The sequence below is a fragment of the Tauraco erythrolophus genome, chromosome 5 (assembly GCF_009769465.1).
Source record: "Tauraco erythrolophus isolate bTauEry1 chromosome 5, bTauEry1.pri, whole genome shotgun sequence".
NCBI classification, from domain to species: Eukaryota; Metazoa; Chordata; class Aves; order Musophagiformes; family Musophagidae; genus Tauraco; species Tauraco erythrolophus.
In genome coordinates, this window is record NC_141469.1 from 78,279,536 (window position 1) to 78,382,721 (window position 103,186).

A 103,186-nucleotide genomic window follows, 5' to 3' on the forward strand; every position below is an offset into this window, starting at 1 on the left:
AGCGATAGTTTTTAAAAATATTACAGTGGCTTTCAGTTGAAATGATTGAACATGGTGGGACATCTTGTTCTGTGCTGTTGACTCATTTCAAACCTTTGTGAAATATCACTCGTGGAGCTTCTTCTGAATCTTGCAAACCACAGAGCAGCTCCCTTTCTGGAGATGAATAAGAAACTAATTCTGTTTTCAAACATACACAGGCACATATATACAAGTTGCAATGTTGCTTTTCATTTCACAGGATGTACAAACACTTTTCTTTTGGGGATGTTTTTCACTACTCAGTCATGCTGTCATTTGCTAAAAATGAAATCATGTTTCTTGAACATAGTCCCAATTATTCATAAAACAGAAAGCCCCAACGCTTTCAGTGGCGCTTGTTTTGAAAAACTGCCTCTGTAAGGAAGGTCATTTAGAAAGTTTTGTTCTGAAACAGACAGGTGGCTTGACCTTTTCAGGCTCATCTATTATATTTCAAAGCATCCATGGAACGAGTGAAGGATTTATGGCGCGCACACTCAAGGTTAGACATAGGGTAGTGGTAAGAGGTAAGAGAAGTTCTGCAGTGCATTGGACGGCAAGGTTGTGGAGTGGTGCTTCCATCACTGGAAGTATTAGGAAGATACAATATGATAACAGGATACAATATTATTATAAAGGTAACTGGCCTTATCTTGGAGCAGAAAGAACCAGGCAATCTACTGGATTGCCTTTCAGCCCTGTGCTGCTTCTATGATTTCTGTTGTAACCCTCAGTGGGTTTTCCTGGCAATTTTTTTCCCCAAGCTACAGCTGTAAAAAGCATTTGCTAAGAAACATAAAACTTATGATTACCAAGTTATATGCTTGGTAATAAAGCTACAAAAGTTTGCTTTCTAAAAATGAACAGGTGAGTTTTATTCCATCAGATATGACCAAGAAAATGTACTTAACTTGCAGAAAATGACCAAAAGAAACCCTCAAGCAGCTACTAGGCAAAATGGTATGAAAAGCATTATCAAACTATATGTCATATATGAAATCAATAGCAAATTATAGTATAAAAAGAGTCACTCTCTAAAAATGAACTGGTATTTCTCCAATAGTCACCCTGGGCCAGCGATGGTGGCAGAATTTATACAGATTTTCAATAGCAAGTGTTAATGTGTTCTTTGCTAGGTATAAGATTAGGTGTCTTTTTTTTCCTTTTTTTTTTTAATGTAATGGCGTATCTTGTGTCTTCCTACTGAGGTTCAGCAAGGAGACAAATTATAATTCATACATATATGGAGTCCACTCTGTCACAGGGACTCAAATGCTTAAAAGAGAGAAAAGGGAGCCAAAAAAATTCAAATTGCTCAAGTGTTTTTCCCAAGCAAGCACATTCTATCTTGGTTCAGACATTGTATCCTTTCTCCACTGTGGAAGCAGCCCGCAAGCTTAACCTATTTCACCTGCATTCCCCTGTATAAATCCCTCCACCTTGCAGAATCCCAGATCCAAAGTCTTGGATAGTTTCCTGGATTTTTCCATCAGATATGCACTTTCTGATAAAAAATTTTACCAAACTGATGATAAACAATGCATAGAAATGTTCAGAAGAATATAATCACTCTGAAAATTCATTCATGAGTTGCAGGGAAAGTTTCTCATGAAATGCAGATTTCATCTTCCTATCAACTCTTCCATTGCAGCAGCCATGGCCTTCCTACAACACTCTCCTTCAGGCTTTAAGAATGGCCCACATCTTTTTCCTTCTTTTCCCTCTAATTTGTTGCTAGAATATATTTTTCTTCACACTTGTCTGTTAAATCATACGTTCTTCTTATTGAATGTTATTCAACAATACCCTATTTGAGGAGGCAGTGCCAAGAAATGTGCAGGTTGTAAACCAGTTCAAATGAAAAGGCTGCATTTGTAGCAAGAAAAAAACCCAAAAAAACCCAGCAAGTACAAAAAAATCAACACAATTAACATATTAAGATGAGTCACAAGGACATACAAAACCGTGAGTCATGTCTAGATCTCAACAGCCAAGGTCACTCCACAGTAGACACCATCTTAGCTGAACTGCTGTTTCTCACTTTGTATCTAAAATGATCAATACCAAACCTTTGATGATGCTGGGAATGTCCGAAAATACATTAATTTTTTTAGTCATAACTCACATCTGCCTCTGCATGAAATAAAACAGCCAAGCATGGGGTTTTTTTTATTTATCAATGGGCTAATTTCTAAAGGCCAGCCATGCCCAGGGAAGAGCTTGCCCATGGCTCTGCATGGAGACTGCTGGCTAGGGAAGGAGCCAGGAGCTGCTGTGAAGCATGTGTATGGCAATTTGCAGGTCTGGCACATGATTTTGGGATGTATAAATGAAATCTGAAGAAGGCAACATGCTTGCAGTGGGGCTGGCTGCAAGAAGCGGGGTTTAGCAGTCAAAAACAAGATCATAAGCTTCTCTTATCCACCGAGGCCCTGCCTGCACATATGACCAATTTTCATTTCATGGAGTTTTAATTTTCCATGTGCATGCAACTAACCTAAAAATCAAACAAGACATTTCAGAGCAATAAATAAAGCTTATTCCACGTTATAAAGGGTCAATTCTAGATGCTTCATAAATTCAATTCTAAAGCCTTTTGAGGTTTTAGATCCTTACTTTCTCCAAAAGCATATCACTGAGGTGATGTTTCAGCATGAGCCTCTTTTATAGCAGTTATTGAAACATCCTGTGATTGGGAAGGTGAAGTGACAACGAGGGAACATTTTGTTATGAGACATAACAATACTGTATCAGTCGTCTTGAGGTGACTGGTCCAGGTGCAAATAAGAAATGACAAATGTCTCCTACATCACAAATTTAATCTAATAAAAACTCATCACTGTGTTTACATACTACGTGCAGTGAGTGAATTCTGGTCAGGCTGCTGTTTTTCTGCCGCAGGAGCACTTCCACTGGGCTGTCAGGGACTGCACACACAAAATTGTCCCTCCTCTGCATCAAAGTCCCCTCTGTCAGGCCAGCCTGACATGTAAGCAATACATAAAACTGCCAGATCATCCTCCATCAGCTGCCCCTTCTGTTGGGAGCCCTTTTCTTGATCAATGCAATATGAGTCACAGAAGTGGTCAGGTTTTCTAAAACACAGCATGCCTTGATGAACACATGCTTTATCTATCCCATGCATGAGGTGAGTAGAAAGCGTTTCCTCCAAATTTTGTGGGACTCCCAAGTTTCAGACTGTTTCCTGATGTCCCAATGCATGCCAGGGAGGTTCTTATCTGGCTGAGGGAGATGTCATTCCCCAAGAGACATCTTGTATTACCAATACTTTCATCTTTGTGGAGATGATTCTCCAAATAGTGAGGAGTATCTAAACTGGGCGAGATGTCAGGGAGTTGGAGAACAAAACCAACATGTCCCAGTGAATTGAGTGTACTCCTCTGCCACCTTGAAATCACTCAGGGACACAGAAGACCTAGAGTAAAAGTAGAGATGCTTATTTTCCTAAATATGAGGTTAAAGAATCATTTACTCTGTTCAGAGAGAGATACCAAGAAATAAGTCTGCAGCATCACAGCCTCCTCACTCTAGTTTAGCTCAGTGTTACGTGTGTCCCCTGCACCCAAGAGTACCTGAAGCCAAAACACCTCCCTGGTTACGTTTGATAGGTCCCCATGGCTATCTGATTCTTTAGACAAGCTCCATCATTATGGGTTGCCTTCTTTCAGCTGGATATTGACTCCAAGCAAAGCTCCCCAGTTGCCCTTTCTCCTTGCTGGAGTTCCCACCCAGTATCTAGGCTGCACCCAAGGACAACTCCTGTCCAGGTGCTTGATAATGTATTAGGACATCAGTTAATGCAGCTCTTTTCAATGAGCTGCTGTCTATGGCAGCAGTAGTTTTTAATGTGCAAGAAGTGGAAGATCTGTGGGTGCTTGCTGGACAAAACTGGATGCTGTTACCACCTGACTTTGTAGTAACCCAAGTTATGCTACACTGTCAGTGTGATTTTTCCTGTCAGGCACTTCTGCTTAAGCAGTTAATGACGGTACAAACCTACGAGTTCAGCATCGAACCTGGCCATAACAAAGTCATTTGTACAACCTATGCGAGGGTCTTGTTGATGGCTGGTGAGAGGATTTTCGTATTTCAGAACTAACAAAATAGATTATCTTCATCATGCAATGTACTAAACACAACAGCAACTCAAATAGACGTGGGGACTAGCATCAGTTTGCAATAAATCTCTCCCATACATGGCTTGCTGAAGCTATGTGACAGCATCTCACAAGGACAAAAGAGGAAGCATCCCCAGTGAGCAAAAGGAAGGATTGGAGAGGAAAGATCCACAAACCATTGAAGGGTAATAGCGAAAAGTGTGATTGAGGAGAAAGGGGCCTCACAATTCTGTGAGGACTTTAAGTGAAAGGAACGTGAGCGGAGGTACTCAAGGAAAGCTTGCAACTATAGTTTTGTATATGAAATCATTAGTATAAAAAGAAATTTAATGAATATTTTCAAAGCAGGTAAAAATGGCAGAAGGGTATCAAGATGTGGGAGAAGAGAGAGAGCAATGTAGAAGAGGTGGCACAGTTTCACAGAAGAGCATCACAAGGTTGGAGGAGGAGCAGTCCGTACAGCTGCCCAAACTATTTGCTGTGAATCATCACACCTGGAAGACAATGAAAATAATGTCCCTTTCTTTTGGCAAACACATTGTAAATAAGTATATTAGTGAGAGCTCTCAAATGACTTATTTTCTGGAACATGTGTTCCACATGGGCAAACTGTGAGATAACGAGACTCAAGTTTCTGCCTCAAATACGTTTCTGTGTCAGTGGGCAAAAGTTACTTACTCTTTCTCTTCCTGACTCCCCCACCTGTAAAATGAGAATAATAGTACTATCCTGCTTTATTTGACCTCTGCAAGGATAAATACTCTGACATTGTGAGGGCTCAGGTACAGTAGTGTTGTAAAGGAGGTAAAGACAGAGCACTCTTACCAGGCCTTCTGGTCCAAAACTGAACATCTCACCCCTCTGAGACAAAAGAGGCGGCATTGTTTTCCACTTAGCACTTGTAGTCATCATCTATCCCTGCCTGTCAGTCTTGGAGCCCAGGTGGAAATCAAACAGATCAGTAAAACCTGCTTCAAAGTGTGCTTTCAAAGCTCACCAACTTTTTGACCAAAAAAACCTCACAAGTCTTGGTCAGTAGTGTTAGTTAACACGACATTTCCCAAGTTCCTTCTTTAAATTCCTTTAAATGGGAGACAAAAAAAAAAAAAATCAGAGGAGGGTATGACCAAAGCTTTCACAAGTCAATTCCTTGACCTCCAAAGCACTCTCAGAAGTCTGAGGCATAGCAGATAACTTTACTCTTTTGTCTTTCCCTTTTCCCTATGTATTCTACAAATTTGGCTTTTATTACCTCCAAGTAATTCCTTGCTTGGACCAAGGCTGTGTTAAAGGGATCTCATCCCAAGTCATTATCTCAATTCAGCCATGTGGAAATAGCTTTTTTTCACTTCTGAGCTTTTACCTACTTGAACTTTAAACCTCATGGTTATGGCTCTGTGTAATTTTTGATCGGTTTAAATTCTATCTTTCATTCACAGGTGGGGCTAGAATAACTCATTCTCAACAAATAAAGCATCCCATGATGCAAGAGTCTCTTTCCATCTGCAGAATGTTTGGGACCAATTGTAATTTCCTGAAATGCATTTCTTGTTCTACCACTGCCGAAAGAATTATTTTGTTTTAGTTGAAAACACCATCCTGCAAACATCTATGCAACTGTTCAATTTACCAATGATTTCAATAAATACAAGTATAATTATCTATCAAATCAGCTTGTAAACAAATACTTAATGTTCCAGACTCAGGCTTGCTCAGCTATTGTTGGTCACAATTGGGATTGGCTCCAGCCCTTGGCTGAGAGAGCAAAAATAGTTGTGTAGCATATATACATTTCTGTTTCACTGAATACTTCTGAGTTAGAGTTTGAATTTAACTCTTCTCAGGTATTTTCCTGATCAAGTTTTTTTACTGGACAACAGACAAAACCAGACATAAAACTAGCTGCCAAAATTCACTCAAATGGTAATTCATGGCCAACAAGTTTTTGCAATACATGCTTCCAAGCATGAGGGCTGTACACCCTCAGACAACGACAAGGCCTTTCATTGAGAGTGCTAAAGTCAAAACCTTTATGATTAAATTACAGTGTTTATACCAGCCTCCTTCAGAAAGAATAAGAAGGCTTGTTAACAGATTCATAAATCCAAGTGAAAAGATTAACCCAGTCATCCAGGCATATATGTTATTATTGGATATATATGGGTTTAGAACATGGTGAATAACGAGATCTGTTTGCTATTATGTGCTGAATGCAGATTGGAGTCACTGTTTCCCTGTATATTAGGGGATACATATTAGATCCTGAATACCTATCTGTTGCTCACCAGCCTGGGCTGCAGCTCCAAGGATACCATTGCATATTCCACAGCCAGGAGGAAAAGGCCCACCTTTTGTAGGCAGGGTCTCAACCTAAGTTAATGGCATTCAGTTTCAATTCATGCCAGCTGGGTAATAATAATTCCATATATATAAATATTCCTGGATGCCATAATTCCCCCTTTTTGTTTTACAATTTTTTGTTTTTAGAGCAAAGTGAAAGCTTTACAGTGAGCAGAGACCCAGTCCATTCATTCCAACTCCAGCACACTTCCCTCCCATGAATACCACATCAGGGCTTGCAGCTTTACCTTCTTTACCAAAGGACTCTCACTCCAGCTACTCTGGCTCCAGCAAGGGAGTTGCGGTCCTCAGGGTCTCTCAGACATATCACATCGGGGTCACCAAATGTTGCTCACCAGCCTGAGCTGCAGCTCCAAGGATACCATTACATCTTCCACAGCCAGGAGGAAAATGGCCCACCTTTTGTAGGCAGGGTCTCAACCTTAGTTAATTAGTTAATTGCATTCAGTTTCAATCCATGCCAGCTGGGTAATAATAATAGGATGCCATACCTATCAGCATTATACTTCAATATAGCTTTTGTTCTACTCAGTCACGTTAAGCAGCTCCTGGATTCCTGATTATTTCAAGTGTTGAGCAGAAGTAACACGGGAAGAAATCAGCTTTCCATGTTAGCACATTACAGAACTTGCTTTTGCACTTATCGGAAGTGACAGCCCCTCTGGGTATAAGCTTGTTTCTCTCCTTTATTTAAATGTTACAGCTTCTTTTCTTTAAATGTACTTACTTTTGAATGGAAGACTAAGCAAGGGCTGTTATATCCTAATTTAATCTGTCTAAAAGATTATCCCTCACCTGAGGGGTGGGATGCCATCTAGAGGGACCTGGACAAGATCATGAAGTGGGCCTGGGTGAACCTCATGAGGTTTAATAAGGCCAAGTGCAAGGTCCTGCACATGGGTCGAGGCAATCCCAAGCTCAAGTACAGGCTGGGCGGAGAATGTATCAAGGGCAGCCCTGAGGAGATGAATTTTGGGGGTGTTGGTTGACAAGAAGCTCAACATGAGCCAGCAATGTGCGCTGGCAGCCCCGAAAGCCAACTGTATCCTGGGCTGCATCACAAGAAGCGTGGCCAGCAGGTCGAGGGAGGTAATTCTGCCCCTCTACTCTGCTCTCATGAGACCCCACCTGGAATACTGCGTTCAGCTCTGAGGTCCCCAACATCAGAAGGACACGGAGTTGCTGGAGCGAGTCCAGAGGAGGACCACAAAGATGATCTGAGGGCTGGAGCACCTCTCCTATGAAGACAGGCCGAGAGAGTTGAGGTTGTTCAACCTGAAGAATAGAAGGCTCCAGGGAGATCTTATAGCAGCCTTCCAGTACCTGAAGGGGGCCTACAAGAAAGATGAGGACAAACTTTTTAGCAGGATAGGACAAGGGGTAATGGTTTTAAACTAAAAGAGGGTAGATTTAGACTAGATATAAGGAAGAAATTTTTTACAATGAGAGTGGTGAAATGCTGCAACAGGTTGCCCAGATAGATGCCTCATCCCTGGAAACGTTCAAGGTCAGGTTGTATGGGGCTCTGACAACATCTATTTGAAGGTGTCCCTGCTCACTGCAGGGGAGTTGGACTAGATGACCTTTAAAGGTCCCTTACAACCCAAACTATTCTATGATTCTGTGGTTCTGTGAAAATCTCACACCTAAGGGGTTTAGTCAATAAAATGAAAGATATTAGCACTGAAGACAAATGCCCCAAACCAATCCCCAGCACGCAATTATCTTACAAATGAAAACTATATGACATGCCTTCAACAGAGTGTAGGGCCCAATTTCCTGGCCTGTCTGCAAGATACGCACACCGAAATCTTCAGAGACACTGATCCCCTTGATAAACTAAACAGATAATTTTATCAGAGGAACAGTTAGCTCCTGGTTGTTCATGGACAGATTATCCAGGTTGTGGATCAGTGGGGTCCTGCTTTCCCAAAAAAGGCTTTGGTCACCACTCAGAGCCCAGCATTTGCATCAGTCACCATTCTGCCTCTGGCAGTTTATAGAGGCTCTTGATATCAGCCAAATCTCTTTATAACGTTTTTAAACCTTATAAAGTTTTACCCACTTCATTTTCTATTAGCCCATAGGATTAAGAACTGGATGTTCTTAACATCCAAAAGCCAAACACTTTTTCAATGTTTTGAACATGAATCTTCAAATTTTCCTGTAAGTAGAACTTATTTCTAAACCAACCCCCCAAAATACTTTTCTTTTGTTTTGTTTTGTTTTCTCTAGTTGCATGTTTTAATATAGAAATTAAACCAGTTCTTTATCTCTTCACATTCATACCTGCCACATTAAAACAATAGCTCTAGTTTCTGTTCCTCTTGTGAACGTTTCATCAAATTTCTTCCCAAATGATAGTTTGGGGAGAGTATAACACACGATAGTTGCTGTAGATATCTCCTTTCCCAAAAAGGAGAAAATTCTGCACAAATTCCCAAATATATTCAAGACTGTTACTATGCATTTTCTCAAATATATCTTAAATTGTCAAATTCTCCCAACACTTCCCCAAAGTTTTGATATGAGCTTTAAGAGAAACACTGCATAAATTTCTGAGTTACATGAACTAGTTCACATCTCTTTGTTTGATGGTATTGTCTGGCAGCAGTACAGGCTGGGGCTTTTAGTAATACCTTATTTTACAGCTTCAAAGGAAAAGTTCCCTGGTTTTGCAACTTGAATTAGTGCATTTTGGCATGCTAGTTCACAATACCAGGAATGCTTGTTGCTTGGGAAAAAATGGAGAAAACGAGAGGAAATAGTTTGTAATGTAAAGCCAATGTGAAACACCTGAGATATCATTACCATCACAGTGATCCATCGGGCTGCTGCCTCATAGCAATCTTTCTGATGCTCAAGCTGTGTTCCAGATGCAAAAAATTAGAGCAGTAACCTGGGACAGAATTTAGAAAGGAAATAGACACCTTTTCGATAACCATGGTTTACAAATTATTTCTCTGCTGATGCCCTGAGCTCATGGAAAAGCACCTGCTGAAGAGAGCCCTTGCGAAACAGTCACCAGTAGGCTGTGATCCTGCCATGCCTCCCTGATCAGACAGACCCTTGAGCATCCTCAGATGTGCTTCAAGCAGGTGAAAAATAAATCAGTGGCCTGGAGGACCATGCTCAGATTCTGCCAGTTGGTGCTGAACAACTGACTATGCTCATGGTCCCTGGCAGATGTGCTTCTCGCATGGCCCAGAGTCGTGTTGCCCTGATGATCCATGCAGGGACCTGGCTGAGGATGCCGTAGCTCCCTCCTCTCCTGTGCACTCAGGTTTCCATTGCTCAGAAACCAGGGTGACAGCGGTGTGGATGAGTCCAGGTCTCACTGAGAGATGGTGACAGGTTTGACTAAGGGAAGCAGGATACCTGGGAAGTGTTCCCGGTTTGAACACAAATCCCAGTATCATGAGTGACTTTTTTTTCTACCACCTATGTCTATTTGTGGAAGACCCAGCCCAAAAAGAAACCTCTGAAAGCAATGAAGGTGCACCATGAAATCTGCAGAAGAAGGTGCACCATGAAATCTGCAGAAATAGCAAGATCTTTGAAAGAGTTTGCCATTTTTACTTTAGACGTGAGAGCACTGAGGATGAGGAGAGAAAGACAGAGGAGAGTTAATGCCAGCAGGATCCATGAGGGTGCTGTTGAGCCACAGGCGTGTTTTAGAAGCCATCCAGCTTCAGCCAACGCAGTCTCAAAGAAGATCATGTTGCGTAGGTGGGATGTCAGTGCCTTGTGAGATCTTGTGAGAGTAAAGAACTACGCTAGTCCCTGGGTCCAGGCACGAGCTACAGCTCCCTTCCTGTAACCCTCATGAGCTGGAGGTGATCCCCAGGGAGCCTCTACCTCACCCGCAGAGACTGACGCGCTCCAGGGGGGGCTCTGGGGAGAGGGATGTCGGTGTCGGGTGAGGGCTCCGCGCAGCAGCCTCCTCGTTCCGTGCAGGGATGTGCAACAGGCTTAGTGCATTAACTCACACATTAGTTCGCTCTCTCCATGCCTCTGGTGCCCTATCCAGAAATATAAGCAATGTTTCTCTCCAGCCAGGATTCATTAACAGCAGTAAAGCACTTAAGAGTTCGGCTGGAAGTGTTTTCTCTATAAATATAAATACAGGCCAATAACATTGCACACTGAGCTACCGCTCCTTTAAGAAGTGTAACTGAAATACGTTTAGAGAAGTAGAAAGGCTTCTGGGGGATCTATACTCTTCCAGAAATTTTGAAAGGGCTCAGAGAGCAAAGGCTATGAGCTGGCTCTGCTCCATTAAAGTAAGCCCCGCTCCATTAATTTTAGTCTCACTTTTATCAGGCAAGTTATCAGATGTAATTTTTACTAGACAGCACTGGACATGTAACTCAAAATTTTCCTTTCTGAATGAATAATAATAGTCCCTTTTGCCAGAAGCTTTTTACAAATGTACACTGAAGAAAACAGCACCAGCAAATTTAAAAAAGGCTGTTAGACACCTCATAATATTAATTGGCATTTTATAACTCTTTATATGTTCAAACCAACTTGCTTTGATTACCCGATTAATCCCAGCTTCTCAAGATTCTCCTCCTCCGTTGCACTGGCCAACTCTGTGTCCACCTGCACAGCTCAGGAACCTGTGCCAGAAGAAAGATGGATGGAACGACCTTGAGCATTCTTGCCAGCTGCTTCAAGCCCACATGGCCACCAGCCAGAGGAAGAGCCTATGGTATACAGTCAAGCCAAAGACCACCTTTTCCAGCAAGCTTTTCCGTGCATGGCCACTTACCAGCAGCTGTCCCTCCCTGGGCTGTAAAGTACCGCAGTGGCCTTGTGTGCTGGGCAAAGCTAGACAGCAGCTTGCAGAACCTGCTAAATACCTTCATGGAGTCCGCCAGCCCCATGAAGGAAGCTACAGCACAGCATTGCAAGCCCACAAGACATAGCCCAAGACGACAGGCAAACCCTTAAGTCTCAGATTTAGTACAGAGGGCAGGATGGGGTTGTCCCCCCACCGGTATCCTATCCCTGGTTTATGAGTGAGGATGCCCCTGAGAGCCAAGCAGCAAGGTGCCCCACATGCTCAAAGCACAGCAGCAGGAGAGCCCCTGATTTCCTCCAAATCGCTCAGGGCATCACTGCGGGATAGGAGACCCCAGAATCTGCAGCGAAGCACAATTCAAAATTCAGACCCTCCAAGACCACATGCAATCTCCCCAAAGCTTTGCCACTCTTACCTGCCCCTAAAGGTAAAGTTTCTTCTCCTAATGCAGAATACAGTCATAAACAGGCTAAACCAAACAAAGCTCGTGTCCCTTCCTCTCCTCTGGGAAGAGGGTCAAAGCGAAGGTTTCTCCCTTCTCTCAACAGGCAGATGTGTTTGAGCAGCTCAATAGGTTAATGCACATGGCTGAACCATCCACACGGGAAAACTAAAACAAAACCTTTTAGTCTAAACCTCAGCAAAGAAGATTTGTCCTGTCAATGAAAACTTTGACAAATGCGTCCCACTGTCTTTCCTCAGTCGCTGTTTCGCTGCCAACTGGGCCTCATTTTGAAGCATTAAATAAAATCTTCTTACAAGTAACTGCTCTTCAGTGGGCTCTCTGAATGGAATACACATAGAGCTACAAATAATTCTTTTTTAAAAAATAGAAATTATTTAAATAACTGAAATGATGGTCCATCAAATCACAGGCCAAATTGCCTTTGATTTTAACAGGATCAGGCTTTCAAGACATGGTACGTATTAATCCATAATAAACTCACATGTTTTAATGATGGAGATTAGCTGAAGTAGAAACAGCTTATCTCGGATCTCCAAAGATTCCTTAAATATGGGTTCCCAGAACCCTATTTTGTGAGTTCTCACTTTAGATCATTGTGATACTTCACCTTCCTCTGCTTTAATCTTATGACAGTCAGTGTTAGTGTAGAACTGTGGGGTGTCAGGGTGGGAGTTTGCCAGCATTTGGGCTTTTGTAATCAAATCTAAACAAACTTTAATTATAGTGCAATCCAGGAATGCCTAGCAAAGGCATTTAAACATCCTCGTTCATAAACTACTCAAGCTGCACCAAATTCAGACCTTCAAATGAAACCTTGAATGCTTCCTGGAGCAGTTTCAGCTGTGAATCCAGCTCTGTGACTTGGGCTGCAGAGCCGATCCCAAATTCAAAGGTACATTTTCCATGTGCCAGTGCACACCACTTGCCAACAGCACCCCAGATGCCCTGCATGCAGGATTTCAGAAATGAGCCCAAAGCCTCGTCCAGGTTCAGTGACGTACTGCCCAAATCACAGAAGGATCAAATTATGTCCCTTGGTGCATCTTCAGAAGTAACGACATTAGGTGAATTGCACAAACCCTTCTTAAACTGGTAGATTGAAGAAGATAAATGTGTACACAATTGAAGTATTTTAACTGGGTTTTACTCTTTTACTTATTTTAAAATAAAAAATAAATCAGGAAATATGCAAACAGTTTAACATCCCCTACTGTATCTTTTTTCCCAAACCAGCAGGACAGAATTTGTTATAAAATTAAAAAAAGAAGTCTCATTTTCTCTTGCTTAGGGCAGAGCTACGTTATTGCTCTCTTGTTCTGACTCACTCTTTCCTGACAATGCCTTTTCCTGAATGTACAAACATGTAGGCTGGCTGTTTAGAAAAGCAAAATTAAATACTTAATATTTGCCTTTCTCTCTCTTTCTCCCATTCTGCCTTCTCAATAAACCAACCAAACCCCCTCAGCTCAAGGCTCTGATCCTGCCTGCTGTACCACCCGAGGAACTGCTGGCAGCGCAGAGTTGAACACCTACACAAATCTCTCCAAGGCTGGGGATGGAGCCCTCTCCAGCTCCTAGTTTGCTATGGTTCAGCATGGCATTGACAGCAGGAGATGGAGTGAGTGACGAACAGAGGCTGCCAGGAGCACCACTCAGTCACTCTGCTGCGGGTTTCGGCGGGATGCTCAGCCGCTACCATGCAGAGGGCCCTGGGAGAGCTGGTTGTGCTGGCAAGGAGCCTCCCCAATGAACCACGGTCGATTCTTAACAGGACCTCCCGTGTAATAGCAGAAAGCACCTGTCAGCCCTCACCTTGCTCAAAGCATTCCGTGCCTCACGCCTTCCTCCAGGACGTTTCTTACTCCTCGTTGTGGATGGGAGATGCAGCCCCATCAGGTCAAGGGGCTATTCACCAGGCACTGTGCGGCAGTCAAGAGAAAAGTTATGAAAAATTATTTTTGTAGCTCAAAAGCAGGTCTGCCCAACTAAAGCCTGACAGTAGAATTGCCTATTAGAGAGTGCAAGAGCTCTTAGTTGTAAACGTATATGCAACGGGACACCATGCACCTGTGTTTTTCCTCCAGTATGCTCCTTTCAGTTGCCACAGATCTTTGCAAAGCAGAAGGGAGGCAGGGGCCAGACCTGCAGGTACCATCCAGGTGTAACGGGTGCAGATCTGATCAACAGGACTTACCCATTTAGAGTCAACTTTCTAAATCAACACAAGAAAACTCAGATTGCCTCTGGTCACACTTCATGTGATCTATAGATACACATTACACGTGATTAATCCCTGATCATGCTTACAAGAGCTTCATATACATTATTCAGTGAAATATAAAATCTTTTTTTATCTGCCATTCACTATTTTTATCTGCAATCTTCACTATCTGCAATTATTCCTCAGGGCACAATAGATAGTGAGTCAGCAGGCACAGATTTAATTACCAGTTTGTACTGTAAGATGATGATGTTTATTGATATCACTATCAGACAGACACTGAAATGAAGCAGATGTTAATCTGAGGTTAAGCTCCAGGAGGCGCCTAGCAGTCTGACCAAAGGGACTGATGTTCATCAGATAATAAAGGAGGAGACCTCCCTCCCTTCCTCCCTCCCTCCAGAGACCTGAACATCGCTCACAGAAGTACTGCCATGTTTTGCAAATTCCTCCCCGCACCATTTCCAACCTGTTCAGCAAGGAACTCGTCCCTTAATACAGTTTTCAGTTGGTTCTAACAAACTATTTAACCTTTCTTTTTTTTTTTTTGCTTACACAGGAACTTCATGGTTGGGTTTGGTTTATTTTTCCCCGGCATATCCTAAAGGGCGATGCCAGAGAAGTCAAAAACAGAAGTGAAGTCATCACAAAGTTGCTGTGGCGTCACTCTTGTGAGCAGGAAGCCTGTCAGTGCTTCCCATCGCACCAATGTCTGGCTTAAGTAAACCCACAGCAAAGCAAAACATTGTTCTCCGGTTCAAATGATGCAACTTAAAAGAAAGGAACCTTCAGTGGGGAAGGAGAGAAGCTTTCTCTGTTTCTCAGTCTGCCATCTCTTTCTAGGGCTGAGAGCAATGGTGTGACAGCCTATATACCAATAAAAAATATTCTGGCAACTGACACTCAGTGGAATATGTTAATATTTAACACTAGAATTTGCAACAGGACTACTGAGCTGGTGCAAACGATTATTTAGATGGGTAGTTTTCACAGCTACTTCAGTGATACACTTTTTTCCTAGTTTCAGTGGAAGATGAGTTAAAAAAAAAGGTGCTATTTTCTAGATAATCTCTGGTGCTGCATCCTACAGCAACACCATGTATTTTATTTTTATTATTACCATTTGTGGATCAGCTAGGGCATTTTGAAGCACCACCATCCAGGCTTCCCAGGTCTGCTCCCAATCCAGCAGTGGTATGGCCTGGCCCTGTGCCCAGTCTGCCACACCAACAGGGTGATCTTTCTCTGGTCCCTGGCTCCGGTAGACCTGGGCAAGTCTCTTGGCACAGTGTTTCAGGGCATGGCATAAGTAGACTTTGCACAGGAGCATAGTCCCATGCACTCAAAGAACTGGCTGTCTCCAGAGGTACAGACAAAGTGGCGAAAAGAGACACAGATAAAGCACCGCATTGTCCAACATCGAAAAGTGGTTAGGTGGTGAATCTGTGACTAAAACAGAAGGTTGTTGGATTACATTGATTTGTGCAGTCCCTCAGGCCATAATGTCTCTGTTAAGGTCAAAGTAAAAAAGAGCTGGACAGAATACGAAGATCCTTACCATGAGGTCCTGCTCTTACCACCACCCCCAACTTGACACCTGGACGCAGGACCCTCAACAAGCTGATGTTGGTATACGTTTAAAATGATGCAAAAGAGTTGCTTTAAACTACTAAGACGAGAGATTAATACCACTGGAGACTGGCAAAGTTAATGAGGTGGGGGAGCAACGACTCTTTTTTCCACTAAAAAGAGAAAAAAGAATGAGAGAGACCAACCTTTGAAATTTCAACATGCGAGAGCAGATCGTTTGCAAGAGAGCCACGATCAATCCCTGTGCCTAGCTGAAGGGAATTTGTGGTTTCATTTCAGGCCCTTTTGGACTGTTTTTCATGTCAGAATTACATATTTGCTATAATTTGTCTCTCTTCCAAGATTTACTCAAACAAAGGAAACATTTGAATGAGATTTGAGACAACTTCTTTCTCACCCGTCAGGAAGGTAATCCCCAACCTTCAGATAAATGTGGGCATGTGGTTTCCAGTATTCTCACTCCATATGTCTTCACAAACACCAAATAGATCTAATGTAAGAGAACATTTTTTTTCCCCACAGATCAAAAGGTTACAGTGATGGACCTTGCCCAGGATGATCCAGACTTTCATCCATATAATGCCTTCATTTGCACTCCCTATAGAAATATAGACTCCCTGGCACAGAAATCAGGAGCCTGGTTGAAGGCACCAACCCATTCCAGCACTTTCCATCTCAGTCATATCAGCTGTAAAGTGGAACAAAATCATAATGCCCAGTTTAGGAATTGAGCTTTACAGGTGAACAACTGCAACATTTTGACCGCTGCAACTCTGAAATGAGGAAGATGCTTCATGGTGGTGTTTGTCTTGACTCCCATTCCTAAAGATAATCAGTGTTTGATACTTTGTGTCAGCTCTCTTCCTCCAATATTTTGGAATAAACACTTCATAGTAAACATTATATCTCTTAAATCTGCTCCTTGCATGTTACCCTGCTTGTGGGTTTGAAATCTGCCTTCATATGTTTGTGTTCATACTGAGTTTGAGGAAACATCAAAGAAAGCAAATGGAGCAGCTCCTGCAAAAGAAAGAAAAGGAAAGGTGGGCAGAGAAACCCGCTTGCTGGCTGGTAGTGCATCTCTCAATGCTTTTGATTTTCTTTCTGGATACCTTCCCAGAGCAGGGAGACAGCGGAAAAAAAGAAAAAAAAAAAAAAAGTGCTTTACATGGGAATTTCCCATTGGAGAAGGATGTAGATGTGCAATTAATTCTCTCCAAGAAAGTAAACATTGAGCTAGGAAAGATTTTCTTCTAAACCTCATTGACACGCCGATGCAATGTTTAGCATGTAGTATAGAAAAGTCTGTATGACACACTGTGGTGTTTCTTTCTGACATAAACAGACAGAAGTTATACATAATGCAAAGCCATAAACACTGACAGACTTTTGCAAGAATGTTTACATTTATTTTTCATAGCCCCGAGAAATCGATCTGTAAAGACATCCCATAAGAGACTGCATTTGGCCTTGAAATGTTGTCCCGAGAGACTGTGTTTCTCTCTTCCACTTGACACATCTTACAGAGGGTATCAGCATATGGATTTGCACGTCAGCTGTGTCATGAGCAAAGAATTGCTATTGTTTTAATATGCTACACTGGGACATTTGAACATTGATATTGCCAGGTACTACTTTACGATTCCCGTTAGATTTGTTGTAAAGCACACACATTTATGAACTGAAATATTGCTGTATTCACCCATAAAACTCTATGATATAACAGTACCAAGCATCTGGTTTTAATCAGAAGTCAGGAAATTCACAGCTTGAGCTGGAACTCCATCCTTTCCTAAACTCATTGTGTTTAACTTCTGCAACTCAGATGTGAACAGGTTCTACAAAAGCCTCATTGCCCTACTGAGAGCTAAGCACAACAGACATACAGGTTTGGAGTTAGGTGATGCATCAGGGGCAATTCCACTTTTCGAGGCTTCCTGAAGGAGTAACTTGAACAATGGTAGTAAAGCAGGACAAAGAGACAACACAGAACATCATTGCTAATAGTTTACACAATGGTGTTAGTGCTGCGAAGCAGACACACTTGAACTCAACTTTCAAATCCAAGCTCTAGCTGGAAACGGTTAGATAATTTCCAAGATTCTGTTCAAATTAATTGAATGCTACCTTTCTCTAAAGCCACAATAAGGATTTTGCTGATAAAATACAATCAGGATTGAGCAGTAAAATAATTTTTTATTGTAAATCTGTTCTAAACCATTTCTTTCATAAGTGAATTAAAAATCCATAGGAGCAAAGAAAACAAATCAATGTAATGCACATAAAAAAAAGTGGTCGAATTAATGTTGGACAGACAGTTCTGAATGCAACATTTAATAATTCTCAGTTGATCAGCTTTGCTAGTAAATAAATGGATTTTCATTTGTGGGGGTTTTGTGAGCATTCACTCATTCATATCAATCTTTTTTTCTGAGTTTTTTCTCTGCTCCTACAGCTGGGGCACACCCTCAGCTAGAAGTTTGGTTAAAAATTAGACCCCCAAGCCCTCCCCAGGAAAATAAATGGAGCTTCAAAGTGTAGGAAGAAAGTTTAATGAATGCAAACGTTCTTAAAATCCAAAAAGAATTTGAGAGTTTTACAAAACCACGGGGCTCCAGGGACATTCACCAGATACTTAAAGGGAACCTCGACAGGTTCCTTTCAGCTGTGATCCTATGCATTCACATGACTCTTCTCTGAAGCTTAGCCAAACCCTTGTGATCTGCAAAGTTTTGCAAGAAAAAACCTTTCAGAAAGTCCTGAAGGGAAAAGAAAAAAAAGCTGAAAGTCTCATAACCTTCAGGACTGGAGCTGTGACTGGAAATCTTGCATACATTTACCCAGCCTCTTGGGTTTCGCAACACTGATTATGTATGTTCAGCAAGAGGGACATACTACGGGAAACTTATTATCACTTGTCTATCCAGCAGACAAGAAGACAAATCACACACTCACAATTGTATTTATCTTTCAAAGTTTTAAAGAAAAATGTATCCTACAGCTCAGAGTACCAGACGTCACTTTCATCTAACATCTGAAATACTGACAATATTCCCTTCTGTGTCCCTTTCACCTGATAAGATGGAAAACATTAAATTAAAAGTTACACATTTCTGGGAATATCTAAAGTTCCTGTCTGAGAAAGTGTCAATTGATATTGCTTCTTAGCCATGGTGGTGAAGATGACAAATAGTCTTCCTACATGAGTGTATGTGTTTCAATGGGGCTAGGTGGTCATTCAGTAATATGGTAAGTAGATAAAGACAGTATATGGTAAGTAGGCATAGTTCAGATATGTAACCTACTAAAAGATATGGATATTTTATCTACATTATTAGCTTGAGTGTGACAGTAGGCATGAGTGTAAAGCACAACCCAGTGTGAAGAAAGGTTGTCAAGTGGCTCCATCACCGCCCGACTCAGAGCTACTGAACCCACTGAGGTAGCACAGACTGCATTCACCCACAGGCTGGGGCAATAATGAGACTCTGTACTGTTGGAAAGAGCTTAGTTCCTCTGAACAACACATTCAGCTTTGTGATATTTCTCTACTACATCCACTGCCCATTAGTACAATAATGTAATACGAAATCTTTAAGCTAATTCACTATGTGCTAATGTAAAGACAGAAACATGCATACAGAAGAACCACAAAACATTGCACCAGAAACTGTAGTTCTACACCTGGAAATAATGTCTATAAAGAAAAGCTTTCATGAATATATGTTATATGAGAGATGATCTAGATTTGTCCTCAGGAAGGTCTGTTCTGATGAACAGACTTTAACCACTGTTAAAACTACTGTAGTGGCCTTTAACCACTGTTACTCCATTCCCCCTCCCTCTTCTAGACCATTTGCAGAATGATTAAACTCCCTATTCTTATTTTTATGATAAAGAGATTTGAAACCTACCATTCATTGTCACTGAAGACGTTTCCCCTCCTTCTGGGCATATGTTTGGCTTTCATGTTTTTGAAGAAGCAGACTGTGGATGTTTGATATCTATGCACAGCATGCAGGATAAATGCAAAGGTTTAGTAGTGTACTAAATATGACCCTTTGATTTTGCAGATGAGAAGCAGAGGGATACTACCTGGGTTACAAAGCCATCTAAACGTAAAGCTGAATGACTTGTAACAGAACAATGGATGGTGAAAAAAAGTACCAAAAACCAAACCAGAAGAGAAAATACACATTAAACTGGAAAAAGGTGAAATGTGAAATCTATCCCTTTTCTATAAACACATGTGGAAAGAATAACACCTAGCCTTTTTATTCTTGGCTTCTTTTTTTCCCTCTCTTTACATTCCAAGAGAAGATCTGCCAACTTTTGGCCATATCTGTTTCTCTTCTGTTGTTTGCCAGTATTAGTGCACTCTAGCACACATTCCTTCCTAAGACTTCAAAACGTGTCATTTGTTAGGTCTAACTGTTTAAAGAACCCAGCCACCCTTCCCTCCTTTGCTCACAGCAAGCTGGGTGGTATACAGCACGTTTGTGTACCCCAGCTTATGCGCTATGGGTTTCGTTGAAATCTTTAATTGGAGAGACTCTTGAACCAGACTTCACACTGCATGACTTGTGTTATTGTAGATCAGAAGACCTCGCACTAATACATTCAAATGCTTCTAATGCTCCCTTCATCCTAAAATATACACTGAGGCAAACATACCTGTGTTTTGCTTATCGAAGCCTCCTGATGCAGAGCTTCAGTACTTCTGTTCTGTAAAGCGTTTCTAAAACCTTAGATCTGGATCTGCTTATCATTAAACATATAAGCAGAGGGTGAATTCACCTTTACACAAAAGGTTAGCACTGTTTTAACTCTTAGGATTTAAGTTGGGCTCTATGGTGAACAGGCTCGAGACAAAGGGGTGAGTTTTACCATGAAAGATTAGTTAGCATCACTTGAAAATAAAATATTGAGTGAGTTAGGGTGTACAGTACCCACTCTGGGTATATAATAACGTGAGAATTGGGTTAGATTCAGATCTGGTGTAAAATGAGTTAACACTAACAACTGCGCTAAAACTGCGTCCGCTTCAAACAGGTCTTGATCTGTCTCTGGAGCAGCAAGAAATGCAAATCTAAATAAACTTGATTCCAAGTCTGATGATTTTAATGTTAACTTTGCTTATAAGAATAGCCCTTCTGTGGGAATTTCTTTCAAAGATCAAAAAACATACCACAGTGAGACCTATTAAAATATACCTAAGAATTCTTGTGTCCTTCTCTCGCTCTCTTTCTTCCCATCTTTTTTTTTTTTCTTCAAGTGGGGAGGAAACTTGCAAGAACTTGCTGAGTGATTTGCCTGATGCTGCCCGATGAGTAGTGGAGTGAGGTACAGAACCACGTGCTCCTGATTGCTCGTTACTGCTCTATAATGTAGCAGCATCCTCAGCCACAGAGCTCTGAATTTGCATGTTGAGGGCATGTTTTATGGGATGCAAAAGAAGAGTAGGGAACCACTGGCTGGATGAAGACTTCCGGTTTGGTTTATTATTACATCCAGCCACGGGATACATCAGATCCAAATCTGACTGCCTCAGCATTTGGTAGTGTTCAGCTTCGGGGTCATGGTTCACTCTCTGTTATGAAAATGGGCTCACAGTGTGTTTTGACGGACTCACTTCCTACAATTGATACAGATTATTAGGTATGAGAAAGGAGAAAAGAACTATTATGCTTACAACATATACTAAGCAGTGGGCAGTGCCTTGTTATGTATCTCAACCTCCTGGAGGTGGTGTCTAGCACACTTCTGGCTTTAGGTAAACAAAATTCTCTTAGAGGTCAAAAATCTTTGTATAGTGATTAAGGATACTGACAAAGCCAAAAAATGGACAGTTAATACCATGTTTAGGCTCTCATTTAGGAGATTTTGCAGAGAAGAGTGTTACTTAAAACTGACTGCTGTTGACCACTGAAGAAATGAGGAAAGATATGATAATCTTATACAACCCCAGTTTTGGTCTGTTCCCTTGACCTGGATTAACCTTTTTCCTTTTATCTGTATTTTAATTCCAAACACCTCACTTGAATGCAACTGTATCCAGGTCTCTGCTAAAACCTTTAATGAGCAACACTAAGGTCAGCAGAAATAAGTTTGAACTCTATTAATTATTTCATACGCATACTATAGGGATCCTTGAATTTAGCCATTTTTTGTCTCCAGTGAGATGTTCAGCATCTGGCTGTGTTTAGTTCACATTAATTTCTTTTTAAAATGGTTGCCTTTCAAGAGCCATCTAAGATACGCATTTCTTTTTCTTAATTCTTACTATTTACAGGCACGCACATACTGCACAAATGCAGCCCAGAACTGGGCCTAACTTTCTTCTGCAAACAAGAAGTAAACAGCAAAATGGTCATTAAAATCTTAGTCTGAGTATTTCTGTTCCATTCTTGAGTGAAAAAAGGATAAATTTATATATAGCACACTTTCACTGCTTCTATATAGTGACTAACTACTTTTTATAGACTAATGAAATATCAACTGTGCACTCCCTCCTTCTATTACAGCACACTCAAATGTATTGTTTTTTGCAATCAATATTAACAAAGATCATGTCCATTAAAATGTGCACACTGTTCTGTAGGCTGAATACAGCACATAAAACTTGTTGGTTTTAATCAATAAAACGCCCAGAGCCGCACAAAAATTGCTGGGTCATGAATCCATGAAGCTATTAAACCGTGGGGTTTTTTTAATAAACCTCTTTTTTTATATGGCTATGAGTAGCTAATTCTTTTATAAATTATTGAGTATTCTTTTCATTGTTTGCATCCCATTAATACCTAGGGGACTTATTAATGGACCAGGACTCCAGCTGCTCTGGTTCCAGTAGCTGCTCACATAAAAGTGAGGAATTCCCTTACACAGTATCTTTGACTTACTTTTAAAACCATTCCAAATCAGTTTGGATAAAGGCCATGTGGGTAAGGCCAATAATTGCTACATGGATTGAAAACTGGCTGGCAGACAGGATCCCATAACCCGTAATGAGCGTACGGTGAGGGTCAGACTGATGGGGCCAGATTAGGGGTAACATGGACAACGCTATCTGTGAACTAAAGCTCGTGGAAGGCATGTGGTATAAAGCTGGATACTTGGAAAGGTAACAGTGTCATGTGGCAGTGGCTGCGAGCAAAATCAAGGGTCTAGGACTCGGATGTTCTTAAAATTAATCTTGGAGACATGTCCTAACTTCTTACCTGGAAAAAAGGCAGCTGCAAGACTACAGGGTCTTGATCTATGAAGCGTAGAAATGCCTTCTAGGCTTTGGTTTAACTTCTGCTTGCATCTAAAAGAATCAAAGAGTCAGAACCACCCCCTCCAAAAAGAAAACGGGCAGGGAGAAGACATTTTGGTTGTAACACCTAGGCTTGAGGAGGAAGATGTGATAGTGGTCAGGGTCGCAACACAAAAGGGCTTCTGCATCTTTATAGATGATTATTGCAGCGGTTGCCTCAAAAGTCAAGTTCCAAAGCCTTGAAATTGCAGGATATTGAGGGCCCCTAAGGCTGACTAGAAGGGACTAAAGCTTTTCACTGGTCTGAATCTAGTCCACCTCAGTACTGAGGAGTGCCTGAAAGCTAATCCCATGATGAATGGTCTTCACAAAGTTGGCTGTTCCTGGTCCACATCAAAACTGGCATTAAACAGCAGTCTCAATAAAAGATCAGAGGAACGTGAGCCAACTTGGGCTATCAGCCTCACAGATTGTGTTTGGGGTGCATTCCTGGGGCTCTGGGGGAGGCTTCTAATGCCACTAACATCTCTCCTTTTCACATGCAGAGAGATAAAGATGGCAAGTTATCAGGGAGTGATGCAATAACACCAAGTGAGTCTTGAAGACTAAATGAACAGCGTAGGCATCACTCTGAAATAACATGAGATAAAATGACTTCCAATAAGACAAAACCCACAATATATGTTAAAAAGGCAGCAGTTTTGCCTTATCTCATTCTGAATAATTTTTTACTTTTTTCGTAGAGGCTTTTTAAAAATATTTTCATCCTGAAAGAGATTACGAGGATGGAAAACTTTTGCCTGCACAGACAAACTTCTGCAAAGCTGCAAGTGACTGCAAAAGGGACTTAAAACGAGATGTCATGCATTCCTATGACTAGGAACCATCACATTGCCTATGTTTGTTATGAATGAGCATGAATAATTCCTCACTTGTTTACGATGAAAATATGGCTTGTAGAGAATTGAAATGTCAATATCAATAAAGTTAGGATTTACTAAACTAAACAAACTAATTTTCTTCCTTGCTCTTTAGAATTGCCCAATAGTTTTCTCAATTTAAACTTGTCAAGCTTTTTTCCCCTATGTTTCTGAATTCCCCTTTTGCAGCTTAAAATAACACATGTTAATTTCAGTTTTAAAAGTCAGAGTATACCAGTAGGATTTGAGATCAATATCAAGTTAGCTACATACCCAGAAAGTCTAATAACTTTAAAAGTTTTTAGTGGGTCTTTTTTTTGCATACCTGAAAAAAGTTTAGCCAAAAAACCTGAGGATCCTCCAGGATTCAGCCATTTGACTTCATATAAAACCTGAGAATAACATCTTGGACACCAGTTTGAAAAGGTATTATGAAGTCATGGATAATATTTCTAGACAAACAAGTAGCAACATTCATAACAGAGCCATTTAAACGTGCACGAAAAGGAGTGTATGGCTTCTACTGGTTTGTGGGAATGTATAACTAAAATAATAAACAAAAACTTACTCTATTCAAGCTGAGCCCTACCTGAGAGCTGCAGAAGATAATCCTCATTAGTACAGATTCTCCGAGCAGTGAAAGAAAAATCCATGATATCTGCAGGTGGTGCACCAATGCATTACACACTGCAGCTGTGTGAAACCAATGGAGTTACCAACAAACATGACATGGGTTAACTGAAACCAGAATTTTGCATTCTCTTCTTTTAAAACAACAGGGACATCAGGGATCTTTTTATTTTATTTTATTTTATAAATCAATAGCTTTATAAACATACAAATAAACCAAATATATTATATTTACGTTGAAATATCATCTCAACATTTTACACTAAAGATTATTTTGAGTTTAGAGCTGAGTTTAGGAAACATTTAAAACTCAAAACACTCTAATAAAAAAAAACGTATCATCTTAACTTTCTTATCTTATTCTGTGAAGAACTTTATCAAATTTAAAGTTAGATCCCTAGACTGAAGGAAAGCAAAGTAAACAAAAGATGGAGTAGAATAGGAAACTAATTTGTAAGGAGTCTGAAACACCTTTGTTTAGACAAGATCCAAAGTTATCAATCTTTATTTCCTTTGAGCAGGGAAACTTCCAACTAGATGTTGACTGTCATTCAACACATGTTGATTCTAAGCACACAAACATATTTCACCAGACATAATCAAAATGCAGGGATCAAAGTCGCTTTACTGTCTAGTTCTCATGGAAATAAAATGTTTTACTGAATCAGGGCCTTTATAGCTGGACTCTCTTCTCATTAAAATACACAAGATCAGTAATGAACTGTGAAAGACCAAGGAATCCAAACTAGATGCATTCAACAATGTTAATGAAATTAAACTATACTCAACTTCCAAATACTAATGGTTCAACCCAGTGGTTGCCCTCTCTTTAACACAGTTTAGTAAGCCAGCTCTCCTCAACCACTTCTCTTTCCATGGAAGCACCTTGTTGCCATTCACACAAGAGAATGCGTCTTCGTTGCTACTGATTCCAACTAACCTCTGGAAATGCCTATTTTACAAGTTTATTTTGAATTCAGAATTTACGTGATTGGAAAACAGACTCGGCAATTCAAAACCACTAGTAAAAACCACTTCAGAAGATAAACAAGTGACAACTCTCTACACAACATAGCATTATATTTATTGTAATTCGGACACCTTGGGCTCGATGTTCTTACTGTTTACACCAATATAAATCAGAACTGACTCTGCAAAGTTATTCAAGTGTGTAACTGTTTCAGACAAGAGGTAAGAGCCTTTCAATACTCTTTCCCATCATTGGTCTGCAGACCGGGTAACCAAATTACAACATCTCATACCCATTTAGTCCTTTACTGGCAGGACTCTTAAAACCCAAAAGCAGGATGGTAAGCACACAAATTAATAACATTTGGCACTATTATCCAGGTAACAAGTTATAAGGAACACTAGTGGTGGGCACAGTAGCAGAATTTAAAGAAGTTGTCCGATAATTACAGTAGTAGGCTTCAAAGACAGAGGACTGAGAGATCTCCTACAATTAAAACATCATTAGTACTGTAGCTGATTCCTGGATATTTTTTTAAGCCTTCTGAAAACAGCCTTAGGGAGTCAAGACCAGTGGTGAAAAACACTTGAGACAATAAACAACTAAGCTACAACTCTGTATATAACAGAGCTTTGTAAGTAAGTTAGTTCTTAAATAACTGGAAGAGAACTGTAGCTGTTATAAAGACAGTTATAATAAAAATTGGTGTTGTTTTCCAGCTGATCCCATGGATTTTATCAGGCAGCACAAATCAGTTACGTGGAAGCCAGTTTGAATTGAGGTGGTTTTTTGTTTGTCCCACTCCTCCTGTTCTTTTGAAGCAGCAACTGGCTGGACTTCTTCCTTCCCACTAAGTCCTATTCAATGGACCAGGCTTTGCTGCCAGCCACACTTCTGTGAGGCAAGGACGGCTCCAGCACTTTCCTCGCAGGGCTGAAAGCAGACTCAGGCCCACCGCTTCAGTCCAGAAACAATCCTGAAGGACCAGTGTAGACTGGAAAATTTAATGGAACAATCACCTTTCCCCTCAAACGTTACCTCTCACTTAATCGACGTGACCTTCATTAGTATCACGTGCTCACACACAATCCTCCAGCACGCCAAACCTGAGAAATGCAAGACCCTGTTTGGTGCTCGCTTACAGAAGCGGATAGAAGAATACCTCTGGTGACGTCCAAGAAGTCACACTGGCTTGACAGCAGTGCTGGGGAGAGGCTTAAAGTGTCCCTGAACAATGCTTTAATAAAAAGATTCATTTCTAACTCATTTTCCTGCATTGTCTTCCATTCCAGTTTCTCTGCAGTTGTGCTTGTGGCCCATTTTCTAGGCAGTTTTCTGGACTCTGTGTGTATGTGAAAGACCACTACTTGCAATAAACTCCATTAGAAAATACTTATCTCTGAAAAATCAGCCACTAGTCTATTTTCTCTTTCTCTGCCTTTTAGCAGGCAGTTAATGAAGTTAGCAGTGGTGACCCTTAAAGTGATACTTGTAGAGCACTCATCGCTAATACATCGCGCACAGTAATTTTTCCAAGCAGAGATGACAGGGAAGGAGCAGCAAGGACTCCTTGTTCCGTTTTGACTTGTAGGTTTTTTTCTAAAGCAGGTTTTAACAAAAAAATGAGGGTTGCTTCCGTGTTTAATGAATACCCATTCTCTACTGACTTCATCCTTCCTCTTTTTCCCACTCAAACCTGGGCTGCTTTCTAGTCTGGCTGCATGAGCAGGCTGGCTGGTGCGAGCTCGCAGGGCTCCCTTTCCAACAGGGGCTTGGGTTGGGTGCTCCAGGGAGAGCCCTTCACCGCTCCCGTAGGCTGACGCCATGTCTCACCAACAGGAACCTCTCGTCGACAGCCTTGTTCTTTCTCCTCTTCTGCCAAAGTCTCTGCTGCTTTGTCATATGTTTTAGGCTGTTCTTCCGCTGGAGAAAAAGGATATGTATTACCAAAAGCCATTTGGAGAAGCTTCACATAACTAAGCTAAAAGAAAGCTAATGGCAGCTTTGAGAGAAGAGAGCTATGAAAGGAAGCATTATAAAATGAATTCATGTCAAAAGAACAAAAAAAGAGCCTAAGACAAGACCTTGGTTCAGATTTTAAGAAATCATAGAATCATAGAATCATAGAATCGTTAGGGCTGGAAGGGACCTTCAAAGGCCATCTAGTCCAACCCCCCTGCAAGGAACAGGGATATCTCCAACTAGATCAGGTTGCTCAGGGCCTCATCCAACCGGGCCTTGAACGTCTCCAGGGATGGAGCATCCACCACCTCTCTGGGCAACCTGTTCCAGTGTTCTACAACTCTCATGATAAAAAATTTTTTCCTAATATCCAACCTGAATCTACCTCCCTCTATTTTAAAACCATTACCCCTTGTCCTATCACAACTGGCCCTCCTGAACAGCCTCTCCCCATCTTTCTTGTAGGCCCCCTTGAGGTACTGGAAGACCGCTATCAGGTCATCCCGGAGCCTCCTCTTCTCCAGGCTGAACAGCCCCAACTCTTTCAGCCTGTCCTCATAGGAAAGGTGCTCCAGCCCTCTTATCATCTTCGTGGCCCTCCTCTGGACCCTCTCCAACTGGTCCATGTCCTTCTTATGTTGGGGACTCCAGAACTGGACGCAGTACTCCAGGTGAGGTCTCACGAGGGCAGAGTAGAGGGGGAGAATCACCTCCCTCGACCTGCTGGCCACGCTCCTCTTGATGCAGCCCAGGACGCGGTTGGCCTTCTGGGCCGCAAGAGCACATTGCCGGCTCATATTGAGCTTCTCGTCCACCAGTACTCCCAAGTCCTTCTCCTCAGGGCTGCTCTCAATCCATTCTCCGCCCAGTCTGTATTTGTGCCTGGACAGTCTGTATTTGTGCCTGTCCTAGGCAAATTTCATGGCTTTCTGTTTTAATATACAAGAATAGGAAAATGCATGCATGTGAAAGGAAGGCCACCTGCCTGGCAAAATTAAAGCCCCTGCTCCAAAGTCAAAATACCTGAGAATTATTATAGCTGGCATGGTATAAGAACTTCCTTTAACATGTTAGAAAAGACATCAGATTATTTACCCGTCGTGTCGTCTAAAATGGTCGAACCACTTTTGTTAAAATTTTCAACTACAAAAAAATCAGACTCCTGTCATGAGAAATTTCTGTTCCAATAACTGCATCTGATAAAACTATAAATGAGAACAGAGCTTCCTAATGAGAAACATCAGGCTTCTTTCACTGGATGATACAGTTCTACACATGTTCACAAAATCAGTCCAACCAAGTAAACGTGAGGTGTATTTTCTATGATGAATAAAGTGATTTCCCCACATATGTCTAAGGACAGGATGGGCAGCTCTGAAAATCTTGCAAGATGCCCTCTCATTCGAGTATCCTCAAACATATGTCTTTGCATGTTTCTGAAAGACTGATGCAAACTGGGTTCTCAAGTAACTTCTGTAGTTAGGAGGAATATACGGTAAATCAGACAAATGGTTAAGGATATCAGTCTTTCTCCACGATTTTTCACCATTTGAGCAATTAGGACATTCAATTGCCATCTATAAGGCAGCATTTCCTAAAACTCAGAGCAGTCCAACTGGTAATCCGTGGGCCACAGAAGCCTATTGTGCGCTGCTGTGCTACCCTGCTGCCTTTGCACCAGGGATGGGAGGCACATCTCCTTCATTTGTCTCATCTTTGTTTAACCGAAACACTCCCCAAGCAGTCAATCACCTTGTTTAACACAAAAAGCAGAACTGTAGTTGCTGTCGCAGGGCAAAAGGTCTCTGGGGAGAACTGGAATCCTCACACCATGTCAGTTATCCTGCCTGAATGAATAAGGGCTGTCAAAGTGTATCTTTCCATGGATATACATTCCTCCCATTAGTGTAGAACCATAGAATGGTTTGACTTGGAAGATGCCTTAAAGATCATGCAGTTCTAACGCCCCTGCTATGGGCAGGGACACTTTCCACTGGATCAGCTTGCTCAAAGCCTCATCCAACCTGGCCTTGAACACCTCCAGGGATGGGACAGCCACAACTTCTCTGGGCAACCTGTTCTAGTGTCTCACCACCCTCATTGTAAAAAATTTCTTCCTTATATCTGATCTAAATCTACTCTCTTTAGTTAAAAGCCATTGTCCCTTGTCCTCACTTGCTATGAAGCAAACTTGTGAAGTTCTATGTAAATGCAAAAAATATTATACTATCACAACAAGCATCTGACTTCTTAGGAGTGTGAAATCATTGTTGTAGTGTGATTTCCCATGAATAATCTGCAAAGTGGAGGACTGAATGGTCTCTTCCCAAATATGGCTTCTGCTGTGCACAGCAGCTATAAACAGGCCAGAAATACAATTTTGATTTCTCTGTCTCCTCTATCAGCTGCTACTCCTGCTGGTACAAAGGTGAGGAGAGATCTAATAAAGAAGGAAATCCTACTCACCATGTTGTGAAGGACAGGCAGGATGAGGATCTGTTGTCTCACACTCAATTAGATCAACCTCTTTAGTCTCCAGAGAACTATTACACTCCTTAACAACCGCAAACTGCAAGTACATACAATACGCACAAAATATACGGAGCCCAAATTAATATCAAATGAACCAGTTTTCTGAAACCCAAGAAGCAAACTAGAAGGGCCACACACTCTAACCACAGCAGCGGGGAAAAGGTCATCCTGACTTCTGGGATGACCCTTTCCCTGCAGATAATTAAACATTTGAGTTGATGACAGCCTCAGTCTTTCTTTGCAAAGTGCAGTCCCAGTCTAATAAAGAACTACCCATTCTCTTGCCTTGCCAAATCAGCCTTTCCAGACACAAGAACAAGAGTACATGAAAATCAACCCTCTCCATAGTAATGAGGGATACTTTTAAAGTATTAAGGAGACCCACAACCAGACAGCAGGAAACCCTGCAGACACAGGGAAGGAAATGAGCCTCCCTTTTTGGCTCTCAGCACCACCTCAGGTGTGTGATTCCATCGTCTCACAGTGACAGTGGAAGTGACATGTCGGAAACAGAAGACAGGAACTTCTGGGGGAACATGTTAAAAAGACCAGGGGGAAAACAGAAAAAACAGGGGCAGAGGAAAGCAATATGTGAAGCACTGTGCTGAAATAGTACAGAAGAGAGAAACCCAGTAAAGTTAGAGAGTTGAGACAGGGAAGAAGAGAAAATGTTTCTGAATAAGATATTCCAATAGAAGGACTGACAGATTCAGTGGTCCAGGTGAATAATTGGTGGATTTATGTGGATGGATCACAGATGTAGCAGGTGTGACTATTTAAGCATGAGTTCATTTACATAAAATCTGTAGGCTTACAGCTGCTAACCCACATGTAACAGAGCCCTGGAGGAGCTGCAGCTACACACAGTTCCGCAAAATATCTTTGATTGTTCAAAACAGAACACTTGCTGGATGAAAAGTCTCAGAATAGCATCAAAATCCAGGCATGTGTAGAAGTTTATCAAGACTTACATGTCCCTAGGACAAACATAGTCTGGCTTACGGAACTCTAATATGAACATGAAAAAATACCCAGGCATACCCTCAGCTAAATGTAGCCTCACCTGACAGAATAGAAGTAAAGGGAAAAGTGAATGACACTGGACAATTTATAGTATAGTTTCAGTATCACAATGCCTAGTATTTGATATGTGTGATGGTGTAAAAGCTCATTATCTTCTGCATTAGCCTAGATGGGCTGGAACCAGAAAGTCTTTCCGCTCCCTCTCCCCAGCCTCAGAAATGAGCAGTAGCACCGTAGGTTACAAAAGTGTGAATTTCATGAGCTCATTACAGTTACTGCACACACATGATCTAGTCCCCATATGAAGTCCTTCATTACGATTATTAATGCTATGTAAATCAATAGTACCCAAAAACCTATTCCAATATCTTGAGAGTTGAGGAGCTATAGAGTTTTCAGCCCCTGATGCAGTATAATCTCTTTTTTTACATAAAGCTCCCCAATAATCCACTTTAAGTTGACAATAGAAATGGAAAACTGCCTGCTGCTTTTTGGCAACTCCACTGTTTCTAACCTGAGTGCATGCATGTGTGAAGCCCCAGCGAACTTAACACTCAATGGCTGCATCAGTACAGAGAAAATCACATGCATGAAACCACAGGAATCCATTACTCTGCAAGCACCAGTAATTAACAAAGGGTCAGTGATTTCCTCTTCCAGCCTGCAACAAGCCATTTGCTATAAATTACTTTGTTAATGTATATGATGTCTCTCAGTGCAAGAATGGTGAAACGGAGCACAAGTACGGAATAGATGAGTAGGTTGGACTTGGTTTTGTTGATTCAGTCCATTGGTTCACTGTCTTATTCCTCCTATATTCAGCAAACACGTCATTGACCACAAGCTTTAATTGTGGGGACAACAGCAGGTGGGGACTGAGCTGATGAGCTGCAGGCCTCCTAGAGCACTGCTCCCAGGCAACGAGCTGTTCTCAGTCCCAACAAACGTATCTAATTTTCCCAGCCTCAGATATTTTGCAAGCTGTAGTTTTTGTCTCTGCTGCAAATAAGTTAGGTCATTGCCACGATTCAGCACATTTGCTATCCAGTATATGGAGAAACAAAGCACTGGTAAAAAAAGGTCCACAAGACAATGCAGCTGACCAGCTAAAGAACAGTATGGCATAACCAGAGTCAAGTCAATCCAGTACTCCCTATCTATGTTCGATAGTGTGTTTCAGTGGCTACCCGCTCACAAATCCTGCCAGACACTCAATCTAAACTATTTGTGAGGCCTTCTTTGGGTTGATTAAAAATCCTTGGATTTACACTATAAATATTCCATGATGTTCGACTCCTCTAACAGATTCCCAAGTAGAACAAACTCATCTCTTTCTGGACTGAAATATTTGGAGCAAAGTCAAACTTCAGGCCATTTAAAAGTCAAATTCTTTTGTGACCATGACTACAACGCACACGGTTCTTGTACTTTCCAAGCTATAGTTGGATGTGGAAGGCTTTAAAATCTTGCAGTAATACCCATACTAGAAAAACATGTGTGCAGTTACCCCAGTAAAAACCACATGTTTCACTAGAGTTTATCACCAATCCCGTACAAGTATAAACTCTTCCAGTAGTCTTTTCCAGTGGCATAACTGTGCTTGTTTTGAAGACTGTATGCTGCTTAGCTAAAGTTTTGCTACCTGGACAAGTATGGTGATACCTGCATTACAGCAGCTTATTCAGAGCTCAATGACGTGTGCGTGCAGACAGGCTCCCAGGGTAAGTCATGTCATTCTGAGAAAGGAGTCCCAGACTGGGCACAGAAGTGGCTGCAGATACCAATTACATCACTTTTGCCCACTCGAAGTTTCAATTGCTACCACCCAGCAGTGTAATGCCATTTTAATGCCAGAGAGAATCAGGTCCTTAGATCAGATCTTATGGAGCCAAATTCTCTGATGCAACTTTAAAAAGGACAGCGGAAACAGGCCGTTACAACCAGATCCAAATGATGGCATTTCTACCTACACCAGTGCAAAATTTGTATTTTATATTCCCTCCCAAACTGCCTGATAACACCCTGGTTGTTTTTCTTTACAAGCCAGCAGCTTCTAATACGAAGACATTTAATTTCATCAACCCCCAAAATAAAGTTCAACATCTCATGTAGCACACACAAGACTTGGCTTCCAAGAAGCCTTTTTTACGGAGGGCATACTTTCCTGTGAAAATAACTCTGTGATATGCCATGTCATCACATTGCCATTTCCTTAATTTAGAACACAGTTCCCCAACTGTTGTGTTCAAAGCTAACAATAACACTGGCTAATGGTTGCAATACATCCAGGCAGCTGTGAACTTTGAGGGATAACAATGAGGTAAGATGAACTAGGGTTCACAGCAAAGCACTTGATGACTCTAGCAGTTATTTAATATATTTAAGATGTGAATTATTTGATGGATAATCTCAAGTGGATCCCTAACACTCTTTGATCCTTCCTGCTTCCCTCTCCACTCCACATTAATATAGTTACCCGAGACTTGTTGCTAGTAGGTGTCACGTTCTCATTGTCAGCGCGGCTGCTGGCCTCTCTTATCGCTTCTGCATAGAGATTCTTCTTATACAAGTTTTGACTTCTGCAACAGAACAAAAGCTGAAACAAATTATTTTGCTTTGGGAGGAACAGATGCTGCTTCCTTTCACACATTATTCTATAGATATTTACAGAAGGGACATATATTTTGTTTTCTTTCATTGGTTTGAAAGGGTGTATTACTGTCAACTACCTCATAGTGCTTAAAACAAGCAGCTTGTCAGAAACAGAAGTCAGTAAGAAGCAAACAGATGTTTGTTCTAATGTGCCATCTGTAAAGGGTCACTCATTAGAAAAAACGATTGGCCTCATAATTTTAACTACCACCTTCAATTTTCTTATCTTATTCCACTTATAATACATTCCTCTTACAAAGATTTGGGTTTCAGCCAATAAAGCGAACAGCATTTGTGGGTGAAGCTCAGAAATAAAAATCTGACTGTATTTTCGTACAGCATTGATAGTTACAATTATCAAAGTAATTTCTACATTCATCTGCGTCATTTACGAGAAACAAAAATTTCTGAAATTACTGTGAAATAAACTGAAAGCCTCAAAGACGTTTTCAGGAAAAAGCATGACCATTAGAATTAGGTCAAGGGGAAAAAAAGCTGTGAGTACAACCTGGACTTGGAAGAGTATATGAATAATCAGCTTGAAGTGGCTATTTCCATAAATTCAAAAATTGTTATATTTGCAGTTAAACAACAATAAGGCAATATTAAAAGCTTGTATAGGACTCAACATAGAAAACATGGTTATAAGGAAAAAAGCTCATTCACACTGCTTGAAACCCAAATCAGTACATCTTTACTGACTTTACATACACATTTTTCTCCTCCTAGATATCAGCTAATGAAATTAACGTTATGCTCTTCAAATTCTGGAAGTCTCAAGTTATAACATCCTTTTACTTGATCTATTTCAAATGACATTTAATAGATATGTACCAAAGAAAAAAAAATTTTCCTTTTATTTCTACATCACATTCATATACTAACTGGGAAAGTGCATCTGCCATAATCATCATATGTTGCTTCCTTCATGAAAATACAATGTAAATAAAATTTGCTTTTTGCTAGAAATGAGAAAGACCTGTCTCAACCATGGATTTTCTCTCCAGATTCTCTGTATCGTGTTCGTGTGTCTTTAAACATTAAAAAAAAAGAAAAAAGTAATCGTCTCCAGTAGAAGATAATACTGAGACTGCTAATACGAAATCAAATAGGTGTCAGATCTGAGAGTGCATCCACAGAGCAGAATGCTGAGAAATAAGCTAAATTAGTCCATTCTGACTTTTCCTGACACTGTGGCAAGGCTGCTGTTCATGTTTTGTCAGCTGGATGTGCCTGTTCTGAGTTGCAGCTCATAGTCCTGACAAAATTCAAGCCCGTTACTCAAGAGTTACAAAATCCATTGCACAGAGCTCACACACAGGGACAGTCCTCAGCGGGATACCGCGCTCAAGAGGATCACCAATTCTACATCTTACTTTACAGCATGCAGAGTAACAGATGCCAGATGGACTTGGCGGGCACAAGATTCTTCGTGTGCGACCAAGCACAAGCAGGCGAGGCTTGAGTGAAGTCTAGTTGACCGGGCACGGGCAAGAGGCCAAGGATTTTTCAATCCTAATCCCAGTCCTACTGTTGATTTTTGCAAAGCCTTGGCCAACTCAGGTGGAGGGATTGTGGGTGTTAAACCTGTGATTCAGAATTTTTTTTTTGTTTTGGAAAAGAGCTGTTTTCTTGCTTCCCAAGGAAGATAGGAAACTTGCCATACCACACAGTCAGGCTGCATAAACCTAACATTAAGAATAACACGATGCCCTTCAGCGGACTACAGTCATTGAACAAGCCAACATAATACTTTGGTACTCTTGGCCTCTAGTTCACACATTTTTCAAATTGGCAGGTGTAGATCTCCCACTTCATTTCCTCCAGTTAAAAGGAGATAGGCGTCTCCATTTTACGCGGGAAGGAACAGGACTATTCCAGACTTAATCAGTACATTTCATAATACAGTAGATTATGTGAAAAAGCAGTATAGCAATTTCAACCCAAATACTGGTTTCCAGGCTCCAGTTAAATAGGGATTTTAGGTCAGCGGTTTCATTTCGATCTAGTTAGGCTAGTAATAGCTGCAGTGCAAATTCAGTCAAGTATGTAATTGAAAACTTGTTGTCGAGGTAAATAGTTATATTGATCAAAAGTGTTTGACTAGGAAGAAAGATAAATCAGGGAGAAATGACAAAAGAGAGATGAAGGGAAAAGAATGATTATCTTCACATCTTAAAACCAGCCATATTCTGGCTATTTTTCATGACTGTTTATATGACATATATGGGAAATATAAGAATCTCACAATTTGTCTATTCTACATGTATCATTCCACTGATTAGCTTCTGAATCCCAGGTCACGAGAACAAACCGGGCTGCGCTTTACTTTAATTCTGGCCTCTACCATTTGTTAACAGAAAATAAGAAGCATGGGATCTTCTCTGCTTTTATGGAGTAAATATGCTGGGAACAATTAAATAAGAATGGAAAATACTAGCTTCTGTAGTTAACTTCTTTTGTAGCTTAACTTTGCAAGCCTAGGGGAGTCTAATTTTAAAATTCACTTAAACTACAAACAAAACCCCTACACACGGAGGGCAGGTGGGCATGTAGCAGGCAAGAGACTCTTGATTTGGCTGCTGTCTGGCTTCTTGTTTGTTTACTTTTAAATATAAATATGCATTTAAACCAGAGCCTCTGAGAGGAGTTATCTGCCAAGGTCATAGCCAAAAGACTCTAATTTATTAGATGCTGAATACTTTCCAGTCCAATGGACATCGATGACATTTAATATCACATCAGACTGGGTTCTTAAATAGTGACTATAGGGATTCTTTTTGCCATGAGAAGAATCTCAAACCTGCACAATTCATTACAGCCATGGAAAATGCCAGGGAGTACTTTTACAACAGATGTGCCCTTACATCGGGGCTCACCTCCCCGATTTTACTCTTTCCACTGCCAGGAAAACTGCTTTCACATGCAACGCTGGAGGCATCACTGTGAGAGTTTGCTATTGGAAGGTTACTATGTTGCTTTTCTCAATGGCAAGGAAACTTTCAGGTGCCACTCTGCACTGAAAGGGAAGCAAAACCAAACTGATAGGATAGCTAGCAGAGAAGAGCCAAACCCTACCATGATAGTTTCAGACATCTAGAGCTCTTAAGGGAAAGCAAGGAAGAGTAAACAGCACACTCCTGAACTCCGTCATCGATACAAATTAGGATCCTCTTCAAGCCTAATAAGGTCTATTCTTCTTCTCCCCTGACACGTCACTCATTAACACCACCGCCAGTACTGCAAGCAAGGCACATGCCAGAATTTTCTGAATTATTCATAAAACTTGTTAATGAAAAGCAAAAGAGTAGCAAGGATGACATGGCAATTTCCGCAGCTGAGGAACAGCTCATGTTCTTCACCATGAGCCCTCTGTGAAAGTCAGCAGCACCTCAGTCCCTGTGCCACACGTTCACAGCGCATGTTTGGAAGCCCTACCTGTGGCAGCAGGCAGCCAGGGACCCCAGCAGGAGCAGGAGGACCAGCACTGCTACGCACACTGCAATGGTGATGTTCCGCATCTTCACCCGCGCCGCGTGCTGCTGCTCCCACCACTCCAGATCGCTGAACTGGCACCGCTCGCCGACGTAGCCCGTCACACAGCTGCCAAAGGAAGTAGGCACACTTTAACTGGCAGTGGAGGAAAAACCCCAGATCACCTCTTCAGTCGCCTTCTGAATTGATTTACCATTCAGAATCGCTACGGAAATATCCGGCTGAATTTAGTAGTGGTGAAGACAAAATGTCTTTAAAGGAATGGCTGTCAAATCCTGTTGAATTCAATATTAAAAGCCTTTTTTTACTGTAAAGCTATAGAATTATAAAGTAAGATTATAATTTCCAGATTCTAAAGGGTAAAGAACAGAAAAAATAATTTTCTTTTAAATCGTGCTGTGTGATTAGTGTTTCCCTAAGATTTCCATTTAACTGTTTCCAGAAGAAAGCTTCCTTTTCTTTGAAACGGGCAATATTGGACTTACTCTTATTTTCAGAGTGATTTGGTTAAAGGAATCAAATTTTAATCTGAGCCCTTACTTTAAAATAAAAGATGAATGAAAATGTTTTTAAAAACCTCATATGTGTTAGAAATATCTTCATAATTTAGTTTTAACACAAGCTTGTTCTGTAAGAAGGTTTTGTTTACTTGTTTGTTTTTACCACTGTAAAACTCAACATAGAAATATCTTACCAGTGCATTAAATCCTCAAATTCAAATTACTAGAATGTGAGAAATACATGAAAAAGAATCTCATGCTAGATTTACTGTCCAAGGTGAGAGACATGAAAAAGAAAATAATAAAAATGAACCGTCTACTCAATTCATAACAATCTCTCAGCAGTGTAGGCTCAAATCCTTCTCGCAATTCTTAGCAGCCTAGCTTTATTCAAGTCAAAAGAGCTGGTCAAATAAGCAAAAGAAGCAAGATTTGATCTGCAGCAGCTTTTACCTAATGTCTTGAAAACGTTATATCAGCATTCATTATTAAATCAGTCACAAGGACTCTCATTCTGTCATAAATTAGAATGCATATACTTTGGAAGGCAGAAAAATGTTATTTTTTTGGTGTAAGATCACAATAAATTCCAAACAAGCTAGAAGATCTACTTTATAGTGTACGAGTTTTTATTAGCTAAAATACAAATCACATTTGGTATGTGATTTTTGCTAGATATTTTTGTTAGATATCGTATTTTCTTGACTTCGTTTTGGTATTTAGTATGTTACAGCCTACATGAACGAATGCTGCCATCTAGTGAGTATTCAGCAATGTGAGAATTCAGCGAGGTCCACACACAAACCCTGGCCCCAGAGAACACGGCTAAACACGGTTGCTCCCTGATTTTTTAAACGGCTTCCACTTTCAGCACTGAAGAATGTGTACATTTGGATTCTTACTATGCCCTAACACCTAACAAATGAAAAAAAAAAAAAAAAGATGTGATCCAATTTGAACGTTCTGCAATTGTAGACTCTTCAGTTTCAATAGGAGAAACTCAATGAGGTGAAAAACGATAACTTCCAATGCCTCCCACATTTACACTAAACATTCATAACAAATACTAGAGGTGATCATGAGTCCACCTCCTGTAATGTCTTTGCCCAAGGGCTTTGCTGAGCTTAGAAAATCCACAGCACAAAGTATCCATATGAGACACGATCTTTTCATATTCCTGCAGGTACAGAGGTCTGTAGACAGGAGACCACGCACATTTAAAAACAGTATTTGACGGTGCTGGCAGGAATAGCCTGGTACAGAGGTTCCTGCAGTGCAGTACCAGGAAGATCTGGAGGAACAGTGGGTCAAAGAAACCCTTCAGCACAAAGCTTGCTCTCCCCGCTCCAGGGTTACACCAGGGCCATTCAAGTTACTGAGACATAGAGGGAGATTTGCCTACTGTGGAACAGCATCCATCCCCTGCATGGGTCCTCACTTGCCAGGTGAGACCTCCGGAGGGAGGGTAGGCATTGGATTTGCCCCACTGTAAACACTGTTATGATTGTTTTTGAAGAAAGACATAACACAGATTCAAATATAATTAAGTTACACAGTTAAACTCCAGCACTAATGGTTTCGAAGAAATTATTACCTCATGGGACTAGGCTGTCACATCGATCAGGCCAAGGCTGACCTGGAAATAAGAGATCCTTTTTTGCTTTTATCAGTAACCACATTTGGGGAACCAGGAATTAGGCTTCACAAAAATATCAACAGGAGAAAGAAGTCTGTTTTGAGGTCTCATTTCTAGTCTGCCTGTTTTTAAGAGGAGCATCATGTACCCTTTCTGCCAGGGACCAAAACTCTTCAAACTGTAAGGGAAGACGCTGACACAAGACTTCTCTTCCTTGGTCCCAACCAGAGAAGACAAGACGGAGGTACCCTCTTCAATCCCAGTGACTGCTACACATGAACAGCAAGGCCATCAGGGAGGTACGAGTCAGCCCAGTATGTACAGGAGAGACAGCAAGCACCTATTTCATACCGCCATGAGTGCTAAGACATTTAACAACTTATCTCACATTCCTAAAACAAAGAATCGAGTGCTTAGGGAACAAATCCAATCCTGTTATTAATTGCAATGGGTGTGAATGAAGCGACCACTTACAGAAACCTACAGTGATCACTTACAGAAAAGGGCAGAGTCTAATGATAATTGCTAGTATGAGTGATGAACAGATAATTTATGGACAAACACTTCACTGTTTGCACTCAGCTGAGCCCTAAGGATACCATTCATCAGCACAGACAATACAAATTTCTGTACTTACTTGCAGGCATAGTCTTGTAGATCAGAAACATAATTGCACACTCCACCATGGAGGCAATATGACTCGTACGAAGGAGGGCATCCTACAGGATCACCTTGCACTGAGCGTGTAGAGTATTCATTGCTGGTAACAGTGGGGGACACAGTAGGTTCTGAAATGCAGGATTTCACAAGGACATCTCAAACTTTTGGCTGCATTGGCAACATAGTCTTTCAAAAGAGTTCCAGAAGTTCAAGATACGAAAGTAGGTAAAAAGCTTTAACTTTGACCAACTACTTGTGTTTTACCTATTTGCTTATGTTTCTTACCAAATTTATGCACACAGAACCTTAGACCAAAATACTAAATAAGCTTGATTCTAGATTTGCAATGAAGGACCCACAGAGGTTGGCTGCGTTCTGTCTATTTAGATGTGAGAGTACAGCTATGAAGAAAAACTGCACTGGCTCTCTAGTTACTTACACTTAAATGATTTTTGCAACTTACGCAGCTTTAGAGTGTGGTAAATCTCTACCATGCGTAAAGTACCAGAGTCAGATGTCCAGGCGAAGGGTGACTGTATTTCACGCACTTGGATCTCAGACTGAGAAGTTTTCAGATGCAACTTGTCGTTCGTATGCAGCTTATTTCTACTCTGCTGCCATTCCGTTGATTGCATCCGTGTGACGGTGCAGATCACATCTTTCATTGTTTCAAGGTTGCTCAGGTACAGATAACAGCATCACTGGGGAAGCAGGGGGCTCTATTGACCCAATTCTTCAAAACGTTCTGTAGCTTGCTCTGAATCACATACACTGTCACCTACATAGATGTCCAAAGTAGCTAGTTTTAAAGGTAGCTCTAACATCTCTGCACAGCATGACCTGCAGTGCAGACATGTCCTTACAGAAAAGGAGCGCTGTCTTGCCTGCTTTGATGCTACAGCAAATCTATAGGTCAGAACCAAACACCTACACGGCAAAGAATTTCCAGCAGTATGGCTTAGCACAAATGCACCTAACGGCTCTCATACATTTATGGGATCAGTTTTATGACTCTCATCACTTTTATTGCAACATGACCTTCAATGACATTTGCTTTTTGAAATCTCATTTGCAGGAGAACTGCCATGGCAAAGAGCCTGAATGGAAAGGGATGAGTGATTTTAGTGAACCCCAAGCGTGACTGCATTCTGCAAAGAAAATTTCAGCTTGCTAAAAGAGCTTCTTAGGCAAAGAACCAAAACAGCGTGTTAACACACACGAAGACACGTGATCAGATTTACAGCTGAGGGACCTAGAAGGCATTATTACCAAGTCATGCATCATTTAAAATCATCATTTTCTGAGTGACACCTGAAACTATTGAAAGTTTAAGAAACTAAAAAGGAGGAGGGGATCCAGATAGGTATTCTACTTTAAAACTTCATCATTTCCTTCTGTTTTTCTGCAGAAACAGATCTGTGACAATCACACAGTGTCTCTCCATCATCAGACAGTCACTTGAGCTGGAGTAAAATTCACCCTGATGAAGAGGGCTGACACAGAGTAAGATGATGAATCACTCAGCTCCACAAATTCAGAGAATGCTGCTGTCGCACTGAGGCACTGAAATGAGGGTCAGACAGTCACCAGTGCTGAATCTCCAACAGCTCCCTCTATTAAATTGGTAACCAGATTTTCTGAAGAGCTTCAGAGCCCTTTTGAAAAATTAGCCACTGGATCTGAAAGACTAGCTTATTCTGAAGAATTAAATCAGTCTTAAATTATGTGCCGTTCTTACACTAACCTTCTGCAGAGGGAAAGAAGGCACAGAGAGCTTGAAAAATGACACAGACTGAAATTACCTCAAAAAATGTTACCTCCAAGAAGCATTTACTTCTGCTGTAGATTGTAAAGGCCATTAGGTAGATGTGTCATTACATTTAGACTGTAAAAATTAGCATTGAACCTTAATGTAGGCATTTCCAAACTAAACTTGGATCTGGTCTCCTTAGCCCACCTCAAAACAGCCTCCTAAAGCAATGCTAAATGAATCCATGAGCTGCCCAGTATGTCACTGTACAGGGTTTCCTTTATTTCTGGGTATAAAAAATTATCCAAGAGCACAGTTCTTAGTTGAGGGCCACTTCATTTTAATTGCTGACTCCATTTACTCACTGCAACCGATGGCAGTTCCAGAAGCATCATCAGCACACGAGCAAGTGAAGTTTCCTTCTGTATTTGTGCAGGTTGTGTTCTCTCCACAGGTGTGGGACCCCGTCTTGCACTCATCAATATCTGTCACCCAAACAGTCTGCAGTTAGAAGAATGAAATGCCTCAGAGCATCCGTTAAAAGGACAGCAGTTGCAGCATTGCAGTCTCCTGACAGAGAGGTAAAACACCAAAGACCTTTCCTCTGCAAATATGCCTTCATGGAAAACGTAATGGAAGAGGAACCAGCATACTTTCTGTGCCAAATAATCACTGCCTGCCCAGCCTCTCAGAGCATGCTACGCTGCTGCAGAAGCTTTCATGGGGAGAAGGAAGGAAAGACTTCCCCATGAACTGTAACGAGTACAGTAGGGTTGAAGAGAAGACTTATTTGTCCCAGATATATTGTCCTGGCATTGCTAGTCAGAGCTTGCATTGTGGATGCGTACTAGAGCACTGTCAGTTGGCATTCTTGCATTAAGACAGTAGAAGGGCAGAGGAATTGTCCACTCCAGTATCACCAACCTGGTCCGGCCTAGACAAAAAGGTTAGACAGAAGGAAAGGGTCCGGAAACCTACAGATTTATCCACTTTGTGTAAACACTTAAACTAAAAGAGCCTCTGAATTATTACGAAGAGGCTCCATGATTACAACAAAGTTTTCAGTCTGAGAGCCTGTGTTAGACTCATACCTACCTCTCACCCACATCCTGCTGCACACCCTCACCATGCCTCCACACCTTCACCATGCCTCCACATCTTCTCTAGCACAGCCCATTCTGGCACCTCCTCCAAGTCTGGCACTCACCCTCCAGGCTGGTGCCTGCATGGTGCTGAGTGCCTAAACAACCCCCCCTCAGAGGTGGGATCTTTGAAAGGGTTCACATACCAGAGTTTGGGAGACTCTGATTCATTTTATGAACTGTCAGCAGAATATGAGTACCAGATCTACTTTGGGGAAACAAAATCACAGATCTACCATCCCAATTTGTGCGAAATTATTCCTTAAACCAGTGAGACTGTTTCTAAAGTAAAATTAACAGGATCTGTCCCAAAACAGTATAGAAAATTCAGAGCACTGTGGAAACAAAAAAACCACAGGAGCAAAATTTTTGCAGTGTAGTCCAAGAAAAGTGCTTTCAACAACACAACATGAACTCATCTTGTACTACCTCTGGATGTACTGACACATTTCTGGACACTGTACACGCTTGCAGGTGTCTAAAACTGAAGTACAAAATCACTTACTTAGCAGTTTCTGGGTTTTTTTAGTACATTTCAAGTCATCAAACACAAAATTACTTTCAATTCTGTTTACATCTTAAGAACATGTATGATTCTATAACATTGCATCATTTATAGAATGCTGTGACAATGTATCTTACCATCTTCTGGACTTGAAGACTTCAGGAAGATAACGGACTGTCTTTCATTAATAGTGATAGGCACCACAGTCATTCTAACTGAACAACTATACCACAGACAGTGAGAGTTCAGGGCTGCCAGGAGACATGCCTTTTAGGTGGTACTGGGAGAGCAAGAGGAGCTTCTCACTTCTGTCTGCACTTCCAAGCATCATCAAAGCTCTGGATCTCTGACCACTGTAGACAGAATGCCTTCTTGAACCTCCTGCCTCTGATACTTTCTACACTCTGCCCATAATAATGACGTTGTTCATAGAATCATAGAATCATAGAATCATAGAATGGTTAGGGCTGGAAGGGACCTTCAAAGGTCATCTAGTCCAACCCCCCTGCAAGGAACAGGGACCCCCCTGCAAGGAACAGGGATAATAATTCATAATTCATAATTGAATTGGGTCAAATTTAATAGGCTTTGAATTTGGCTATAAAGGAGAAAGGAGAAAGAAAAGGACAAAAGAGAAGCCAGGACTCTCGCAAAGCTCTTAACAAACTGTGTGCTAGTCAAATACTAGGGGGAAAAAGCTTCCTGTTCCTTCATATTTACTGCTAAAATGGATTAAAAAATTAAGAAATGTAGGGAATGAACTAAAGACCTGATGTTAGAGCCAGATGGGAAAATCAGTCATTCTGATTATTAACAAGGCTCTAAATGTACTCAAGTTGTCAGTGTCAACACCTTGAACCTCATGCCTATTAAACAGACCCGGAATTATTTGACGAGTATTATGACACACTCAATACCTGCTTTCTTTTATATTCATGGCAACGATTTCCAATAAAGCTCTACTGCTTCACCTCCACTTCCCTCCTCCCCTTCACTCACCCTCTCTCTCCTGCTGTAGCTACTAAAAAGAGTGCAAACACTGAGAGGAGGTATCCACTGACAATTATAGGCTTTGCATATTGATCAGTTCCTGAGGTTGCCACACTTCAAACACGAAGGAAAGAATCAAGAAAGAAAAAATGATAAATGTCAACTGTCTGGGGTAGTCACTGTTAGGATCCATGCCCCTACCACATTTTTCAAAAACAACCGGAACAGCTCATTTGACAGCTTCACATCTTGATGTAAGGCTAGCCAGATTCATAAGACACGTCTCTTGCTCATTCATCTTGCCCCAGCCTTCCAGACCCAAAACAGCCTCACACATGCCCGTACCGTAGCAATGGACTCCATCTCCAGTGTAGCCCTCCAGGCATTTACAGACATAGCCTCCCTCCGTATTGATACAGCTTGACACGTTTCGATTACAGTGGTCCATGTTTACAGCACACTCATCAACATCTGTGAGATCAAACAAGGAGACAGAACACACAGGTCATGAAACTATCAGGTAAACTGATAAAAACAAACGTCTACATCATGAATCTCCCTCAGACTATGCTGTCACTTGTCATTCGGGCACCTGAAGCAAATGAGAATTGAAGGGCTTTGTGGTCTTTTCCTGGTATGAAATTTGATGGGAATGTTCTAAAGAGCCTAAGACAGTCAACCAGCTCCTTTCAACTGGAGATCTAGAGGTTCCACAAATACCACTTGCTTCAAAAAAAAATCTGTTTGGAAGGACTGATCCAATTCAAAACTAGCCTTACATTCCTAAACTCTACTCAGAGAGAAACTTTATTTCGAGAAAGAACACATAAACTTAAAAAAATGTATCATGCCTTCTAATGCCTTCCTGTCATGGTCTTTAAGAGAGAACAAAGTGCTTCCATTTACATTGCATGCAAGTCCAAAAACTTAAAGACCACTCTGAGCAATCTATTGTCTGATTGTTCAAGTCTCTCTAGTGCTAGAAAGAAATGGGAGCAGTACTTTTATATAAATGTTATATCAGGAATACTAATTTTTAAGAGATTCCTTAATACATGCTTCTAAATTATATATCAACTGTCATGTCTATGGATTGAGTTTTTATAATTAGGCAATATTTATAAATAAGTACATTATGCTTTTATTCCTATTATCCTGGTTATTGCTTGTTAATATTAATAGGATTAACACTCATGACTCAGGGGAAAGTAAAGCATGTGATAATTAGCCATTTCATCTTGCATGCTCTCTGCTCATCATCCCCTTCAAAACAAACAAGATCATTGACCTTTCTGTGTGGTTCGTGCAGCAGAGCTGCCCATGTGAAAAAAGATAGATTTTCTCCCTCTCCCGCAATCTACAATTCTCCAGAAGGTTATATTCATGTCTTTTATTACCATAGCATGATTTCCCTTTCCTGGTAAATCCTTTCAAACACTGACACATAGCACCATCTTCCAGCAAAACACACTGTGCATTGACATCACATTCTAATGCAGTGCAGTCATCTTGATCTATAGCATAAATAAAAACAAAGAAAAAAACCACTAGATACATTTGGACAGATCAAAGGACGTACTGTATAGAAAAAAACAACAACTGACAATCAATTTAAAAACTAACAAGAAAATCAGAACATACAGTCGAAGTTTGAAACACAGCTCTCCAGGGTTAATGATGACAAGCCAATACAATCATTAGAGCTGCTGTCTTTGTCTGGATGGAGTCGAAGTGCCATTTAGTATCAGGATTTCTGAATATTGTATAGAAAAACTCCTGTACAATTTAATGATCTAGTGTCATTGAACATTTGTAGAATTCAATGGTTTTACAGCAATTTTATTCATATGAATTTAATATACTTTTAAAATCTAAGGGAGAGACTTTCACGGGTATTCCAAATTAGAAATGTTTGTTATCTAGACCTGGATAATATCACCAAGTTTTGTTGACACAGCGAAGGAACGTGAAGAGAAACAAACAAAAAAGTGGTCCTACCTGGCATAATTGCATAGACCCGATTTTTTGTAAGAAGATTAAGAGCATAAATGCCACCAGTCTTGGCACTGAGCCTTTATTCCTTTAAGGCCTATGATTACTTTCTGTTCCATAAACCTGTTCAGAGTCTCACAGTAAACAGAAGGAAAACAATCATCAGACTCTACCTGATACCATGATTTCAGCCATCAACAAAATGCTGGTTTTCTGCTTTCCCCCGCTGTCCATATCCTTGAATATTCCATTGCTTTTTGTGCTCTGGAGCAAGGTCTCTGGTGTTGGCATGGGCACTACCTCCTTGTGTGCAAAGTCACTTACTGAAAAAGACAAGAAAAAAGTGACACAGATTATTTAGATCTACGGAACTAACTTTCTGATTTTCTATCACTTGCCTATTTTCCAATAATCATGGTGATTTTCTCTTAAAATAAACATCGGTATCCTTCCAGACTATCCTGTTTCTGGCCTCAAATTATTCCTAAAACCACTCACTGGAGGGTTTTCTCAATACAAAAGACAAGGAATGCAACTCATTGCTCACAATACTTGTCAGTGCCGTACGCATCTCTCTTACTGCTAATAAGCCAAGGGGAAAATTACAATGGTCAGACAACATGTTATTGTCCCAGGACAACATCCCAGTGTTTTCATTCTTCAGAGAATCCATCATTCATTATGTAGAGCAAGGTGAATATTTTCCGGTGCTGTCTGTCAGGATCCTCAAGGGTTTGGGGAGGGTCTTTTTTGGAACCGGAGGATTGTACCTGCTGATGTGTTGGAAGCATCCAGTGCACGACAGGTTTTTCCATCTTGAGTTTTCCCAAATCCTGGATGGCACATGCAATAGGCAACTCCAAAATTGTTTTCACACATGTGATCACAGCCTCCATTCTCATAAAGGCAAGGATTTGCCCCTAATGCAGAAAAACAGGCAACTTAACAAGCTGCTTATTCAGTCAACATCTCCTTTTAGCTGTGCAGAGCTGAAGCAGTTGGAAAAAGAATAAGGACTGACAAAAACTAGAACTCTTTTTTTTTTTTTTTTTTAAATTAAAACCAGATGCATATAGTAAAGCATAGATATTATCACCTAGCTTCTGGCAGGAAAGCAGATTCACATACTCTTTATCTAATAAATATATGGCTTTTTTATTTTTCCTCTTATTATCTCTCCTTTAATATTTAGAGTCCTAACATTCCCTGAAAGAACGTTACAAGGTCATAGGGAACCTGTAATTACCTTCTCTCAATCCTGGTCTATTGAATTACTTTTTTTTCTGCTTACAGGGAGATTGTTCCCAACAGAAAATCAAATTATTTGATCCAAAACTAATAAATCTTACAAAATCTTTCTCCACGTCATTTGTTATTATTTGTGCCTGTGAGGGGTACTAATAAACTAGGATAAATAGGAATTAGAAGACTGTGGTAGCCTCGTGGCAATTGATCAGCATCTATTCTTGGGCATGATACAAAATCTGTTAGCATTCCTGGGACACATGCCCAGATGATGCTTTCAATAAATGCCAGTCTGACTGTGCAAGGCCTTGTAAAGAGCCTATTTCTGAGAAGATAATCCTCTCCCCAAGGACATCTATTCTACTGATATCAGTGAACACGAGGAGGCTGGAAGGGAATGACTGCTTAATTTTTGCAGTATACCTGGTTTCGCCAAAGGATGAACTACAACCATTGATGAGGGTCTCAGCATGCTGCCTCGAAGACGTACCCTGTTTTGGCCGGTCTTCTTGTCCACCCTCATTAGTGATGGCCTAGCCCAGTCGGAAAACCAAAGGTGATCCTCAAACACTGCTACATCGAAAGGGTGGCCTACAAAGAAATCAGATTTCTCATTTCCACATCTGTAGAACATAAACAAGAAACCATGTAAACAAAAGCAGTATCTGCATACAGGTCTACTGCTAACACAGTGGCATAGCCATAGCTACTTCTCTACTTCAATGTCTCATGGGGAGGAATAAGTGCCCATGAATGATGGACCGCGGGGACATCTTACTTGTGCACTTAGCAGAGGAGGCTATGACACTTGCCTGGTTCAGTACAGTCTCTATACTGCTGGTGACCTCCAACCAAATCAAGTTCACAAGATGCTTTTACCTCAGACATCATCATTTCTTGAAGCAGAATTGGGACCAGTTTTTCAGAAGTGGAGTGCCTCCCTCCTCTGCCAGAAAGTGGCTCAGTATAGAGCTGCTGAGGTACACAGCTCCTTTTGCAGTCTTCATGCAACAGGGAGGAGAGGAGTTCATGGTATGTGTCATCCTGCATAAGTGTACCAGCACGGGTCAGCTTGGGAGCTACAGACACTAGAGGTACTGACTCATGGTAGGACCCCAAAGCCAATGTGTGGTGTCTGCAAGAGCCAAAAGTACATACAAGTGTAACAGAGTGGTCCACATGTACACTTAAACATGTGCAGACATTCACTAGCCAATTCATCACAGTGCAAAACTGAAGAGGGGAACTAATTTTCCTCACTTCAGCCAACCAGTAGCAGTAGTCTGGGACTAGGTAGTCACTGTCTGTTAGTCAGCTAACTAACAGTAACAACTAACGGAAACCACAGGATGCAATAGATCACCCAGGTCGCTTCCTCTCTTTTCACTGATTACAACAGGAACTTAGACACCAGCTTAGACCAGGCACCTAACGCTTACATGACTAAAAGTAGGTGAGAGAAATCGTACCTCAAGATCAGAGTACACAAATTTTTCCTTGGTAGCACATTGTCTGCACTAGGAGAACTCAGATTCCTAGTTTGACTGCCAGAGAGAAGGTCACTAGTTCAGAATCCAAAGGACACTTTCATATATAAGGCCAGAAATACTTATAAATATCAAGGTCTTTGCAAAATTATTCTGTCTCTTTATAATATCTCTGTCATGATAGAAAATTGTCGTAAATCCATATGGGACTATAAATTCTGTCTATACATTTGGAAATCTCCTGCTTTCAAGATAGCCTTTGGGCAAGCTTTTTGCAATGGAAGATGCGAACACATACTGTTCTTCCATGGATTTCCACCTGGTTTCAGAGCGGGTGCTTCCTGCTTCTTGAAGCAGGTTTGCTCTGTCTTGGTCCTTACTCACAGTGTGAATATGTACCACGCTTCGTATCACTCCAGTCTGAGCTCCTCTGAAAGGTGTGTTTTGTAAGCATGTGATTTTATGATCTGTGTTTTTGCTTTCTGATGTAGATCTCAACTAGGTGATGTTTAATGTCAGTAATTGGGATCCCAAAAGGCATCAGTTTAAAACATAAAAAATAAATAAAAAAAAAAAAAATCAAAGCCAAGCCAACAAAACAACAGATAAATGGGAACCTTGGAGAAGGAGTATGTGTTGGTATATCTTAAATACACATCACAAGTAAACTGGAAAAAAAACCCACTCCTACATAAGAAAAATCCTAAAACAGTGCTCTAAAGTGTTAAATTGAAGAACATATTGTCATTGTATTAGCACTTCTCTACCTCCACTGAACCATGCTTAACCGCTGGGCGTGGTTCTAAGTTTTAATTTCCATGAAATTTGAGCAACTAGCCCAAGACCTACATACTGCCCTCATCCAAACATTTACTCACAATTTTAGGAGCTATAGCTTGCACTATCAACAAACAACACCCCACTTTGACCAGCAATTCCTTAACATTTTAACTTATAAATACATTAAGGATTAAAACCAGAAGTATAGTCTGATCAATGGAGGTAGCAGGAACAGAAGAATGAATAATCACATGAACCCTTTCCACCACAGTGCAATCTCAACCCATTACATAAACAAAAGGAATCGTTGTGTCGTTCACTGCCTTGGGCAGGTGCTTACAGGCTGGTTTCCTTACAGCTGAAAAAGCCTTGGCAGAAGAGCAGAACTCACTTTAGCTATTTTGCATGCAGCTATACTGAATGAATTCTCAGTACAAAGGCACTAGAGGGAGCTACTGTAATAAAAATTCATGTTACAGCAGAACGCCTAAGAGATGCCACCTTCACGTCCTCCAGCGCACAGCTGTCTGAGAACAGAAGCAGAATTCTGGTCTCACTAAGGTCTACCTCCTTTCCCAGACCCGGTGTTTTTCCAGTGTTGTAGCTCTCCTTCTCTGTTTTCTCCCTGTAAGACACTGTCTCCTTCCTTGTGGAGAAACAAAGTGAAACTTTCAACAGGCTTCAAGGTCCTCCTTTGCAGGTCAGTTGTGAGGTGGAGCGTACAGCAGAATATGCACAGCAGGGGAAAAGACGGGAATGCTGGGAAGTCACTTTGCTCAGGGCTTTTGATATCTTAGGAACTGGAGAACACTGCTCCCTCCAAGACCTCGCTCTGCTCACCTTCAAACAAGTGGGAGGGCATCTGCTTTAGGAGATGAACACAAGCCTTCCCTAGAGCACAGACTGGAACAGCAGCTGCTAAACAGAGTAACTGCAAACTCTTTACCCATGGCAGTCATGGTATCTAGCCAAGAGTCCTCATTCTGCCCATGTTTTGTGTGCACACTTACAAAGTGGTCCCCAGAGAGACATCATGCACAAAGGGAATTGTCCTCTTCAGAAATTAATTTGCCATGTACAAGATTCTTAAACACGTGGTTTACTTTAGATGTGGCACAACTATCAGTTCTTCATTGCTAATACTTCTGTTCTCTTGCTCCAGAACAACACAGTTATGTGTCAAACAATAGAAATTTCAGCCATAACAACTACCAGCATATTGCATAAATCATTTTTCCATTCAGTGTCTACTGTGCATTTAGAATTATTCCAGTGTTCAACACTGTGCAGATGCAGGTTCTTTGCTCAAGGACCTTAATGGCCAAGATGAATTCTCTTGAGCTTACACCAACATAACCCACTGATGTAATAGAATGAATCATAGAATCATAGAATGGTTAGGGTTGGAAGGGACCTCAAAGATCATCTAGTTCCAACCCCCCTGCCGTGGGCAGGGAAACCCTCCACTATACCAGGTTGCCCAAAGCCTCATCCAACCTGGCCTTGAACACTTCCAGGGACGGGGCATCTACAACTTCTCTGGGCAAAATAAACACAGCAAAACCTAAATTACACTAAGCAGCCATGCATGGAACAAGCAAACCGTATTTTTAACTTTTTCCTTCTTTTCATTTTCCTGTGAAGACAGAGAAGTTCTCTGTACAATGCAAAGTGACTGATTAGTAAAAGCAGAGTGTTAGAAAGGTGTTCATTTGCTAAAATGAATAAATAAAAGTCAACTGGGTAAAAGAAGGAAGAATTAATTGATGCCATTAACCTCAACAGAGAGTTGCGTGGGATATAAAGTGCAGCAGCTGGCTGGTAATTCACATGCACGTACGCAGATACGCATGCACACTGACAAGCAGCAGTAGGTGATTTTCAACCCCAAAGCCTCACCTACATCATTCTGTGCAAGAATTCGACGACCAGAACCGTCCAGGTTTGCGCTCTCGATCACCGACTGCTTAGCATCACACCAGTACACCTTGTTGGCTAAGTAGTCGAGAGCTATTCCACTGGGCCACACCAGACCTGCACTGGCTATAACCCGGCGATCGATGCCTTCTAATGAAGAGCTGTCAATCCGGGGATTGACCCCCATGTCAGTCCAGAATAATCTCCTTCGGAAAACAAAAGGCATACAGGAAGTCAGTAGGTAAATGTTTGTCCTCCTCTCCATCAAGTTCTTTCAAAGCAGAAAGATCAGATCGGAGCAATACAGTCCTGAGGCACATGAGAAAAAGTGCACACTTCAAACAAATATATTGGCTGCTGATCTTTTCACGCTCGCCATAAGACTCCAGGTGATTACACTGGGATTTATGCAGAATCCTCACTCTGTTCATTGGCACAAAACCTTTGAAAAATAACTCCTCCCGCCTATGCCAACTGCAATGCTTCAAATCTGCTTTTTGTGGTTTCCACGTGACTGATGATAGACAACAGAAGATGATACATTAGCCAGCCTCTTGTCTAAACAAGGGCATAACAATGCACAAATGGAACCAAAATTATCCACCACCCATGGAAGGCAAGCAATAGTCCTCAGGTGATTTTGTTTTTAAAAGCAAATCAGTATCAGCCCCAGTCTTTTTTCATCTTTTCATAAAATCATGATTCTCAGGGTCTCTCTCTAGAGTTCTGAGTGTTACTCACTGAGTGCTTACTGTTTTTCAAAGAACAGACAGCACAAGATGGCCACTTAAAATGGAGCTAGCCAAACCCACAAATTACGTCTGAAGTTTGGGCTCCAGTCTTCCCAGGCACCAGTTGCTTTTTTCAGGTTTACTGAGATTACTGACAGATTCACTTAGCTTTATTTACATGAGCAGTTTTGCTGTAGCCAATGCAGGGCTCAGCATTCTCAATAGTCTTAACTGTGTTTCAGATCTCTCTTTAATACTGACTTTGCAACTACTGACTTTGCAATTATGGACATTGCTATAATGTCTGTTCCTCCTTTCACCATTAACTTTCTAATAAGGTAGGTTTTAGTCATGTTTCCTCCTCTCTTTCTTCTTGCAGTCCATGCCTCTACCAATAATTGTAATAAAAAATCTCACTGAAGCTACCTGTTCTTAAAAGTTATCCTGCAAAATGTCTCTATCATGTTCAACCTCTACCAAAAGATCCTTTCAGATCTTTTACATACAGAGTGAAGACAACAAAACACCTTCCCCAACTCAGCTTCATTAATCAGTACTGAGTTACAGCAGAGTAGGAGCATCAGAAAAAACCCAACCCAAACCCAACGGATTTAAAGCCATCCTTCTACAGGCATATTGACTGAAATCCACGAGGCTTTGCCATTGATTCAAATGGCCAGAATTTCATCAATACTTTAAACATTCAAAACTCTTTTGATCATCTCAGCACTAGATAAGAAGATATAAGGTGCAGTTAAATCAATGCATCTCAATAACGGTAGATTTAGTCCAGAAACCGAAACATGGCAAAAAAAAATACTTTGCAAGCACCATTGGCTAAAAGCAACTGCCTTTTCACACTAGTAGATATGGAAACATCAAAGTTTGCAGTGTAGTTCTTATGACTGTCAGGGCAACTTCAGTCACTTCTGCTTTTCTTTAGTTTAAACTACATACAATACCTTTAATACTTCCGGTATTTTTTTAAAATCTATACAAGAAATGAACACATCTCAACTCACAAAAGAAACCCAGCAATAAAACATTGGAATTCACACAACTCTGCAAGGCAACCACTATCCTAACATGAGACTGCTGCACTTTTTGACTACCAAAAAGGAAAGGTTGGCACATTCATTTTTCAAAAGCCTCCCCAAGTATTACACAATTAACAAGGCTTATCACTCCTTACTTAGCAAATGGGTGAATGGCAATCCCTCGGGGCTGGGAAATATCCTCCCAGATGATCATTTTTCTTTGCATTCCATTCAGATTGCTCCTTTCGATTTGTGCCTTCCTGCAACACACACGGCACTGTTAGGTCCTCCCTGCTATCTTTTTAATTACCTTCTCAGGAAGAATGTACTAAGTTTTTGCATTGCTTTAGTTTAGCACAGAAGTGTAATAAATAACTTTATAATGACAGGAAATAATCCTGCTGATGTGGGATGTCTAGTTGTTTTATCAACAAGTAATTCATGTTACAGCCTCATTATCTGGTGCAGGGCATGATGATAAAATACCTGCTGCTCTGCAGGAGACATGAAGTTCTCCTTTTCTGGGCAAATAATTAGTTGGAAGTATGATCACTAATAGATGAATGTTAGCTTTAAAGGGAGTGAGGAGGAAAATAAGCTCCTAACTGAATAGCATTATCAAATGTATAGAGCATTTTTTAAAAGTAGTACTTTTATACAGCATTTTTCATCCAGAAATCACCAAGCAATTTACATATTATATCTATTTTACAGGAAAGAGTGAAGCTAAAGTCCTTATGATCACTCCGAAAATCTATGGCAGAGTCAATTATAGAATCTACTTCGCCAGTCTCCTAGTCCAATTGTTTTCCAGAAAATTGTACTTATTGCTACAAACATCACCTTGCCAAATATCAGCCCCTATCTGAAAACAAGCCTGTAGCCTTCCTTCCATGCCTACCTGAACCTGCAAAGAAAGGGCACGTAAAGATGGAGGGAGAAATATATTTGTGCAAACGTGGAATATGAACAGTAAATGCAGTGAGTGAGAAGGAAGTGGCAGATACAAATTCACAGCTTCACCCTTGAGCCCTGTCAGAGAGACGAGCACCACAATTTCCCATTTCACAAAAAATACTGTCATATTTCTGCAGGGGCACAATCATGTAGACAAGATTGTACCTAATAGCAAGGAAGTGGACTAGCAGTGTATTTAAAATGGAGAAGGAGGGTGATCTGTACGTTCAAAACCGTTTTTAATTGACTGATGAATTATGGGTCACACTGAAACATCATGACTGCTCTTCAAGGAGTCTTCATTATGTGTTCTGATCTGACAATGCCTTTTCACCAAAGGTCAATTTTGTTTCTCTCTGCAGGTAGGGTTAGGTATCAGCTGAAATGTGAAGTCATATAGTTTGCCTGTGGCCATTCCTCTTTTATCAGAGATAATTGACAAAGACTCTTCATTAGCTTAAAAGGGCATGATTCTAGCCGTCAACAATGCTGACTTCTGTCCAAGATGTACTAGGTGCAGTAGTACTCATTATTTTTATATATATATATATATATAAAGATATACCTATATATATATACACACATGCATGTATATAAATATGTTTGTATGCATATATATATATTCACACTTGCATGTGCACATACAGATATGTATACATGAGTACATGCTTTAGATTCCTTGCAACTGTGTCCAAACCCTTGCTTCTTGGAAAGACAAAGATAAAAATACAATAGCAGACTCAAAGTGATCTTCCAGCATTTCAGTTTTAAAGAACGTTCCAACTGTATATACTTGAGATTACAACTACCCAATCAGAATGTCAAGCGTTACTGGATTTAGAGTGATATCGCAGCTATTTCTGTATCACCAGTCATTTATTCCAAATATTTTACGGCATGCTTCAACATAAATGCACCGTGGAGCATGTACCCTCTGTCTGTCCAATACAATTTACGGTTAATCCAGTCCACAGCAAGGCCTTCGGGTGTATCTATAGCTTCATGAATAACTTTTTCACGATTTGAGCCATCCAGATTAGTTCGTTCTATCCATTTCAAGGCAGTGTGGGCAAAGTAAATCTGTGAAGAAATAACAGATGAGGTGTTATTAGTTCCCATCTCACTTTCTACTCCATTTCCCTTGTCTAATAGCTCCACTTCTAAAATAACTTCATCATCTTGAAAGTTCCCTGAACTGCTTATTCATGAAAAGCTGCACAGGTAACCTATGATCCCTGATCAAATAAAAAGGCACTTATCCTTCAATCAGGACGACTTCTACAGGCAGCTTGTGCTTAGCTGTAAATCCTGGTTGCCCTATATACAGTCCTCTGAATATCCTGTGGTTTTGTTTCAGCGAGCAGCTACCTCACTTGAAGCAGAGCTGAGGAAGCAAAAGTAGGAGCAGGCAAAAAGCAGCATTTTATTATTTCAATGGCTGCCCATTTTAAAACAGAGAGAGTGGGGAGAAGAGAGTAGTCGTGTATGCGTGCCAAGGAGCTGGGAAAGGAAAAGGAGTTCTATAATTTGCTTCTATTTTTTTAACTCTTTCAGCCTGCACATATCTTGACTTTTTACCAGGTGTCTATTCTGTAAGGCTCTAGCATTTCCAGAAGACATTTCTCAGTTTTGGGTCAAAATGAAAGTTCTCTGATAGTGGGAAAACTAGGTTGTGTTTTCCAAGGATGAGGAAAAAAAATTATCTTTTATTTGAGATCCAGAAGGAGCTAAACACATTACAGAAAAATGATGTATGAAGCAATACCGAGGCTTTCTCTGCACGTGGTAGCAACAAAACAAGTAACTTTGTTATGATGCTAACCACGAGGCCCAACAACGCAGGAGGGAGGCCACTGGTGTTAAACTCACTAGTTCAATTACCGTGAGGGCACAGAGCGATGCTGAGCAATGTTCCAGCAGTGCCTGGAATGATCCTCCTGTTACCTCCTCTGGTAACGTTCGCATATTTTTTAGCTGTGTCTGTCCAGGCCTTGAGATGTTTCCAGCAACTTAACTGAGCTCCTCACCAGCTTTCGCTGCACCATCCTATATCTTTTTATAACACTTTTACAGTGTAAATAAGTCTCATCACGGGAAAAAATAACTATGTGCCACAGAAGGCTTAGCAAAGCACAGCTGAACTCCTGTTCTTCCCAACTCTGCAGGCAAGGAGTAGGGCACTGGGATGCAGCCACACACACAAACAGCTCTTTGTGCAGAGAAGACTCTTGTTTGCAACAGTAATATCTTGTAATACGAGCAATATGTTTCACAAAAGCAATAAACCTAGCAGGTTTTTTCAATTGTGTCAGGATACAGGAAGTAGTTCTTGTTAAGTTTACTCCTACATTTAGTAGGGATTGTGGGATGTAGCTGTACAGACAAAAAAGATGTTGTTGCTCCTACAGCTAGCCAGTGAAAAAAAGCCCACAATATATTTGCAGAACACAGCACTGAAATCTTAAGGGAGAAAACTATCAGTCATATAAAAATTCTCTGAAATTGAAATCATGCCTGAAGTGAATTTAGAAAACCAAATTCTGTATGAATTAGCTATGTCAATGTATAAAGCACACTCGATCAGCAAGTAAAGCATGAAACTCCTCAACTAGTGTTTGGCATCCTGTACCAGTTGTGCTCCTGGACAGGCAATAGGACAGCGAGCAGCACAACGTCTAATCTGGATCACTGACAGCAGAAAGGTTAAGGCACATGAAAGCCCAATCCATTTGTCCTTGTGACACTTCAAAATCCTCTCATTTTTAATGCCTTACCTTATTTTCCACCGGGTCAGAGTCCAGAGCTAAGACTATTCCCATCTGCCAGTCAAGTAAACTTGCATAATCTGTTCCATCAAAACCGATCTGGCGGATATCTTGGCCATTTGCAAATAACAAAAATGGCTTAGGACCTGTGGATGAAAATTTGCACGTATGTCAACTCCACTAGGTTCAAGACAAGGAACAGAAGCACAGAGAAATGAAGGCCCTTGTCCTATGTTCCACTTGCTCACAAATCAAAGATAAACGTGAATACAGGTTTTCAGCATCAGTGCCTTGCCCAAGATCAGTCTCAAAATTTGGGATAAAGGCAGTCACTAGCCTCACTGTATTTCACAGTGACTTCGCCTCAAGACAATCTTCCCCCTGCGTTTCACAGCATTACCATAAATGTCAGAACACTTGACTTTTGCACGAGAAGCCTTTCACAGTAAAAGTAAGAAAAATGCTGTCCTCCATAAAATAAAGCTTTTCCCTTATTCTTGAAAGAAATTACAAACTTTTTTCCTCCTCTCTGTCATGCAATTGCATATACCTTGCTGCTCACCAGGGTCTGCCCTTTTCTCAGAAGAAACAGAAGGGTCTGGAATCCAAACATCACATCAAATACCTGGGCTTCCTGGGGCCAGTGGGGGAGAAATATCCTTGTAGGGAGAGTCCTTCAACAGACTGCCCTGCCCTGTTCTTCAAATGTAGACACCTCAACCCCAGTTCTGTAACACACCCACGTTTATATGAAGGCAGAAAAACCTGAATACTGTAGATAGACCTCCACAGTACAAGAGCCCAGAGTGAGATGCAGAAGTTGAATAATAGACTGAATTTTCTATGAGGGAGACTGAACCATATACAGGTGCTTGTTCCGGTATATTTCCAAAATAGGTTATTTTTCCAAACAACTAATACTTCCCAAGTTTCGCACAGTAACCTAAAACCAGTGCAAAAATGGATCCCAGTTATGCAATCCACTTTAAAGGACTCTAAAATGTTTTTGCTTTTATTGGCAGAAATATGCAGGCGTACCGAGATACTGACCTATAGCAGTGCAGTGCTTTCTGTCCCGCTGAAGCTTATATCCGGGAAAACAAGCACACTCCCAGGAGGACGGGCTTAAAGAAGAACATATCTGACTACAGCCACCGTTATCTGGAGATGTGCAACCTTAAACAGAGCATATGAAAAACTTAACTTCGCCATTCCAAGACAAAAATACAACAAAATCAGAGGTATAAAGCAAGAGAACGATTCACTCTGCTTAAGATTTCTACAGTGCAAAGCATCTCAGTGACTGATAGGTTTACTGAAAGGCCTCCTGCTGAAATCAGAAGTCTAGTGAAGTGAAGGCAAATTAGTAGTAACTTATTCCAGAGTTTTTCCTGAAAATTTGCAGCACAAGATGGGTGGGTGTGAGTGCGATGGCGGGGCCGGAATATATGAAGAGGGCTTCCGTGAGTTCATTATTTCAGAGAACTTTTTCTCCCATGCAATCTCATTCCGTCTACAATAAAGTAACAAATTTTATCAGACTTTACATTCCATGAAAAGAAACAGAAAATTAATGCCATTCTATCCCCAAGAACTTAATCAGGCTATGATGGTGAATTGATACTTTCTAATACAACAAACCAAGATTTCATACAAAAAGAAATTATTCTTTCTTCTTGAGGCTGTATAACAGTTCTGAACCTGGGTTGTACGATGTTAATAAAGTCATCTTCAGATTTCATCCAAGCCCATAATTTTGTACTTATATTTCCCCTCAAATATAAGTTTTAGATACCTCCTGAAACAAACATCTGGGAGATGCCTTGATCTGTGCTGAAAAAAAAAAAAAATTTGGCCTGTAAACTTTGGATGTTGCTGCTAAGAAACATCTATTAAAAAGTGAAGATGAACATTGCTTGTCTCAGCACTCAAAGCACCTGACATTCCATTGCCTCCTATCTGGTACAATCATTTACACCTGTGCAAAACAAGTGTGAAATGCCATCATTCACTTCGGGGTTTCAGTGCCAAGAACAAAGACAGTTTGGCAGTCACTACAGCTAGAAAAAATGTTGCTTACCCGTGCATGCTTTGCCATCCAGTTTGAGTACAGATCCTTCAGGACAAAAGCAAACAGGCCCTTTAGATGTTTGAAGGCAACCATAGCTACATTCGGTGTCGTTACTTGTACAGGAAATTAGCTCTACAGTAATTTAAAGAGGAAAAAAAAATCTTATATAATGATAAAAATTTTTACTAAGCCCCCCAAAAGAGATGTTAACACTTTCTTAAATAGCAAAAGAAAAAGAAAGAATTTTTTTTTTTTTTTTTTTAAGAAAAGCGTGATGCTGAGAGTACAACACTTCTGTGGTCTTTCTGGGATTTTTTCCAAAATATTTCTTTTTTCACCCTCTCCTAATTATGGCAAAGGAGAAAGCCAAAATTGCTCAATCCTGAAGCCATTATACTGATTACCTTTAAATTTTCCAAAATTGTATGAAGACATGTTATCAAAATAAAAATAATTCAGAAAACTTTCTTTTTTAAATTTCATCAAAAATAGATAAGGTTTTGAAAACTGCAAGGAAGCTATACTGAAAGAACAAATATAAAACACAAAAACAATGAGAAAAAACTGCTTTCCTAATTCTCCAAGAGTAACAGATCTAGAATCAATGAAAACAGGAGATGAACCTCCCAGAAATAAAGCTATGTTTCTTAGTGGCAATTTTTGAAGCTGTAGGGGCAAAACTATCTGAGGACCTGGCAATAATTTTCCTTTACTTTCCACTGTAATTGTTGGAGAGCCAACATTTTTTTGAGTATTTCTTTAATGCAATATCACAGGATATTCTCCTTCCACCTTCTGTGTTGCAGTGCTGCATCTCTTTATGCCAATTCCAGTGCCATATGGCAATACCCGCTGGAAGACTGGAACTAATGCAAGTTTCCCACAGCTGCTTCTTTGAATCAGCTGCATACACTGGCTTAAACGGTGCGTAGCAGTTGCAAATATTGCTTCTCCAGGGCAACTGCACTCTGTACTGGATTGTTCTAACCCCTTAAGCACAGTGAGGAGGGTCAAGAAACTGATCTTGGGTTTCTTTCTGGCTAGAGCTTGTGGCTTTAGATGAAGAGCTTCATACAGGACTTGGAGGACAAAGCATCAAAACATCTGGTCTGCATGTGGACTTCTCACCTGGCATCCCTCTCTCAAGTTGCGTAGATGGTGACATTATCTGCTTTGTGCTGCAGCAGTTAAGGAGTTACACTGTCCATGCTACATCCCTAGCCTGTGTTAGAAAAACATTATTTTCTACCTAATTTGAGCCACCCAAAATGTAGGCATATAGTTCAAGCCAGTCATCTGGAGTAGAACTGTTGCACAGTATCTAAGTGGTTTTTTGCATGCAAAAGGATGTCCCACCTCCCAATAGCCTCTGGCTGCAGGTCTCCCACAGGTTTTCTCTCACATCTGTCTGCCTTCTGCAGCTGTCACACACATCCCGAATCCCCAAGTTTGGGTCACTGAATTCTACTCCTGGCTCCCTCTTAATAGAGAGGCAGAAGTGATTCTTGGAGATCTAAAATAGACAGACTGACTGCTAGAATCTGTTAGACTGAGAGAGTCTGTTAGACTCTGCTGCTCTCTAGTAGTGATGTTTAATACACCTTGGTCCTGATCCTGCCACGATCCAGACTGAACTCAATGGTGTGCACTGGCACTTCTACTTGGTGCATATACCTATGTTTCATTTCCATGGAAATAATGTAGAAGGACCCTTTGCTTACATCTAAGTTTTGCTTCATTATAAAATAGAAAAGTGGCTGAGAATATCCCAAGACCTCAAAACTTAGATGCATTTCAACTTTCATGATCTAAACTTACTTCAGAAAGGCTTAATTCATTTTTAGGCTGAATATGCACACTGCTGCATAAAGGGAGAGCAAAAACTTTCACCTCTGACTGTTACGACTAAAGTATGGTCCTTGAAGCATACTAACGGACAGATCTTTGTTTTTTCCCTGCAATTCTCTGTGTTCTCTGCATTTAGTTTATTCACATTTATTCAGCTTCACAGACCTTCCTAGTTTACATACCTACATTATAGAGATAAGTTCTCTCAGGCATACTTCTTATATCCAATTTAACTGATAAAAGAAAAAAAACCAAACAACCCACAAGTGCAGCAGTCCTCCAGAAAAAAGAAACAAATTTATGAGTACTTTCTTGTGTCTTACTCATTGTGAACAGATGCACATGCATTTAATGTCATTAATTTTGTGCACATTACCAGTGCTATCAACCCTGATCTGAAAAGAAAAAAGATGATGCTGTAAGCTGCTCGTTCAGAGACTGTGTGAATTGTTACGCAGGTTAGACAGTAAGCCAAATTCAGAGACCACATTTAAAAAGATGTATCTGCCTATCCCCCTGGAATGTGCCACAGAGCCTAACCTGAGCAAAGAGGTCTCTCTAGCGACCTGACTCTGTTATTTTTCTTGCTCCTGAAGAGGCTCACACTTGATTACTCACGTGTAACTTACACTTCTTTAAACATGACACCTGAATTTGGTTCACTCAGTTTAAGCTGATCCTACTTATGTAATAAGGGATTGGAAGCGAGCAATGCAACACACAAAACTTCCAGAGATTCCAGTGCTAAATAAGGACTCTCTCTGATATCATACTGGAGGCGTTTCTGTATGACTGCTACTTACCATGGCATGTTTTCCTATCGGGCAGCAGAACAAAGCCTCTCGGGCAGGTGCAGTAATAGGAACCAGGGATGTTCACACAGCCCAAAGTACAGCCGTGATTCCAGAAGCCACACTCATTGATATCTGCCAAAAGAAGCACTTGCTGTGTCAGAATAACGTCATCAACTAGAGTCAGTGACTTAGATTAATGAAACTAACAGTACTCAAGAAGTGCTTCTTTTTCACATTCATTTTATAAATATATGTTGGTGCTAATAAATGATAAAAAAGCAAGTTTGCAGACCTTATTCAAATAAGCTTTGAAGACCTTCTAGCAAAACCTACTCAGGGTACATGTGTCCAGCATAGGTGTCTAGAGGACATTCAAAAGTATGCCTTCCTGTGCAGATTCCAGCGCCAGTGTGCACCAAAAAAATTTACATTTGACACTTTCTTCAGAGGAAAACTCTTTTTAAAAATTTGGCTCAAAACACAGAAGTAGGTTAAAGTTGAAATTCAGAAAGTAGTCCTGGTGAATTTCCTGAGAACTGGATGCCTGCTTATCAGGCAGGTCTGCAAATCCTGTAAGCTAGGAATTCTGGTGTCTTTATGTCTTTTCAGATCTGGTCATGTAGTGAAAAAGATGCTTCAAAAAGTGATATGTTTATTATTAATAGTAATGTCAGATTTTAATTAAAACAATCCAGATTAAAATATTTAGAAGCATATTAAGAACTCCTGTCTTTTTGAAAGTGGGACTTAGATGGCCATCTTGTTGAAGGATTTTTCAATGTTTCACCTTTGGTGATATATCTGGTTTAATTTTTATTTAAAAATTAGATAAGCGCCCATAAGCATGTCTACTTATCTGAAGCTCCTTTAACTACTCAAGCGCTAAAACCAAAATTTCTTGCAAGAATAGCATTTGTGACACTTTCATAGGTCTTCTTTTAGACTATTTCAGAACCTGGAAGGACACAAAACTGAAATGGCACAACTGGAATTTTTAAGATCTAGAGTGTTTTTTCATACTCAAGATATGAGTAAAGTAAAAGAACAGAAAATTTTTTTCATCTGTTGAGCATTGTGACAGGCTGCCCAGGGAAGTGATTGAGTCACCATCCCTGGAGGTGTTTCAAAGACATGTAGATGTGGTGCTTAGGGACACGGGTTAGTGGTGGAAATAGCAGTGTTAGCTTAACAGTTGGACTGATGATCTTCAAAGTCTCTTCCAACCTAAACAATGCTATGAATCTATGACAGAAAAAGCTGACAGGAGATACTGGTATTACCTTCACAAAACTGTTTATTTTGACTTAAAATAAAGCCACTAGAACATTTACACCGATGAGTTCTTGAGTCTGGCCTGCAGATTCTTCTTCTGCACTTTTCTTTGTTCAAATCACAGGTTTCTTTTTCTGGAAGAAGAAACACAGTGTAAATGTAATGGAGTTCTTACCATATCGAACTTCAAGGAGAAAATGTTTTGAGCAAAGATGCTCAGTGATGTATCTTCTCAACAGCTACTTCCTCAACCCAAGGAATCTCTTATTAACAGAAAATAACATATTATTTTCTATTGGTAAAATCAGGCCAAAAAGTTGCTATAAAATTGAAAGTACTCAGAAGACTAAGAGGAGGTCTGTGGGAATGATCATTTCTAGTTCTGTGTCAGCACAAGCAGATCTAGAAAGAGACTGAAGTAGGGGATGGTTTGGTTTGGGTGCGTGCCTACGGCAACTCTGAAAAAGAAAACCCTGCGCAGCAGGCTTTGTATGCCACCAGTCCTGCATGGTATTATTTGTTACCAGGCTCTATAAAACCCTCAGAAAGAAGAGTGCAACAGAGAGCAAGCACGCACACAAAAAGAGAGAGAAGAGAGATTTTAAAAGAAAGCGAGCATACAAAGACTGGAAATTATTAGAGAAAGCAGTGCTCAAGTCTCACATTATTTAACAAAAAAACAGCTGGACATATCATAACGACCCTATGTTTCATTTGGACAAAAAGTATTACCACAGTCTAGAGAGGCTTTGTACTGGAGTGAATCCTGGTTTCTGACTGAAAATACAGGCATTACAAATCTTGAACTCAGGTTTAAAACTCAGAATGTTTCTGATGTCCAACAAGATATGCTCAAAGTTTCTTCAAAGAAAGGAGAAGAAAGTACCCAAGATCCTCAGAAGCCTTCATACTTGTCCTGCGTCACAGAAAAAGGCAAATAGGTCTTCAAGCATCTTTCTTCACGGGAAGGATTTGCAGAGCCTTGAGTCTGTGCTCAGCTATCTTGTAGAGCTGATGCTCTCGCAGATATGCAACAGTCACGGTTTTATTTTTGTCTCCCAAACTATTATTTTTGTTTTAATCTTCCTAATCTTCTTCTGGAGTTGCTTGCCCCTTTCCCAAGCTAAGAATAGCTGAACTCTGCTCCTGAATGTGGGTATGCAGCCACCCACACACAACACTGCCTTCGCCCTGTGCTGTGTAACGTGTAAAAAATCATGGGTTCATACAGGTAAAGAAATGTGTACGTGAACAATTCTCTTGTGCTATTTCTAATTCACCCTCTAAATTCCAAGACATGGAAAGCACCATAATATTTAAGTTCTACGTTCAGCCTTCTGCTAGCCACAAAAGAGAAGATGCTGGCCATTTGATAGCATGACAGATCACATCTACAAAAGACTGAAATAATTTCCCAGATTTCAAGATTTCATCTTGGCCGAAACCATCAACATTGCACTTATTTGCACCAAACTGATTATGGTCTTCTCTATCAAAAGTTGTATCACTAAATGAGAAATGGTGAATGGATGACTAGATGGATATTATCTATGTTATTAAGCAGTTTGAGAAAATCTCTCTTTTGAGAGATTTGAATTTTACGCAGTTTTAGCTGAGCCCCTCTTTTTGTAGAGCTCATTTTGAATTGGACCCTTAATCTTTGTCCCTACTGCAACTGAATCAGGAACATACAGTAGTGGAGTGTCTAATCTTCAAACACAGAACTCATTAGAATGACAAAAGTACAAGTACATGCAATCACAAAACAGTACAAAACAGAAACAAGACCACATTCAAGGCTGCATCTTACGCTTATCACTGATGCTGTTTATTTGCCCCTTGCTTATATCATTACTGTTCTAATGAGACCTAGGACATCCAGGAATTATGGAAGAAATAACAGAAGAATAATTTTGGCATCTGAGCAATCTGAATAAGATATTCTTTTTTAACTGAATAATTATTAAAACTGGATATTGCCGAATCAATATGTACAAAAATAACCACATTTCAAAACTTAAAGTGAATAGTGACTAAATTATGAATCATAAAGTTTTTAAGATAATCTTTTCTGGAAGAACAACCACTATGAACTGCACTTTCTCATTTGTTTGAGTTTTTCCCCCCCTACCATCACATCTCTTATATGAAAATGGGTGTGCTCAGATAATAGCCTGCTGCTGGTATGTTACTCTGGAAAGAGACACAACATAATTCCTCAAAAAAAATAACCCGAGTGTACTGAATATCATTAATCTGTCAGAGAAGATACTTTAAAAAAATTCCAGAGGTAGTCTTTGAGATTTTAAGGTAATTAAGATATTTTATGAGCCATTAATAAAAGTGTGAAGAACATTCCATCAGGCATTTATAAATACACATACTGTCATCAAATCTAGGATTAGCTGTCAAAGAAAGTTGAGGTAAATTAGAGGCCATCTTCCAGATACTGCCGTACTAAATTTGGTGTGTGGGGTTTAAGCAAACCTGTAGTTGAATTAGTGCTTTTCTCTATATTTATGGTCCAAGACCCATCCAGGAAAGTATTTTGAAAGAGAAAGGGAAGAGAGGACATGAGGAATTGAAGTAGTAAAGTAAATAATCCAAATTCCAGTAAAAAATCAAATCACGTCAGTTGAGTGCTTCTTGTCAGTTCCCTTTTCACATCTGAAAGAACTCACTTGCTATCTGTTTTAAAGACGGCCTGATAATTCACAGCTGACACTACATTGCAACATACACTTTCTTAGCTTATACAGAGCATCCAATTAGTCTAGGTATGCTTTTATCTCAAGGTTTCGCTGCTGTAAGATGAGCTATAAATCTCATTTGTACTCCAGGCTCATTAGTCCTCCTTTCATCCCAGTTCTTGCACTGGATAAGCCAAGCAACATACATGCAAAGTCCAAAAGGTTCATCTGGATTGAGCCTGTTAAGCTTCTTTCTACTCCATCACTTCCCAGACATCTTTACAAGAAGGTATTTGGAATTAAAAAAAAAAAAAAAAGCTTACTGCTGATAACACTTACTGTCATACAAAAATTTAATAAACCTGTTGGAAATATAGAGGTATATACTGCAAGGCACTTTAAACCTCTGGTAGTTTATTTATTAATAAAGGTGGGAAAATCGTCTTTCCAGTGGAAAGAGAAACACTGAAAACCAGCATGTTCTGGTGGAAAAAGTGGTGTTAATCTTCTGAGAAAAAAATAAAAGCTAAAAAGCCAGCAATGTGCGCTTGCAGCCCAGAAAGCCAACCGTATCCCCGGCTGCATCCAAAGAAGCGTGGCCAGCAGGTCGAAGGAGGTGATTCTGCCCCTCTACTCTGCTCTTGTGAGACCCCACCTGGAATACTGAGTTCAGCTCTGGAGTCCCCAACATAAGAAGGACATGGAGCTGTTGAAGCAGGTCCAGAGGAGGGCCATGGAGATGATCCAAGGGCTGGGGCACCTCTCCTATGAAGACAGGCTGAGAGAGTTGTGGTTGTTCAGCCTGGAGAAAGCTGCAGGGAGATCTTATAGCAGTCTTCTAGTATCTAAAGGGGGCCTACAGGAGAGCTGGAGAAGGACTTTTTCCAAGGGCATGTAGTGATATGACAAGGGGCAATGGCTTTAAACTGAAAGAGAGTAAATTTAGATTAGATCTAAGGAAGAAATTCTTCACTCTGAGGGTGGTGAAACACTGGAACAGGTTGCCCAGACAAGTTATGGCTGCCTCATCCCTGGAAGTGTTCAAGGCCAGTCTGGATGAGGCTTTGAGCAACCTGATCTAGTGGAAGGTGTCCCTGCTCACAGCAGGAAGGTTGGAACTAGATGATTTTAAGGTCTCTTCCAACCCAAACCATTCTGTGATTCTAAGTGGCCATAGTCAATGAAATTATGGTACACACTCTTGTGAAGAGGACACATGTAACACAACTAATAGCCCCTGAGGTTCAAGGGACCACTATCATGATCAAACCTTTCTTGGTCATTGTTTCTTCCTCTCCATCTTCATGCGTATGCAGACATGGTGACAGACAACCGAGGAGGCCTCATGAGACCTTCCAAACCTCATTGTAACAACCCTGAGATGCGTGCAAATGCCACTATCTGCACCACAAACATATCTTTCTGTAGTTACTCTTTGTGAGAACACCAAACGAGTCAACTGAAAAAAGTGCTTCCATTTGCCAGGATGACCGTTTTCCTAGAAGGAAGCACAGAACAGGTATGTCTCTGAAGAGAGGCTCCTGTGTTACAAGTATAAGCTTGATTTCCAGGAACACTTTCTCTTCTGCATCTCAGCAGCTCTTTGCACTGCAAGCAAAGCATTTGAAAGGGAAAGTTCCCTTGATTTTCATTTTTCCACTTAGATCAGGCTTCAGGAAGGAGAGAGAGCGTAGTACATATAAAGCTGTTGGTTGGCATGAAGAAAGACAAAGCCTATTTTACAGTAGATATTTAGAAACGGTTTGAAATATTTACAGGGGGGTTTTGCTCATACGAACAAACACTACTTTCTCCTCATGTCTTTATACCACCTATACCTCTGGAAACCCACGATCATCTTCACTTGGGAGTTCTGCAACCATTCCTCAATGCACAAGTGCCTCTATGCTGTTTGCTCAGTTGTTCGTATCCAAGCAAAACTGATGACAAAAGCTATTCCATTAAAGCAAGAATACTCTATGTTTGCTTTCCAGAGATCAGAGAACAAGACATTATTTCCCCTGGACACCCTCCACTTCTTACTGCCTCAGTAGGAATCACTCAAGGAGAGTGAGCTCGACTACCTGCATTTTCTGATCCACAGTGAAAGGCAGTGACATCACCACCTCATACTGTAGGCTGCAACCGATATCAATTAAAGAGACCCAAGGGTCTTATTTCATAGTTATTATGGCAACTTCAAGTTTGTCTAAAACAGGCTGACTCTTAATCCAGCCATTTCACAGCCCAGCTGAGACATCCACAGTATCACTTCTAGGACATACTACACACTTAAAATCCTTCAGTGCCACAATGATCAGAGGTGTTTAGATGCACGTTAGAATAAAACTTCCAGAAAAGAGCAGACATTTGATGAAGATAATCTACATGGAGGATTAGAAAGCTGTATGGTTTGTTCATGCAGCAGGAAAGTATAAAAACATTTTTGTGTAAACAAAGAGAAGAGAAAGAGAAAATCACATTTATCTGTGTGTGTGTTCAGATTAATGAAATGAGCAGTTCATGATCAGCACAATTCCAGCCTGATGCTCCAGCTGAAGTTATACACACCGAGTGGAACTATGAATGACTGAAGTTAAAGGAAACTTTTTCCTTGACTTCATTGAGGCCTGGAGTTTTGCTGAAGAATATTTTTACTCTGAAAAATCAGAGTGTATGACATTATTATTTTCACACATACAGCTGTATCATTACAGTTTACTTACCGAAATCCTGAGAATCTGTTCTTGCCCCCGGCTGTTTAAAGGGATGCACCACTCTTATCTCCACTGGTGGAAAAAATGATGGCTTCAGGCTAATTGTGACTACAACTTTTCCAGTATACTTGTTGGCTCTCCAAATCATACCAGATTTCAACTCTGAATAGTACAGGTGCTCAGCAAAGACAGACATACCGAGCAATTGATGTCTACAACAAATAGAAAATAACAAAAAGTGGCACATATACCTAATCCCTGTATATTTACTCACTCATACATTTTCTGAGCATTTAGCTCAGTCAAGTTCACTATAAATAACCTTTCTTTGCATTCTTATATGTATCTTATATTATGTTTCATATATAAGAATCAGATGAGGTGCCAGAGACATTCCCAAATAATCCAGTACCCAGAATCATGCAGATTTGCAAGAAATAGATGCGAAATGAATAGCAAGCATTTCTCACAGGTTATATGAGCTGTTGTTCAGGACTGACTCAAATGATAGAGAAAGCTTCTGGTGAACCCAGCTACTAAACTGGACACTTGTTTTATTGAAGGATGCAGGCCAGACAAATTCCCCCATTTCCCTCTTTTCAGTGACTGCTCTGATGCTTCTGACTTTTCCAAGAAATTAAGGTGGAGATGGAGGTGTAGGAATAGGGTGTTCTTAAAATCCATCTTGCTGCTTCTCCTATCGCAGGAATTTAGTTTCCATTCGCTGGTCAGTTAGAGCAGCCAGCAGGAACCACAAAAGGGCTGGGTTTTAAATAAGCAGAAAAAATAAAGAAAGAGGGGGGTTTGGCCTCCACTTTCCAGTACATATTCCAGGCAGAAAAAGGAGAATCCGTATCACCCAGGCTCAGAGGGAAAGTGTTGATGTTCACTACATCTGCTGATGCTTGCTGTAGAGCCTGAGCACAAGGGGTTTTCGGAGCCTCCTCGCCTGGCAGTGGGAGGACAACAGGCTTAGAGGAGGATAGAAAAGACCTGATCTAGCTCAGTCTCTTCAACACAGCTCAGACACCTGAGCTCACCCACTGTGACCTTGGGCAAATCATTTAATCTCTTTGGTTTTGGCTTCTCTATCTGCAGAAAAAGGCCACTAATAAACACCCGGAGAGGATTTCTAGGGATTAAGTAGTTATCATTTGCTAAAATCTCGGAAGATGGAGAGTGCTGAGTGGCAGTATTACCCTTACAACTGTGACTTTTTTTCATTTTCCTATCAGTATAGTTTTAGATTTATGGTCACAGGCCATTTGCACTACACTTTATACTCCTTATTGTGTTGTGAACAGACAAAATAAAAGGTAAAATGAGGAAGAGAGCTTAACTGCATCCCCTGGAAATGAGCATTTTATTTCTCACAAGCTCAGGAAAACTCACCGGACAGAATTTTTCAGCAAACGAGGAGCTCTGCCATCATAGTCACATGATCCAATACGGGAAATCTCTTTCTCGTGGTCATGTTGGATCCAATAGAGCCTTGTGTCAACCAAATCTAGTGAGATGGCCTTGATTTTTTCTGTAGTTCTTAAAACATTTCTCACACCACTTCCACTGAGAGACACTCGGTGTATGCTGGAAACTGTACCATCTGAAGACCAAAATAATAGCCTGCAGGCAAGAGAGGCATGTTTTGAAAAAAATAAACCACACCCACAAATCCCACATTTTCAGGATCACACCACTGCTACACACTGCTTGTTTAGTTGTTTCTGTATACGGAACTTTCCAGTCTTACTACAGTGCTTCCAAAACCAAAATTAATACTAAAGCAAGGGACTTCATTAATATGTACTCACCTGCTTCAGGAAAGCCCCATGTACATCTCCCCTTAAGAGAGTTCTATTAAGAATGGAAATAATTTTTTACAACAAAGCGTTGTCTGTTTAGCAGAACCCATATTACCATTAAAGTTTTTTTTACAGTTATTTTCTTATTTTACTAAATGTGTTTCTATCAGAGATTGTACGGCTGTTCAGGAAGCAGTGAGATACCAGAAATTCCTCTCATGTAGGTCAAGCAGGAATCAGCCCAGCTTAACCATGGAGCACTATTGTCTGTCTCTCTCCTTGTTTGGCCATGCAGTCAGAGAAGGAAACTGGAACAACCTCTCAAATCTACAGAGAACTCCTGCAAACTTAGGGAAAGGTACATTTTTGAGGCAGATCCTCATTGCCCGCTCCCTCTGGGGAAGAATCTATCTCCAGAAACTCTAGTTGAACGCATCACTTAACTTCAATGCTTAACTTAAAAACACCATTTCTATTATTGTTCTCATTTCTTTCTACTTCCTGCTGGTTATAGCAGCCAGACTATGCTGTCGTTATATTAAGACACAGTCAAAATACAGCTCCAATACTCAAAACAGCTATGCACTGAAGCTACTTATACATCAAGTTATTCATGAATCAGAACTCAAATTCACTGATGTGACTAAGCTTAACAACAGTTCCTCCAAAATAGCAAGTTATCCCTTATTCATGTATACTTTATTTTTTAATGTTTGAGTTTAGATTCTTTGCTTGGGTTTCTTATTCACAAAAATTCCAAGAAGCATCATTGTTTTGCCTTGCCTTCACAAAATTGAAGAATTTATGTGTACAAAACAATGTAGCATAATTCCAGGTTTACTATGTTTAGGTTAACAACTTGTTAAAGGCCCCAGAATGGGTCAGATCTCACTGGCAAAGGACTGTACTAAACCAGTAGGAAGAATCAGCCCCTGCCTCACAGCTTTTCCTTGCTGTTACATAGTCTACAGTTATCATAGGTTATTAATGTATAAGTGAAAACATGTTTCCAGAAGGACAGCCCAATTTTATCCTGCCATTTTTAAACACTTGGTTAATATCTGCTTGCACTTCTATAGCACCTGTTATTTAAGAAACATCACTACCCTGGAAGTTTGGACAAAAGCTAGGATTCACTTTTTACAGGTAAGAAAACTAAGAAACAAAAGGTGGTTATAGTCTCTATGCACAGCTTTTGCAAATCAGTGTAGGGACAGGGTATGATATGAACAAACAGGACAGAATAACAACAAAGACTAGAAACTGTCTTGAGTAATTGCAGATGTTTACTGTATTTGCCCTCTATTTTTCTTTAGCCTTAATCCTAAGAATTTCTAAACACCATTAAAAAAATTAAATCAATCTTACAGCAATAGTTACATTATTATTACTAAAATAATCCTATCACTGCTAATATCCCGATGCATCTTTTGAGAAAAACTCTATTATTAGGGTATCACATTGACCTTTGTTACTTAAGAGTTGCACGCATTTGAAGGAAGACACTGTTAATATCAGATTTAGCTCATGTTTATGCCTGTGCATGTAAATGTGTTGGGGTTTTAATTCACTTCACATTAAAAATAGAGTCCTCAGAGTTGTCATACAAGCAAATTGCCATAGGGCATGCAAATGATGTCAGACTTCCTGGAGTCTGCTTTCTTTACAGTTTATTACTGGCTAACTGGCCTCCCTGTAAGCACATGAGTACAGCTTTTATTCATGGTGAATCACACCTAGGTGAACATACACACTTGAGTCTCCCCAAACTTTCGCATTAGTTCAGCAAATATATCCCTACAATGCCATTTTTAACATGTGTTTTGATGGCATTTGACAGTGGATTTGAGGACTTGTGAATATTTCCAAGATTGGTAAATACCACATTAATATGATCATAGAATTGTTTAGGTTAGAAAAGACCTTTCAGATCATCTAGTCCAACCGCTAATCTAGCACTGCCAAGTTCACCACTAAACCATGTCCCTACGTGTCACATCTATGTCACATCATATCTTAAATACATCCAGGGATGGTGATTCAACCAGTCCCCTGGGCAGCCTGTTCCAATGCTTGACAACACTGTTAGTGAAGAAACTTTTCCTAATATCCAATCTAAACCTCCTCTGGTGCAACTTGAGACCATTTACTCTTGTCTTGTTGCTTGTTAATTGGGAGAAGAGTCTGACACCCACCTTGCTACAACCTCCTCTCAGGTAGTTGTAGAGAGTGATAAGGCCTCCCCTGAGCCTCCTTTGTCCAGACTGCACAACCCCAGTTCCCTCAGCCACTCCTCATAAGACTTGTGCTCCAGACCCCTCACCAGTTTCATTGCTCTTCTTTGGACATGCTCCAGGACCTCAATGTCTCTCTTGTCATGAGGGGCCCAAAACTGAACACAGTATTTGAGGTGCAGCCTCACCAGTGCCGAGTACAGGAGGACTAACACTTCCCTAGTCCTGCTGGCCACACTATTTCTGATACAAGCCAGGATGCTATTGGCCTTCTGGGCCACCTGGGCACACTGCAGCTCATAATCAGCCGGCTGTGGACCAACACTCCCAAGTCCTTTTCTGCCAGGCAGCTTTCCAGACACGCTGCCCCAAGCCTGTAGCATTGCATGGAGTGTTATGACCTAAGTGCAGGACCCGACACTTAGCCTTGTTGAACCTCCTACAGCCTGTCCAGTTTCCTCTGTAGAGCCTTCCTACCCTTGAGCAGATCAACACTCTCGCCCAACTTGGTGTCATCTGCAAACTTACTGAGGGTGCACTCAATTCCCTTGTCCAGATCGTTGATAAAGATATTAAACAGAACTGGCCCCAGTACTGAGCCCTGGGGAACACCACTTGTGACAGGCCACCAACAGGATTTAACTCCATTCACCACCACTCTTCGGGCCTGGCCATCCAGCCAGTTTTTTGCCCACCAAACTGTACACCCGTCCAAGCCACAAGCAGTTAGTTTCTCCAGAAGAATGCTGTGGGAAATGATGTCAAAAGCTTTACTAAAGTCTAGGTAGACAACATCCACAGTCTTTCCCTCACGCACTAAGCAGGTCACCTTGTCATAGAAGGCGATCAGGTTAGTCAAGCAGGAATTCAAAGGAAATCAGAAAAAAATATATATACAGAGGCTGATGTTCAGGCCTTTAAATTCTACTCAAATTACAAGACTCCAAAGAATACTAGTAATGCTACGAGCATCAGAATGTTGGTTTATGTACAAATGTACTAGGAGAGGACACATAAGCCTTAATATTAAAATAGTGTCACATACTACTGAGCAACTTTACTGAAAATCAAAAGTGGCAACAAAACACGCTTTTGTTGTACAAAACAGAAGCATCTCAAAGTCTCCTCAAGCTTTTATTTTTGCAACTTTGATAGAAGAGGTTTATGTGTAAAGAGAAATTAGCATGGAGAGCTCACCATGACAATTCATATTGATAACTCTGGAGGAGGCCAAATCTCTTATGTGAGCATGGTTCTCAGTATAAATGGCTTGAAGCTGAAAGAAGCATCTTTATGAAGGCCAAATTACTGGTTACACAAAGTAGCAACAGTAGAGTCAGAATCAATACTCAGAGCAACTGACAGAGAAACAAGGGAAATAGGAGCAAAAATAAATTTAGACTTTTTTTTCAGAAAACCTACCAATTTATATTCTAAGTGTGCCAGGTTTGGAGAACAAGGGACTCCCAGCATTGGCAGGCATCATTCCCCTTGCTGCTCCAATCCTGCTTTCTGCTGCCCTGAAACTTTGCTGTCTTTGAGAAAGGACCAGCCATGCCTGTTTTCCCTCAGCTCTCCTCACTAGCAAATTTTTCCCTGATGACAAAGAGGTATAGATTCTGCATTAGACTTTTCTCACACACTTCTCTATTTATCTCTTATATGCTTATTAATCTTTTATCCCCTTTTGTCAAAGTTCAAGGAGGTATTGAACTACAGATAATACACTGCGTGCAGACTAGCCCAGCAGCCTATAAACTGCAGTCATAGTACTTTGCATATTTCGAGTCTGTTTCAATGAAATTACTAACCTAATTAAATTACCTTTGCTCAGCATCAATGGTAATCCTTGTGGGACGACCAACATCTCTTAGAAGAACTCGACGTTTCTTCCCATTCATGTCTGTTGCTTCTATGGTTGCTTTCTGCCTATTGGCCCACAGAATGTCTTGATTTATCCAGTCAATAGCAAATCCTGAAATGCCCTTGTCTATGTAACATAGTCTCTGTAAACAAACAAAAAAAAGTTGACAAGAAGCATCCTAATGGTTATCCTAAACTTGACTTTCAATATAGGGAACAGAATGCCAAACCAAAGCCTCCCATTTAATTCCTTTGCCTGCTTCATTTTCTCTCAGACCTGTAGATATTTCTCTTTCTTATTCTTTAGTCACTTTCATTTGGTCTTTGTACTTACACATACCCTTTCTGAACTGAGTGACCCCCTGTGAAAGGGGAAACTCTTCTCCATGAGAAATATGCTCGACTAACGTTTTACCTGCAACTTCTTGCATTTGGCACATTATGAAGCACCAAGACCTGTACTGTTACAGATGGAATGCTTCCTAACACACTGTTGCTGGACCCCGATCCTTAAAATCACCAAAAAATACAGCAGTGAAGACTCCACATGGGTACAGGAACACTGGCAATCTCTCTCAAACAAAGAAGGCTCTCACAGCATCAAAGTTCAGCCACAACAGCCTGTCCGCCCTTCTTAATCAGGCAGATGCGATGAACTGCACAGCTTTTCTGAACAAAGGATCAAGTGCTAAAAGAAGCATTTATGCAACCATAGAAACGAATAAAAGGTTTGAGAAAAAACTAGTAGGAATTCAAGTACATTCTTCTCATACCGTTGTGCCAGTCTGAGTTACAGTAATCTGGAAGACAAACTGCCATAATTCCATGGATTAATTTAAAACTGATAAAAATATTATTCTCTTCAAACCTTTAGTTCGTCTGAATTTCCTTTCCTTCATTTTTACTCCCCTTCACTTGATCCACAGAAAATACTGAATGTACTGTGAATGCCAGTAAAATAGCCTAGACTTAGGACCATAACTATTACGACAGCAAAAACTGTTTAGTAAGTCTGAAGTGTTAATCAACGAACAGGAATGACAGAATTGTACTTAAAGAGCAGGTGGTTTCCACAGAGGGTTTTATGCCCATATTCATTCCAGAGAACTGATTACCTCTTGTTTTGTGCCATTCAGGTGAATTCTTTGAAGTAGTCGCCTTTCAGAGTCTACCCAATACACTTTCTCTTCTGAATAATGAAAATCCATAAGTGTTGACAGACCAGTATCAGCCACCAATCTTTCGTGATTGGTCCCTTCAGTGTCAATTCTAAAGATGGCATTTCCATGGCTAAAAGTAGGAATGGTGCAGGGTCTGTTGCAGAGAAAACAAAAAGAGACCAAGTAATAGCTAAGCATTGCACTTTTGTTGCATTGGGTTCTCATCAGTATTATACAAGCCAGAAAGAAAGTTTAGGATCTAATCATCTGTCTCATACTTTAATGATAATTTTCCAGGCATATCACAAAGAATCAATAAGATATAAATGTAGTGGTCCTTTTACATTTAATGCTGAAAGTTAGGTCAAAATTCTGAGTCATGAAACTGAGATTGTAGTGATTGTTGGCACTAACCCCAAATGCTACAGCCTAGTCAGAGTTCAGAAGAACCATTGCGTGCATATTAACTGACGTTGGAAGAATTATGCCATGGATCCATCTCCGAGTTGAAGACTGCTTCCATCTATTGCACTATAGCAAGAACTTATCACAGAGAGGTGGTCCGGAGTCTCATCTCACTTTATCCAAACAGGGAAACTGAACTTCCCAAGTCAGGACAAAGGAAGTGGAAGTTTCTTGTGATGCAGAGGGCTGAAGGACCACCAAAAGACCTGTACTTAAAACTCCAACAGCTCAACAGCAACAACTCCTTCCAGACAAAAACTGTATTCATACCAAGTGAAGAGTAAAAGCGTATCAGTAACTTAACATAAAATATGTTAAAATGAAAGCTGTTCCAATTATGTCCCAAACTCTAGAAATCCAATTAAGGTCGAAAGTGATGAGCAACTGGGATGGTTCAAATAGCCTTATTGCAACCTTAAAACCAGGTGATAAGTATGGAAGTACAGTTAGGAGGACACAATGGTTGGGGCTGCAGATTACACTAACCCAGTTTTATCAAGTCCTCTGTTATTTTTAGAGTATCACCACAGGGCAGTTAAGATTGCCCAAGGAACCTTAACTGTGTTTTCAAACCACAATGGTTTTCATCTAGGCGACTTGAATATTATGGATGTCTATCAAGCACGTAGCAGAGGAAATCAGTTTTATGTAAACAGTTACATTTTAGCCTTTATTTTAAAAAGAAAGAGATGTTTTTCTAATTAAAAAATAAATAAATCTGAGGGTATACAGCCTAGTCTTTAATTTACTATTAAAACAACATTCAAAGAAGAAAGCCCATTGTGGTGGTAACGGTGGGGATTTATAACGTGGTTGCCTGAAACAACAAATCATGGCATACAAGTAATGCTCTAACCAAATGACTTTGAAATGCAATTAATGATATAGATCCAACAGAATGACAGCTTTCAAGCCTGTCTAATCACTTGTTGAATGATCTTCCTGCAACACAGAAGCAACTCTGCGTTTATAAGGGATGGAAGTCGTCAAAGACACATCAGTTTTCTTGCACATCTACTTTGAACATTAAACTGGTTTTATTGAGCAGCAATCTTTTAAACTAAACATCTTTATTATTAGCATAGATCCCGAGGTTTTAATCTCAGCAGACATCACTTGTACAAATTTTAGCCAGATGCTCCACCTTCATCATGGTTGCAAGGTTGTTTCATTCAACCCCTTTCACAGCAGAGGAATGAGACCAATTTTGTTTTCTCCGAATGACGAGCAAGTTAGGCAGAAAGTTATAACAAGGACCCAACATATAACTTTCTTCTGTTCACAAGGAAGATGATCAACACTCTGCTTCTATACTAACAGACTGTTGTGTGTCTCAAGTTTTCAAGCTATCACCCAGTTATAACAGCTGCTTCTAGGATTTTAGCGACTCCCTTTTTCTACTGCTATTTGCACTGAGAAACCCCATGTGAGAATATTTGAACTATGAAGACTGGCTTTACGTAAATGATAAATAAATAGTGAAGTGTAGCAAGGTTGATTTATCTCAGGAATTTGACAGCCGTACTGCCTGCATTTTTGCCAATTAGTTGACCAAGAGCATTCATATACCCTGTTTTTGTCCTTTCCACTCTCTGAATTTCCTATCAGGCACTTGTGAATGGGGGCTGTAAATGGAACAGGGACCAAAAAAATCTAACTTTAATTGTAAAGGCATCAGTCAGATGTAGGACTTAATTTTATCGGGGTTAATGAACAGGTAAACAACACCTGCCTCAAAGAGTTTCCTGTATAAAGACATGAGGGTATTTCACTTTGTGTACCCCCTACAGAAGGGTTTATACCTAGCATAAGGGTTCCTTATCCATCACAGTAGATCCTGAACCATTGCTCACTTTCTACTGTTGCTATAAATGTTAGTAATAGCTTTTTTAAAAGTTGAAGCTCTCCAATATTAAGGTAGGATTGTTCTTCGAAAGATACCCATGCACAAACATCACTGTGAGGTAACACATTTGTTTTCATTTCTCTTCAGTTCAGAAGTGAAGAGTTTACAAATATTTGACTGAAAGAATTTAAAAATCCTATTTAAGAGACTAGAGATGTTTAGGCAGGACTACAAAATTCCAGCATGGGTCTTTGTGAGTCACATGTTGCTGTCAATAACAATGATTCTAGGAGCTGACTGAAGTATTTGGTGCCAATTTGGAAGCTGCACAGAATACTTTTGGTTATATGGATTTAAACTGAAAAAAAAAATGGATTTAAACTGAATGAGGGCAGATTTAGGTTAGATATAAGAAAGAAATTTTTCACTCTGAGGGTGGTGAGGCACTGGAACAGGTTGCCCAGAGAAGTTGTGGATGCCCCATCCCTGGAGGTGTTCAAGGTGAGGTTGGATGAGGCTTTGGGCAACCTGGTGTAGCGGAGGGTTTCCCTGCCCATGGCAGGGGGGTTGGAAGTAGATGATCTTTAAGGTCCCTTCCAACCCAAACCATTCTATGATTTTATGATTCTATATCCATGATCCCAAAGGCTATGTGCACAGGGACTCAATACACTTCCTACTTTTTAGGTCAGAAACATGTCCTGTCACAACCTGTCTCTGCATTAGCGAGAGTCCCAGGTAAACATCAGTCAGAAAACAAATCCTGAGCTTCTAGATCAGAAGAGAGCTGTAGCATGCCCCAGGCAGGAACCAAAACCAGACATTCAGGAAACCAAGGTGGAGAGATGAAAGGTGAACTTCAGAGCACTCCCACCTCATTCTCTAGATGCAATATAGGGTTAAATCAATCAATAAAATCCAACAAGATTTTTTTTCCCCAGGTAACATCAGTTGAGGACAAAATCAAGATTATTCAAAGGCCATAATTGTGGATATTTTCCTCTTAGAAGGGGTAACAACTTTTAAAATTCAAATACATCTTACACATTCAAAAATCGATCTATACACTCAGGACAGAGCAAGGGAGAGAAAGAACCCACAGTAGCACTCATGTTATTAAGAAACTGTCAATGGTCCGAACCAAAAATAAGGGCTTCCTGCTTTCGATTTCACAGCACAGTCCCTAGAACCTAAACACACTGGAAAGCATCAACACCAACATACTGAAAGAGGGAAAGGTAGCAAGATCTTGTGTACTGCTGTGTTTTCCTGGAAGTGGTGAGGTCGGGATAAGAGACTTTACAGTTCTGAGCACATAGAAAATGTATGTCTATTAAATAGGAAGTCATTGTTTGGTTTTATTTGTTTGTTTTCCTATGTTCATTCATTTTCCCACCACCATAACTTCCATTCTTCAACATCACTCTTCTGCGGCACTCACTTTTGTCCTTGCCACTTACCTACACAGTAGAAGAGGCAGTTTATCTCCCAGTGAACGAGAGCACTTGAGTTGCTGTCCAGTAGAGAGCAATCAGGCATGGTGCACTTCGAAAAATAGTGCTAACTAAAGCTCTAAAACTCTTTTTTTAGTCATCAAAAATGAAAACAACCTTACCGTTCACATAGCAAGATCGTTTGTCAGTATCCAAAGTGTAGCCGGGCAAACAGGAGCAGACGTAGGACCCTGGGACATTGATACAGGTTTGGCCACAGGTTCCCAAACCGCCTTCAAGGCATTCATCGATATCTGAAACAGGTTTTTGAATGGATCAGGAAAATTCAGGTAGCAAAGAGCAAAGAGAAAGAAGATCCTTCATGTAGTTACCTAATGATAAATTGGTCACAAAATTTAATACCCCATCATTCAAAAAGGAGAGGAGGATGACTGTGTTGTTTCATGCATCAGTGTAAGACTGTCCAAGGAAATTACCATTCTCCTTAGCGTCTGGGCACTCTGGTCTCTGATTGCCCAAACACAAGGAACAGACTTATCTCATACTCCATTTCTGCAATTTGATTATCATTTGCTATGCAAATGCTGCCTGCAGCGGCTTCCTTCTATCTTTATCTCTTTTTTAGTTTTGTCAACAAATTAACAAACTTTGCAAAACCACAAAACAGCAAACAGACTGCCACAGCACCGAGTTTCATATTGAGCTCATTTTGGTTCGAGCCAAATCTCAAAGACACATACAAAACACTAAAACCCAACTATATTCTGTCAGCAGTAAGCCCAAACCAAGACAACAAGCAAACTAATTAGAAACTGGGCTTTTTAATTGGTAGATTAGGCTAGAGCCTTTAAGAATTAAAAGATATTTGACATATTTATGGTGTTTTTTCAGGGCTAGAAGCAGTAACTATTAATTAAGTCCTAAATTAAAGACCCTATTTTTCAAAGACAGGTCACCACTGAGGAGCATATTTTACACTGAGGGGGGAAGAAATCAACCCCTTTGGCAGTACTGTCGATGATCGTCGCAGAAAATTCAGATAAACTTCAGTTGCTACTGAAAACTAATACATCTGATAGCAACTTCCTGAGGTGCTTGACATCTGGTAGTACCATGTCCTGGTATATTTCTTGTATAATCACTGTGAGGGTTTCCCTAAGGAGCAGCTTTTTGCCTCTCCAAGATCTATTTGATGTCAACAGGCTTTTGTTCTGAGTTTTATCATCTGACTTTGCACATGTAGGAAAAAAACAATAGACACAAACAATAGACACAAATTGTTCTAAAGAGACACATTTGATTAAATCACTAAAAGACACCGATTCACAACCAAAACTACCTGTATATATTGAGTTATTCCAAGTATAGTTCACAACAATTTTTTTTTTTTTTTTTTATATTCCCAATGAAGAATTTAGGGCAATGGAAGAAGAGTTTCTCCATGGATAAATTGTCTTACATGATCATTTGAATCAAATGCAAATTGCCACAGTGCTTCAGAAGGTCTGTGAGTGTTAGATGAGGATTCTCCTAGTTCAAAGAAAGTCAGAAATGGCACCTCATGATAACTACAAGGAACTCCAACTTAACCAACTCACACCAGCACTTTGAAATAAACTTTCTCTCTCAGTAACCTAGGGAGAGGTAATGATCATATCGCTAATATCCCCCGGGTCTGGGAACCTGTCTCCTTTAACTGCTTTAAAAAACTATCTGCAGCAGAAGTGTTTAAGGGTTTCTTCTGTGTCAGGTGTCAAAGTTGTTCAAAAAGAATGTCAATGCTTACAGCCACCTAATGTGTCTATAAAGACTAGGGAATATTTCCATATTGTTTTCTGAGTTTTCCCACAACATTATGTTCCACATAGCAGACAAACTAATTTGACAATGTATGAAACGCATACATGCAATCGACTTTGTGGAACAGATTGTGAAGGTAAAGTACAAGCATTTTCAGCAACTTAATTCTGTAAAGCACTCTAATTCTAACCCACAATCTTCTTCAAACAATCGGCTTTCGGGAGCATATTTTTCCACACATACTAGAGATGTAAATGCCACTCTCCTCAGCATTAAAGGAATAACTCCTCCAAATCCCTTCTAGAAAGGTTTGACTGGCTTAGAAGTTTGTTAATGGGCTACAGAAACCGTGAGCTTCAGGTCACCAATTTAAAACTAGCTACTCCTGGCTAACATTGCCTGGATGTCATTAAAACCAAAGGGCTCTTTGATAGTCCATACGGGAGGGCTTTGATGACCTCAGCTCATTGTCACAGCTGCTGTCAGCATCAGCAGAGACGTGAAGGAGTCTGCAGGCATGAATGCCATATCTCTCCCTGATGCACTGGTTTTCAAATGGAGTAACTGGTTGGCTAAACCAGACAGTTAATCTGATCTAGTCACCAGTGTAAAAGCAGACACAAGTCTGTTGATGAAGGCTATCGTGTACTTCATGTTAGTCAATATGCTTGTATGACAATAGCAGCTTGTTAAATAAACCTGATGTTATTTCTCTGAGGAAATCACAAGTATGGATGATAAAGACAACCGTGTAGACGTAAGACTGCTAAAGACAGAGGTCTGTTGACTCAGAAAAGCGAACAACTGATGAAAGAACTATTATTCAATCACAATAAAGAGAACATTAAATAAGAATAAGAAAGATAGGCCTGACCTATATATTGTATCTGGAAGACTGCTTACTCTGAAAAGGATTTGTGTTCATAATGGACAGAAAATTGACAACTTAGCATGTTACTGGGCAAGGAAATTCAAATCACAACACAAATAAACACAGGAGAAACGAATGACAGTGAGGAAATAATTTTACTCCTGTATATGGCAGTGGTCACACTATATTGGCATGTTGTTTTTATTTCTCAGATATAGGTTGTTAAAGGATCCTGAAAAATTGGAAATCGTATACAGCAAGGATAAAAAGCCTGATTTGAGGGTAAGGAAAAATGCCTTTCTGTGAGACACTTGAAGAGCTCAGTCTGCTTAGATTATCAGAAAGAAGCTTGGGAGAAGGACTGATCACAGTATATAAATACCTTCACAAAGAAAAAGTACCCGATTTTCTAAAGGACACTATAATCTTTTGCAGGAAAGATTTAACAAGGACTGATGGCTGAGAAGTGAAGATGGGAAATTCAAATTTAGACATTAAATTCACATTTTAACAGGAAGTGTGATTCACTTAAGAGAATAACATATAAGGGAACTAGCTACCAAGAAAAACCATGAAAGTGTTAAAAACATTAGTGGATATTCTCAAGTCAAGATCAGACTGAGAAGACATGCTTTAACCAAGAACAGGTTACTGAGCTAGGTACCAAGGTAACTGGACAACGACCTGCTGGATTTTCAAGCTTTATGTGAGTGTACAAAACTGACTCTCCAAGAAAGGGCACACTGATTGATCAGGATACAAGAATTTACCCTGTTTTCCCAGTAATTGCACTTCAAGAGAGGATTTCAGGGTTATCAATCTGCGCATTTTCATCACCACCAGATAAAGCAAATCCCCCACACACTGAAAAGCGTGCAATCGCACCAGCTGAAGAAAGGTTATAGTGGAAGAATAACCCCCCAATAAAAGAGGAGGGGCTCAGCAGCGACAGGTAGATCAGCCACTGGAGAATGCCCCTTCCAGCGGTACACAGGAAGGGCCAACAGACACAGCACTATTGTGAAATGCTCCGTAGCACTGTGAACATTCAGCTTTTACAGTGCTAACAAGAGAAGAGGGTCCTATGCTTAACATGCTCTCTTCTTTGCTTAAAGAACAAAAAAAAAAAAAAGGAAGAAAACAAAAACCCACTGTTTCTTAAGGTTTTGGAGAACTCGATCATAAAATGATCCATCAGGGGTAACTAGCAGTGTCTTCACCTGCACTTTTAGTGCCAAAGGAAAGCGCGGAGTTGCATCCTGCTGTAGCTGTTTTACGTGTCCTGGCAACCACATCCCCCAGTGGGAACTTTACCCTGTGAAAGAAATCGGCTTAGTGAACACAAAAGCTGTCTGCAGTGCCCTGACAGCTAGCCCTGAAAGGAAGAATGAGGTTCTGCTCAGTTCTCAAAGGCTTCTTTATGAAAAAAAACGCCTTGAGAATCAGCAAAAACGATGAATCATGTCATCATGATGTTGGCAGCTCTCAATGACTTTGCATACAAATATGCTACTTTATTGAGAGTCCTGAGAAATGCTCTGATCGCAGAAGGTGAAGCATTAGTATGCCTGGCAGGGATACAGAGAAACCACAGAGCGCCAGAACTCGCATTTCATTATGGTCCCAAATGCATACATTGTATACATAAAATATACATGTGGAGATACACACACTCAAATAACCTCACTCAAATTTGGTTCTTGTGGAGTTTGACTGAGGATTAATTCAATCTGCTATATCTAGTCCCCAGCATAATCTTTTCAACAAGGTTGAATCGTGAAATTCCATCCAGGTTACAAAGAAAACAACCCATCCCTTTTATCTATTTTGTTAAAAGCACACAGCTCAAAGAACAGAATATAGCCAGAAATGGAAAAAGATGCTCCATCTATCAGCAGGTCACAATAAAACAGATGAGGCACAGCTCAGTATCTTCTTTAATTTTAAATGAGTCTTAAAGTACAACCTGATCACTCACGGTTTTTGAGAGGATAGAGGCTGTGAAGTGCTCAAATATTATGGTAGGAAATACCATGTGAAGACAATAAGGTGATTATCAACTCCTGGACTTTTCCAGTCCAGAGCCACAGAGGTGATCATATCACAGATATGACAGCAAGAGCAATTGTATGATTTAACCAAGTATAAAGTAGAATCAAAATTAGAATTGAAATAAAATGCAGAAATGACTTGTGGACCTATTGAAGAGAAATGGCAAAAAGATCTCAAAGGACTAAAATGTCTTTCGTTTTCTACTTTCTGGATTCAGATCTCAAGGATTTGGGCACTAGAATGGAAAAAAAAAAGGGTTAATCTTTGAAATAAATTCTATGTGTAAATTAGTAACTACAAAATTACAGAAAAGATCTACTGCCTGGATCGTGCAACTTTCACATTACTATTATTGGCTTGCCTTTCAAAGATGAAGTTCATGAGGCTATCATCTGGCCCTCTTTGAAAGGCATCAGCAAATACAGTCATCCAGCTCCCTTTAAAGTCAAGTTTCAAACTAGATACTAGAAAGTAGTCAGTTTTATTTAAAACAGAACACAAAATTAATATCCGCTATTTTCCACTGAGTAAAACAATGCAGTATCTCCCCCTTAGCCCTCTTCAGGATTAAGCTGAATGTGGTATGTGACACCATTTCTATCATTTCTTATAACATATTTGCCTCCTTCCTATTTTGATCTAAATTTTTACAGCTAAGGATAGTATTTGTCCACATTCAGCTGGATTCAATTTCCAGACAATTCAACAGGAATCTACTTGTGAATTGGTCTGTGGGTTCAGACCCATGTTCAAGAATTCCTGACTACTATTTGGTAATAATACTTTCAAGCATCTTTCCCCAAGGCAGTATAACATCAAGTGAGCTAGCTAGAAGACAGCTACTGAAAACAAGGAAACATGCGTGCCTCGACTGCAGCTCCTCTGAAATACAGTAGGATACAGTGAGATCTCAACAGGTTTATCCCTATGTCATGACAGGTGTAGACAGCACAGTTCCCCATTTCATTGGCTCTTACTGCTCCTTGTGTAATGCTTGCAAAGCAAGGATAGCTGTGAATGAGTAAGGTTTTGGCATTTCGTATTTCTCAGAATACAACAGAAGAACTTTTAACAGTATGTCTTCAGAAGGCTGTATGGAACAAAGCCAAGCCAGGATTTAGCTAATTAAGGTGAATTTAAAGATGTAATACAAAGAGGAATAACTTAATGTTCCACATCACCAGTGTTCCATGGCAAGAGAGTGGTGAACAGTAAGAATGAAAGTAGGAAAGCCTGAGACACAGAAAGAAGCATCTGACCAAAAAAGCTGACCTAGATAGCTGCAGTTGTCACCTTCAATTGCAGGCTGTAGCTCTGTAGGAATGTGCAGCATGTTAGCCCTGAAGAAGTGACAAGGTCTGATCAGTTAATGTCAGAAGTTAGTAGAGATGTGCAGAATTTAAGAACCTACAATTAGGTAAAACTTCAATAATGCAGGTTGTATTTTGTCTTTCTCAAATTCTTTTTTACAATATTGTTAGAATTTTTTTCAATAACTATCTTCCTTCAGTTTTAAAACTCACAAAGTCAGTATTCAAAGTCAGTCCTGAAGCCAAAGTACATGTCCAGTCTTGCAGTGTCCAGAATACAATATATTTAACGAGGGTAGCCCAAGACTTAGAGGGACTAGTATCTAGTCTAAAACTGATAATGCAAGGGGCTGCTTTAGAGGTTTCTTCAGACAAACAGTGTCATGTGGGAAACTTTTTGGTCTCAAGTGGGGAAAGCATCTATACACCATGAAAAAACATGTTGCTAAAGCAGTATTTCAGAAGGGCACAGGCAACTGATTCCAACAGGCATAAGGCCCATCCCCTGGTGTACCATGTGTGCTTACATGGTCAAATATGTTAGAAATCAAAGCTCTCTCAGGACCAACTATGCACATGTTTTTTACCTTGTAGGAATAATAATTCCTGTGTAGCCCAGACCCTTTTTCTTTAGAGGTAGAAGGTTCTATGCTTCACTGAGGTCTCAGAAAGATGAGTTATTTAAAGGTAACTGAGTCCTCAGTCCTGACATCAACTTAAAATAAGTGAGTAAATTGTGATGGCAAAGTCAAAAATTGCAGAAATACTTCCAATTCTACCATAACTTGCTGATAAATTGATATGTTCATTCACCAGACTAGTCTTGTTCTGACATCATGATCTGTTCTCCTGTACTTTCTTATAAACCTTTCTCTTGTGGGACACATGGCCCCTCTGAAAGGTCTCTCCTCTCTTGGCATACCAAGTCAGGATTCAAATAATCTCTCTTAAAATAACTGTATAAAATTATGTGAGACATTTAGAGTTAGATTTCATTATCCTTCCACAGGATGAGAAGGTCTTTGATCTTTGAATATCCCTAGAAATAAAAGGAACTAATTAAGAACTGAGCTATTTAGCAATGTAAGAAGAGCACGACCTAGACCTTCATCCATAGTGGCAGGATGGAAAACAAATCTAGGAAAGACTACGTGCTTTCCAGTAAGCGTAGCTTGTAACAGCTCACTAACAGAGCAGACACCTTCTCAATTCAGGGTAGTCCTTATGGCTGGCAGGATGCCTTCACGGTCACACACGATAAAGAACATTTTACAATTGGTATATTTATTACAGCCCATGAAGAATGGTCGCCAAGCCACAGTTCAGCCTGCTGTCATTTTTCACAGTTCAGTGGTATGAGTCATGTCTCCCACTCGTTGCTTTTATCCCCACCACCACCTTCAAAGCCTGCCTCCAGCTTCCTACCACTTGCTTCCTCTGCACCCTCTATCTCACATAACTGATGAACTAGAATATCATACATCCGTTCTTCTGGTCAGAACACAACTTGTGTATCCAGCACCCAGGAAAGAACAGGGGAAATCCATTCTGCCAAAGTATCCTCTAGTCTTACATGTCACGTCAAAATTTCACCTTTGCTCAGTTCCCTGTAATGCAGTGATCTCTAATTAAAAAAATACCCTAGCACGTCCTGTTTTTAATTTATTCTGCATTAAATGGAATTGCTCAGAGTATGTCGTAGTAATGTTAGCTCTTATGCAAAAGACTTCGTCTATTACTATTGTTTCTTGTAGAGTTTGCTGAGGTGCTGGCCATTCTGTTTTGGTGATTTACCTAGAGTCCTCCCATCCACACAGCAGCTGAATGTATCTAATTTTCACCAGAAAAGACATAATGCAGGGCAGGTTATGTCTCCATTGACAGAAGAGCGATGTAAATATGCAAAAAAAAAAAAAAAAAGTATGCAATATGCAAAATACGTCAACTGAAGTAAAATAATACATCTTTGCAGCCTTTTGAATGCCAATATTTAGAGTGCATTTTGACTCATTAAACAATAGCCAAGCAATTCCCTTCATTATCAGTAGGATTCTCCTGTTATACTTGAGCAACTCCGTAATGTAGAAGTCATAACTAACATACATCCCAATTAGCTAGTGGAAGCTACGTACGTATTGGCAGATAGTGTGGAGCTATAGGAGAAGCTGTGTAAAGTGCAACAGTTGCTGAGGATATGACATACACACTGCATGTATTTCAGGTTGAGGTTACGGAGAACCAGGTCTAGTCTGGTCCCATGGACCAAATGGCCACCAAGAGCAGAGAGGCTAGATGCTCTCCTACAGAAACACCTTTGGTTTAGGTTGCCCTAAAGGGAATTGTGCACTAGTTTGTGCACTTTGAGAGTGCTCCGCACTGTGAAGACAAGCATAGTAAGAGATGGCAGTATGGAGATTCATTTCAGAAGTATGCTTCTCATTTGAATTCAAGCATCAGTGTGGAAGCACTCTAGGTGCGCTTGGCTCTCAGAAAAACCTTCATTCAGGTTTAACATTTGTACACAAAAAATGCCTAGCTCCTCCTCTCTCAATACGAGAGCATTTAACATGCATACTTCCATTTTCTGCTTACAAGATGGTATTTCTTGGCAGAAAGCACAGGGAAGGCACCTGTTATTAAATCACTGGAACCATGTCAAGAACTGAGTCAGAGCTTCTGAAGTGCAAGCAATCTAAGGCAAAAGCATTAACTCTAAGAATTAGGTCTGTTTGCTTGAATCCTCACAGAGTGTTTCCTCAACTCCTTACTGCAAAGCCCACTACTTCGTTGGCTCTAGCTTTCTAAAAATAATTGTACTTCAAGACAGCAGGATAGGGAGAAGGGTTCTGTCATTCTGTCTTACATTTTGTAGAGAATGGGAACCTGCATTTTACATATTCCAAATCACTGGAGGTGATTATACTAATATTAATGTTATATATCTCGCTTAGACTTTAGTACTACAGTATCAAACACACCTGCGATTCATGTATTGTATTGAGACGTATTATTAAATATAAGCACACATATCTACATGTACCAATAAACATAGAAAGAGTAGTTTTTAAAGTTATCTAGCTCACATCTAAGTATATACTAACACATAATCATTAGCATACTCTTTCTATATGCATATAGAAATACAAAAATACACCTATACACAAATTTTACATATATAGAAGTGCAAATATATGCATGCACATGTATTGAAAATACGGAGACACTAACGCCATGGCAAGGAATTTTGGTAACTAGGGAACAGTTCGGATCTCTTAACATTCATATAAAAGTTTACCCGGCTTTCTGACAGTTAAACTGACAAACAAATGGCTGAGCTCTGAAAAACAAACTAAATAAAATTAGTTCTGTTTGCTATGAGAAACAAAAGATATCAAGAAGCTGATTTATCAATTCTGCCAGCACAACACACAAACAATCTGTAAAAAAACTCTTTGAAAACTATAAAAATCAATTAAGAGAATACAAATGCGACTTTCTTAATCTGTGAATGGTCAGCAACTTACCTATACAAGCAGAGTTTTCAGTCTTTAATCTGTATCCATTAGGACAGTTCCAGTGCTGCAGAGCTGAGAGACTGACAAAACCAATTTTAAAAACCACTGGCAAAAAGGCAACAAGGAAGAGAAACATAATCTTGAGGTTTTTTTGAACGGTCACTGGAGAAAAACTAGCTTGTATTCAGTCATATCCAGGACAAGATGAGCACGTGTAATCCCAAAAGGTTTCTGCAATCTCCCACTTTACACTTAGACATCTTATCGCAACACCAAGTTTTATCTTTGCCTTTGCTTTTCTTGTCACTTTAGCCCTTACTGTGTCTGACTACAACCTTGAAGAAATTCCTGGGAGATTTCTTCCGCACACACATCGGTTTTTTCCTCTCTGTCTTTCGTTTCTTTTTTTCTTTTTTTTTTTTTTTCTCTTTTGGAAGCCAAGTATGAAATGCCTGACACTCTTGCCACAAATTTAACACAGCTCAAAAGCAACGCTCTCAAGGATCACTGTGAATTTCCTCGCAGCAAGCAAAGCTGCTGTTTAAATCTTAAAAGCAGCGAATTTGGAAAACTGTTCACTGCAGCCCTCAGTGGAGTACAGGGAGCGAGATCTGCAGGTACTGCCCTTCTCCAAAACACAGTTGCTTTTTACATACAAACTTGGACGGACTCCTCTTTTCTTTTTAAAGCTCTGCTTGCCCCACCTCTTCTCTTTTTAGTACCACTTGAGTGAACCCTGTGTTTGCAAATAGTAATGTGGCCAGTTCCTTACTACAGGGAACTGAGCCAGAATGCAGATACCCAGCCACCCATAATAAATACAGTCTATTTAGAAAGCAGCCCCTCCTCTTGAGAAGTACCTGTGGCATGCCAGCTAAGTTTTATTTCTCACAGATTGTAGGCAAGTTTATACTATGTCTGTTCAATCATGGTTTGTTGCATTCATTTTATTATTGTCATGTGTTTTATCACCAGAAACAAACTTCATTATCAAAACATTTCATGCAAAAAGGGAGAAAATAATAATAAAAAAAAAATTCTCTCTGGTTTCTCTGATATATTTCGGAGGGAAATACAAACTGGCTTAAGGTCAAGTCCAGATCTAGGTTATGTGTTTGTAATTCTGCTTTCAAAGAAGTCACAACCATCTCTCTCGGGTCTGAATTTCATCCTTCTGCACTCTGAGACCAAGGCAGCACGTTCTGAGTCTGCATCTCTCACACGTTGCATCATTTATATGCACACATCAGTGCTGTAAGAGGTTACTGTTGTCATGCAGTGCTCTTGTACACCTGTTTTGCTGAAGTATATAAAATTGAGAAATTCCAGGCCCATCAAGCTCATAATTCTTCCAGTATTGAAAAAAAATCTCCTTTTTCCTAGTCCTTTAGCACAGACCAGCAAAGCTCTAGAGCACAAGCATAAGTGATTTGTTGAATTTTGAATGAGCTGAGAATTAAGCAGGTCTTTAAATGTTTGGTTGTGCCAGGCGTTGTTGAGCTAACTACTGTGAGGTATTCTGGTTCTGCTGATTTTTTTTCCTTTTTTTTTTTTTTTAATTTTATTTCTCCAGTGTTGTGCTAGAATAAATACTAATACAACAGCTGGATACAGCAGCAGCATCAGACAATAACCTACAGCTGTACAAGTTCCATCTCTGGGAATTCTCCCCACCCCCTATTTGTCTGAATCGATAAATGTCCAGACTTCCACTGTCAGAAAATAAAAAGCATGAAACCTGATTATAAATTGGGCCACTCTGCATTAAAATCAGCCATTTCTTGATGTTTCTGCCTGTGTGTAGGCACATTCTGCTTGCTCAGTCTTCACTGCTACAGCTAATGAAACTAGTTAAATCAGGACAGACAAATGACAGCCACATTTCCATCTACTCTGTTCAGAACAGACTCTCTATTCCGCGTGCTATAAAATACAAAAAGAGTAATGTAAATTATGCAGGGCCAGACTCATGCCAAACAGCATTTGCTTCTCCAAATAGTTCCCTGGAATACAAAAGGGCAACCAATGTGAAAGCACAGTATAATGCCATCCCATCTAGGATTACAGGATCCTGCCCAGGAACTGTGGAACGTTCCACATGAAGCTCCTTTACTAATTCTGCAGCCGTTGGTTCCTCCTCACACAGTTTTCTTCAGTTTTCAAGCTGGGAGCAGGCAACCTAAACAGCTCTAAAGGAATGTGTCACTTCTTTGTGAGCAACAACCAGCAGAGTGTTTGCTAGACCATGAGGGTGGCCGTCCTAGCACAGCCCCGACCTCTTCCAGGGCAGACTAAGACAAACTCATTGGAGGAGACAAAATGAATAAGTTCTCCCTTTCCTATTAAAACCCAGAAGCAATTTCTGTCTTACTCAGGTTCTTTTAGTCTCTCCTTTACATACGTTGTCTTTTCTGAACACCTCCCTCAATCTTCCCCCTACTGCTCCATTTCCTCTCTTTGCCTTTACTCAAAACACCATCAAAGGCATGTCCCAGAATTTCTCTTTTTTCTCTAAAGTAAAAGTCAAGACAGAACTGTCTGACATGCCAATAGCACAATGATTTTTTTCCAGAAGAAGAGATCCCTTCACTATGGTCAGGTAAAGAGTGGTTAATAAAGTCTTTAATTTTACCATCCTAGAAGTATAGGAATGATTTTAAAACAGGAAGAAAAATCTCTTAGTAGTAGAATTACTTTTCTTTCCCCTCCTCAAAAAACAAATACAGCTCAGACCTGAACTAACCCCTGGACCCACAATATGCTACGATATGACTTAGGTCTAAGGATGTAAGTAAGTTACTTGAAACTAGATAGAACTGACCACCTCCCCTTAGACCAAACTAGAAAGTTCTCAATAAAACATGAAACACATCAGGCTGGGCCATGCCTAAACTTCTCAAACACACCATTTTTCACCAAGTGGTTCAGCATACTGCACACAATAGTCGCTTCACACCTAAAGTAGCTTAGCATTTAAGAAGTTGTTCAAACGCTTTTCTACAAAGAAAACTATTGTGCTCACCTACAGGTATTAAGTACAGCAATTTACTTTAGTCTAGCATTTGCATGATAAATTAGACTAAAACAGCAGAGTAGTCTCATTTGTGGGCCTCACCACAGATCAGTCCAAATGATCAGAAGTTTATTTGCCCCAGTATGTCAAATACAAAGAATCGACTTAGTTCGATTTGACCTGCTGAGTCAAAAGACTGATGAACTAACAACAAATACACATTTTATTCCTTTCTTTTGGATGGCCTGCTATCTCAGCTATCTTTGGAAGACTTTCTTTGCCGAAGTTGGTAAAGACCAGCTAGGAATTCAAATGGAGAGGGTCTTTTCCCCTACGATGGCAAAGAGCTGCTGTCATCTAGTTCAAGGACGGTATGTTCTGGTTGTTTCTAAACTGTGAAGGAAATAGAGCCCTCCCTCAGTTTCCCAGGGCTTTCAGTATCTGTATTGTATTAATTAGCACATTGTTTAAACCATATAGTAGTTTTTATCCTTGCTTACTACACATTACATTGGCTTGTCAGCACTCGAATATCTTTTCCTCTCAGCCTCTGAAAGTTTGATTCTGGCCTTAGGTATATTCTAATCTGGTTAAAATTGTCTTTTATAGTCATCACAATCTCAATTACTGCCAACACAGGTTAATGATTAAATGGAAGAATTCACTGAAATAGCGTAGGAAATGTGTAGTGGCTCTCTCTAGTACAAATAGCACAGAGCAGTGAGGAACACCCAGATCCCACAAAACAGCTTCCAGATCCTCCCCAAAACTGCCGTTCCCTGGGTCAGCTTTCTCATGTACGTGTCGTCCTGCCAGAAAGGGCACTGCCACCAGAGCAGTAGCTGATGGACACAAGCAAGTTTTACAATGATACTGGGGATTTCTAGTAGCCTTCGGGAAGAATACGCAACATTTTTGTAAGCCATGCCTTACACCTGCTTGCTGAAGCCTGATGCTGGGGTCAGCTTGGGGATGGCTGACTCTGATCACCATGCTTCCTCTGCCATGACTGTGCTTGATTCAGTACTGCTAACGTCATTTCAGCAGGTTGAGCTGGCATCGTGGATAATTCTGACAAAAGGGACATTATGCAATATTAATTCGCCTGTCAGACAGAGCAGGGTGAGGCACAGCGTGAGAAAGTGGCATAATCCAGTGATCTCTGAAAGGCAGGAATGTCTGAAATCTCCTCCCGAGGTATGACAGACATTCTGGTTTTGTCCTCAAGCATGTCACTCATTGTTCTTCTTAGCAATTTGGAGATGATATTTGGCTGGAAGGATGTTGTAATTTAATTTATTAGTAAAATTAATTAAAGAATGGGGCTTTAAATCATGAAAGTTTTATGAAAACCAAGTGCTATTGTAGGTGATCTCTTTCCAGTTGTCCCAATTTGTTTCACAGTAGCAATTATGACAAATACCCACTGGATTCTTTTTGGTAGTTTGAGTCTCATGTCTTTTCTGCCAAGGTTACAGTTTTTCCTATTGCAACCTGATTTTAAGAGAAAGAAAAAGACAAAAAAAAAAAAAAAATCCATGTTAAAACCATACTGCTAATTATAACTAACATTATCTTTTCAAAGCAGTTTTACATTTAACATTGACAGGCACCTTTCTCCAGTTGCTGTACAGTGAATACTTATTTCATCAGCTAAACCACACTGGAATCCACAGAAGGATCCAGAAAGAAAGTTAAATATGCTCTCTCTTGTACCCAGACAGTCAGAGCGAGAGCAAAACATTCTGGGGAAGCCACATAGCACATTGCTGACTGACGACATTTATCAATGTTAGATGACTACATTAGGCCTCTATGTTAGCAGACGTAAAGGAGTAGTTAAAATAGCATGTTGAAACAGTCATTTGGCTCCCTGAAGTGGAGATAAAACTGAAGATAAAGCAAGCCATTTGTTACCGTGAATGAGGTCTATGCAGCTTGCTACGTGAGAACATTTAAGACAGGATCTTAGTAACAGGTATGGCATTACTTCACTATCAGGGTCAAAAAATGTATCCTCCCCATGGTTTTCTGCTGTGTTTCACCCACAGCAACATGATTCTACTGCTTATACTAGAACAGCCACTCTAACAGATCTCTCAGAACGAAGGCACTGGCTGAAATATCATTTCACAAATTTTCAGAGTTGCTGAGAACTCACCATTTCCACTGATACCAGTAAAAGATCAGGGTTTTAAGTATCAGTCTGTAGGTTCTTGTTTGGTCTCCATCTATCACAGGTGTTGCTACTTTCACTCTTTTTATCCCATGAGTTCTGGGCTGGGAAGATGAATAATTAAGATGACCTTTTCAGTCAACTTTTCTCCCTGCATAACAGACATTTTCAGATCGTTTATTCCTCTTGTGACCATGATGCTTTTTCAAAAATAAACACCAAGGAACATTTTATGTTTTTGTTTTACAGCTGCCTCGATGGCTATGTGGAACAGAATCACTGCATTTAACAATCTAGTTCACACTGCCAGGTTAATCCCATTTCACCTGGTGAGTTTATTGCACCAGTTTGGCATACCCATACACACCTGCATAAGCTTACATCTGTGTACCACATCTCAAAGGCAGAATCAAACAAGATGGACAATAAACAGGAGCAGAAACAGAAACAGGCATTGTTATAGTCAGCTTTCCACAGCAAAAGCACCTGAGATGAACTCAAAAGACTGGAATTACCAGAGATGATATTGGTGCCTGGTACCGAGCTCCTGCGAGCAGACTGCAGGATGTTCCCAGTTGCTGCTGGACTCAAATGCTCTGAAGAACGTGATGACTTCCTGAGCACACTGCAAGCCACGTTCTCTTCGTGGAAATTTAACATTTTCCTGTATGTGGCCATGCAGCTGGTGCCAGAGGGGTTCGTCAGTGAGCAGCCAAGAGCAGGTGTAATAAAATACATTACTAACTGCTGGGAATGTTCATTTCCCTACAATTCACAGAACAGATTCAAAAGATCTCCAGAAGCAAATATCCTAATTCATAAATATTTGAGCATTGAGAATCTCCTGAAGAGTTTGCCTAGAGCCTGCTGAAAGTAAGCTTGCACTGGAAGTGCAGGTTTTTGATGTGATGGCATTTACTGTGTGAGATAATTTTACAGGCGCAGCACAGCTCTAAGGAAAAACAATATATGGTTGTCAGATCCTACCCGCAGTGGTCATAAGAGTCCTGCATGTGGATTTCTTATACCATATCAGGAATTAGTTGATACAGAAAGTGGCAACTGATCAGCAAGGGGTTCTGCCACGGAGGAGGCAGCTTGACCCGACACCACCTCGGAGCGAGCCTCACAGCTGCAGGCAGTGCAGTGCCAGAGCCTATCGCAGACCCAAATGCCACTGTGAGAATGATATCCCAGAACTTGGCATCCAAATCCTGCAGCTACCAAACACACCCTGCTTAAGGCCACAGCTGTCAATTCTCCATCCAGACAGGGACAAAGAGAGAAGAGCAGTGGGGAAAAAGGCAGGCATACTAAGTACAAGCAATAGCCCACGTTATATTTAACTTTTAGATAGTGGCTCTGCATACTCTAAAGCTTCAGACAAATCCGGTATTGCTGGTGGGAGTGTGAACGCAGAAGCTCCAGATCAGACTCAAGTAACAGCGGTGATTTCAGAAAGGGGAAAAACAGTTCTTCGCAGTAGTCCCTTTGCCTCTGCAGCCCTGTAAAACACTACTGTGCTACAAGAATCCCCTAGGATTACCTGTAGGACACAGAAATAGTATTATTCCCACAGTGTTTTTAAAATAAAATGAAACAACCTAACAGAGTCTTGATCTCAGGGACTGATCAAGCAAGTACTAAACACTGGGTTAAGCATTAAGGACCAGAGAAAATCATTTCGTAACAGAGCAGCGCACAAGTGATTGCGTAACCAACAAACAAAGAGCAAGCAAAGTGGTCATTAACAGTCACATAAATTCTTACAAAACGTCTACTCAGCTGCATGGCAACAAGTAAGCCTGCCTAGCTGAAGAGTGAACAAACAGATTCCTGAAAGATGCAGCTACCTCCTTTACTGCTGCCAGCATGTCTTGGTTGGCATAGCCTTTGCCTGACACTAAGCTGTCAACTGACAAACCAGGAAAAGCAACAGTGAAATCAGGCACAGTTAGACCTCGTAAATTAAAATGTCTATGGATGCACAGACAAATTCTGTGGCTACTATAACCGTGTGCACAGCATATTAAAAGATTTCTTCATTCCATCTACATCCCACAGGCATCCTGCATGATCTTGGCATACTGTGCAAGATCAGTGCACTTCACTATTTACCTTGTTATAATAAAAAGAACCAATACTTCCCCTTTGTATGAAGGAGAGTTATTTAATTTAATAGCTGTTATAAAGCGCACTGAGATTCTTGTTTGTAAGGTAGTATTCAAAATTGCAAAGTAATTGTCAATTTATTACTGATAAGATCACATAGAGAGAACAAACTAGGCCACGAAATAGAAGGAAGAAGATAAAATTAACTTAGGTTTGTACATTAGTTGCATCAGAAATAAAAAACAATCTTCTTGCCAAATGGTGTTGCAAAGCACTGAAAACTTTTAAATATCATTTGTTGCTCTCAGAATGCAATGTAAGTTTACTTCTATACAGAAAAGCACAGTAAAGATACACTTAATTCAAAGGAGATGTGTTAATGTTTATACTTTATTTCTACCAAAAATCATTATTCTATATTGTAGAAACTTTTATTTCTCAAAGTGTTAACTAAGTTTATTATAATAAAATTCTTATTAGTGCTATGAGATAAAATACACACTTCATTACACGTGAAGCCTTCCGTGACTTTGCTAGAACTAACATACAACATCAGTAGGAATGCCCCAGCGAGCTTAAAGTGGTAAGAGAGCATTTCTGAGACTCATTGCCTTATACACTGTATAAAAAAATGCTTCACACTCTCAGGTCACTTCACAAGTTACCAAACTAAAATCACAACAGTAACAAACACAGTAGCTAATCAAAAATCACCATCTATAAGATCTACCCCAAACTATTTTAGCATCTTTATTAAAAACTAGAGTACTTTGGGGCCATTCTGTATAATATTGCAATCCTATTGCAGTTAAGGTCAACTGGGCATCAGGACAAAATTATAAAAGGGAGTACGCACCCAAATCCTTCTCAGCAATGCCTGTGGGAGTTTGGTGGACTTCTTGGGCACTGCATTGAAAATTAGCCATAGGTGCTCTGTTTTCCAAAATGAAACAAGACTCTAGTAAGGGAAGAGGGGCACAGGAAATCTATTCTGAGCGTTTGCATGTGTTTCCCAACGCTAAACCTCTCCATTTGCGCATTTGCCTTTGACTGCCTTATTTAGAACTAGGCTGACAGGCAAGGCAGAACATGTCATAAGAAAAAATGTAAATAACTAAAATATCATTGACGAACTGTATAATTCTAATATCATCTATGTACCTCTAGAGAGGCTCATAGAAGGACCTACCTTATGTATGTTGGCACAGAAGTCAAAGACACTAATTCCAGCAGACATTCTCAATGCCCATAGCCACTCGTAGCTGCAAAACATGAGGACCAAGGGCAGGGACTCTCCTCGAATGTTCCCGGATCACAAGGGCACATCTTCACGTTCCAGAATTAAATACCCAGAGTGACAGCTCCTTGCTTTCAGACGTGAAGGAGAAACTCATCCTGAGCTCACTGAAGTCAATATCAAAGTCCCACTGACTGCATTAAAAACATTAGACTAGGCCTACCCTGTAGAAGGTACAGATTCTGGTCTTAACTCTCAACATAGCACTAAAGAAGGACATTTCTTTTTTCTCCCACAGAAATGAAAAGAGATTAGGTCCTTGAGTAAGAGAATATCTCTATCGTATGCTCTCCAGGGGCTACTTAAGTATTTTTTTAAACCTGTGTAATTTAACTTAGGCCTGATACTTGGAAATACATTTCTAATGTTGCAGAAAATATTAGTAAAGATAAGGGCAAAATAAAAGGACAATCTGATTAAGTCTTCAGGATATGATTTTCATGCTATACACTTTTACATCTGTCCCAAAAGTAAGTTGCTGTAGCATGAGCACATGAAATGGACATTTCTTTTCTGAATCTTAAGTCTACCAAAGGTTCCAGCAGCAAACATTAACTAGCAAGTGACGTCAACATTCCCTTTCCTCTACTGCCAACAACTGTCACCTGTTCACTAGTACACAACAAAGCAATTACACCTTCAGAAATTATCAGTTATTAAAAATTCTTCAAGTCATAGTGTTCTGTGGATCAAGTATTTGGCTACTACCCCAATGCTTTTGTCACGAGATAAAAAATAACAATCTATTAAGTGCAGAACAGTTAAAAAGAGGAAAGCGTTATAGGCACGTAAGGCTGAACGGTTTGTCTGTACTGCCACATGGCTGTTGAGAACTCTTGCTACAGCTGCACCTACGATGAATAAAAAAAGTGACAGCATTCATATTTCACTTCACTCTGGTTTTACCAGAACCCATCAGCATATTGTTTAATTCAGATAAATGTACAGACAGGAAAAGACTGCCGTATCTTAGCTTCATGTGTTTAATAGAGATCAATTCATGATGAAAATTTACCTCCAAAGTTGTCAACATTTCTCCTGACTAACCAACTGGACTATTCCTAGGAGTAGTGTGGTCACTATTCAGTAAATTAGAAGAAAAAAAACCAACTCTTTTTGATGGAACAAAGAGCTTGGCAATCAGTGCTCAGACAAAGCAGTTAGGGTTGAAGTAACACTCTTAAGATCAGAGCACTGAACCCAAAACAATTGCTTTTCTGTGACCAGCTGAATTGCAGAGTTACTGAGAAGTAGCATTTCCACAAAATTAGAAGAAGTCATCAGCAACACCAAAGAAGGAAACGGTATGCTGCGTTGTAAATGGCAATCACTTTACCTTTCTGCACTCTCATTACTTGGGCAGTGGATGTGTTAAGTTCTGTGACTGGCAACTTTATGGCAGCTGGCCGGGCTCTTTCTCACAAGCTGCTGACCTTTGAGGATGGTGGAACTGCTACAAAACTGATGCACATAAACAAAAAGCTCCCCTCTCCCTGGCACAAAACTGCCAGGCAGAACATAGGTCCCTGATGGCTATTGAGGCCAACTCAAAAAAAAACATGGTTCGTTTTCATTTGCCTGTGGTTGCTCGTGCACACCAGGCTTGTGCCGTGACGAAAGGAGCCCACTCAGTTGCCCCTTCACAGGCTACTTTATCATGCTGAAAATCTCAGCCATCTATGGTCTCCTTAACAGACAGTAAGTCATCCTTGGAGACTTTCCTGGTATAATATTTTTTGAGACAGGTTTGAAACACATTAGCAAGGGGCACTTCACCTATTGCTATTTTATCAATACCGCAAGCGGCTCAGGATCTACCTGTCACATTGCTGAAATTATCAAGATGTGGAAGTATCTTCTGAATCTCTCCCATGGCCCAACCTGTCATCAGACACTCTCGCTGTTTGTGCATACTTATTCTTGGTGTCTGAAACGACGTGTGACAGGATTCATCTCACTGTAACTGGAGTACCACCCCGCTAAGTCCTGAGCTACTGGCATTTGCTGAAATGGCTGTGGGCTTAGAAACATCATCAAATGCCAGTTCCCAGGATGTGGTCAATAAGTTATTCAGAGCATCTTTTCAGAACCCATTTCTATGTTTTATCCCCAGCCCACGCAAGGTCGGCATCACACAGTTCATAAAGAGTATAGCCTTTTGTGGAATTTACTACAAATATTCATCGGAAGAAGAAACCTCATAATTTCAGATATATTTTTAGGTGGTGACATTTAACTGCAACTTCCTCCAGTCCTGTCACCCTGCCCTTTTGATGAATCACAAGTTATTTGTACTGTAATGCGCCTCCTATAGTTAAAGTTTTGTCAATTCATTCTGCCCAGAACTTCCTAAAACTGCAAAGGATCAGAAAGATATGAAAGGATATGTTTTGACTATAACAGATCCTATAAAAGTACATCATCTTCATAGTTTATTTCTCTCTTCTATTTCAGTATTCTTCTCAGTAAGACTGAAAATCATTCAGGCAATGCTGTCCAAGTTCACTCCAGCTATCTTTCAATCTGACAGTTGCCGTCAAATACTGTCCTAGCTTTTCCCATTTAACATGTGGCCCATCTCATTTTTACAGTACAAAGGTGTCAATCACATTGCTCCTTGCCTGTGTAACCTCATCAGACCCAGAAAGTCAATCTTTTCCTTTCCTTCATTCTAAGCCTAGAGTTTCCCCTTCCACAAGTGTTGTTACAAAGCTGTTACCTCAACTCCTGAATCAATATTAAATACAATGAACAAATCATGTACAAGAATACAGTGTTTTGTCCCCAGACCAGATTTCTCTTAACTCTACTGAAGATCTTTCCTGAATCATTTATTTGAACCAGTGAATTCTCACTGTTCTTCCTCCTTGCAGTTCTTGCCTGTGATTTTATAAGCCAAAAGATTAGTGAATGAGGTCTTTCCAGTTGGGGAACCGAGCGCTCTTCAGCAGGGTGGTTTTATTCTTTACATAATCTTATTTCTGTGTTTCCTGTAGGAATTTCTTCTTTGCTGTTCATGCATTCCCCTTCACCACAGCCTTTTTGCCTTGTTTAGAAACCGTGTTTGATCAAGTTGCCAATCGAATGCTCTCTTCCAAGGCCGGCTTGCACATTGTCATACTAAAAATTATTGTTTCATGTCCCAGCCACCAAACTATCATGTATGTGTTCTGCTTTTACTGAGTGTCTTTTCAAATGTCTGTCTGCTGATTCTGGGCCTTTCCAGTCTTTTGTTAAAAAAAAAGAGCAATTGTTTAACCATTATTCATTTTTTTGGCATAATTTTTGGCTGATCAACCCTTGAAAGAATTTTCATAACAATTGTTATAATTTCATTGTGAAGGTGAATGAGCTTTAAGAATCACCATTTTTTTCTCTCGTATCATTTGATCCAGACTTCATTTCACTGTCAAACTTCAGTAGCAAGAAACTGAAAACTTAATAATCTTGTGACAGACTGAACTTTTGTCTGTATCAATTGACATTCAGGCAATGCCTAGAGCTAAGGCACAAGAAAATGTCACTTTTTTCTATCAATAAACAAGGAACTTTATTAGTTACCTCTCCTCATGAAGTCCCTGTTACAGTTTCAAAGAAATGGCTCATACAGATATCAGACATAATGGCTATTCAATCATTGTGCCTGACCAACAAAGACCGTTATTTTTCTGGCTTGTGAAAAAACGTGGCTTGCATTGTTTCTGCTGCTGATTACCCTATCCAAAGGGAATGTCTGTTCCTCTATCAAAGAGTAACGAATGTTCAAGCAAGCTAAGGAACAAACAAGCAGCCCTTTTGTGCCTGAAAACGTGCCTCTGCCATTCTAGAGAGATTATTTCCTGATGTTGAGAAATAATTTTGGGCAATCTCCTACTAAAAAATATTATGCTCAGATTTTAGGCTGAATGCAGAATGATGGGCACAGAACTCCATGAATTGAGTGGTTTGTAGAAATTGATGCAATGTAGACATGACAGCAAACATTACAATCGCAAGGTGTAAGGGAACCTCAACTATGAAGTTTGAGTCCCAAAACAAGCAGGAGTGTCATGATTCCTGTTTTCACACTCCTGCTGCAGTAGGAAGAAAATCACTCCGCCATGTCGCTTTTATGCTAGACAACAAGAAATACCAAGTATTTTTCTTTTTTAAACCAATCAGTAAGAAACCAGAACAGGTCACTCAAGACCTGAGAGCATGCTCTGGAAAAATACCCACAGATAATGTCAATCATGTGTAATCTGAAGCTAGCAGTATACTGCAGGATTAGTCCAACATATAAGACGGCTCTACCCAAAGTCAAGCAAGGATAAAATTTAAAAGACAAAGAATAGAGAAAAGTAACAGTAAAAGACAAAGTAATATTCTGAATTTAATTTGCCATGCTCTACAGCTGGCTGCTTACCATGCTCTTATACTGTCCTCTTTCTCCCTCTGTGATTTAACTTCCACATGATTTTAAACATAAGGGACTGGGCTATGAAACAAAAAATATAATTGGTATGAGTTATTTTTGGAGGCTCAAATGTTTGGCCAAATCTTAGCAGCATAAAATTCAAGACACATGACTCAACTCAGAAGTCGATCCGATCAGCCCATGGCATTAGACTTCAGCGTCATAATTAAATCAGGTTCTTACAAAAAATGGTACTTACGGGTATTGGACTTAATTTCCTTTTCTTCTACAAAGGTGTAATTGTTTTAGAGACTGGAAAATTTTACAAAGTAGATTATCCATAGTTTTGTTCCTGTTTTCCAAAACAATATTAAACTGGAAAGAATAAGTGAGAAAGACTTAAGCAAGAACATGATCTGGAGAATTGTTTATGAATTTACTTTTTGAAGGATTAGAGAAACAGCTGTTTGAGGACTCTAAAGGTTTCCTACATCTGTATGTCTAAAAGAATGAAAAGACTAAAAATATATCAACAAAGCTCTTGTTTAGTTGACTGCACAAGTAACCCATTGACCTTGTAGTTGCACTGAATCTACTAGTAATTGTCATTCTAGTTTGCTCTTACTTTCCATCTAGTCCAGTAGCATGTCTCAAGTACCAGCAGCCCATACCAGAGGCCTCAGAAGAAGCTGCTTGGTCTTCGTCTGAGGCAATGCTGGAATACTCTATTCCTGCCCTCAATACACACGTCCATAAAGCTCCTTTCTCCTGTACTGAGAGAAGAAAACACGCACCATTTTAGCCTTCTCTGGAAATGAGGTATTTCACTGAGTCCTCTCTCAGTCACCTTAGTTCCAAAAACCCCACACCACTACCAAATTCCTTTGACATCTCCTTAAAACATCTGCCAAATATTCAATTGCTCATTGCGTTTTAGAATAAAGTATTTTCTTGTCAGAATATCTTCTCCAAAACGTAGTAATTCACACGTGGGTTACCTGGCATTCCACTATTCTGAGAGGTTAAAGTTATAGTTGTTTGTACAGTCAACTCTTTTCGTAACACTCTTAAGCCAATCAAGTGTCTTTCAAAAATACCAGACCTTAAGTTATACCAAATATATTTAAAATACATACCTGACAGGTGCTACTGAACTTGCTGCTATAATCAGAGCAATTTCACATTCCTTTCTAAACACAAAGTTAGGATGCTATTTCATAAAAATAGGAACTAGAAAAAAAGTGCATCTCTTTTACTTTGGTCTTTGGATACACTTTTGTTCATAGTTGC

At 40.2% G+C, this 103,186-nt stretch overlaps 1 protein-coding gene across 1 annotated transcript; it reads right to left on the minus strand.

The window, feature by feature from the left end:
- Positions 1-27,088: 27,088 nt before the first annotated feature.
- On the minus strand, positions 27,089-89,038 carry EGF (epidermal growth factor). The gene is given in 26 exon segments (XM_086612138.1): positions 27,089-27,303; positions 29,809-29,911; positions 33,374-33,476; positions 36,988-37,152; positions 39,818-39,968; positions 41,956-42,075; positions 44,573-44,698; positions 45,625-45,741; positions 46,393-46,542; positions 46,990-47,139; positions 47,888-48,055; positions 51,631-51,854; positions 53,572-53,676; positions 55,305-55,453; positions 57,148-57,284; positions 58,189-58,314; positions 59,219-59,341; positions 61,861-61,983; positions 63,132-63,257; positions 68,540-68,742; positions 69,923-70,153; positions 74,391-74,572; positions 75,545-75,726; positions 75,729-75,743; positions 79,516-79,647; positions 88,912-89,038. Coding segments are annotated over 26 exon segments (3,753 nt in total).
- Positions 89,039-103,186: the final 14,148 nt, after the last annotated feature.